The sequence below is a fragment of the Orcinus orca genome, chromosome X (assembly GCF_937001465.1).
Source record: "Orcinus orca chromosome X, mOrcOrc1.1, whole genome shotgun sequence".
NCBI lineage: Eukaryota > Metazoa > Chordata > Mammalia > Artiodactyla > Delphinidae > Orcinus > Orcinus orca.
The window spans coordinates 42,669,290-42,813,468 of NC_064580.1; the positions used below are offsets into that span (position 1 = coordinate 42,669,290).

General features: G+C 39.8%; 2 protein-coding genes across 3 annotated transcripts; one reads left to right on the forward strand and one right to left on the reverse strand.

Moving 5' to 3' along the window:
• Positions 1 to 16,929: 16,929 nt before the first annotated feature.
• ZNF157 (zinc finger protein 157) lies at positions 16,930 to 44,479 on the forward strand. Of its 2 annotated transcripts, none has more exons than XM_033409649.2 (5): positions 16,930 to 18,561; positions 18,758 to 18,964; positions 41,470 to 41,609; positions 41,848 to 41,998; positions 43,312 to 44,479. In XM_033409649.2, the coding sequence occupies exons 1-5, from the start codon at positions 18,485 to 18,487 to the stop codon at positions 43,955 to 43,957; spliced, it is 1,221 nt and encodes a 406-aa protein (XP_033265540.1). In that variant the 5' UTR covers positions 16,930 to 18,484; the 3' UTR covers positions 43,958 to 44,479. The 2 variants fall into 2 exon arrangements, with proteins under 2 accessions (XP_033265540.1, XP_033265539.1); XM_033409648.2 differs by having other exon boundaries at positions 41,903 to 41,998; positions 42,933 to 44,479.
• A 16,257-nt stretch (positions 44,480 to 60,736) lies between these two features.
• On the reverse strand, positions 60,737 to 117,394 carry ZNF41 (zinc finger protein 41). Its single transcript, XM_033409634.2, has 6 exons — positions 117,186 to 117,394; positions 89,500 to 89,743; positions 87,806 to 87,850; positions 75,736 to 75,856; positions 75,391 to 75,486; positions 60,737 to 67,045 (listed from the first exon to the last, which is right to left on the reverse strand). The coding sequence occupies exons 2-6, from the start codon at positions 89,569 to 89,571 to the stop codon at positions 64,992 to 64,994; spliced, it is 2,388 nt and encodes a 795-aa protein (XP_033265525.1). The 5' UTR covers positions 89,572 to 89,743; positions 117,186 to 117,394; the 3' UTR covers positions 60,737 to 64,991.
• Between the last annotated feature and the right edge of the window lie 26,785 nt (positions 117,395 to 144,179).

Below are 144,179 nucleotides of genomic sequence, written 5' to 3' on the forward strand. Positions count from 1 at the left end.
AGTATTTGTCTTTCTCTGACTTATTTCACTTAGCATAATGCCCTCAAGTTCCATCCAAGTTTTCATAAACAGCAAGATTTCCTTCTTCCTCATGGCAAATATATATATATATATATATATATATATATATATATATATATATATTTCTCCCTCTATTCCTTTGTCAGTGAACACTTAGGTTGTTTCCATGTCTTCACTATTGTGACTAATGCTATGGAGGTTCCTCAAGAAATTAAAAATAGAACTACCATATGATCTAGCAGTCCTGCTTCTGGGCATATATCTGAAAGAAATGAAATCACTATCTTGAAGAGATACCTGCACCCCATGTTCACTGCAGCATTATTCACAATACCCAAGTCATGGTTCCTTTTTTTCAGGGGTTTCTTGGATACTCTTACTTCTATATTCTTTCATATTAACTTTATAATCAACCTGTTTAGCTCCAGGAAGACATATGATATTTTAATTGGGATCATCTTAAATTTAAAATGAACCTAAAGACAATGAAACCTTTATGATGTTAGTTATTCTTTCCATTTTTATTTCCATTTGTTCAAATCTAGTTGTGTGTTTTTCAGGAGTGTTTTGTAGTTTTCCTATTAAATATATGCCTAGGATTTTATTTTGTTTTGTTTTATTGCTGTTGTTCATTTCACCAAAAAGGATATACAGTTGGAAAATAGCCACAAGAAAATATGATCATTAGCCATTAGGGGAATACAAATTGAAACCAAAATGAGAAACCAGTACACACCTATCAGAATGGCTGAAATAAAATATAGTGATAACACTAAATACTGGCAGTACATAGAAACTGGATCAGTCATATATTGCTAGTGGGAATGTAAAATGGTACAGCCTTTCTGGAAAATAGTTTGTCTGTTTCTTATAAAACTAAACATAATCCAGCAATTTCATTATTGGTCATTTATTCCAGAAAAATGAAAATTTATGTTCACACAGAAAAACCTGTACATGAATGTTCACAGAAGTTTTATTCAGAATAGCCCCAAACTGAAAACCACCCAACTATCTTTCAACATTAAGGATGAATGTTTAAACAAACTCTGGTACATCCATACTTTGGAATATTGCTCAGCAATAAAAAGGAACAAACTACTGATACATACAACAACTTGGATGGATTTCAATGGAATTATGCTGAATGAAAAAAGACAATCTTGGGACTTCCCTGGTGGTCCAGTGGCTAAGACTCTGCGGTTGCAATGCAGGGGGCCTGGGTTTGATCCCTGGTGAGGGAACTAGATTTCATATGCTGCCACCAAGAGTTTGCATGATGCAACTGAAGATCCCACACGTGGCAACAAAGATCCTGCCTGCAGCAACTAAGACTCAGAGCAGGCAAAAAAAAAAAAAAAAAAAATTAAAAAAAAAATTTAAAAAAAGAGAAAGGAAAAAGGCAATCTCAAAAAGTCACATACTGTATGATTATATTTATGCAATAAGCTGGAAATAACATAGAGATTAGGCGTTGCCAGGGCTTCAAGTGGTGGGGAAGGTGGATGTTTATTCTGGCTATAAAGGGGTAGTAAGGAGAAGCTTTGTGGGGATGGAACACTTTTCTCTCACTCTCTCTTTTTAATATTTATTTATTTATTTAGGCTGTGCTGGGTCTTAGTTGTGGTATGCAGGATCTTCGTTGAAGCATGCGGGATCTTTAGTTGAGGCATGCAGACTCTTAGTTGCGGCATGCATGCGGGATCTAGTTCCCGGACTAGGGATTGAACCCGGGCCCCCTGCAATGGGAGCATGGAGTATTACCCACTAGACCACAAGGGAAGTCCCAGAACAGTTCTGTATATTGATTATGGTAGTGGTTACATGCAATAAAATTGAATGGAACTAAACACACACAAATGAGTGTACTTAAAGTTGGTGAAATCTGAATAAGCTCTGTGGATTATACCAATGTCAATTTCCTGGTTTTGATATTGTACTATAACTATGCAAGATGTTAGCACTTGGGGAATCTACTGAAGCATCCACAGGACCTCCCTGTACAATTTTTGTTATCACTTCTTATGAATCTATCATTATTTTAAAATAAAAAGCTAAAAAATATCAAAATAACGTAATGGATTATAACCTATTGAATAAAATAGGAAACCATGCATCCATACCGATATGTATAAATGAATGAATAAATTGAAATTTTGATGAAGAATGAGATATATGCATAGTATCAAACTGCCTCCTCACTGTATACTCATTAATTACAAAAGGAAAACCAATAACTTTATAGTAGAGAAACCTGGCAGACACCATGTTAATCAAGGAATCAAAGTGAACATTCTCAGTATTGACAGGGTGAAATGAAAAGGACATGGCGTTGCCTCTGTGATATTCCTATCCAAGGTACAAAATCTGAATCTAACCATGAGGAAACATCAGACAAATCCAAACTGAGAGACATTCTACAAAATAACTGGCCTGTAATCTTTAAACGTATCAAGGCCATGAAAGTCAAGGAAAGTCTGTGGAAATTGTTTCAGACTGAAGGAAATTAAAGAGACAGGATAACTAAATGCAATATGTGATTCTGAACTGGATGGACCCTTTTGCTAGAAAGGACATTACTGAGACAAGTGGTAAAACTTGAATGGGGTCTGAGGATTAGATGGTAGTAACATATTCATGGCATGTCCTGATTTAGATGCTGTGTTTTGGTTATATAGGAGAATGTCCTCATTTGTAGGAAATACCCATTAAAGTACCCAGGAGTGATCAAGTATCGAGTCAGCAACTTAATCTAAAATGGTCCAGCAAGAAAAGTTCTGTGTACTGTACTTGTAACTTTTCTAAGTTTGAGATTTTTTTCAAAATAAAATATTTTTAAAACATCAAGCAAAATTGTCTGCAGGCAATTTTTTTAATTAGAAAAATTACCTAGTGGAATCTGTAAGATATAGCTAAATCAAAATGGAGAGGAAAAATTGTTGCCTTAAAAACTTACTTAAAAAAAAAGACAATTCAAGAAGATGGGGGAAAAAAGAAAGCAGAAGGAATAAATAGATAAAAGCATAGATGACAGTATAAAATTGAAAAGAATGATACACTAAATAAATTTTCTTTTGGATAATAAATATAGATAGACTAGTTTTAACAAATACAGTGAGTAAGAAGTACAAGAGAAATAATGAGAATTGCAAGTGATATTAAAAGAATCATAGGACACTACTTTGTTCAATACCATCCAAATAAACTTGGCAATCTAAATGAAATTTGTATTTTTAGGAAGATATAAATGGACAAAACTGACTCTGGGATAGAGAGAAAATCGAATACACTATTTACAATAGAACAAATAGAATGAAAATTCAAAGTTACCCTCCTAAACTGTGCCAGACCCAAAGGAAATCCTAGGGGAATTCTACCAGTGCTCCTTCGACTTTCCCAGAGCTTAGAAAGAAAAGGGAAAACTTTTCAATTCTTTCCATTTATTTATTTTTAATATTTACTTATTTATTTATTTGGCTGTATCAGGTCTTAGTTGCCGCAGGCGGGCTCTTAGTTGCAGCATGCGGGATCTAGTTCCCTGACCAGGGATTGAACCCGGACCCCCTGCATCGGGAGCGCAGTCTTAGCCACTGGACCACCAGGAAAGTCCCTCAATTCTTTTTAAATTGAATGTTACACTGATCCAAACTTACCAAAAGTAGGGGGAAAAAAGTGGGAAGGTAACTAACTACAAATTTCATTTATGCATATCTGTTCATAAATCATACATGAAACAATGTGAAAAACACTACAGAACAAAAGAATAATCCAGCATAAACAAGTGGGAGGTTTTTTTTCTAGAGATGCCAGGAGAGTCAGATGGAAGGAAATCTATGACTGTAAATCATTATACTGATTGATATTAGGAGAAAATCGGATTATCTCCCAGATGTAAAACATATGTGATAAAAAAACAATGATCAGGATTTCCCTGGTGGTGCAGTGGTTGAGAATCCGCCTGCCAATGCAGGGGACATGGGTTCGAACCCTGGTCCAGGAAGATCCCACATGCCACGGGGCAACTAAGCCTGTGCGCCACAACTACTGAGCCTGCGCTCTAGAGCCCGTGAGCCACAACTACTGAGCCCACGAAGCCACAGCTACTGAAGCCCGCACGCCTAGAGCCCGTGCTCCGCAACAAGAGAAGCCACCGCAATTAGAAGCCTGCGCGCTGAAACAAAAAGTAGCCCCGCTCCCGCTCGCCGCAACTAGAGAAAGCCTGCACAGCAGCGAAGACCCAACGCAGACAAAGATAAATCAATAAATAAATCAAATAAAAGGGGAAAACATAAAGGTTTAAAAAAAAAACAATGATCATTCCAAATAAAAACTCATAATACGCTAAGAATTGTTGGCTATTTCTTTAACTTGATAAAACCAATAATCAGCATCATATTAAGGGTGGGACCACAAAAGCTGTTCCATTAAAGTCAGGAAAAAGATGAAATTGGTCCCTGTCAGGACCTGACATGTCCTAGTTAGCCAATGATGGTTAAGAAATTAGAGACTGAAACTAGAGGAACAAATATTGGAGAGGAAAAAATACATAACTTTTTTTAAAAGATAGGTGCCCTGCACATATCAAAACTCTGTGAAAATGAAGAATGTGAAAAACAATAAATGCAAAAAGCTAAAAGAAAATCTAGAATGATAATTATATAAATTTGGGGACAGGGGGTCTTGCCACGCTATTCTTTATAAAGGAAAAGATAGCCATATCTCACTAGGAGTACTTATAATATGGCAAAAGAAGCCAAGGAAATAATAAAACTATATCAGTGACCTGACACAATTCCAATCATTCATCCCACAGATCTCTAAACACTCACCCCAGAGACCCCCTTCACTAACTTCACATAGTCTCCATCACGCACCCCATTACTGACCCTACAGATCTCCATAACTTGGCTTACTGAACCCCAGCCCCCCATCACTAACCCAAGGGGTCATTCCTGATAAAAGCCAGTATCTAGGTGACTTCTTGTAACAAAGACCCCTTCTGCTGCTTTTTATCTGTCCCCTTCTCTCAGTCCTCACCTATTTGCCACCACTGTGCATCCTCATTAGCAGCTGTGAAGTCAGTTTCCCATGGCCAACAAGGGCGCCTTTGTGACCACAGGGATTTTGCTCCTGGGGGCTCTTCAGTTGCCGCGGGCACTCAGTGGTGCTCCCCACAGCGTTGTGTTCCCAGCGAGTGGCAGATTGGATCTGTCTCTCTGGCAGAGGAGCTGGCCTCTCTCTGGTGGCCTGTCCTTGTACCCTTGGGATAGGACAGCAGGAAGCGGATCAGCTTTTAGGAGTTTTGGAACTGCCTCTCAGACTGTAAATTTGGAGAAATCTCTCTTCCTGTTTATATAGTTAAATATAGATATAAAAATATAACATTACATAGATTAATCACATAGATATTGCATAAAGATGTGTTAGCTATGTGATTTATGTAAGGTGTAAAAATAGTTTTCATGAAAATTGTTGAAACTTGTGCTGGTTATATGACAGGTCACTGTACTTTTTAATTACCTTTTGTCCATGTTTAAGTTTCTATAATAAAACTTAAAAAAATCGTTATTTTGGGACTTCCCTGGTGGTGCAGTGGTTAAGAATCCGCCTGCCAATTCAGGGGACGCGGGTTCAAGCCCTGGTCTGGGAAGAACCCACATGCCGTGGAGCAACTAAGCCCATGTGTCACCACTACTGAGCCTGCGCTCTACAGCCTGGGAGCCACAACTACTACTGAAACCCTTGTGCCTAGAGTCCGTGCTCTGCAACAAGAGAAGCCACCACAATGAGAAGCCCGCGCACCGCATTGAAGAGTAGCCCCCCCACCCCCACCCCCCGCTCACCACAACTAGAGAAAGCCTGCGTGCAGCAACAAAGATCCAATGCAGCCATAAATAAATAAATAAAAATCATTATTTTGAGTACTGTAATGATAATAAACATGGCTCTGTTACCCAAAGCAAGTTCATGTGCTCTATGCACAGTGAGGCCAAACAAACTGAAAAGTTAGAGTTTGGAGCAGAGAAAGATTTGTTGCAGGGCAAAGCAAGGAGAAGGGTGGCTCATGATCAAAAAACCCAAAGTCCCCAATGGTTTTGGGGGAGAAGTTTTTAATAGGCAAAATTTGGGGTGAGGGCTGCAGGGTGTGTGACTTTCTTGTGATTGGTTGGTGGTGAGGTAACAGGGTGGTGCTCCGGAGATCTCGTGCTCAGCCTGAAGTTACCATCCTCCACCTGGTTGGGGGCCTTAGTTCCTGAGGAAGAACTCAAAGATATTATTATGTATATTCCTTGAGTAGTAACCAGGACCCTGCTTTAATCACTGCACTGTTTCTTGACTGCTCCTCATTTGTTTCTGCATTCCCTCTCTTCCCTAATTAGTAACTGTTTGAATCTGCCCTTTGGAACTCAGGGAAGGTGTAAGAGGCTGTGAGTGAAGCCTATTTCCTACAAACAAGAAACTGGGGAAACGGAAAGGATTTGTACCCTGGAGGGCCCCACAGGTTCCTACTCAGTTTCACCTCTTCTCCCTGCTTTTTAAATTGTACTTTTTAATATGTATTTTCCCCCCTTTTCATCCTTACTTTTAGTCCAACTCCAGGCACACTCCTTAAAGCATTGTGTCCTTTATGTTTAGTGACATACAGAAGTATATATTTCACTATCAGTTAATATTTGTAAGTACATAGGGTGAATTGAAACCGCACAACTCAGATGGGATTTGAACCCAGCCAAAACTCAGGTTGGGACTCGAACCCACTGTCTCTTAATTGAAATCACTCACCTGGTCTCAGGACTTAATCAAGCTCAGGTTCTTTATGTCTCGTCAGAGAAAGAATTCAGTGAGAGACAAAGTGATAGGTAAGAAGTGGATTTACTTAGAGAGATACACATTCCATAGACAGCATGCGGTCCGTCTCAAAAGGCAAGAGCATCCTCAAAATATGGGGTGGTTAGTTTTCATGGGCTGGGTAATTTCATAGGCAAATGAGTAGGAGGATTATTCCAACTATTTTGGGGAAGGGGGTAGGGATTTCCAGGATTTGGCCACCACCTACTTTTTGGCCTTTTACGGTCGGCCTTGGAACTGTCATGGCGCTAGTGGGTGTGTTATTTAGCATATGCTAATGTATCACAATGAGTGTATAATGAGGCTCAAGGTCTACTGGAAGTTGAATCTTCTGCCATCTTGGACCTAATCGGTTCTAATCAGTTTATGTTGTACCCTCAATGACTATGTCATTCTTTTAAAGGTTGTGCCTTGCCGCCTTCCCTCCTGTTTCAGAATCAGCCACTATATTTCACCATTATGCAACTAAATCCTCTTATGACCATGAAATGTCTTCATCTTAAGATTCAGAAAGATGCCCATATATCTAAATATCTATATCTAGATATAAAAGTTATTCTATATATTTCCATATGTGCATATTCATATCTATTTTATTTATAACAAATACATTTATGTTACACACACCATAAATCACACGGAAAAAGAATCTCCCTGGCCCAGACAAGGCATCTCGGCTGGGGCTAGGACTCTGGTGCAGGTCTAGTCAACCAGTTCGGTAATGAGATCCCACAGGTTAAGGGCTCAGTCCTGCAAGACTACCCTCTCCCCACCCACTTCAGATGCCAGATTGTCACCCATACTTCTGACCAGTTTCCATGCAGCAGAAATTTGATTAATTCACAGAACTCAGAGAAACATTTTACTTACTAGATTATAGGTTTATTATAAAAGAATATAACCTAGGAACAGCCAGATGGAAGAGATGCATAGGGCAAGATGTCTGGGAAGGGGGGGCAGAGCTTCCATGCCCTCTCTAGGTGCACCACTCTCCCCACATCTTCACATGTTCACCAAACTTGAAGCTTTTTATTTCCCCTTCTTACCTGAAGGATAGTTTCACTAGATAAAGAATTTGCACTTGACAACTCTTTTCTCTCAGGACTTTAAAAAATATTACGCCACTGATGAGAAATCTACTGTCATTTTTTTCAGTCTTTTTCTTTTTCGCATTTAAAAAAATTGAGATATAATTGACATATAACATTGTGTAAATTTAAGGTGTACAATGTGTTGATTTGATGTGTTTATATACTGCAAAATGATTATCACCATGTCATTATATATCATATCACCATATATATATCATTATAACACCTCTATCCTGTCACAAATTACAGTTTCTTTTTTGTGGTGAGAACAATTAAGACATATGTATATATATAACTGATTCATTTTGTTGTAAAGCAGAAACCAACACACCATTGTAAAGCAATTATACTCCAATAAAGATGTTAAAAAAAAAAGATTTGCTCTCTAGGCAACTTTCAAGTATATGATACATTATCACTAGCTATATTCACCATGCTGTGTATTAGATCTCCTTTATTTATCTACTACTTGCAAGTTTGTACCCTTAAACAGTATCTCTCCAATTTCCCCACCCAATCTGCTGTCATTTAAATTGGTGTTCCCCTGGGGATAATGCTTTATTTCTCTCTGGCTGCTAAAAGGGAGCAGATTTTGCCACCCCAAAACATGCCTCTTCGGCATATTTTTTTAAATTAATTAATTAATTTTAAATTTATTTTTGGCTGCATTGGGTCTTCGTTGCTGCGCGCAGGCTTTTCTCTAGTCGCGGCGAGTGGGGGCTACTCTGGTTGCGGTGCGCAGGCTTCTCATTGCAGTGGCTTCTCTTGTTGTGGAGCATGGGCGCTAGGTGCACAGGCTTCCATAGTTGTGGCACATGGGCTCAGGAGTTGTGGCTTGAGGCCTCTAGAGCGCAGGCTCAGTAGTTGTGGCGCACAGGCTTAGTTGCTCTGCAGCATGTGGGATCTTCCCGGACCAGGGCTCGAACCCGTGTCCCCTGCATTGGCAGGCGGATTCGTAACCACTGCACCACCAGGGAAGCCCTGGCATATTATTTTAAGCTGGTTATTTTAAAAAAGACAGCAGCCCTGAGAGAAGCTCTGAAAACTGAGTAGAAGTTACCCTTTTGTAAGAGACCTTTACATTTATAAGGGAAATCTCCATTTGTTAGGTGTCTCCCTTCTGTACCAGGAAGAGAAAGATGATCTTAAATCTCTAGAACTTCTTATCAATGGAGAAGGCAACAACTTAAATCTATATAACAACCTTACCCCTGTTTACTGTGCTTTTCCTGGTCACCTCCCATAACTGACTCCCCTCCCACCCCCTCCAACATTTTCTTCCACCTTTAGCTGGAAGATAGTATTTAAGGTGATGGCTTTGGCCATTTCAGAGAGTTACTCAGTTTTCCTGGGTATCTCCCATGTATACAGGAGGTATACATGTTATTAAATTTTGTTTGTTTTTCTCCTGTTAATCTGTCTTATGTCAATTTAATTAGACCAACCAAAGAACCTAGAGGAAAGAAGGGAAAATTAGCCCACCCCTTCACTGTTTTCAAGTTATTTTCATTGTCTTAGTTTTCAAAAGTTTAATTATGATATATACATATTTTTAAATTTATTTATTTATTTGACTGCATTGGGTCTTAGTTGTGGCATGTGGGATCTTTCATTGTGGCGAGTGGGCTCCAGAGCGTGCGAGCTCAGTAGTTGCAGTGAGTGGGCTCAGTAATTGTGGCACTTGGGCTTAGTTGCCCCACAGCATGTGGGATCTTAGTTCCCCGACCAAGGATCGAACCCGTGACCCTTGCATTGCAAGATGAATTCTTAACCACTGGACCACCAGGGAAGTCCCCCTAATTATGATATATTTTGACATGAATTTCTTTGGGTTCATCATCTTGAGATTCCCTCAGCTTCTTGGATCTGTAGGTGTGCGTCTTTTGCCAAATTTGGAACATTTCATTAATTATTCAAATACTCATTTGGTCTCAGGGTCTTTCTCTTATCTTCCTGGGAATTCCATGATATGAATGCTGGGCCTTTTGTTATTGTCTTACAGGTCTATGAGACTCTGTTTAATATTTTCTGTCAATTTTCTCTCTGTTGTTCAGATTGGGTAAGTCAAGTTTACTGATTCTACCTTCTGTCATCTCTACTCTACTAGTGAGCCCATCCAGTGAGGTTTTTATTTCTGTCATTGCCCTTTTTGGTTCTATAATATCCATTTGGGGTTTCAAAAAATAACTTCTTTGCTGAGATTCTTCTCATTTTTCATTTGTTCCAAGAGAATTTGTAATTGATTGTTGAAACATTTTTATATTGGGTGCTTTACAATCTTGTCAGATAATTTGAACATCTGAGTCATCTCAGCGTTGGCATCCGTTGATTGTCTTTTCTCATTCAAGTTGTTATTTACTTGGTTCTTGATGTGACAAATGATTTTCTATTGTATTCCAGGCCTTTATCTATGATGTTAGGAGACTATGGGTCCTATGAAAATCTTTCATTTTAGCAGCCAGTCACCCTGTTTAGGTTTGGCATGAAAGTTTCGGCCTAATTTTGGTGCTGTGGTTCCAATGGCAGTTTAATTTTCTGAGCCTTTGTGGTGTTATTTTTATCTGCTTGGTCTATCTGGTGCCTCTGGGGCTCTCACTTGCCTTTGCTGGTGCTGCTTAAGGGTGGAAAGGATTTCTACAGGCCAGGCCTCTGGGTGTTCCTCAGTGGTAGAGAGATGTGATGAGCTCCACTGACCAGTGCCTTCTGGGTACCCAGGTGTCTCTGTGCCAGGAAGGGGAATCTCAGGTCAAAGTGGCATCCTGGGTCAGGATGGTTGCTGTGGCTAGGTCCCTCTTGCTGGTTCTGCCCCTCTTGCCTGCCTGGTGACTCTGGGCAGGGGAGAGGTTTTCCAAGTCTGGCCGACTGGTTGGATCCTTCTTTCTAGTTTCACCCACCAGCGTCATGTTTCCTGTTGGGAGAAGGGAATCTCAGGTCTCTTGGGCCTTCAAGGTAAAAGAAGTTTCCAGCCTGGCCTCTTGCTGTGGCTGCATCTCTCCAGCAGTTCCCCCCTGCCTGGTTCTTTCAACTTGACCACCATCAATGGCATATTGCCTAGAATTGTGCCGTTTGATATTGGAGACACCAGCCACATGTGGCTACTGAGCGCTTGAAATGAGGCTAATGAGACTGAGAATTGATTTAAAATTTTATTCATTTTAATTAACTAAAAATTTAAAATAGATACTCAAGTGGAAGATCCAGTGCTTCAATAAAATGCAATACAATTTTGGATTAAAAGATCTGAAATGATGTCCTGTCCCCATTGACCACATATTGAGAGTCACAACATTTCCCTGGCAAACCTTTCAAATACCTAACTGCCATCTGAAAGAAAAAGTGTTCTAAATGTAATGTTATACATTGTGGTAATATTAGACATTTCTTCTGTTAAAAAAAATAGATACTCAATTCAGTTATTGGAAAACTTTTAAAGTATGTTTGAAACAACCTGTGAATATTAATCTACATTTTCTTTTTTAAAAAAGATTATTTATTTATTTATTTGTTTGGCTGTGCCGGGTTTTAGTTGTGGCATGTGGGACCTAGTTCCCTGATCAGGGATCAAACCCGGGCCCCTTGCATTGGGAGTACGGAGTCTTAACCATTGGACCACCAGGGAAGTCCCTAATCTACATTTTCATCTGTAAATTTTATGAAGTCTACATATAAATCAAGTATTTCTGATGAAAATTTAGCATTCAAATTGAGATGTGTTGTAAATGTAAAATACACATCTGATTTCGCAGACTTACTACAACAAAAAGAATGCCAAATATCTCATTAATAATTTTAAAAATTGATTACATGTTGAAATGATAATGTTTTGGATATGTAGTTTAAATATATTATTAAAGTTAATTTCATTTGTTTCTTTTTCTTTAATGTGTCATCTGTCTGCAGCACCTCATGCTAAGTTTCCTCCTCCTTTTCCACCTGTGTTGGAAATTGAGGCTGATGCTCTGTTTGTTTGTTTGTTTTAGTTTGATTTTTTGGCCACGTTGAGCAGCTTGCAGGATCTTAGTTCCCTGACCAGGTATTGAACCCGGGACACGGCAGTGAAAGCACCAAGTCCTAACCGCTGGACCACCAGGGTAATCCCCAGGCTGTTGCTCTGTGTCAAAGTGATTTAGATTCTCCAGGCAGGAGTAAGAAGTTTCATTCTTTTTTTTAACACCTTTATTGGAGTATAATTGCTTTACAATGGTGTGTTAGTTTCTGCTTTATAACAAAGTGAATCAGCTATACATATACATACAATTTGGAACAGCAAAGTTATTTCTACATAGTAACAGATGTTCACATTTCATTAGTCAGGGAGGCTAAATTCTGCCTCCCACACAGAGTCATTGGCCAGCTGCACCACCTGCCCAAAGCAACCTCAAGCCTTTGCTCCCACCCACTTCTACTTCCCTCACACAGCTGTGTCATCTATCTGCACCCCCGAAGGCTATGCACTGCCCCCTCCCTGCACTGGACAATGAGGACCTCACTGATTTACAGACCAGGAAGCCTCATATACCTAGGGAGGCCAGAGCCCCATTCTTACTCAGCCATTGGTTAACTGTGCCTTTTGTCTACAGCCTCTCAGGTGCCACTTTGGCTGCCTTCTTTCACATGGCCGTGGGGGTTACTACCTAGCATCAGTTTACTATAGGCTGAAGAAGCTAAAGCCCAATTTCTGCAGTCATTGGCTAACTATTTGTCTGTAGCAACTCAGGCTAGACCCTGCCTCTTTCACTCTGCACATAGCAACAGGGGCTTCTCCCTAGTAACAGGCTGCTGCTTCATCCCATTGGCCACCAGAAACTAGATCCCACCTTTCGTACACAGCCATTGGACAGCTGTACCATCTATCTAAAACCCCTCAGACTTGGTCTAGACAAGAGAGCTCAAATTGCTGGCTTCCATTAACTCTTCCACCACCACTGCTCAAATGGTAGGACCTTGAATTTGGTCATTTGTTATCTGACCAACCACCAATGACTCTCTTGTCAAAATCTAAAATCCAGGCTCCTGTAATAACATTTCTACTACCTTTGGACCAAATTTCAACCCTATCAGTATTGCTCTAGTCTGACCTGTAATCTACAGCTCTGATAATTCTTCCACCATCAATGCCTTTCTCGTATCTTTTAGCATTCAGCCTTTAATTAACTATTCCTCCATCAGTGTCTCCCTGATCTGGAGCTTGAACCCAGGCCTGTTAATTTCTCCACCATCAATGAATACTAGGACTGATCTCAAACTCGACATCTATGAACCTTCCAACATTAATGACCTTAATAAAGTCCATCTGATAAAGACCACAAGGGTCACATCCATAGTTGGACAGAAATGGATTTTTTAAAAACAAGTTATTTATTTATTTATTTTTGGCTGCATTGGGTCTTCGTTGCTGCGTGTGGGCTTTCTCTAGTTGCAGCAAGCAGGGGCTACTCTTCATTGCAGTGCGCGAGCTTCACATTGCGGTAGCTTCTCTTGTTGTGGAGCACGGGCCCTAGGCTCACGGGCTTCAGTAGTTGTGGCACTCGGGCTCAGCAGTTGTGGCTTGCGGGCTCTAGAGGGCAGGCTCGGTAGTTGTGGCACACGGGTTTAGTTGCTCCGTGGCAATGTGGGATCTTCCCGGACCTGGGCTCGAACCTATGTCCCCTGCATTGGCAGTGGATTCTTAACCACTGCGCCACCAGGGGAGCCCAGAAATGGGTTTTAACTTGCTGCAGCAAGGGAGACCACACACCGTAGGAATTGTGGAGGAGCTCACTTAGGATGGCCAACTTGTTTTAGTTTTGCCTGGGACTTTCCTGATTTTAGCACTGAAGTTCCCTTGTTCCAATAAACCCCTCAGTCCTGGGCAAACAGGTATGGTTATCACCCTAGTCTCACCAAAGGAAGAAATAGGATTATGGTAAGTCCCCTACATATGAACAAGTTCCGTTCTGAGAGGGCGTTTGTAAGTCCAATTTATTCGTAAGCCCAACAAAGTTAGCCTAGGTACCCAACTAACACAATTGGCTATATAGGACAGTACTGTAATCGCTTTATAATACTTTTCACACAAATAATACATAAAAAAACAGATACAAAAAATAAAGAAATCATTTTTAATCTTATAGTACAGTACCTTGAAAAGTACTGTAATACAGTACAACAGCTGGCATCCAGGGGCTGGCATCAAGTGAACAGGGAAGAAGAGTTACTGACTGGAGGAGGGAGAGGAGGTGGGAGATGGTAGAGCTGAAGGATCGTCAGCAATAGGAGATGGAAGGCAAGCTGCAATTTCACTCACGCCTGACGGTGATGGCACAGATTCTGGTTCCTTGCTGGATTCAATTCTATCTAGCCTCTTTTTTCATCATAGATGACATGGTAGCACTGGATTGCATTCTGAACGGCTGCTGCAACATTCGTGTACCATTTTACGTTCGGGTCCTGTGCCTCAAAAACTAACAGTCCCTCTTCAAATAAAGAAAATCCCCTTGTCATTTCCTGCATCGTGAATCTCTTCGGTTCTTCAGCAGTACCAGCTACATAACCGCTGCTTTTACACTTGCTTCCGGACATCCTGGCCTTGAAATAAAGATGCTGTACTACTGTATTCTATACAGTATGGTACTGTAAAGTACATAAAAGCACAACCACTTATAGAGGATGCACACACATGACAATGTACACCAGACATATGAGCTAATTTACGTGATTGGACATGTGAACGCACGTCAACATCTTCGAAAGTTCACAACCTGAAGGTTGTATGTAGGGGACTTACTGTACTACAGGATGTTGGGGAAGAGTGGAGTTCAGTTAAATTTAAATGAAGCAGAGTACTGATTAGCCCAAAGCAAAGTAGGTTGGTATGTAAAAGAGTCAATGTCAAGTCTGGACTGTGAGGTGGATCCAGGGTCCTTTTTATTTAGAAATGCTAAATTAAAAAAAGATGTGACATACTGTCTGCTAAGGTTTCCACTACAGATGCAAGAAAAAAGTGTCCTTATGCTTTCTGTCTGATTGTGGCATCCGAGATTGAATGGGGGAATACAGGGGAAAATTGCAACTGACAAATAACCTTGTGAATAGTAAAAGCCTCCTTTATTTCAAAGAAGAGTTTATAAGAGCAGTATTGGAAAATTATTCCCCTACACCCTTGCCTTCTGATTTTACTTTTAAAAGCATAAGGGTTCAGTCTAAGCATGGGGGGGAGGGATAGTCAGGGAGTTTGGGATCAGCATGTACACACTGCTATATGTAAAATGGATAACCAACAAGGACCTACTGTATAGCACAGGGAACTCTGCTCAATGTTATGTGGCAGCCTGGATGGGAGGGTAGTTTGGGGGAGAACGGATATGTGTACATGCAAGGCTGAGTCCCTTTGCTGTGCACCTGAAACTGTCACAACATTGTTAATCAACTATACTCCAATATAAAATAAAAAGTTAAAAAAATAAATGTGACATGTTTGCTTCAGATACCCCTTATTTGAAGCTCTGAACCTGGGTTGGAAATCGAATCTGCTTCTCTTTGTCAAAGTGACTTGGATCCTCCAGGCAAGAGTGGGCTGTTTTATTCTTACTGGCATAATTTCAATTAACAAAGTTTCTGATAGTCTATGATTTTAGAGAACAAGTTTTCTGGGACTAGGGTAAGGCAAGAGAGACACTCCCTTCAAAGTGCAAAATTTAAGGGGGCACCGAAAAACTCAGTAATCAAAATCAATAACATTTTAGTGCAATATGTTCAAAAGTCAAAATACAAGAACATTGATGATTGAATCATTAATAAAGAACATGAAGCCAGATCAGAAAAATGCAACATAGGTGTTGGTAGAGTTAAGAAAGGTTCAGGTTTGAGATCAGCTCAGAGAGGCATTGATGATGTAAGTAAACAGGGTCTAGGATTTGAGAGGTTGACCAGAAGTCACAACAATAATAAGTTTTGGCAATTTATGTCGAGGTGCGTGTGTTACAACAATATTCTCATATTTGCCATTCTGTCTTTCATCCAGTTCATAAATACTGCTGGGGAGACAGAGAAAATGGGATAATCTGAGAGGTTAACATTCTAGCTCTCCAGATTGTTGAGCTGAGGTCCAGAGAAAGGGAATGAATGTCCTCAGGGTACCCAGCAATCCATACTCAAGCTTAGCCAGGGTCTGCCTGCTGGGTTGGAAACACCTTATGCAGGGAAAAGAGCTCTTTACCTCTTGTCAGAGTAGGCTCCCTGCAGGAGGGTATACTAGGACTAGGTTTTAAAGACCGTGTATAGGAGTTCAGAGGTGAAGAACACCCAGAATTCTCTTCTCTCCCAAGAGTCAGTAGCAGCTCCTGAATTTCTATATAAGAGAGGCTAACCTGGTTGACAGCAGGTGTTGGGGGCATGTCTTGGAGATGCATTTTCATCGAAAGTGTGCTTAAAATGTTTTCTAAATAGTTTTCTATTGATAATTTGCTGAAAAACATTAGTTGTCCATATCAAAGGCTAGTATTATTATTCTTACCTACTATCATTTCAGTGGGGTAATGGAGATTGAGGGGGATTAAAGACCCCTCCATATCAGTTCCACAGTCCGTCAAAACGAGACTGTACCACCTTGACTCCTCTCCTCTACAGTGGTATCGCCCAGGAGGGACTTTTCCCCCCTCTTCCCAGTGGTATCTCCCTTGAAGATCGGGACACAACTCCCCTTCCCCCGTGGTTGGGGTTTGGCACCTCTGCTTCTGTAAACTTTGCACAAACCTATAGAACTCGGTTCCAAAGACCAGCTTCTCCCGGAAGCTTGTCTTCAGAAAGTTTCTACCCATGAACGACACCCCCCCCCCTTGCCTATGGAACAGCCCACTGTACGGAATGGATGCTATGATGGCGGCCCTCATGGTGGAACGCCTCGGCGCAGCCATGTTCCTCTCTCGGCACCGCTGCTCATGGACAAAGTCTCTGCAGATCCATAACTGCACCTTGTTCAGAGTGAGTAGACCACAGTCACACAGCTCTTGTGTGATCGTGTGCGAAATTAACAGCCCCAGAAGGGGCAGGTTCAGAGGTGAGGACAGGAAACGGAAGTGGCCCTCAGAGGCTGTTTAAGTCTTGTTGGCGCGCGGCACTAAAGCGAGTGCACGAGGGTTTGTGGCGTGACAGTCATCAGTGATTTTGAGGTGATGGCTTTGTTGGCTTTTGGGAATGACAGTTTGTGGGGTCAGTTGGTGGGGAATTAAAAAGTCTGGTGAATGGGAGTGTATGCGGGTCAGGGAGGGATGGAGGCTTCTGAGGTAGTCAGTTTTTAGATTCCTTGCTGCATTTTGTTGTCAAGTCCTAATAGTGTGTGTGCGTTTAGATTTTTTCCTCAGTCTCCCCAGAGATTTGCTAATTTTATTAGCCTTTCCAAACAACCAACTTTTGGCTTTGTTGATCCTCTCTGATGTACCTTTGTTTTCTTTTTCCCTAATTCCTGCTATCTGTGCTATTTTCTCTTTTATCTAACTTCTTAAATTGGTTGTTAATTCATTAATGTTCAGCCTTTCTTTGTTAAAATGCATTTGAAAACATGAATTTCCCTTTAAGAGTCTCTTTAGTTGCGTTCCACAAAATGTTATATACACCATCTTATTATTGAGCTTTGTGTTTAATTTTTCTCTTTCATTTATTCTTTACATTACTATAATGTTTTGGGAGAGTTGACATTTTAATTAAATTTTTTATCCAGGGATATGGTATGTTTGTGTGACTATTTTATATTTGTCAATTTTTTTAACTTTTTAAATTTATAGGTGCAGCTCCTTAAAGAGTTTATTTTACATATTTTATATTTTTCTTGTTATCATTACTAACGGATTTTTTTCCCGTTCTCATTTGGTCATTATTATACAGGGAAAAAACTATCTGATCTTGTAATTTTATCTTGTATCCAGCCCCTTATCAAATTACCCTATGACTTCTGGTAGAGTCTGGGGTAGGTTTTCTATGTATAAAATCATATCACTGGCAAAGAAAGCTACATTTTCATTTCTTTGCAATATTTATTCTGATTATTTCGTCTTCTATTGTGTGATCTAGAGCCAGAAAAAACAATTTTGAGTTGTATCAGACATCCCTATCTTTTTACTAATTTTAATGGCAGTTGCTTCATCATTTTACTTTTTAGCATAGTATTTCAGGGATGTGTTTTGTAAATGATTTTTGTGATATTTAAGTGATTTACTTCCTCCCTAATTTTAGTTTGAGTTTTTATTAGTAATGACTGCTGAATTGTGTCAAATGCTTTTTTGGTGTAAGTTAAAACCAGCATGTTTCCTCCACCCCCCTAATTTGTTGATTTAATCAATATTATTAATGTTGAATCATCTTCTGGAAAGAAGAGGCTCAGAGCTTCTCCGCAGAAGAATTTAAGAGGGATTTTTCACCCTAAAATGGTGAAATAATTAAAGTGGACAGAAGAGACCCCTTTCATTAAGATTACCAGGTTTCCAGGTTTTTTGCCGCCACAGTCACTCACCAGGACCCCATGGACAAGTCCTTCCCCTGCCTACCCCATGGGGCTTCAGCACCATTCACTGCCTCACTTCCACCTTCTCCCCAAACCCAGATCTGCCGTGAACCTGGAATTGAGGTATGAGCTGGTTGGCTAAAGTGTGAAGCACCCTCTGTGGAGCCACCCAAGAGTAACGGACTCTGAGTTCATTAATTTGACTCCAAATATCATGATTGTTTCCACAATCTACGCTCACTAATACTCAGAGTGGGAGTTGCTGAACTTTGTGGGGCGAATGTGGAATGACAGTGATGACGTGGATATGTCCTTTTAGGATTTGTTGGTGTCTCTGTGGAGCTGTTGAACTTTCCGCATATTGGAGGCTGCAGGATCTTCCATTTATTCTGACTGCAGCCCACGTACAAAGGCCTCTCCAGCTTTGGAAGGTGGGCTGGTACTCAGAGTCAACATGCCAGCTAATGGGAAATCACCCCAGAGGTTTCCTGCCCTGGTTCCAGGACAACCTGGCAGATCATTTGAGGTAAGTAAGAGGAGCCTACTTTTCCCCATTTTTTAATTTTTAAAAAAATTTTTAGACAAAAATTTGTATTTTTTAGACCAATTTTGATTTTTAGATAACTGTAAATTCAAATGCAATGTACTGATGTACTGTTTACCCAGTTTCCCCCATCATAGCATCTTGCAAAATCTTGGTATTGATACAGTATCACAACCAGGATATTGACATACAGAACATTTCCTTTACCACAAGGATCTCTCATATTGCCCTTTAATAGTCACACCCACTTCCCTCCTCCCCCTCTCCCTCCTTAACCCCTGGCAACCAATAATCTGTGCTCCAGTTCTATAATTTTGTTATTTCAAGAGTGTTATATATGTAGAATCATACAGTATGTAACCTTTTGGGACTGGCTTTTTTTACTCAGCATAATTCTCTGGATATTCGTCCAGATTGTCGCATATATGAATAGTTTGTTCCTTTTTATTGCTGAATAGCATTCCATGGTATGGATTTACCACAGTTTGCTTAACCAGTCACTAGTTGAAGGACATCTTGGTTGTTTCCAGTTTTTGGCTGATATGAATAAGGATGCTGTGATTGTGTAAGATTTTTGTATCGAAGGAACGCACGTGAGTGCAATTGCTGGATTGTATGCTAAGAGCATTAAAACAATTAAGTGACCTACTAATTTTTAGTAGTTCTAGATTTACAGAATAATTGAGATGGTAGTATTAGTGTGGTACATTTGTTACAATTAACCAATATTGATACATTATTATTAATTATAGTCAACAGTTTACAGTAAGGTTCACTCTTTGTGTTACACATTCTATGTGTTTTGACAAATACATAATGACATATATCCACCATTACAGTTCATACAGAACAGTTTCATCTGTGCTTTAGCTATTCATTCATCTTTCCTCTCCCCCTGCCTGAAACTCTGGCAACCACACTCTTTTACTGTCTCTATAGCTTTGCCGTTTCTAAAATGTCATATAGTTGGAATCATACAGTCTGTGGCCTTTTCAGATTGGCTTCTTTAACTCAGCAATTTGCATTCAAGTTTCCTCCATGTGTTTTCATGGCTTGATAGCTCATTTATTTTTATCACTGAATAATATTCCATTGTATGGATGTACCACAGTTTGCTTATCCATTCACCTATTGAAGGACACCTTGGTTGTTTCCAGTGTGGGGTGATTATGAATAAAGCTGCTATAAACATATATGTACAGGTTATGGTGTAGACATAAGTTTTCCATTCATTTGGGTAAATGACTAGGAGTGCAATTGTGGGTCACATGGTAAGACTTTGTAAGAAACTACCAAACTGTCTTCCACAGTTTTTCATCATTTTCATTCTCACCAGCAATGAACAAACATTCTTGTTGCTTCACATCTTTGTCAGGATTTAATACTGTCAGTTTTTTGGATTTTAACCATTCTAATAAGTGTGTAGTGGTATCTTATTGTTTTAATTTGAAATTCCATAATGAAAAATGATGTTGGACATGGTTTTACATGCTTATTTCCCATCCGTATATTTTCTTTGGTCAAGTGTCTATTCAGATCTTTTGCCCATTTTGTAATGGGGTTGTTTGTTTTCTTATTGTTGATTTTTAAGAGTTCTTTGTATATTTTATTTTACTATTTAAAAATTTTTTTAAAAATATTTATTTATTTATTTATTGGCTGTGTTGGGTGGGTCTTAGTTGCGGCACGCGGGATCTTTCCTTGCAGTGCGTGGGTTCTCTGTTGGGGTGCACGGGCTTCCCTCTAGTTGTGGTGTGTGGGCTCCAGAGTGCATGGGCTCTGTAGTTGTGGCACACTGGCTCCAGAGCGCGTGGGCTCAGTAGTTGCAGCACGTGGGCTTAGTTGCCCTGCAGCATGTGGGATCTTAGTTCCCTGACCAGGGATCAAACTGGCGTGCCCTGAATTGCAAGACGGATTCTTAACCACTGGACCACGGGGGAAGTCCCTCTTTGTATATTTTTAAATACAAGTCATTTTATCAGTTATGTGTCGTGCAAGTATTTTCTCCTGTTCTGGGCTTGTCTCTTTGTTCTCTTAACAGTGTCTTTCACAGAGCAGAATTTTAAAATTTTAATAAAGTCCAACTTGTCAGTTTTTCTTTCATGTAACGTACTTTTGGTGTTATATTTTAAAACACTGCCAAACCCAAAGTCACTTAGATTTTCTCCTGTTATTTGCAGAAGTTTTCTTTCTTTCTTTCTTTTTTTTGGCTGCGTCATGCAGCTTGCGGGATTTCAGTTCCCTGACCAAGGATTGAACCTGGGCCATAGTAGTGAAAGTCTGGAATCCTAACCACTAGGCCACCAGGGAACTCCCTATTTGCAGAAGTTTTATATTTTTGCATTTTGCCTATAAGTCTAAGATCCATTTAGAGTTAATTTTTGTGAAAGTTGTCAGGACTGTGTCTAGATATTTTCTTTTTGCATATGGATATCGAATTGTTTCAACACCATTTATTGAAAAGGCTGTCCTTTCTCCATTGAATCGCTTTTGTTCCTTTGTCAAAAATCAGTTGTCTCTGTGTGGGTCTATTTTCTGGCTCTCTATTTGTTGCATTGATAAATTTGTCTATTTTTACCAATACCATACTTTTATTTATTTATTTATTTTTAAATTGAGGTATAATTGACTTACAATATTATATTAGTTTCAGATATACAACATAGTGATTCGATATTTGTATGTATTGTTAAATGATCACCATGATAAGTCTAGTTGACATCTATCACCATACATAGTTACAGAATTTTTTTTTCTTGTGATGAGAACTTTTAAGATTTACTCTCTTAGCAGCTTTCAGATATCCAATATAATATTATTAACTATAGTCACCATGCCTATACATTACATCCCCATGACTTATTTACTTTTTAACTGGAAGTTTGTACCTTTTGACTCCCTTCACCCATTTTACCCTCTCACCTCTGGCAACCGCCAATCTGTTCTCTATATCTATGAGTTTGTTTTTTTTGTTGTTTTGTTTTGTTTTAGATTCCACATATAAGTGAGATCATACACTATTTGTCTTTCTCTGTCTGATTTATTTCACTTAGCCTAATGTCCTCAGGGTCCATCCAAGTTGTTGTAAACAGCAGGATGTCTTTCTTACTCATGGCTGAATAATATTCCATTGTGTATGTGTGTATATCTATATCTATATTTATATCTATCTCACATTTTCTTTATCCGTTCATCCATTGGATGGACACTTAGGTTGCTTCCATATCTTGCCTATTGTAAATAATGCTGCAATGAACATGGGAGTGCACATATCTTTTCAAGTTAGTATTTTCATTTTCTTCAGATAAATACTCAGAAGTAGAATTGCTGGATCATATGGTAGTTCTATTTTTAATTTTTTGAGGAACTTCCATACTGTTTTCCATAATGGCTGCACCAATTTGCATTCTCACCAACAGTGCACAAGGATTCTCTTTTCTCTATATCCTCACCAACAATTGTTACTTGTCATCCTTTTGATAATAGGCATTCTAACAGCTGCGAGGTGATAGCTCACTGTGGTTTTGATTCGCATTTCACTGATGATTAGTGATGTTGAGCATCTTTTCATGTACCTATTGGCCATTGCTATGTCTTCTTTGGAGAAATGTCTATTCAGATCCTCTGTCCATTTTTAAATTGGATTGTTTTTTGCTATTGAGCTGTATGAGTTCTTTATATATTTTGGATATTAACCCCTTGTCAGATATATAATTTGCAAATATTTTCTCCCATTCACTAGGTTACCTTTTCATTTTGTTGATGGTTTCCTTTGCTGTGCAGAACCATTTTAGTTTGATGTAGTCCCACTTGTTTATTTTTGCTTTTATTGCCTTTGCTTTTGGAGTCAGATCCAAAAAAATCATTGCTAAGACTGATGTCAAGGAACTTACTGCCCATGATTTCTATGAGTTTTATGGTTTCAGGTCTTACATTCAACTCTTTAATTCATTTTGAGTTAATTTTTTATATGGTGTAAGATAGTAATCCAGTTTCATTTTTTGCATGTAGCTGTCCAGTTTTCCCAACACTATTTTTTGGAGATATTGTCCTTTTCCCATTTTATATTCTTGGATCCTTTGTCATAAATTAATTGACCATATATGCATGGGTTTATCCCTGGGCTCTTTATTCTGTTCTGTTGTTGTTTGTGTCTGTTTTTATGCCAGTACCATACTGGGTTTTTTTACACTAAATTTATTTATTTAGTTTTATTTTTTTAATTGAAGTATAGTTGATTTAAAATGTTGTATTAGTTTCAGTGTACAGCACAGTGATTCAGATATATATATATATATATATATATATATATATATATATAATTTTTTAGATTCTTTTCCCTTATAGGTTATTACAAAATATTGAGTATAGTTCCCTGTGCTATACAGTAGGTCCTTGTTGGTTATCTATTTTATGTAGATAGTAGTGTGTATATGTTAATCCCAAACTCCTAATTTATCCCTTCCCCCTTTCCCCTTTGGTAAAGGGGAGGTAACCATAAGTAACCATAAGGTAACCAGAAGTTTGTTTTATGTGTCTGTGAGTCTGTTTCTGTTTTGTAAATAAGTTCATTTGTATCTGTCTGTTTTTGTTTTTTGGCTGCACCACCAGGCTTGCGGGATCTCAGTTCCCCCACCAGGGATTGAACCCAGGCCACGGCAGTGAAAGCGCTGAATCCTAACCACTAGGCCACCAGGGAACTCCTTGTGTCTTTTTTTAGATTCCACATATAAGTGATATCATATGATATTTGTCTTTGTCTGGCTTACTTCACTTAGTATGATAATCTCCAGGTCCATCTATGTTGCTGCAAATGGCATTATCTGATTCTTTTTTATGGCTGAGTAATATTCCATTGTATATATATACCACATCTTCTTTATCCATTCTTCTGTCGATGGACATTTAGGTTGCTTCCATGTCTTGGCTATTGTAAATAGTGCTGCAGTGAACATTGGGGTGCATGTAACTTTTTGAGTTATAGTTTTCTCCCATACTGTTTTGATTACTGTAGCTTTGTAATATATAGTTGACCTTTGAACAACACAGGTTTGAACTGTGTGGATCCACTTATATGTGGATTATTTTCAGTAGTAAATACTACAGTACTACACGATCTACAGTTGGTTGAATCTGTGGATACAGAGAAACTGGGGATAAGGGGGAACCAAGTATATGGTGGGCCAACTATAAGTTATACATGGACTTTCAACTGTGCAGAGGGTCAATGCCCCTAATCCCGCATTGTTCAAGGGTTTTAAATCAGATAGTGTAATGCCTCCAGCTTTGTTCTTCTTTCTCAAGATTGCTAGTGTGTTGCAGTATTTAACTTACTGCAAGAAGTGAACTTACTGCAAATAAGTAAACAACAATTTAACTTACTGCAACGTTTAGTTTTGTTAGGTTTATACTTAAGTGTTTCATACTTCTGAGTAATTATCAATGGTTTCATATTTTTTATTTTGGAGTCCACGTTTTCACTGCTAACATATAGAAAAACACTTGGTTTTTGTATGTTTTTCTATGCTTTCTATGACCTTTTCATCTGGAAATAGGGACAGTTTAATTTCTTCCTTTGTATTCTGTATGCCTTTCATTTCCATTTCTTGCCTTATTGTAATGGTTAGAACTTCCAGCACTATGTTGAATAAGAGTCGTGAGAATAGACATCCTTGCCTTGCTCTTGGTCTTCAGTCTTTTATCATGAAGTATAATGTTAGCTGTAGTTTTGTTTTATATGCTGTTTATCAAATTGAGGGTGTTCCTCTGTATTTCTCTTTCTATTCTGGTTTTTGCAGGAATGAGTGTTGGATTTTTTCAAGTGCTTTTTCTATATTGATTGATTCAATCATGTGATTTTTAAAATCCTGTTAACATGGTGGAGTATATGGATTGATTTTTGAATATTGAACCTGCCTTACATCCCTGGAATAAACCCTAATTGGTCATGGTATATAATTCCTTTAATATATTAATGAATTATAGTTGCTAATATTTTGTCAAGAAATTTTGCTTCTATATTCATGAATGATATTGCTGTGTAGTTTTCTTTTTTATACTATATTCATCCAGTTTTGTAATCAGGGAATGTGTTAGTTTCATGTGGTTGCTGCAACAAATTACCACAAACTTGGTGGCTTAAAACAGCAGAAATTTATTCTCTCATAGTTCTAAAGGCCAGAAATCCAAAATAAGCATCACTGGGCCAAAATCAAGGTGTTGACAGGGCTTTACTCCCTGCAGAGGCTCTGGGGGAGAATCTGTTTCTTGCCTCTTCCAGCTTTTGGGGGCTGCAGCTATTCCTTGGATTGTGACTTCATCCCTTCATTCTTCATGGCCAGCATCTTCAAATATCTCTCTTCTGTCTTCACATCACTGCCTCTGTGTGCGTCGAATCTTCTTTTGCCTCCCTCTCGTAAGGATACATGTGATCACATTGAGAACCCACCTGGATAATACAAGATACTCTCCTTATTGGAAGATCCTTAATCACATCTGCAAAGACCTTTTTATTTTTGCCATGTAAGGTGATATTCATAGATTCCAAGGATTAGGATGTGGATATATTTGGGGGGCCCCTTTTCACCTATCCTAGGAAAATACTAGCTTCATAGAATGAGTTTGAAAGAATTACCTCCTCTTCTGTTTCCTGTAGGAGATTATGTAATTGTGTTAATTCTTCGTTAAAAGTTTGGTAAAATTCTCCAGGGAAACCATCTGGCCAGAGATATCTTTCTTTGGGTGAGTTTTATTTTTTATTTTAAAAAACTTTTATTGGAGTATAGCTGATTTAAAATGTTGTGTTAGTTTCTGCTGTACAGCAAAGTGAATCAGTTATACATATATCCATTCTTTTTAGATTCTTTTATGAGTTTTAAATTATGGATAAATTTTCCTTAATAGTACAGGGCTACTTAAATTATCTATTTCATATTGGATGACTTGTGGTCGTTTGTGTTTTTTGAAGAATTGGTTCATTTCATCTAAGTTATAAGTGTAGAATTGTTCATAGTAATTTCTCTTTTGATGTCTGCTGGGTCTGTAGTGATATTCATTGTTTCATTCCTGATATTGGTAATTTGTGTCCTTTCTCTTTTTTTTTTTGTCAGTCTTACTAAAAGTTTATCTATTTTATTGATATTTTCAAAGAACCAGCTCTTTGTTTAATTGACTTTTATCTATTGTTTTTCTGTTCAGCTTCATTAATTTCTCTCCTTTTCTATTATTTTCTTCCCTCTGTGTGCTCTGGGTTTATTTTGGTCTTTTTTTCTTTATTTTTAAATTGAAATATAATTGGCATATAATGTTATGTAAGTTTAAAGTGACAATGTGTTGGGAGTTCCCTGGTGGCCTAGTGGTTAGGATTCCAGGCTTTCACTGCTGCAGCCTGGGTTCAATCCGTGATGGGGGAGCTGAGATCCTGCAAGCTGTCCTGTGCAGCCAAAAAAAAAAAAAAGTGACAATGTGTTGACGTGATACATTTATATACTGCAATACAATTACCCCTGTAGCATTAGCAAACACCTCAATCACATCACATAATTATCATTTCTTTTTTGTGGCAGTAACAGTTAAGATCTAGTCTCTTAGCAACTTTGTATAATACAATATTGTTGACTATAATCACTATTCTGTGCATTAGCTCTCTTGGACTTACTCATCTACTAGTTCCAAGTTTGTACTCTTAACATCCTCAATATGGTCTTTTTTTCTAGGTTTTTGATGTGGGACCTTAAATCTTTGATTTGAGACTTTCCTCTTTCAAATGTATGCATTTAGTGCTGTATATTTTCCTCTCAGCAATGCTTTAGATGTGTTCCACAAATTGTAAATATGTATTTTTTTCATTTTCATTCAGTTCATTGTAATTTTTGGATTTCCTTTAGACTTCCTCTTTGAACCATGGATTATTTAGAAGTGTATTGTTTCATTTCTAAGTGTATGGAAATTTTCTTGTTATCTTTCTGTTATTGATTTCTAGTTTGATTCCAGTGTAGTCAGAAAAAATGCCTTGTATAATTTCAATTCTTCTAAAATTGTTGGGGTTTGTTTTACGGCCCAAGATATGCTATATGTTCCATGGACACTTGAAAGGAGTGTGTATTCTGCTGTTGTTGGGTGGTGTGTTCTGTAAGTGTCAGTTAGATCCTGTTGGGTCATTGTGTTGTTGAGAATGCTCATTTTCTGTTTAGCTGTTCTGTAAATTGTTGAGAGAAGGGGTGTTGAAGTTTCCAACTATAATTTGTCTACTTCTTTCAGTTTTATCAGCTTTTGCTTCTGTGTTTGCTGCATACACATTTAGAATTGCTTTGTTTTTCTTAATGGATTGACCTTTTTATCATTATATATCTCTCTCTGTGTCTGGTAATTTTTTTTCTAAATTCTAATTTATCTGATATTAATGTAGCTACTCATGCTTCTAGCTTTATTGAGGTATAGTGGACAATACTTCTGCTTTCTTTTAATTAATGTTTGCATGATATATCTTTTTCCATACTTTTTCCTTCAACCTGCCTATATTGCTATATTTGAAGTGACTTTCTTTTAGATACTATACAGTTGAGTCATGTTTTTAATCCTTTCTATGAGTCTCTGTCTTTTATTTGGTGTAGTTAGCCCATTCACATTTAATGAAATTAATGATATGTTAGGCCTACATTTACTATTTTTCTTTTCTGTTTGTTCTCTCTGCTTTGTTTTCTGTTTTATCTTTCCCTGTCTTCCTATCAGTTTCTTGAGCATATTTTAGAATTCCATTTTGATATACATATAGTGTTTTTGAGTGTATTTCTTTGTATAGTTCATTTAATGGTTGCTCTAGATATTACATTATATACACATAACTTATCATTGTCTGTTGCTATCATCATTTTGCCAGTTTGAGTGAAATGTAGAAACCTTGCCTCCCTTTAATCCCCTTTGCAGTCTCCTGTTTATCATTGTCTTAAATATCTTGTCTACATACATTTAGAACCAGATCAAACAGTGTTAACATTTTTTCCTTTAATTGTCAAACATAATTTAAAAACTCCAGAGGGGAAGGAAAGTCTATTGCACTTACCCACATTTTCATTTACTATATTCTTTCTTACTTTGTGGTGTTCCAAGATTCTTTATTTTATCTTTCATTTTCTGTTTAGGGAATTTCCTTTAGCCATTCTTTTAAGGTAAGTCTGCTGGTGACAAATTCTATTAGTTTTCCTTCATCTGAGAATGTCTTTATTTCTCCTTCATTCCTGAAGGATATTTTCATTAGATATAGGATTCTGTCTTGACAGTTCTTTTCTTTCAGCACTTGAAAAATGTTATGCTACCTCCTATGGCATCTGTGGTTTCTGATGTGAAATCTGCTGTCATTCACATTGTTTTGTAAGGTGTTGTTTCTCTCTCATGGCTTTCAGTGCATATATTTTATTTTATTTTTTTAAAGATTTATTTATTTATTTTATTTATTTATTTTTGGCTGTGTCGGGTCTTAGTTGCAGCACGTGGGATCTTCGTTGAGGCAAGTGCGATCTTTTGTTGTGGTGCGGAGGCTCTTCATTGTGGTGTGTGGGCTTTTCTCTAGCTGTGGTGTGCGGGTTTTCTCTTCTCTAGTTGTGGCACACAGGCTCCAGGGTGCGTGGGCCCTGTGGTTGTGGTGCACTGGTTCCAGAGCACATGGGCCCTGTAGTTTGTGGCATGCAGGCTCTAGCTGAGATGCACGAGCTCAGTAGTTGTGGCATGCGGGCTTAGTTGCCCCACGGCATGTGGGATCTTAGTTTGCTGACTAGGGATCGAACCCACGTTCCCTGCATTGCAAGGTGGATTCTTTACCATTGGACCACCAGGGAAGTCCCTCAGTACATATATTTTAATATTTAGTTTTCAGAAGTTTAAGGATGTGTCTTGGTGTGGATTTCTTTGGTTTTATCCTATTTGGGGATTGCTCTGTTTCTTGAATCTGTAAATTTATGTCTTTTGCCAAATTGAGATGTTTTCAGCCATTATTTCTTCATGTACTTTTAAAGCCCCATCCTCTTTCTCCTTTCCTTTTTGTGTTCTGATAACATGAATGTTGGTTCTTTTGCTACAGTCCCACAGGACCCTGAGGCAGTATTTTTCCAGTCAATTTTGTCTGGGTAATTTCTATTCTTCTGTGTTCCATTTCACTGAGTCTTTCCTCTGTCCCATCTGTTCTGTTGTTGAGGCCATCCATTGAGGTTTTTTGTGTGTTTTTTGTTTTTTATTTATTTTTTGGCTGTGTTGGGTCTTTGTTACTGTGCATGGGCTTTCTCTAGTTGTGGCGAGCGGGGGCTACTCTTCGTTGCTGTGCGAGGGCTTCTCATTGCAATGGCTTCTCTTGCTGCAGAGCGCAGGCTCTAGGCACACAGACTTCAGTAGTTGTGGCATGTGGGCCTCAGTAATTGTGGCTTGCGGGCTCTAGAGCGCAGGCTCAGTAGTTGTGGTGCATGGGCTTAGTTGCTCTGTGGCATGTGGGATCTTCCTGGACCAGGGCTCAAACCCGTGTCCCCTGCATTGGCAGGGGATTCTTAACCATTGCACCACCAGGGAAGCCCCCACCCATTGAGTTTTTAATTTTAGTTATTGTGTTTTTTAGGTCTAAAATTTCCATTTGGGTCTTCTTTATATCTTCTATTTTTTTCCTGAGACATGCTCACTGAAGCGTTTTTGTGATGACTGATTCAAAATCTTTGTTGGATAATTATCTCTGTTATGTCAGTCTTGATACCTATTGATTTTTTTTCATTCAGTTTGAGATTTTTCTGGTTCTTGATATGAGTGATTGTCAGTTGAAACCTAGGCATTTTTGGTATTATGCTGTGAGAATCTTGTTCTTATTTAAACCTGTTTTAGCTGGCGTCCTCTGACTTCACTCCAGCTGGGGAAGAGAGGGCGTCACCTCATCAGTACCAAGTGACACTATATATATATATATGTGTGTGTATATATATATATATATATATATATATATATACACCACATCTTCTTTGTCCATTCATCTGTTGATGGATACAAGATGCTTCTGTGTCTTGACTATTGTAAATAGTGCTGCTATGAACATTAGGGCGCATGTATTTTTTTGAATTACAACTTTGTTTTGTATATGGTGTTCAGAGTTTTTAGTCATACTTAGCAGGAGGAATGGGGAGAAGTATATTTACTCTATTTTCCCAGAAGCAGAAATCAGCCTACTTCTTAAGAGAGAAAAAAAACACAGAGCTCATTTCCAGTTCAGATTAAAATTACAGAACTTTTACTTCTTTGCTATTATACTTACATATCTTTTTTTGGTGGAGGTGTTATAATGACATTAACACAATTACTTTCTTGGTTTATCCTATAGTATAACAAATAATGGCAAATGAAGTAAAACTAATAAGAATGGTTGCCTTTTCTAAAAAAAAGAAACATTGGGAGTGTTAGGTAAATATTTTTCCATGTCCAGAAATAATCTTCTACATAATTTTAGTGGTTACATAGCACTCCATCCTTTGAGCACTGGCAATGGTGGTAAGTTTTCATTATAATTGACAATTTGATGGTGAAACTCCTCGATTTGTTTCTTTACATACATCCATGATTATTTGTTAAAGGTGTTTTTTGGGAAATTGAATTTTTGTGTCACAGGAGAGGGTTCACTAAATTGTAAGGAATTCAGTGGATGACAGTGAAAAATCTTCCTCTTCACACTAAACAGTAATACTGTTTGGAGGCTGATGATTCTGGGCAATGCATGTCAACTTTTTCCTGATCAGTGCTCTACCCCTCTCCAGCTCTTCCTTCCCAGATCTTCCAAAAAAGAGTTAGAGATGGCCACATCTCCAGCCAGTTTTTATTTGTTCATTTATTTACTTATTAATTTTGTTTTCCTGTGGTTTTTAGGGCGCTTCTAAGTATAAATAGACAAATATTAGGATAAAAGGAAGGGAAATAAAAAGAAGAAGATATCAAAACAAGTTTTAGAATGTAGGCATGTTGGTCAACAATCCTACACAATTAGAAACTTCGAAGTCTAGATTTATCTCTGATATTCTGGGACGACATAACAGAGTTAGAAGTCCAATCAAACACATGAATTTCAACACCCCCACAGAGAAATCGATAATTTCTCTATAGTAAAGGTTTCCTGATACTCGAGAGTTAAGAAATCTTTTGATGGATCTTCATGTGGATGATGGAAACAGTATCTTCAATTACAACTTTGTCATAAATGCTATTACAGGACTCCTATGGCTCTTTCTCTTTTTGAAAATATTTTTTTCATTCAGTGTTTAAGTAAGATTAAAACCTATAAGATTTTGCTTACAGTTAATGAGTGATAAGAGAAAGGGTGAACATTAGTTATCCTCTGATTGGGTAATTAAAATGCATCTGACCCAAAGTCAAGTAACTCAGTGATATACCAGTTACTTTGTGTGGGCTTAAGAGTTTTTGACCAAAATACTTCTAAACAAAGCATGCCATCTGAGAGCATAGGGATACTGGGTACATAAAATACTACATAAGAAAGTTGATGGAAGGTAGTTGTGTCAGACCTTTAGATTCTTTTTTTAAAAAAATTGAAGTATAGTTGATTTACAATGTTGTGTTAGTTTCTGGTGTACAGCAAAATGATTCGGTTATACATATATATATATATATGTATATATATGCTTTTTCATTATAGGTTACTACAAGATATTGAATATAGTTCCCTTTGCTATACAGTAGGACCTTATTTATTTTATATATAAGACCTTTAGATTCTTTAGGCTTCTAATAGTTGGTTGCCATATGCAGGGACTTTGCAACCAGTTCATCATTATTTTCTCTCTTGACTTTTCTGAGTTAGACAGTTTTAACCCACACCCACTAAGCAGGATTAAAGAGACACTTTAAAATAAAGATTAGTTGGAAAACATAAAGCAATCCTACATCCCAGTAGAATTTTAGTTGAATTAAATTGTAAGAGAAATGCAATGATTATTGCACGTATTGTTCTAGTCTCACTACATCTGTTGAGTAGAATTTGCACTCCAAGTGTTTTCATCTTCACCATCATTGAGTCCTTAATCTGTCTCCCTTCCTTTTTGAAGTCTTCCCCATGCTTTTCCGACACTCCTTTCTGGCTGGTTCTCTTTTTTTCTGAGTTGCTAGATGGTGCACAATTTGAGAGTTCTGATGATGTTGTTATCAAAGAAGTCTGTGCAGGAGGAGCATTACCAAATAAGAAATTGCTAATCAATGTCCAGATGACGTGGCATGGATAAAGTACCATCCCCAACAGTGTCCAAATGTCTCCACTGGAAGAGTGCACCATGGATGTAGTTGGTCTTTCTGCCTGTGCAGTAAACTGCCATGCTTTTTCTCAAGGAGCATCCAGAGGAAACCGATTTATAAAGGAAGAACCATCAAGAAGTCAGAATTGGGGCTTCCCTGGTGGCGCAGTGGTTGAGAGTCTGCCTGCCGATGCAGGGGACACGGGTTCATGCCCCAGTCCGAAGATCCCACATGCCGCGGAGCAGCTGGGCCCGTGAGCCATGGCCGCTGAGCCTGTGCGTCCGGAGCCTGTGCTCCGCAATGGGAGAGGCCACAACAGTGAGAGGCCCGCGTACTGCAAAAAAAAAAAAAGACAGAATTGAATTATTGCAACAATGTTTCTTTCTCTAGCATAAGATTCCCTCTTGAATTCCACTTTTGCCTGTTGTCAGCAACATTCCGTTCGTGATGCCCAAAGATATCAAGAGAGCTACCGCTTTTTGCAATTCAGACATAGCTTACTTTTTTTCAGGCTCTTATACAAATATGGCCTTCTTTTGGGTCATTTTATAGAGAGGAGCTAGCAATGTTTGCAGATGTGGACCATGCATCCTGCAAAATCCATGTAATCCAATCATGGGCAGTGTTTCTTCTTAGTACCAAAGGTAGGCAACAACACTTCACTTTTTGTTGCCTGTGGAATGTCACATGTGGCTCCTGCCAAGGGTATTCCTAAGAATTTCACCATTTGAGTGGGCCCTTAGATTTTTGTTGGATTTATCAACTAGCTTCTGTTGATCATATGTGTCACTGTTGCATTTAAGTCAGTCCTTGTTCGATCTTCAGTTTCCAATATTATCATATCATCAATGTAGTATATTATTATACTTGGGACCTGCATTAAGTCTAAATCCCTTCTAACCAAATTATGACAGTTGAATTATGACAGCTGGTGAATTCAAATAACATTTTGACAGTACAGTAAATGTAAATTAGGATCCTTCCCACATGAAAGCAAACTGTAGTTGACTCTTCCTATATTGAGATAGGGAAAAAAGCATTTGCAGGATCAGTCACTGAGAAGCAGTCTCCTTTAGCTTCCTGTATTTTTCCACTGTTGAAACCATATCAGGAAGTACTGATGCTATTAGGTGATACTAATTTATTTAAGCCTTGATGATCTGCTGTTAGTCTCCCTGAGCCATCCGCCTTTTTCATGGACCACTCAGGGCTATTCTAAGAGAATTTGTTGGACCAGCACTCCAGCTTCTAACATGTCATTAAGTAAAATGGTAACTTTTTTTGTCCACCACATTTTCTACACTGCTTCAAAATAACAACTTGTATGAGATTAGGCAATTATAAAGATTCTCATTTATGATGTGCAATTAATACTGGCCAAGGGATGAACTTATACTCCTCTTGTTTTATAATACTATGTAGGAGAAGTATTCCCCAGTCAGACATAAATATCCATCTCAGGAATACATTTAGATGAAGGAGGTACAGTTCACATAAAGTCTATTCAAATATTCCCATTTTCATGCAGATTTTCACCTTAATTCCATCAACTGTTGCATCCCTATATCCTTTTAATCTAACTGTGGCCCCTGTTAGGACTTGACCAACAGATTTTGGAATCACAGTGCATTATTCTTCCATGTCAAAGAGTCCCAGAAAACTTTCTTCTCTGCCCTCTGGCCATTTACCTACATATGTGCATATGGCCTTTGGGTACTCAGCTGGGTGTTGAGCCTGGCTGAAGACTAAGGTAAACCTGAGTCCATACTGATAGTAAATGTATGAACGAGGGAGAAAGGAAAAGCCCTTCCTTAAGGTCTAGTGGCAACTAGTAATGTGGAAAGAATGATGGAGTTAGAAAAATAACCTTTTGCAACCATTCTAGTTAGTAATAATTAAGCCAAGCAAGAATCATTGATGGATGCCAAAGCTATCGGATGAAAGTTTAATGAGGAACAATACATTTACGTAGTTTCAAGGTATGTTCCTACACATTGCTCATTAATTACATAGGGAAAATTGGTAACTTTACAGTGGAGAAAACTGACGGACACTACCTTAACTAAATGATCAGAAACATAAAATTTTTAATTTGAAGAGTCCTCATAATCTCACCTTCTGGAGATAACCAGTCTTAACAGTTCAGTAACTATCCTTCAGGAATTCTGAAGTTTTCCTGGATATGACTGATTGATTGTTCCAGAGACATTTGTTGAGAAGAGTATCCTTTCCCCACTGAATATTCTTTTTTTTTTAACATCTTTATTGGAGTGTAATTGCTTTACAATGTTGTGTTAGTTTCTCCTGTATAACAAAGTGAATCAGCAATACGTATACATATATCCCCATATCTCCTCCCTATTGCGTCTCCCTCCCACCTTCCCTATCCCACCCCTCTAGGTGGTGACAAAGCACCGAGCTGATCTCCTTGTGCTATGCGTCTGCTTCCCACTAGCTATCTATTTTACATTTGGTAGTGTATATATGTCAATGCTGCTCTTTCACTTCATCCCACCTTACCCTTCCCCCTCCCCGTGTCCTCAAGTCTATTCTCTACGTCTGTGTCTTTATTCCTGTCCTGCCCCTACGTTCATCAGAACCATTTATTTTTTTTTAGATTTCATATATATGTGTTAACATATGGTATTTGTTTTTCTCTTTTTGACTTACTTCACTCTGTATGACAGACTCTAGGTCCATCCACCTCCCTACAAATAACTCAATTTCGTTTCTTTTTATGGCTGAGTAATATTCCATTGTATATATGTGCCACATCTTCTTTATCCATTCATCTGTTGATGGACACTTAGGTTGCTTCCATGTCCTGGCTACTGTAAATAGTGCTGCAATGAACATTGTGGTACATGACTCTTTTTGAATTATGGTTTTCTCAGGATATATGCCCAGTAGTGGGATTGCTGGGTCATATGCTTGTTCTATTTTTAGTTTTTTAAGGAACCTCCATAGTGGCTGTATCAATTTACATTCCCACCAACAGTGCAAGAGGGTTCCCTTTTCTCCACACCCTCTCCAGCATTTATTGTTTGTAGATCTTTTGATGATGGCCATTCTGACTGGTGTGAGGTGATACCTCATTGTAGTTTTGATTTGCATTTCTCTAATGATTAGTGATGCTGAGCATCCTTTCATGTGTTTGTTGACCATCTGTTTGTCTTCTTTGGAGAAATGTCTATTTAGGTCTCCTGCCCATTTTTGGATTGGGTTGTTTGTTTTTTTGATATTGAGCTGCATGAGCTGTTTGTATATTTTGGAGATTAATCCTTTGTCAGTTACTTCGTTTGCAAATATTTTCTCCCATTCTGAGGGTTGTCTTTTGGTCTTGTTTATGGTTTCCTTTGCTGTGCAAAAGCTTTTAAGTTTGATTAGGTCCCATTTGTTTATTTTTGTTTTTATTTCCATTTCCCTAGGAGGTCCCCACTGGATATTCTTGACACCTTTGTCAGACATCAATTGATCATATATGTGTGAATCTATTTCTAAATTCTATTTTGTCTCATGGATATCTTTTTTTAAAATATTTATTTATTTATTTTGGCTGCGCCAGCTCTTAGCTGTGGAACGCGGGATCTTCATTCCGGCATGCGGGATCTAGTTCCCCGACCAGGAATTGAACCTGGGCCCCCTGCATTGGGAGCGTGGAGTCTTACCCACTGGACCACCGGGGAAGTCCCTCTCATGTATATCTTTACAAAAATACTACACTGTTTTGAAAACTGTAGCTTTATAAGTCTTGAAATGAGGTAATGTAAGTCCTCTAACTTTTTTCTTGTTCAAAATTGCTCTGGCTAATCTAAGTCTTGTGGTTTTATTTCTATATTAATTTTAGAATCAGCTTGTCCATTTTTGGTTCTTAAATTTCTTTATTGATTGTGATCAGTGTTGCTTGTAATATTTCAATTTTAAGGAACTTACCGAGATTGTTTTCTTTGTGCCCTAGTATATGATCAAGTTTTGTGAATGATCCATGTACACCTGAGAAAAAGTATATTCTGTATGATCTGGGTATAGTGTTTCTTTCTTTTGTTCTTTCCTTCTCTCTCCCTCTCTCCCTCCTTCCCTCCCCCGCCTTTCTCTCTCTCTTTAAAAGTCTCCCATTAGAGAAAGCTTTTATTTCTTCTTGTATCTCTGTAGTTTTCAGCTTATGTAGGCTTTTGCTGTGTTACTTTGTGCATAGATATTTACAGATATCTTTATTGTTATATCTTCATCGTGAACAGGGCTTGTAACATTACGAAGTATCCCACTTTATCTTATATCCTTTTGGAATTCTACTCTGTCTGGTATCAGGATTTCAATCCCTGCTTTTATATTGTTTTCATTTGGTAAATCTTTGCCCATCGTTTTAACTTTAGCCTTTTTGAAAGACCATTTTAAGCATGTCTCTTGTATACAGCATTGTGTTGGGTTCTGCTTTACAAGGCAATGTGAAAACCTTTTTATTTTAATAGATGAAGTAAGCCTATTCACATTTATTTGTATTACTGTTTGGTAATATAAATAATACAAATATGTTCTCAGTTCTCTCATTTTATCTTATGATGTAATTACTGTGTGTATTTGTTATATTTACTGTGTTTCTTTTTCTATTGAGTGTTTCCTCTAAACTTTTTTTGGTAGTTAGGAAGACTTGTATTTTTATGTTGGTGGTTACCTTTGTGTTAATCCTTTTTATAGTACTCTTAGTCAACCCTTTTATCTTTCTTTTTATTTACATATTTATTTATAAAATTGTATATATTTAAGGTGTACAGCATGATGATTTGATATACATAGTGAAATGATTCCTACAGTTAAGCTAATTAACATATCATTTCCTTACATAGTTACCATTTTTTGTGTGTGATGAGTGCACCTGAAATTTACTCTCTTAGTATATTTCCGTTGTTCAATACAGTGTTAAGTATAGTCATCATGCTTGTATATTAGGTCTCTAGACTTTATTCATCCTACATAAATGTAACTTTATACTCTTTGACCAACATCTCTCCTCATTTCCCCCATACCCTTGGTAACCACCATTCTACTCTTTGCTTCTGAGTTTGACTTTTTAATTTTTTTTTTTAGATTCCACATATTAGTGAGATCATACAGTATTTGTCTGTCTGACTTATTTCACTTAGCATAATGTCCTCCAGGTTCATCCATGTTGTTGAAAATGGCAGGATTTCCTTCTTTCTCATGGATGAATACTACTCCACTCTATATATACTAGATCTTTTTTATCCATTCATCCACTGATGGACACAGGTTATTTCCATATATTGGCTATTGCAAATAATGTTGCAATGAACATGGGAGTGCAGATACCTATTTGGCATAGTGATTTCATTTCCTTTGGACATATACCCAGTAGCAGGACTGCAGGATCATACAGTAGTTCTAGTTTTAATTACTTGAGTAATCTTCACACTGTTTTCCATAATGGCTTTACCAATTTACCTTTTTTTTTTTTTTCGGTAAGTGGGCCTCTCACTGTTGTGGCCTCTCCCGTTGCGGAGCACAGGCTCCGGATGCGGAGGCTCAACGGCCATCGCTCACGGGCCTAGTCGCTCCACGGCATGTGAGATCTTCCTGGACCGGGGCACGAACCTGTGTCCCCTGCATCAGCAGGCGGACTCTCAACCACTGCGCCACCAGGGAAGCCCCAATTTACCTTTTTTAAATTAATCTTTTACCATCTAATTTGTCTCTCATCTGTTACCTATACAGCAGTAAATGATCTTATTCAGTTTCCCCCTTTCTTTCTCTTCTCCTCCCATATTTTAGTTGTATTTTTTCTACTTTGTCAGAACACTTAATGTGTATACATTATCCTTCAACCCATGACCCCAGCCTTATTTTAGTCTTATCTTTACCGTCAAATATATGAAATGCTTACTGTCAGTCCTTTTGCCAGAATTTTCCCATTCATTGTTTTTGGTTGAAGCTCATTGTTTACTATAGTGCTATCCAGTAACACTTCCTTCAGTGATGGGAATGTTCTGTATCTGTGCTGTCCAGTACTGTAACCAGCCACATGTGGCTACTGAGCACTGGAAATGTGCTTTAGTGTGACTGAGGAACTGAATTTTTTATTTTATTCCATTTTAATTCATCAAAATTTAAACTCAAATAGCCACATGTGGTTAGTGGCTACCATATTAAGCAGTGAAGCTCTAGCAAATTCCTTAGGAAGGGCACACATATTCTGGCCTATTCAAAACTTTTTCTGACGGCCTTGATACTTGAAGGGTATCTTGGCTGGATATAGTTTCCTTTATTTGTACTTTCTTTCCTTAATTTTCTTGAATGTGCTGTTCTACTATTGCCTTGCTTTCTGTGTTGTTTTTGAGAAATGGATGCTGATCTAATTCTTTTGCCTGGAGGCCCTGAGGAATATTTTTCTTTGCCTTTAAATTCTAATAGTTTTAATTAGGATATATCTCAGAGTTGATTGCTCCAAGTCAATTTTCCTTGGTACCCAGTGGGCCCTTTGATTGTGTTGAGGTTTGTTTTATGATCCAGGATATGGTCTAGCTTGGTGAATATTCCATGTATACTTGAAGAAACAGTTAATCTCAGTTTTTGAGTGAAATGTTCTACAATTCCTTGGATGATTGGTGTTGTTCAGTTTTTCTGTATCTTTGTTGATTTTCACTCGTCACTAAGAGAGGTGATGAAAGTTGGCAGCCATATTTGTGGATTTTCCCATTTCTTCTTTCAGTTTTGCTTCATGTATTTTGAAGCTATATTGTTAGGGCGATCACCCCCACACCCCTGTTCCCAGGGCTTCCCCATCTTGGTCCTCTAGCTGGACAGTTGGGGATTTCATCTCCATCCTGGCACTCACTTTCTGCAACTAGGTTTGCCCTTGAGGCCAAGTGGTGAGAGGTTAGAAGAAAGGCAATGGGGATCCTTCCCATACTCTTCAGACCACTATTCCTCTGGCCAAAGAAGAGGATTCCTCTCCTTTAGAGTTTGAGGAGCCTGCTGCTGCAAGGTTACATCTTTGGCACTGGGATTTACTTTGGGGCAGGACTGCATGAGAAAGAAAAGAGGCTTTCTCTCATTTTCTCTGTCCCACAAGAGCCCCTCCCACCCCCTTTCAGTCTTCATGTCATATTGGTGTACCTGCTGACTCTGTATTTGATGCCTCTCTCAAGCTCTGTGTTCTCTTAGCCACCCAGTTTATTCTGGTGGCTTCAGCTAGTGCTGAAATGCTACTGCCTCTCAATCCTTCGTCTATCCTAGCCTCCTCTCACAGATCCAGCATCATATATGCACCTTCCAGCTGGACGTCTCTATCAGTATGTGACATAAACACTCCAGCTCAGGTCCAAGATCTATCTCAATTTCCCCTTCTGCCAACCCACTGTCTTTCCTGTTTTGCTAATCTCAATATTGTGGCACCAGCCTCAACCCAGCTGTTCACTCTCGAGGGAGAGTAATATTCTCTCCCTTTCTCCTACTTGACAATACTTCTGTATAACTTATAAATCTAACTATATTGTGGGAAGGTCAGAAAATATTCTTATCATATAAAGAGTCAAGTATTTTGGAGACTGATGATAGATAGAAAAAAAAAGGTGAAAATCCCTCCACTGTCTGCCCCTGAATATCTCTATAGCCCTTTATCTCATCACAGCCCAAAGCACTGTTTTCCTGTCATACTGTGCTATTTATAGTTCTCTAACTCACCATGTGTGTTTCATGTCTTCCTGCCTTTTCTCATACTACTGCCCCATATTCGTGAGGGAGGTTATATTCTTGTTTAAGGATTCAAAGCTCTACCTCCCCAATAACACAAGTTGGAATCTTATTCCATCCCTTGTGAAAGCCCATTGCACCCTGTACACATGTCCAGCATAGCTCCTATAACATCTCATTGCAGGTGTGTGTTCACATTTAGGCATACCTCCGAAATATTGGAGGTTTGGTTCCAGACCACTGCAATAAAGAAAATATCACAATAAAGCGAGACACATGAATTTTTTGGTTTCCCTGTGCATATAAAAGTTACATTGACATTATACTGTAGTCTATTAAGTGTGCAATAACATTATGTTTAAAAAAACCAATGTACATACGTTAATTAAAAAATACTTTGTTGCTTAAAAATGCTAACCATCAGGCTTCCCTGGTGGCGCAGTTGTTGAGAGTCCGCCTGCCGATGCAGGGGACACGGGTTTGTGCCCTGGTCTGGGAAGATCCCACATGCCGCGGAGTGGCTGGGCCCATGGGCCATGGCCGCTGAGCCTGCACGTCCGGAGCCTGTGCTCCGCAACGGGAGAGGCCACAACAGTGAGAGGCCCGCGTACCAGAAAAAAAAAAAATTGCTAACCATCATCTGACAATTGCAGGGTTGCCACAAACCTTCAATTTGTAAAAAACGTGATATCTGTGAAGCACAATAAAGTGAAGCGCAGTAAAACACGGCATGCCTGTGCAAGTCTCCTTATTGGGGTACGAGCTCCTTGAGAGCAGGCACTCTATCTTTGTTTCCCCAGCAATTGGGACAGGTCCAGGCACAGAGTGTTAACTCAGTAGTCAGTGGTCTTTTCTCCATGAATTGAAAAATTAATACACTAGCAGGACTGTTCTGTGTTTTCCTCCCCCAAAGTATAGTATCAAGCAAGAAAGGGTCAGGTTTCCAGTGCCAGCTAAAAATTGTTACTTGCTATCTGCCCCTACAAGGATGAAGTCACTAGCCACTGCAGTCACTGACCTTCAACATACCCTGAAAGGAGTTCAGGGTGGAGATCAGGAATGAGACACTCTGTGCTCTGGGAAAAACTGGCAGAGCAGGCCTTCAGATAGTTAGATATTTTCAGGAGAAAATTTTCTGAACTCAATTTCTTGCATCTTCTCATATCTAGCAAAGCACTAAAACCATTAACGGAGACATCTGCTCCTGCTGACTAGCAGCAACCTTCTACCAAGATGTGTGCTTAATTGCATGTACCCCCTTCACCAAAATCACATATATACTGACCTCCCCCCTTGCCTTTTCAGAGCAGTTCCTCAGAGCTATCTGAGAGGCTGTCTCCTGAGCTATAGTCCTCATTTTGCCCCAAATAAAACTTAACTCACAACTCTCACGTTGTGCTTTTTTTTTTTTTCAGTTGACACCAGTGTAGCTTTTTCTAGTCAACTGTCAAAAGTGCTCTATTGAAAGAATTAGTTCCCACACATCTTTTCCATGTGTCCCATTCTGATCATTGCAGATTGTTGTTACAGGGATCTGTGTCATTTGAAGACGTGGCTGTGGATTTTACCCGACAGGAGTGGTACAGACTGGACCCTGCCCAGAGGACCATGCACAAGGATGTGATGCTGGAGAACTACAGCAACCTGGCGTCTGTGGGTGAGGATTATTGTCCGTGTAACTCCTGGTAGCATGTGTTTCCTTTCTTGGTTGCTGTAACCTGGGCAGCCTTTGCAGAGTTCAGTGATACTTTAGTTCTAGATTCAAGGGGTCACAGATGATTTATCAGTTTGGGGCACCAGGAAGAGTGTGTGTGTTCTCACTTCCCCCAGTGAAAGGTTTCAATGGGCACCCTTCCTTGTGCAGCTCATGAAGATGCACTTTTCTCCTCCATCAGAGGCCCTAAAGCTCAGACAACTTGGCCCACGTCCTGTGCCATTTCCCATTAACAGGCCTCTGCGTGGCCAAACCAGAGATGATCTTCAAGTTGGAGCGAGGGGAAGAACTGTGGATATTAGAGGAGGAATCCTCAGGCCATGGTTACCCAGGTGAGTGAGCAAGAACTAGACATATGGAAAATAGGGGAAATAAGAGCTCAGGAATTCAGGTCAAAGGTTAAGTTTGGGCAGTGTTTTTCAGGAATCTCTTTTCAGAGGCCCTTGCTCTTTGAAAATGACCAGAGGACAAAGATCTACATGCTTTAGATACCTAAATCCTACATCCCAATATCATGCTCACACTTAAGTGCTCTCTCCTATTTTATCTCAATTTTTGTAGTCATTTACCACTCTTATCTTTCCCTGCCTGCCTCAGCTTAGACATTTATTCTTAGCTAGTCTGTCTCTCTTTAGTATTCTCAATTGCCTTCCTTCCCTCCATTGCCTTGGATGCCTTCTGTTGTCAAGCAATCATTCATACATTCATTTAGTCATCTACCAATTCCTAAATGAGGTCAACTATATGCTGGTCACATTCTAGGTGTGGGGATCCAGTAGTGAATAAAGTAATATCTCTGTTCTCCTGGAGCTTGCAGTCTAATGAGGGAAAGAGACCAGAAACAAACAAATACATGGTGTTTGGTGGTGAAAAGAAAATCAATTCAAGATAAGAAGAACAGACAGTGATGGAGTTCGTGCTTTTGGGGAATGTGGTCAGAGAAGACTCTTTGGGGAAGTTAACATTAGTGCACCAACATCAGTGAAGTGAGAGAGACAGAGCCATGTGGACTTTTAGTATTCTGAGCAGAGAGAACAGTAAGTGCCAAGCCTAGTCTGAGCAATATATCATAGGAACAGCAAAGATGCTGGTGTGGCTTAATGGTGGGTGGTGAGAGTGTTAAGGGGTGATATCAGAGAGTTAGCCAGGGGCTAAGTTATGTAGAATTTTTATAGGCTTTGTTAAGCATTTTAATTTTACACTGTGACAAGGGAAAGCCTATGTTGGTTTTGAGTGAGAGAGATATGATCTGATTTGTTTTTAAAGGCTCTCTGTCACTGCTGTGTGCCAACAATTCTGTTGGGGGTAATGCCCTCAGTCATGATAATGACCTTCAGCATCAGAAGCTTCAAACTTTGGATCAAACTGTTGAATATGGGAAAGCCTTCTACAAGAGAACAGCCTTTGTTGGACATAAAAGAACACACACAGGAGAGAAAAACTTTGAATGTCATGAATGTGGGAAAACTTACTGCAGGAAATCAAATCTTATTGAACATCTGAGAATACACACAGGCGAGAGACCCTATAAATGTGGTGAATGTGCAAAAACCTTTAGTGCAAGATCATACCTCATTGCTCATCAGAAAACTCACACAGGGGAGAAGCCCTTTGAATGTAATGAATGTGGAAAATCTTTTGGCAGGAAGTCACAACTCATTCTACATCGGAGAACACACACAGGAGAGAGACCCTATGAATGCACTGAGTGTGGGAAAACCTTTTCTGAGAAGGCAACCCTCATGATTCATCAGAGAACTCACACAGGGGAGAAACCCTATGAATGTGGCGAATGTGGGAAAACATTTCGTGTTAAGATATCCCTTACTCAACACCAGAGAACTCACACAGGGGAGAAACCCTATGAATGTGGTGATTGTGGGAAAAACTTTCGTGCAAAAAAATCCCTAAACCAACATCAAAGAATTCACACAGGCGAGAAACCCTATAAATGTGGTGAATGTGGAAAATTCTTCAGAATGAAGATGACTCTCAATAATCACCAGAGAACTCATACAGGTGAAAAACCCTATCAGTGTAACGAATGTGGGAAATCTTTCAGGGTGCACTCATCTCTTGGAATACATCAGCGAATTCACACAGGAGAGAAACCTTATGAATGTAATAAATGTGGTAATGCCTTCTATGTCAAAGCACGCCTCATTGAACATCAGAGAATGCATTCAGGAGAGAAACCCTATGAATGTAGTGAATGTGGAAAAATCTTCAGTATGAAGAAATCCCTGTGTCAACATCGGAGAACTCACGTAGGAGAGAAACTTTATGAATGAAGTGAATGCAGAAATGCCTTCTATGTGCAAGTATGCCTCATTGACACAGGAGAGAGACCCTTTGAATGTCAAGGATGTGGGAAAGCCTTCTGCCAGAAAGCACACCTCAGAGAACATTAGAGAACTCACTTAGGCCAGCCCTTGCCTTGTACTATGGAGAAAGCTTCTCTAAGAAGATTCCCCTCACCATTTGACCAAGCTCTTTGGGCCATCTGATTACTGGTGCACACAGAGTGCACTTGTAACAATTTGGCTCTTATGTTGGTATGAAAATTGTCCTGATCGCCTTAGGGAGTGGCTCATTGTTGTTTTCATTTCATTTGGATTTCCCTAATTAGTGGTGAGGTTGAACATTGGCTTACCTGTTGACTGGCCATTTGTTTTATTTTGTCTGTGCAATGACTGTTCATATCCTTTGCTCATTGTTTTCTAATGGGCTGTTTATCTTTTACTTCTTGGTTTAAATGTTGTTTTTCTTGTTTTTTTTTAATATGTGAAAATATAAAAATCCTTTTTCAGTCATGTGTGTTGCAAATATCTCCTCTCAGACTGTGACTGGTTATTTAATTTTTTTTAACTCTTTTCTTCTGCTGAGGTTTTATGTTTTCATATTATTGGTTTCAAGGTGATAATATTCTCCTATACTTTCCTCTAAAGTGAAGGTTTCACTTTCAACATTTAGAATTTTAATCTACTCTAAATTTTTTCTTTGTAATATGAAGTCTACAATATATAATGCTGTATTTCTTTTAAATACTTTACATCAGTGGTATCACACTATTTTTAAACTTATGCAACTTGCTTTTTTTCACAAAGTGTTACATTTCCAAGATCTATCCATGTTGATAAATATATTTATTTATTTCTCCATTCCCCTAGTGAAAGACATTTGTATCATTTTTGTGTTTTGTGTTTAAATCTAGAAGTGGAAATGATGGGTCCAGGGTGTAGACAGTATGCCAGTTATTAATCTATTGTGCTTCAGCTCCAAACCTACCCTTCTGTACTCGGCTTTGTGATGCTGGGGCCATGACTCTACAGAACACGTTTCTGTCTTGCCAGCTGCTACTCCCTGTTGGGTCCTACCAGTAAGAGATACTAAATATAAATATTGAGTCTGTGGAAGGAAGAAGGGACTTGCTCCTTTTTCCTTCTGGTTGGCTCCCTGTTCATCTGTCAGCCCAGCATTGCTTCTTCACTTGGGCAGCAGCAGTTCCTCATGGTAGCAGCAGTTTAATCCAGTTTTCACTTTTCCAGCACTAACAGCTTTAGGGTACCCCACCCCCTCAGAGACCTAGCAGCATCTGGCTGGTGCCACCTCCTTAGAGGTATGAATCCCAGTCACATGAGACCCTGCTTCCAACCTTCTATTTTTAATAATTCCAACTTCTTCCCTTGTTACCCTAGGCCAGCTGCTTTCTGCAGTTGCTACCTCCATGATAATTTTAATGTTCTCTTTTTGTCTTTTAAGTTATGTGGTTAATAACTTCATCACTAGTTAAAAATTCATTATAAGTTCTCTCTGTTAAAATAATCAGTATGGTTTCTGTCTCCTAACTGGGTTCTGATTGATATAGAAGTTTTTCAACTTGACTAAATTTTAAAGTTAAAAAAATTGCACTAATTTACACTCTCATGAGCAGTTTGAGAAAAAGTTTACATTTTCACACATATTCACCAGGACTTATCTGTTTTTTTAAAATTGTTGCCGATCTGAAAGGTGTAAAATGGCTTAAGCCCTCCCATCCATGAATATGGTTTGTCTTTTTATTTAACTCACCTTTTAAAATTTTAAATAGTATTGTATGGTTTTCTCTAAGAAATTGTCTTTGAAAGTTAATCTTTTAATAGAAAATTTGCTCATGTACATGTATATACATATATATTAAAAATATTATGTATTATGGGGTATATATATATTTATATGTAATATATGTATCTATATGTATGTATATAAGTGTGTGTGTATACATGTGTGTGTATGTCTCCCCAGAAAACATTTTTGTTTTATATATTCATTTTATTTTACCCACATATTTACCACTTTGATTGCTCTTCATTCTTTTCTGCATTTCCTCCAGGATCATTTTCTTCTTTGCCTGAAAAATATCCTTTAGAGTTTTCTTTAGTGGAGGTCTATTAGTGATAAACCTCTCAACCTTGTGAATATTTTCTCTTGCACTTTTTTGATAAGCAAAAGTGAATCCTTTACCTTTAATACTTGGTAGCACTGTGCCATAGTAAATTGATGCAAAATTAAATACTTTTTTTTGCTTTTTTCCCTGAGTGTTCCATAATGATTATGACAACCCAGCATATTTGAATTAATCACCAGATGCCCCCCAATACAGCATACACTTGAATATACATATTACACTTTCTTCACTTTGTATATAGCATGCCCTCATCCTCATTTACTAATTATTAAGTTTATCAAAATGATATCTCATCAGTTCTTCCAATCTTCATCTCATCCATTAAAAAAATTAAATTTGATGTTTTAAAATTATTATTATTATGGAAAATGTCAAACATAAATAAAAGTAATCTATAGTGACAGAAAGCAGATCAGTGATTGCCTCTGGGGTAGGAATTAACTCCTATGAGGTAGGAGGGAGCTTCCCAGGGTGATGAAACTATTCTGTATCTTGACTGGAGTGGGTGTTAATGGGGATACACAAGGTCATCAAATGAGTAAACTTAAGATTTGTGCATTTTATTGTATGTAAATTATATCTCAATTAAAATTTTAAAACAACAATAAAGAATTCCTTGTTCCCATATCAGGAGTCAAATGTGGGCTGCTTGGGAGAAAACCAAGAATCTTGACCACTAGATCAGATGAAAGACACTGGCAATGGGAAACTTGGTCCTCCCAAGGCTTTAGAAATGGTTTTGCTCCATGAAAATGACCTTTACTAAGGCCCCATGATGGGTTGTGCTGGCCTTCCATTAGCTACCATCACCTATGTGGTGATCCCTACTGGCCAATACTACTGTGTGTATTTGGCTCCCAATAGCCTGAGCACAGTCTCTCCTAATCCTCCATTAGCATTAGCTACCATGATGTAGTTCTTACCCCCATCACATGTCTGCACAGTGTCTACTAACACCCACTCCATTAGCTTATAGCAGTTCTTATCACCACCTTTAGTTAAGAGCACAGTGTCTGCTGACCTTCCATTAGCTCACAATAGCTTGTCTTCCCACACTTTTTATTCCAGCAGAGTCTGCCGACCCCCTTTAGCTCATAGCATCATGTCTCGCCACCCCTTTTAGCTGCTATTACAATTTTTACTGACCTCCATTTGCTCACAGCATAGTGTCTTTTCACTCCTTTAGCCTCCAGCTTAGTGACTGATGATCTATTAGCTCAGTATCATGTCTTTTTGCCCTCTTTTAGACTCAACATGGTGACTGCTGACCTCCCATTAGCTCCCAGCGATGTGTCATCACCTTCATTTATACCTAATGCAGTGGCTGTTGACCCCATGTTGGCTCTCACCACTTTGTTCATTCCCCACTGTCCACTGTACAGTATATTTAATCCAATGAGTTCTAATTGCAGTATCTGCTCATCCTACATTAGATCCCCTCACTATGTCTGCTGGTTTTTTATTAGCCATGAGTACAGTGTCTCTGACCCCCATGAACCCACAACACAGCACCGTTGCACAAATATTTATCTGCTGTTCCCCAGTTAGCCACCAATATGGTGACTTTGATCTCTTGAGCCCCAGCTTAATGTCTGCAGAACTCACATGACCTTGTCACTCTATCTTCTGATCCCCCATTTACCAAGTTCCAAGTTTTTTACCTGAGGACCCCTAAATAGCCTCCATCACTATGTCGTCCGACCTTACATTATAGCCTATTAGTGCATCTGTTGACCATACGTTAATGTCTTCTGACTTGTCAGACACCCACACAGAGTATGACCTCCTTGAGGACCCATTACCATGTTTTTTGTCCTTACAGTAGCTGAATCCCTGTGTCTGCTGCTGAGTCCCTCTCCCTCACCTTTAACCACGAGTATTGTGTCTTTGACCCCTTGAGGCCTGAGTAGAGTTTGCTGACCCCACGTTAGCTCTGATCCCAGTGTCTGTTGATCCTCCATTAGGCAGCAGTACTGTTTCTTCAATATGCATGAGGTTCCAGCAATGTATTTGCTGATCCCCAATTAGCCACAAGATCAGAGACTAACCTCCATGTGCTTCTGGCACAGTATCTGCTGATTCCACAGTAGTCTCATCTTACTGACCACCCATTAGCAATGAGTACAATGTCTTTGACCTTCATAAGTCCCAATCACAGTGTTGCTGACCCTGCATTAACCATCATCACTGTGCCTGTTGATCCCCCATTAGCCACTAATACAGTGTCTGAATGCAATGATGTCCCAGTACAGTGCATGCTGACCATACATTAGAGCCCATCACCATGTTTGCTAACCCTATACTGGCCTCAACACTGAGACTACTGACTACCACCTACTAGTTTAGAGCCTTTGCCTCACGTTTTTCAATCACAGTATCTGCTACTGATCCTATATTAATTAGTGTCACCACTGTGTCTTCTAATCTTCGCCACGAGTAGAGTGTCTTTGATCTTCATAAAAAATCTGACTAGTGTCTGCTGATCCCACATTAGTACTTTATTACCCTGCTGATTAGCCATTAGCCACCACTAAAGTGATTTTTGTCTCCACCCCAGCATCAGCCCATTCACTACCCCCATCCCTGTGGATGCAGGTTACTCATCCTCTAATACAATGTATTGACCTCATGAGCCCCAGCATAATGCCTGGGACTCATTAGAGCCTACCCTGCATTAGAGCCCTTTATGGTTTCTGATGATCTTCTATTGGTCGCCAGTACAGTGTCTTTAACTCCCATGAGTCCCCATAACCATATCTGCTGGTGCTGTATTAGCTCCCATGATTGTTGAATTCCCACTAGTCATTAATATACTATATTTGATCCCTGTGATTACTCCCCACAGTTTCTGATGACCCTTTATTAGGACCAGTCATTGTTCCCTGATTTCTGTAAATTGGTTTGTTGCTGTTTCAATTGTTCCTTGGACTCTGGTGGTTCCCCAGTCCTGCAGACTGCTTTTTTATTTTTCCTTTCCCAGCACTTCAGAGACTCTTCTTTGATGTTTTTGGCCTGATCCTCTGGATCTAGGCCCTGTTGCTCTCACTCTTTTGTAGCCCCTCTGACTGTCTCCCAAATACAAGGACTGTTTTGTGGTCTCTTCAGATGTTTGATGATCCCTCTGTTCCTCAGGTCCAGACACTATCCCCTTGTCCCGTTAGCTGTTTCCTGGTTTCTCTGGCTGTACCCTCAGCTTGAGATTGTTCCCTTATCTGTCTGGCTGTCTCCTAGGTATTTCTAGCTGTTGCATGACATTTAGGGATGTTTTCTTCTTCCATTTGCCTGTTCTAGAGTCTCTCTGGTTGTCCTCTAACTACAAGGACTGTTTTCTGGTCCTTTGGCCTTTTGATAATTTTTCTGACTGTTCACATCACTGCCATGACAGTTTCCTGGTCCCTATGGCTGTTTTCTAGGGTCCGGGGATGTTTCCTCAGCCCTGACCTATTGTCTGGAACCACAGACTGTTCCTGCTGCTTCTGGCAGCTCCCCAATACATGGAATAGGTTACTTGACCCTCCCTGATGTTACCTCAATCCTGGGTATGTTCACATGTCTTATTGCTTATTTTCTGCTTTTGCCAACTGTTTCTCAACACCAAGGACTGTTGTATACACTGGATGTGGCCTCAGGCATTAAACAGCAAGTGGGAGTTGCAGGCTCCAAAGGGAGCACCTTCCAGGTGCTCCCTTTAGCTGTGGCTGCTATGGAGAAGCAGACCCTACAGAGAGGCTATTTAGTTCAGAGTCCTGGTGTGAGTCACTACATTTCCTCCCATTACCCTTCTAGAAAATCCATTAAGGTGAGTAAAATGAGTTACCCCTCACCCCCACATTCCATGTGTCTGTGTGTGAATCTCTGCTTGGAAAAGAATCTCTGATGGCTGAGAGGAAGTACAAGGAGTTGGCAGTCCTGTGAGGTGTGCAGCATGGGGTCCAGCTCCATGGGTAGCCTAGGGGCTGGCCCTACCCTCACCCAGCCCTCAGTACTTCTCCCTGAAAAAAATGGGTCTCACAGTCCCTACCCAGAATCCTTCTGAGGTCTGTGATAGGGTTGGAGGATGATTTATGGGTGTATTCACCCCTTGGATATTTTTTCCAATCAAAACACAAAACTCTCATAATAATAACTTCATGTGTAATATTACTAACAGTGACAATTGCTAGACAGGCAATGTAGTGCAATGATGAAGAACGTGAACACTGAAGCCAAATCTGTATTCAAATCCGAAGCCTTAATGGTTTCTTAGCTATGACACCAAAAGCACGTACTATAAAACAAAAAGGAAATAAATTGGGCTTCATCAAAATTAAAAATTTTTGTGTGGTAAACAGTACTGTCAAGAAAGTAAAATGTCAACCCACAGAATGGGAAAAAATATTTGCAAATCATATATCTGATAAGGGATGTGTATCTCAGATATATAAAAGACTTGTATAACCCAGTAATAAAAAAATAACCCAACTTAAAAATGGGCAAAGGAAAAAAAAGGGGCAAAGGATCTGAATAGACATTTCTCCAAATGAGATATATGAATTACCTAAGTACATGAAAAGCTTCACAGCATCATTAGGCATTAGGGAAATAGAAATCAAAACCACAATGAGATATTTCACAACCACTAGTAGGCTAGAATAAAAAAGATAGACAATAGCAAGTGTTGACGAGGATGTAGAAAAATTGGACTCATCTTAACATCGCTAATGGGATGTAAAGTGGTGCAGCTGTTTTGGAAGAAAGTTTGGAAGTTTCTTAAAATGTTAAACATAGAGTTACCATATGATCTAGGAATTCTACTCCTGGGTATCCACCCAAGAGAAATTATAACATATATCCATACAAAAACATACACACAAATGTTCACAGCAGCATTATTCAGAGTAGTCCCAAAGTGGAAACAGCCCAAATATCCATCAACTAATGAACGGTTGATCAAAATGTGGTATATCCATACAATAAAATATTCAGTAATAAAAAGGGATGATGTAGTGATACATGCTACAAAATTGATGAACTTTGAAAACATGTTACTTGAAAGAAGCCAGTCACAAAAGACTACATATTGTATAATTCCATTTGTATGAGATGTCCAAACTATGGAGACAGAAAGTAGATTAGTGGTTACCTAGGGCTGGGGTTGGGGGAGGTGGGAAAAGTGGAGAGTGACTGCTAATGGGTTTCTTTTTGGGATGATGAAAATATTCTAAAATTCTATTGTGATGGTTGCACAACTTTGTGAATATACTAAAATTAATCATCATATTAAATGGGTAAATTTTATTGTATGCGGATTGCATCTCAATAAAGTTTTAAGAAATATTATAAAAATAAAAAAGATATTAACTAAGTCAGTATTTCTTAATTTGATTCCTTATAATATTTTTTAAAGAAAAACAATTAATTAGTTCCCACTTACGACTGAGAAAGAAATCCTGCCTTTTCCTAGCTCTGTGTCCTTGGGGAAATCATATTACTTCTCTATGCCTGTTTCTACATCTGTAAAATGGGGATAAAAATAATGCCTAACTCATACGGGCAGTGTGAATATTAAATGACATTATATATGTAAAGTGCTTAAAACAGTGCTAGGCATATAGCTCTCTGTACTAGTTATTGTAAGGTCGGATCTTAACAAACCGCACCGCGAAACAGAGGAAAGCTTCAAGTGAGCTTTATTAGGGAGCGCTCCCGGGCGAGGTTCACTGGTCCGAGAGAAAGGGGCCAGAGAAGTCGCACCTGGGTGAGGGTTGGGCAAGATTTTATAGGGGAAGAAGGGAAAGGGGTGTGGTGAATCCGGGAGGGCGCAGGTTATTTCTTATTTGGTGGTCTCTTCGGGTATCGTGGCAATATCCGGGTGCAGGTTGCATCAGTCTTGGGACCGTTAGTCCCGCCCCTCGAAAGGCGGGAAGGCTGGGCCGGGTGGAAAGTCCCCAGGTCAGTCCCTGGAACTGGGTGGTCCGGAAAGTCTCCAGGTCAGTTTCTGGAACTGGGTGGTCCGGAGAGTTTCGGTCTGATGCAACCTGTGAATCTGATTGCGTTCCCCTGCCTCGGGCGAGTTGGCCTTACAGTTATTATTAGTAATAGTAATGGTAAATATATTTTATAACAGTAGTGATAGATCTTAGTAATGACCATTTACATTATTGCAAATAATGTTTTATTAGGAATGATAATTTATAATATTGGAAATAATGTATAATATTAGTAGTAATAATTGCATGCCCTCTGGCATCTTTAGTTTAACTCATGATTTTGACAAACTCAAAGACATTACAAATATTTAATATACTCATTTGTAATGTTTTTCTTATGGTGATGCTCATACACTAATTTCTAGTGTACAAATCCCCCCACTGAAAAATACCAACATTTTCAAAGACTTCTGAGGACAGCCATCCCCCAAGCGATAATGTTCCTGCTTCTATTTCCAAGTGAGGTCACATTCTGAAATGGTGGGGGTTATGTATCTTTTTGGAGGACACAATTCAACCCATAACAATTCTCCATTATGCAGTCCTCACTGTGGACAAATCCCCATGTTTATAAATCTCTACTGTTGCCAAGAACAGATGACAAATCCCCAAGCCCTGTGTAAATAATTCCCTTGAAAAGTACCCTCTCTTCATTGTGGCATATCCCCTCTTTCACAAATACACAGCTGGCAAATACTGTATTAGTTTTCTATCGTTGTGTAACAAATTACCACAAACTTAATAGCTTAAATCAACACCCATTTATGACCTCACAGGTCAGAAGTCCAAGTAAGCTTGACTGGGTTCTCTGCTTAGTGGTCTCACAAAACCAAAGTGTTGGCCACACTGGACTCTTCTATGGAGGCTCTTAGGAAGTATCCATTTCAATCTTATTCATGTTATTGGCACAACTTAGTTCCTTGCAGTTGTAGTACTGAGGTTCCCATTTCTTTGTTGGCTGTCGGCCAGTGGTGGTTGCTCTCTGCTTCTAAAGGCTAACTGCATGCATTACAATGTGGGCCTCTTTGTCTTCAAAGTCAATTAGGACGTGCCAAATGCTTCTCATGCTTCCAATTTCTCCAGCATCCTCTTTTGTCACCAGCAGGAGAAAACTTTGCATTTCTGAAGGGCTAAGGTACTTAACTAGATTAGCCTCACCTGGATAATCTCCCTATTTTAAGGCAAACTGATTAGTAACCTTAATTACATTTGCAATTAATTTGCTACATAATGTAATATAATCATGGAATTATATCTCATCACATTCACAGGTTACATGCACAATCAAGGGGAGATGTTTATATAAAGCCTCCTGCAATCACTTTTGCTCTATCTTCATATTCACAAATATTCATTCCACTGGCATATCTCCATTGACAATCCCCATTGGCAAATTTCCCTTCTCATAAATATCTACTCACTGGAAAATCTTTCATTCCTTAACCTGTTGGGGGAAAAAAATCACCCCATTCCAAAAAAAAAATCCCTTAAAATATCTCCACTCATGACCCCTCTTGACAAATCTCCTCACTGAGAAATAAAAACTATTGACATATCACCAGTCTGCCACTGAAAAATCTTATGCATAAACACCCACTGGCATCTTTCTTATTTATAATCCCTGTTGAAAAATCTCTTTTTATAAATAACCTCCATAATACGTACTCCATTGTTGTTGTCCATTGAAAAGTCTTTATAAACACCCACCTGATGGTGTAACCTATTTATAACCTTTGATGACAATTTGCCTTGTTTTTAAACACTTGACTATTGGCATATGTCCTATTGCCCAGCTCATTTTAAAAATATACCCATTATAAATACCCTTGTTGACATATACCCCATTGACAATATCTGTTGTATATCTCTCCATTCATATACACCTATCAATGTATCCCTAAGTGATAGCTCCACATTTACCAGGATCTATATTCATAAAAACCTCTCCCCCTCAACCAGGTATAACTCTATTGATGATCACTTGTGACAAATCTCTTTATTCTTAAATACTCACCAAAGTCATATCACTCATTGACAACCCAATTTACAAATCTACTGATGTGCAAATACCTTCCCATTGGAATTTTTTTACATTAAAAATCCCAGTTGAACATAAATTTTCACCTACTGGAGAATATCTCATTGACAGCCTACACTGGCATATCTCCCCTTTCTTAAATACTTCTGAATATATCCCACACTGATGAGCACTTAATAGATACAAGTTCCTTGTTTATAGATACAGGTTCATTGGCATACTTGTCTCAAACCCAGGTTACAATATTCCTCATTCATAAAAATCACACCAACTGAAATATATCTGTTACTGATGATCTCCATGGACAAATCTCCACATTTATAAATTCCTGCCTGTGACTTCTTCTAGCCAAGATGGGGTCCCAGGGCCTGGATTTACCCTCATGCCAGGAACAAACAGAACAAAAACCAGACAAATTATATTGAGAAAAAAAAAGGTTTTCAAGACACTGGATATTAGGCAATGAAGAACAATGATCCCTGAGGAAAGGGAAACAAATGAAGTGAGTCATATGATTTTTCCAACATACTTCCTCGAGAGAGTTTCCAGGGTACTGCACAGAGAGGGGAAACTGAGGAAGAGACTGGTGAATTCACTGAGTTGAGAAGGAACTGAGAGTCTAGGGAGAACAAGGCAGCTAGAATTTGTAGGACACACCACCAAAGTGGAGAAAACTGCACAGAGAGAAGATCCGGGTGATCTGCCTAGGGTCCTCCTTGAGTATTCAGTTGAGTATCAATCAGCACATGTGTGTGAGGCCAGGGAGAGAACCATCTGAAAGGATAAGAGGAAATGGTGTCTGATGCTCACACAGGGCTGGGAATGGTGCCTGTTCTCAATAGCTAGACTGGAAAAATAGGGCATTGGGTAGATAATTCAAGAAGCTATTGCCTTAGTAGCAGGGATTAATTAGCCCTAGGCTGAGCACTGCTCCAGATACACCTAAAAAATTATATTAGCAAGATGTGCAAGGATCAAACTCCTTCCAAGTAACTTAGCTCTGTCCCAGAATAAAACTCCAGATGACTTATAGAAATGCATATATGTCCAGTACCCAACAAAATAGAATTCACAATGTCTGGCATTCAATCAAATATTACCAGGCATGAAAAGAGTTAAGAAAATAGGAAAAGTAATGAGAATAATCAAGCAATCAACCAACCCAGAAGTGACACAGAGGTTAGTATTAGCAGACAAGGATATTTTAAAAATTATTGTAAATGTATTCCACATGCTCAGAAAGTAAGTAGAGATTTCGGAAATATTTTTTAAATAAATAAATTAGTTTATTTATTTATGGCTGAGTTGGGGCTTTGTTGCTGCGCACGGGCTTTCTCTAGTTGTGGCGAGTGGGGGCTACTCCTCCTTGTGGTGTGCGGGCTTCTCATTGCAGTGGCTTCTCTTGTTGCAGAGCATGGGTTCTAGGGCGCGTGGGCTTCAGTAGTTGTGGCACGCAGGCTCAATAGTTGTGGCTTGCAGGCTCTAGAGCACAGGTTCAGTAGTTGTGGTGCACAGGCTTAGTTGCTCTGTGGCATGTGGGATCTTCCTGGACCAGGGCTCAAACCCATTTCCCCTGCATTGGTAGGCGGATTCTTAACCACTGCGCCACCAGGGAAGCCCGGGAAATATTTTAAAAGACCCAATTACATGATTTCCACTTCTGGGAGAATGGAGCAGTTGCACTTTTCCCTATTCCTCTATGCTAAGTACAATAAAAAACTTTGGAAATGATATTTATAAAACAAACATAAGCTGACTCAGAAAGGTGGAGTGAAGGAGGCAAGCTGGCTAAGGACCTCAGGACCCAAAAGAAAAGAGCACATTGGGAGTTCCCTGGTGGCCTAGTGGTTAGGACTTGGTGTTTCCCTGTCATGGCCTGGGTTCAATCCCTGGTCAGGGAACTGAGATCCCACAGCTGTGTGGCACGGCTCGGGGGGGTGGGGAAGAACATTTGTTCTATGGGTTTTCTTTTTGCCTCTTATATCTGACAATGGTGGAGAACCTGGCAACCTAGAAATGTCAATGGGCCCAGACAAGAAAAGAGACCCTACAAAAGCCAGTTCTGTCTAGTAAAAGAACCAGGGAATGGGCAGCTTAACAATATGGTAAACTTTCAGAAAATAGTTGCTTTACTGCATCCCAACAGTATAGAAAAAAATGTGGTCCAACTCCCATCCATGCTAATAAATGCCAAGTGAAGAGCTTATATTTTCACCCTGAACGGACTGTAAAAGTCATGCCAAACCCCTGCCAAGGTGGTGTCAGAAAAAATCGACTATGAAGCCAGGACTTTTGTCCCCACTGGGTGGTAATGAGCCCTCACCTATATGATGTCAGTGGAAACCATACAGGGAGCCTAGACTTCCTTTCTCACATATCAGCATCAAGGCACCCCTCTCTTTTCCCCTAGGGTGGTGTCATTGGAGGCCATGTGGAAAACAGTAGGGAGGCACCGCTACACCTTCGAGCCAGGGAAATAGTGGAGTCCTACTTGGTTGTGGAACTCCCAGTCTTGCCCAGCAGTAGCAAGGAGCCTCCCAGCTCTGTTATTAACAGAGACTGAGTGGGGAAACTAGACTTCTCCCCATAGCTGGCATTAACAAACTGGCATCCTCCACTCCTTTTCCCTGCTGGAGTGGTGTCAGAAAAAGCCAGCTTAGACAGAAGGTTTAGGGAATTCCTTGGTGGTCCAGTGGTTAGGACTTAGCACTTTTACTGCCGTGGGCCTGGGTTCAATCCCTGGTTGGAGAACTAAGATCCCACAAGCCCCGTGGTGCGGCCATAAGTAAGAACCAGGATCTTACAACATAATATAGAAAATTATGTTGTAAGATCCTTTGTGTTTTTTTGGCTGTGCAGCTTGTGGGAATTTAGTTCCCTGACCAGGGGTTGAACCCAGGCCATGGCAGTGAGAACGTAAAGTCCTAACCACTGGACCACCAGGGAATTCCATGAAAATGTTCATCTTTCAATTGAAAATCACTTTTCACACCAAGAATCAGGAATACACGTGAACACCAAGATGACAGAGATGTTAGAATTATCTGACAAAGATTTTAAAGTAGCCATAATAAAAATGCTTCAATGATCAATTATGAACACATTTGAAACAGATGACAAAATAGAGTCACAGAAAAGAAATAGAAGGTCTCAGCAAAGATATAGAAGATATAAATAAAAACCAAATGGAAATTTAGAACTGAAAAATAGAATAACCATAATAAAAAACTCAAAAGATGAGCTCAGTGGAGAAACAGATGAAGAAATCAGTGAGTTGGAAGATAGAAGAACAGAAATTACCCAGTTTGAACAACAGAGAGAAAATAAAGTTTTAAAATGAATGGGGGACTTCCCTGGTGGAGGAGTGGTGAAGACTCCACGCTCTCAATGCAGGGGGCCCGGGTTCTATCTCTGGTCAGGGAACTAGATCCCACATGCATGCACAACCAAGAGTTTGCATGCCACAACTAAGGAGCCCGTATGCCACAACTAAGGAGTCCACCTGCTGCAAGTAAGATCTGGTGCAACCAAATAAAGAAATATTTTTAAAAAATGAATGGATCCTCAGGGACTTGTGGGATTATAACAAAATATTTAATAGTCCTGGAGGAGAGGAGAAATAGGGCATGACTGAAGAACTACTCAAAGAAATAATTGCTGAAGACTTCCTAGATTTGGTAAAAGACAAACCTACAGATTCAAGAAGCTGAGTGTTTATCTGGGAATTTGTTTATTCTTCCTTCATTTTTAAAAGATAGTTTTGCTGGATATGAGATCCTTGGTTGGTAGGTATTTTTCTTCCAGTACTTTGGATATGTCATTCCATTGCCTTCTGGCCTCTGTTTTTTTGCGGTATGCGGGCCTCTCACTGCCGTGGCCTCTCCCGTTGAGGAGCACAGGCTCTGGACGCACAGGCTCAGCGGCCATGGCTCACGGGCCCAGCCGCTCTGCGGCATGTGGGATATTCCCGGACTGGGGCACGAACCCGTGTCCCCTGCATCGGCAGGTGGACTCTCAACCACTGCACCACCAGTGAAGCCCCGGCCTCTGTTGTTTTTGAAGTCAGTTGTGAATGTTATTGGGGTTCTCTTCTATATGAGTCATTTTTCTCTTGCTGCTTTCAAGATTTTCTCTTTGTAGTTGCCTTTCTGCATTTTTATTATGTTGTGTCTGGGTAATGATCTTTTTGAATGTATCCTGCTTGGAGTTTGTTGAGCTCTTGGATGTGTAGATTAATGTTTTTCAGTAAATTGGGAGAGGCTACAAATGGGTCCTGACAGGAATAGACACTCTGAACTGAGCTGTGCATACCTGGAGGGAGATGCAAATGCTCAGACTACTATAAAATGACCAGAACAGAAGATACTGTACCAATTTGGACCACCGAGTTACATTCTTCAGACCAAGGAACACACTTTACAACTGTATTAGTCTGCTTGGGCTACCCTAACAAGATACCACAGACTGGGTGACTTAAACAACAGAAATTTATTTCCTCACAGTCTGAGAGTCCAAGATCAAGCTGCCAGTAGGATTGGTTTCTGGTGAGACCTGTCTTCCCAATTTATAGATGACCACCTTCTCACTGTGTCCTCACATGGCATTTTCTCTGTGCTTGTACACCACTGGTGTTGCTTCCTCTTTTTATAAGGACATTAGTCCTTTTGGATTAGGGCTCTACCCTTACAACCTCATTTAACTTTAATTACCTCCTTGAAGGACCCATCTCCAAATATAACCACATTGAGGGTTAGGGTTTCCAGATATAAATTTTGAGGGAACACAATTCAGTCCACAATAACAATCTATAGCGTCCAACAATGAGCAAAGAGGTATCCTAGGAGTGGTGCTTTGATAGACTTAGAACAGGCAACTGAAATATTTGTTGTCTAAAACTGGGGGAGATAAGGGCATGCAGGGCTGACTTACACATCTTTACAGTGTGTGCTCACACTCAACATGAGGGTGGCCAAGAGAGGGTCTCCAATAGATAGATTCCTTCACTTTTCAGAAGAATCTGGGGAAGAGGAGGTGGGAGAAGATGCTGGTATGACTATACAGTTTCCCCCCACAACACTTCAATGTTCTTTTATCCCTACCTGATTCAGTGGTCCCAGGACCAGGGCTGCAATTGCAGGGGCCAGAAGCTGGGATGATTCCGAGGCAAGAAACTTTAATTGTACTTTCAAACTTTTGCATCAGAATTCCTAAAGGCATAATGTGATTGATAGACTGTGCCTTCACCCAACTTGGCAAACTTGGGGTTGACAGTGAATACAGCTGTATTACCTAGTGGTTGAGATACACCACTAGTTCTGTACTTGTGATGATACCCTATATAAATGGGAGTGGACTGAAGGGGAAGCATTTGCTAGACTGGTATTGCTGCTGGCCATCTGGACCAGCACAGTGGCCGGACCTATTGTCCCCTCCAAAGGTGGTAAAGTTTGGATCAAATTCAATGATAAATGGAGAGAAGAAGGAATATAGCTGAGAGTAAAAGAATGAATAAATAGGTTATGCAACAAGGGAAATCCATTACCTTGGTGCCCAAAAAGCTCAGAGTAAGAGGTGATATTGTCTCTTAACTCAATTAAACCAAATGCCAGAAAGAATGAAGCCATATGTTGCCAAGACTACTCCTACTTTTGGAACCTGAGAAGGTCAAATAGAAGTCTGCAAACCGAATGATATTGTTCTGGGAGATGAATGTGCCAATATCTCTTGAGTATTTTATTTTGGAAAGAACACTTAACAAGACATCTACTCTCTTGACAAATTTTAAATGCACAGTATATTATGTTGACTATAGGTACGGTGTTGTATGCAGATTACATCTACTATCATGTTATAATATGGTGTAACACTGCCCTTGTTGCTAAGACTATATTTATATTGATGGTCAAATACATGGGGAAATTGAGTTAAAGACTTTTCAGGATATAACACTGATGGCAAATGACTAGCTTAAGGAAGAATTGGATTTAGCTAACCATCAGCTAATCTCTATGCTAAATAGTTCCACACAAGTTTATCATAAGGTATAAATAGAGGTAGATCAGAGAGGAAGAGTAATAAAATTGGTATAAAAATATGAAAATGCATGTAATGGCATTACAGGATGGATTTGAATTATTGAAACTGAGGGTGAACCCTTGAACTTGCAATTGGTGTCAGAGTGAGGGCAGTCTTGTGTGGGGACTGTTCCAACTTCTGCCCAAGATAAGCATACAAACATCAATTGCTTTTCTATATACTAGTAATTAACAATAAGTAATTGAAACGAAAAATGAATACTACACAATAAAGTGGAAATAAGACAACACCAAGTAAAATAGCATCAAAATGTGAAATAGTTAGGGAATAATTTGTCAGATGTGAAAGACCTGTACACTGAAAATTACAAAATATTGTTGAGAGAAATTAAACAGAGAGATATACCTGATTTATGGGTCAGAAAACTCAATATTGTTAACATTTCAATTCTCCCCAAATTGGTCTATAGATTCAAACCAATCTCAGTAAAAATCACAGCAGCTTTTTTTGTTGTTGAAATGAACAAACTTATTCTACAATTTATATGGAAATGTAAAGGACGTAGAATAGCCAAAACAACTCTGAAAAAGAAACAACTTTATTGAGGTATAATTTAGGATCCATATTTAAATTGTACAGTTCAATGACCTTTTTAAAAAAAACAAAAGTTTATTCTTAAATGTACAACAGGCTCCAAGACAACACTTCATTCTAGATATGGGTGGCAACAGATGTTATGGCAGGGAACCCAGATGTTTAAACAGGAATGGAATTAAGGATCACCTCAATGACCTTTATTAAATTTACCTAGTTGTGCAACCATCATCACAATCAAGTTCTGTAACATTTCAATCACCCCAATAAGATTCCTTGTACTAATTAACAGTTAATGACGATTCCCATTCTCACACCCAGACAACTACTAATCTACAGATCTCTGTATTTTACTTTTGCGGACATTTCATATAAATACAATAGGCAAATACAATACTAGATCTTTTGTGTCTCACTTCTTTCACTTAGCATATTTTTGAAGTTCATCCATAGTTGAACAGTTCATGCTGTAGTATTTATTAGTATTTGTTCTTTTTTATTGCTGAATATACCACATTTTGTGTATCTACTTGCTGGTTGATGGACATTTGGATTGTCTCCACTTTTTGTCTTGTATGAATAATGCTGTTATGAATATTCAAGTGTAAGTGTTTGCACGAAAACATTACATATCTTTTGGGTAGATAATGGGAATGGGTCCTCTGGTAAATTTATGATCAACTTTTTAAGAAACTGCCAAACTTCTCCAAAATGGCTATACCATTTTAATGCAGTCACACCAGAAATGTAGGAAAGTTCCTGATTTTCCATATCCTTGCCAACATTTATTATAATTGTTTTTTTTATTTTAGCCGTTTTAGTACATATAAAGTGGTATTTCGTTGTGGTTTTAGTTAGAATTTCTCTAATGACTAATGATGTTGGGCATCTCTTCATGTGCTTATTTGTGTATATTTTTTGGTGAAATATCTCTTCAAATCTTCAGCCTAATTTTAAACTGGGTTGCTTGTCCTCTTTTTATTGAGTTGTAAGTGTTCTGTATATATTCTGGATACAAGTCCTTTATCAGGTAAATGATTTACAAGTGTTTTCTCCCTGTCTGTGCTTTGTCTTTTCATTTTCTTAATGGTACCTTTTGAAGTTTAAACCTTTTTCATTTTGATGAAGTCTAATTTATCATTTTTTCTTTATGGATCATGCTCTTGGTGTCCTACTTAAGAATTCCTTGCCTAGTACAAGGTCACAGAGATTTTTCTCCTATGTTTTCTGCTAAAACTTTTATAGTTTTAGCTTTTATATTTACATATCTGATCCATTTTTTGTTTATTTTTAGTATGGTGTGTAGATTTAAATTCATCTTTTTGCATGTGGATATGTAATTATTCTTGCACCAAATGTTGAAAAGACTTCTTTCCCCAATGAATTGCCTTCACACTTTTGTAAAAAATATTTTTACCGTAAGTATCAGGGTTTATTCCTAGACTCTCTGTTCTGTTCCATTGATCTATGTCTCTATCCCCATGCCAGTACCATACTGTCTTGATTACTGTAGTTTTATAGTTTTGAAATTGGGAGGTTACTGTCCTTCCACTTTGCTTTTTAGCAAATTCCTGTTTGTTAATCTTGGTCTTTTCTATTTCTATATAAATATTAGGATTAGCTTATCAATTTCTGGGGAACAAAGTCTGCTGGAAATTTGATAAAGTTGTATTGAATTTGTAGATCATGTGATTTTTCTTCTTTACCTTGTATATATAATATGGTAGATTGCGTTGACTGATTTTTGAATGTTGAAGCAGCCTTATATCACTGGAATAAACCCCACTTGGTCATGATGTATAATCCTTTTATATGTTGCTGGATTCATTTTGCTAATATTTTGTTGAAGATTTTTACATCTATGTTCATGAGAAATGTTGGTCTGTAGTTTTATTTTCTTGTGATGTGTTTGTATGGCTTAAGTATCAGGGTAATACTGGCCTCATAGAGTTGGGGAGTGTTCCTTCCTCCTCTATTTTCTGAAAGATTTTGTGGAGTGTTGATATTATTTCTCCTCAAATGTTTAATGCAATTAACCAGTTAAACCATCAAGCTTTGGGCATTTTTGTGTGGAAAGATTTAAAGTTACTAATTGCTTACTATTGCTGGTGAGATGTAAAATGGTACAGTCACATGAGAGCCATGCCTGGGTTTCAGATCTGAGATATCAGTCAACTGTCTTGGGAAGATGGTGAGATTGGAGGATAAGGAAATAAAAATTAAATCACACTGAGATATCACTATACATCCACCATAATGGCTACAGTAAAAATGATGGAAAATACCAAGTGTTGACAAGGATGTGGAGCAAATAGAACTCATATACTGTGCTGGTGGGAGTGTACATTGGCGAAGCCACTTTGGAAAACTAGTTTTATAAACTAGCTGAGCATGAACACCATATAGCCTGGCAGTTCAACTCCTAGATATATACCTAACAGAAGTTCATAAATATGTTCACCAATAGACAGGTACTAAAGTATTTATAGTAGCACTATTCCCAATAGCCCCAAGCTGCAAACAACACAAATGTCCATTAATAATAGAATGGATAAATATATTGTAGAGTATTCACAGAATGGAATAAAACATGACAATAAGAATGAATTATCCATAACTACATTCAACAATATGGACAAATCTCATATTTACAATGTGAATGAAAGAAGATAGACACTTAAGAGTATATTACCAAAATATGCAATATAATTGTTTGACTCAATTTATATAAAATACCAAGCAGACAAAGCTATTTAAGTCAGGGTAGTGTTCACCTGGTGGGGTAGGTGGACAGTAAGGCCTGGAAGGGAGCACAGGGAGTTTTTCTGGGGTGCTGGTCATGTTCTGTTTCTTGATCAGTGTTCAGTTTGTAAGAATTCATTGAGCTGTATGCTTATGATATATGCATTTTCTGTATGCATACTTTAATAAAAAGGTTTAAAAACAAAATAAAATTACATGCTAAAAAGAAAGCCCCTTTCTTATGAGTATTGCAAAAAACATTTAATTGAAATCAAGAAAGCGTTTATCTATCAGTGCTTTAAAAAAAGCAGTGTTCTTTCTAGAGAAGTCTTCCAGTTATTCAACTATAATAAACTATAATCATATCTTAGGCTAAAAAACTACAATGCAACATGACTTTATCCCATAGCAATGTACACAAAATTACTCTTAATGTGCATGTAGGAAATGAATATATCAAATTAACTAAATTGGAAGAAAAACCACCAAAGTTTTATGTATTGAAATCCAATTTCTTAACCATTGTTTTTCAAACAGAAATCCCAAAGAAAGCAGAAGCTTCAGTGGATGAGATGGGAAGTCCAGAGTGTTGTGGCTCAGTTTCATTGTCTTAGGGTCAGTTACTAAGGGGATAAGAAGTTTATGGCCTGCAGCTTACATAAATGATAGCTTTTTTGGTACAGGTTAGAAGGTATGCCTACCATTTTCGAGTGTGAATCACCTGCTGCCACAGCATAGAATTAATGAGGGAACAATTGCCACCTTTAGGTGTGTGTAACATTTAATAACTCTATTCCTGTAACATAGGCTAGAGATATGCTTAATTTGCCAATGCATAAAGTCAGACTTTAAGTTTAAAAATTCTATTTAATTAAAAAAAATACCATGGTGACTTCTCAAAGGGAAGAGAAAGAATGGTTCCTCAGGGCAATATTTTCTGTGTCTTAAATGTCAATGATAACAAGAACTTCTGGCTTCTACTCAGATCTATTATACATTCCCAAATTGGTTTTTGCCTTGACTTCAGTGCCCTGGAGGTGTTTGAACAACGAATACTCTTCTCCCCACCCTAGAAAGTTGAAAAAAAAAGGCCAGTATTAAGGACTTTTACATCCCAAGGTATGAAGGACAAATCTGTGCTGAATTTATAAAGCCCTTTATCCAAAAAGTGAAACACAGGAGATTACAAGTCATCTCCTGGGGTCTCTATTTCTACCATTTGCAGGAGATTGAGAGTACCTGTGTGAATCATAAAACCAAACAGGGCTATTGCTCAAATGCTTTATTGAAGTGTCTCCCTATGCATATAATTGCATATCAACTTGTATTCCGCCTGACTGAAGGATACTTGGCTTTGTTTGCCTTCTGTTCACTTAGGCTGTTTGTAGTCTGTCATATCTACTCCCCCTGCACAATGATTGATGCATCAGGCACTCCTCATCTCTCCACTATGAGACAGCTGATGCATATCCAGTTGTGATTTCCAGCTGAAGGCATTTTCAATCACTGGCTTTATAGAGTTTTTCTCCACTATGAGTTTTCTGGTGTTTAATGAGATTTGACCTGTCAGTGAAGGCCTTCTGACATTCTGTACAAGCATAAGGTTTCTTCCCTGTATGAATTATCTGATGCAAACTTAGTGTTGCTTTCTGGATGAAAGCTTTCCCACATTTACTGCATTCATAGTGTCTCTCTCCAGTATGAGATTTCTGATGGATAGCGAGGCGTGATTTCCAGGTGAAGGTTTTTCCACAGTCACTGCATTTATAGGGTTTCTCTCTAGTATGGATTTTCTGGTGTGTTATGAGATTTGACCTGTCAGTGAAGGCCTTTCCACATTCAGCACATATATTGGGTTTCTCTCCTGTGTGAATCTTCTGATGCACCCGGAGTTGTGACTTCTTCGTGAAGCATTTCCCACAGTCACTACATTCATAAGGCTTTTCTCCAGTATGAATTCTATGATGTGCAATGAAGTGTGATTTCTGGATGAAGGCCTTCCCACATTCAGGACAAGCATAGGGTTTCTCTCCTGTATGGATTCTCTGATGCACACTGAGTGTTGATTTCTGGATAAAGGCTTTCCCACATTCATTGCATTCATAGTGTCTCTCTCCAATATGAGATTTCTGATGTATTTTGAGGCGTGACTTCCATATGAAGGCCTTTCCACAGCCATTGCATTTATAGGGTTTCTCTCCAGTATGAGTTTTCTGGTGTTTAATGAGATTTGACTGATCACTGAAAGCCTTTCCACATTCGGCACACATATACGGTTTCTCTCCAGTATGAGTTTTCTGATGTGTAGTGAGATTTGTCCTATGAGTAAAGACCTTTCCACATTCTGTACATATATAAGGTTTTTCTCCTGTATGAATTCTTTGATGCACATGGAGTTGTGATTTCTTAATGAACGATTTCCCACAATCACTGCATTCATAAGGTTTTTCTCCAGTATGAATTCTCTGATGTGTATTGAAATGGGATTTCTGGATGAAGGCCTTCCCACATTCAGTGCATACATAAGGTTTCTCTCCTGTGTGAATTCTTTGATGCATCCTGAGTGCTGATTTTCTTGTGAAGGCTTTCCCGCATTCACTGCATGCATAGTGTTTCTCTCCAGTATGAGTTTTCTGATGTATATTGAGGTCAGAATTCTGGGAGAAGCCTCTTCCACATTCACTGCATTCATAAGGTTTTTCTCCTGTATGAATTCTCATATGTCTAAAGAGATATGATCTGTGGAAAAAGGCTTTTCCACATTCACTGCATTTATAGGGTTTCTGCCCAGTATGAATTTTCTGATGTGTAATGAGGTTTGACCTGAGTGTAAAGGCCTTCCCACATTGAGTACATATAAAAGGTTTCTCTCTTGTGTAAACACTTTGAGGTACCTCAGTTTGCGGCTTCTGAGTGAAGACGTTCTCACGCTTGTTGCATTCATGGGATTTTTCTCCAGCATGAATTCTCTGATGCTCAAAAAGATGTGACTTTTGGGTGAACGTCTGTACGTATTGAGTACACACATAAAGTTTCTCTTCAGTATGAATTTTCTGATGGTGGGTGAGAACTTGTTTGTGGCCAAGATGTTTTTCACATTGATTAAGTTCACAGGAGTTTGCTCTTGTATTAGCATTCTCATTCTTAGTAGAGGAAGAGCTATGGGCAAAATTGTTACCATTTCTAAAAATTTTATCAAAGTTCTTTGTTGCATTGCTTTTATTATGATTATGTAAGTTTAAAGTATGCTTCAAACTCTTTCCAAATGTGTCATAGTTGTGGAGTCTTTTAATGGAAGGAACAAGCCTTGTACTCACGTGAATTATTTTTTCAATGCTTTTACATTCATAGCCCCTCTCCTTAATCAATACTTTCACATGACTTAAAGGGTTATTTTGGTTTTCTTGATATCTCTCTAGCCGGTCATTATCTTGCCACAGTTCTTCTACAATGGAACACAATGAATCTTTTCCTATGGACTGACCAAATTTCTCACAGTGTAATGAAACTTCTCCAGAAATTCTCTGTTGTTGGGTTTGCCCAATATCCTCATCTAAAAAGAAAGAGAAAAAAATGAAAATGACTCCAGAATAATTACCAGAGAATAGAGGGTACATGGAGTTTGGACAGGATGAACAGAGAAATGGAAGAGTCCTTATGACAATAATGAAAATAGTAATATGAAATTCTTCTAGAATACTTACTCTATGCAAAACAATTATATACCATTTATGATGCACCAGGCACTTCCAAGTGCTTTACACAAAGCAGCTCATTTAATCTTCACTAAACCCTAAGAGGTAGCTATCATTATCAATCATGTTTCACAGATGAGAAAACAGAAGCACAGAGAAGTTATGTAACTTGCTGAAGATCAAATAGCTAAATAGGGCTTCCCTGGTGGCACAGTGGTTGAGAATCTGCTTGCTAATGCAGGGGACATGGGTTCGAGCCCTGGTCTGGGAGGATCCCACATGCCACGGAGCAACTAGGCCCGTGAGCCACAACTACTGAGCCTGCGCGTCTGGAGCCTGTGCTCCGCAACAAGAGAGGCCGCGATAGTAAGAGGCCCGCGCACCGTGATGAAGAGTGGCTCCCACTTGCCACAACTAGAGAAAGCCCTCGCACAGAAACGAAGATGCAACACAGCAAAAAAAAAAAAATTAATCAAAAAAATAGCTAAATAAATAAGAGATGGGATTTGAACCTGGGAATCTATATCCACTATGTAGGAAGTCAGGACAGTGAGTAGAGTAACCAGAAGAAGAAACTGAAGTCTGTTAAAGGTAAGCCTGAATGGAAGAAATATTTCAGAATATATGTCCTTATTACATATTAGGTCTAAAACATTAATAATCTCTCTGCTTCCTCTTGCTTTTCCCTCTGAACCATTATGAGCATCTACATTAAATTTATAGTCCTCAAATACCAATTCCTCTATATCTATAGGAAAAATATATGCTTTCAACAAGTGTCAAATAGGAGAGGGCAAACCATCTATGGCAGAAACTGCAAGCCATCCACCAAAATCTATTCACCTCTTCTTTTATAGTAATAGAACATAGCTGGGCATTACGTTTACCAGTCTCACTTTGTCCTCACCAGTGGAATATGAGCAGAAGTGATATGTACCACTCCTAGGCCAGGCTTTAAGAAGGTGGGCAAATCTCCCCCATTCTCCCTTCCCCAGCCCAGAGGACTCAACAATGACCCAACATCAACCACCCAGCTGACAACAATACTCTAGGAGATGGCAGAGCAATAACTTGGAACATGGTCCTTGAATGACCCAACAAGATCAGAGTTGAATGCACCCATTCACCTGAGAATGCTTATGTAAGAGAGGATACAGTTATATTAAGCTTGTTGCTTTGCTCCTCTGTGCATATTCAGAAGGTACTGTCCTTGATATCAGCTCTAATTTTAGTACATCTCTAGGGAGGTTATATCTGCTATGAATGTATAAAGCAGACACAGTACCACTCATATTGATACTAAATTTGGCACAGTTTTGTGTTATAACAGAGAGAATTAACACACAGAGCCTGAAATTATTAACATTTCATGCAGTTATCTTCCCTTTCCAAATATAATCTATGGTCTTTTGAATTCTTCTGATCAAATATTTGAAGGATCCTTCTGAAAGAGAGAAAAATATCCTCCTCTGCCTATCTCCCCAAATTCAATAAATTTAAGTTTACTAAATATTTTCCATGCTTGCCTTCAGAAAACTGAAGAGTAAGTGTTACAGTTATCAATTTCTTGCCTTTCAACCCCCAATTCACCCTTCCTTGTCCGCTCTACAAAAATGGATCTGAGTCTTTTTTCCTTTGCCATCTGGCATGATGTTGAACCTTGTCAATACAGGGTGATGGGGAAACACTGGAGGAAGGGATTTTGCTTCCTGGTTCTAGTGAGCTCACTCAGCAGGCTCCTCCAGCAAGGGCAGCTTGTCTATTACCAGGCTTCAGCAGTGTGGTGGCTTCAGCAGCATCTGGCTCCTAATGCACATGCAGCTTCCCAGGCACCCAGATATTGCAGTGCAGGTCACTTCTTTAGCACCCAGCTCCTGCCACTCATATGGCTTCCCAAGCACCCAGCTTCTGCAGTGCATTGCAGCCAGAAGCACCCAGCACCCAGCAGTTTATCCTGGCACCCCTCTCAGATGGCTTGTAGTGGAATATTTCCAATGAGACACTTCCCTATGATCAGCTTTTTCTGGAACCACAGAGGGTAGATTTCCAGTAAGCTCAACCAGTGTGGCATGACAGCTGCCATGCTGTGAGCCATGGATATGCCTTCCCTATAAGGTCTGGATTCATCCCTGGGAAGCAGGGGAGGCGCTTCCTTGGGTGTTCCTTCACAGCCTTAGAGATACTCTCCCACACTAATTTGCTATTCCTTTATTCTTTAGAGTTCTCTTTACTTTTGCTGGCTAATCCCTTGTTACCTCAATCCCACAATAGCTAATAATTCTTTTTTTCAAATTTATTTATTTATTTATTTATTTTTGGCTGCATTGGGTCTTTGTTGCTGCACGTGGGCTTCCTCTAGTTGCAGCAAATGGGGGCTACTCTTTGTTGCGATGCGTGGGCTTCTCATTGCAGTGGCACTAATAATTCTTTGTTAAACTTTCCATGTTCAAATTAGTATGTGGTTTCTCTCTCCGGATTAGGTCCCAAGTTATACAATAAGAAACAGGCTCTTTTTTTTTCAGTGTAAGAATGGATCTTTTTTAAAATTCTTTGTCATTATGGTTTATCACAGGATATTGAATATAGTTCCCTGTGCTATACAGTTAGACCTTGTTGTTTATCCATTCTATATATAATAGTTTGCATCTGTTAATTCCAAACTCCCATTCCACCCCTCCCCCACTCGGCAACCACAAGTATGTTCTCTATGTCTGTGAATCTGAGAAATAGGCTTTTAATTCTGGGAGCTTTCTAAAAAACTTAGAGGTAAAAAAAGCCTTAGTTACCACACAGTCTAAAATCCTATGTTTTTCTGTGAGTTCCTGTGGGATGGAGGATGAGAAAAAAGAAAGAGCCATATATTCTGGAGTAATTAAGAGCCATTTCATGAAATAGTGAAATCTGATCACAAGGTGAAAATGTATCATCTAAATAGATAGAGCACAGAATAAAGAGTCAGATTTGGGCTTCCCTGGTGGCGCAGTGGTTGAGAGTCCGCCTGCCGATGCAGGGGACGCGGGTTCATGTCCCAGTCCGGGAAGATCCCACATGCCGCGGAGCGGCTGGGCCCGTGGGCCATGGCTGCTAAGCCTGTGCGTCCGGAGCCTGTGCTCCGCAACGGGAGAGGCCACAACAGTGAGAGGCCCACATACCGCAAAAAAAAAAAAAAAAAAAAAAAAGAGTCAGATTAGGGGAACACTATCAAATATGGCAGACATCAAGAAAACATTAAAAATGCACAGCAAAGGAAACAATCAACAAAATGAAAAGGCAACCTATGGAATGGGAGAAGATATTTACAAGTCATATATCTGATAAGGAGTTAATATGCAAAATATATAAAGAACATATACAGCTCAATAGCAGAAAAGAAACTGATTAAAAAATGGGCAGAAGAATTGAACAGACAGTTTTCCAAAGAAGACATACAAATGGCAAACAGGTACATGAAAAGGTGCTTGATAGCAGTAATCCTCAGGGAAATGCAAGTCAAAACCACAACGAGATAACACCTCACACCTGTTAGAATGGCTTTCATCAAAAAGACAAGAGATAACAAATGCTGATGAGGGTGTGGAGAAAAGGGAACACTTGTGCACTGTTGGTGGGAGTGTAAATTGGTGCTGCTACTATGGAAAACAGTATGGAGTTTCCTCAAAAAATTCAAGAGACCTATTGTATGATCCAGCAATTCCACTTCTGGGTATATATCCCAAGGAATTGAAATCAGGATCTCTTAGAGATATCTGCACTCCCATGTTCATTGCAGCATTATTCACAATAGCAAGATATGAAAACAACCCAAGTGTCTGTCCACACTGAATGGATAAAGATGTGGTATATATATACAATGGAATATTATTCAGCCATGAGAAAGAAGGACATTGTGCCATTTGCTACAACTTGTCTGAACGTTGAGGGCATCATGCTAAGTGAAATAAGTCAGAGAAAGACAAATACTGCATGGTATTATCACTTGTATGTGGAATCTAAGAAAGCCAAACTCAGAGAAGCAGAGAGTAGAGTGGTGGTTCCCAGGGACTGGAGGGTGGAGGGAATGGAGAGCTATTGGTCAAAGGGTACAAACTTCCAGTTATAAGATGAACAAGTTCTGGGAATCTAATGTGCAGCATGGTGACTATAGATAATGATACTGTGTCATATACTTGAATGTTGCCTAGAGAGTAGACCTTAAATGTTCTCACCACAAAAAAGAAATGGTAACTATGTGATGGGATGGAGGTGTTGGCTAATGCTATGGTGATAATCAGTTTGCAATATATAAATTATCAAATCATTTATATATTTGGATTGGAAGAGTTGATAATGTTAAGATGTTAATTCTCTCCAAACTGACTTATAGATTCAATGCAATCACAATCAAAATTCACTTTCATAGAAATTGAAAAATTGACTGTAAAATTCAAATGGATACACAAAGTACTTAGAATAGCCAAAACAATTTGAAAGAGAAGAACAAAGTTGGAGGACTAATATGACACGATTTCAAATTTATTACATAGCTACACTTATCAAGACAGTGTGGGAATGGTGTAAAGATACATGAATAGATCAATGGAACAGAATGAAGAGTCCAGAAAGAGACCCACATATATATGACAACTGATCTTCAATAAAGGTGCAAAGGCAATTCAGTTGAGAGAAGGATAGCTTTTTTAAAAAATAAATGATGCTGAAATGATTGGATAGCCATGTGCAAAAATGAACAAACACAAAACTCTGATCCATACTTTAAATCACATATAAAAATTAATGCAAAATGCATCACAGAACTAAATGTAAGACCTAATTTTGGGGGGGACTTTGGATTAGGTAAAGATTTCTTAGATACAACACCAAAAACACAATCCATAACATAAGAAAAAAGATAAATTAGACTTTGTCCAAATTTTAAGTGCCTCATGAAAGACACTGATAAGCAAATAAAAAAATTCGCAAAACACATACCTGATAAATAACTTGTGTCCATAATATATAATGAACTTTCAAAACTCAACAATAAGAAAACAATGTTCCCTATAGAAAACTGGGCAAAATATTTGTACAAACACTTCACCAAAGAAGATATATAGATGTCAAATATTAGATATTATGGAAATGCCAATTAAAACCACAGTAAGATACAACTATCTTACTATTAGAATGGCTAAAAGTTTTAAAAATGGACAATTCCAAGTGCTGGTGAGAATGCAGATCAACTGGAACTCTCATACATAGCTGGTTAGAATTGAAAATTGTATAGCCACTTTGGAAAAGTTTGGCAGTTTCTAGTAAAGTTAAACATATACTTACCATACAGTCCAGCAATCTGACTCTTAGGTATTTACCCAAGTGAATGAAATCTTATCATCACACAAAATATGGAAACAAATATATAAACATAGCACCTTTATTCATAAACACCAAAACTGGAAACCATCCAAATATCCTTCAGCTGGTGAATGGATAAACTGTGATACATCCATACTATGGAATACTACTCAGAAATAAAAAAGGAACAAACTATGGAAAACACAACAGTAGGAATGAGTTTTGAATGCTTTATGCTAAGTGAAAGAAGCCAGGCTCAAAAAGCTTCATACTGTATGATTCCATTTATATGACATTCTGGAAAAGGCAAAACTATAGAGACAGAAAAGACATCAGTATTTTCCAGGTCTGGAAGTGGTGGGAAGAAGTAACAATAAAGGGACCTGAGGTAATTTTTGTTCTATATCTTGATTGTGGTAGTGGTTACGTGACTGTATGCATTTGTCAAAACTCATAGAATTATTATTATTTTGGCCACACCACGTGGCTTACGGGCTTTTTTTTCCCATCCAGGGATCGAACCCAGGCCCCGGCAGTGAAAGCGCTGGGTCCTAACCACTGGACCGCCAGGGAATTCCCCAAAACTCATAGAACTATTAACATAAATAAACCTCATAGAATCATAAAATATGTTAAAAATGGACTTGAGCATAGGTTATACAAAATATACAGATACACATTTGAATTCGAAATACATGGCCATGTTGTTTGCCTCTCTGAATGAAGAGTTTAATTGTCACATGCTAAGTCATGGGGAATAATTGTAGGTTTTTTCATAAAGCTAATGTCAAGATAAATAGAACATTTTAGGCAATAAAATTTATCGTTAGCTTTTGAAGTGAACTAATAAAAAGAATGGAATCAGCAAATACAATCAGTAATAGAAAAATTATAATCCAGGCGTAAGAAAATATGGAGCTGGTTTTGGGTGATATTGCTGGGAACTAAGAAGATGAACTGAGAACTGAAAATGATATTCTCAGAAATGGAAAAGCAGTAGGAACTGTAGAGTGATTAACTTAAAAATGACAGAAATATTTAAGAAACACTGACAAATGTGAGAAAAGTTGGAAGGTGAGAAGGGTTTCTGATACATGAGGTAATGATTCCAATTTCTGATGTAGTGAGGAGCAAGAGAAACATCTCAATGGAACTTTCTGGGTAGCTAAATGTAGTACTAAAGTACCAGGGAAGAACAGATTGGAGATGTCAAAAAGAGTCATCAGAATTTCAGGATGGATGAATCCTTGCATGTATATGAAGAAAAGACTGGTGAACAGTAGACAGGGTCCGTAGGGCAACCTCATTTATGGGGATAATGAGGAGAAGGCTGGAAAAGGGGGCAAATAATAAATTGGATGCAAATCAGTATGAAACAGACAGGAAACAAATCAAAACTAGGGGAACATGAGCAAGGTCACTCATAGGAGAGAAACTCAAAGAGACCACAAATGGTCAATAATGAAATGCTCAAACTAGGTATTGGAGAAATGAGAAATAAAAAATGAGATATCACTTTATACCCATAGTTGGCCCAAAAATGAGAAACTCTGGTAATATTAATTCTTGGCAGAAACTCGAGGAAAGCTAGAACCCTGTGCCCTATTGCTGGGAGAGTAGATTAGTGCAGCCAATTCAAGAAGAACACGGTGGTGCTCAAATTCAGTATGAGAATATGCAATGATCAGGCAAACCCTCTCTTCTATATACATCCCTGAGAAATTCTCACACTCTAAGAGAACATCTGTGTAGAAATTTATTGTAGAGTTGTTTGTCTTAAATGGGAGCTAACGGAAACCTAGGTTTCACCACTGGGTGTATGGTTCAATAAGATGTGGTGCTAGCACACTGTGCAATACTATGCAGCAATTTGAACGAATGAAGCCAGATGAGCACTGCAATATGAACAGACCTTAGGGGTGAGTGAAAAAAAGGAACATAATTAAGACATGTAGCACAGGGACTTCCCTGGTGGTCCAGTGGTAAAGAATCTGCCTTCCAATGCAGGGGATGTGGGTTCTATCCCTGGTCGGGGAACTAAGATCCCATATGCCCGGGGGGCAACTAAGCCCACGCACCACAACTACTGAGCCTGTGCGCCCTGGACCCCATGTACCACAACTAGAGAGAGAAAACCCAAACGCCACAACTAGAGAGAAGCCCACGAGCCACAGCTAGAAAGAAGCATGAGCGCAGCAATGAAGAGACTGCAGGCCATAACCAAACATCCTGCATGCCTCAATGAAGATCCTGTGTGCTGCAACTAAGACCCGACACAGCCAAAAAAAATAAGGAAAATAAATAAATTTTAAAAATGTATAAACAAAGAGTGTTTAAAAAAAAAGACATGTAGCACAATATAATTTACATATACTAAAAATACATACTTATAAACCAATACTTCAGGCTTTAAGAGAATATCATACAAATTCAAAGATCAAACACATTATATCTGTTGCCTTTGGGAGGAGGCATAAGGGATGGATATGAGGAATTGGAATAAAAGGGAAGAAAATGTAAAATACCTAATGTACAAGAAAAGAACCTAAGATAAGGGGGTGGGAGTGAAGTAGGAAGAATAAAAAGTCCCTAGGTAAGATAGGGTAGTATGTATGTGATCCATGGTACAGAGATTAGAGACAGCTTTCTTGTCAAAAAGCCAAGCAAAGAAGACAATGGGTATCGGCAAGGGTCATACTTGGAGAAAGCATTCAGATATTGGAGGGGCTCTGCCAACTCTCTCCAAACAACTCCAAACGCTTCGAGCCTTCAAGATAAGATATCTTCAGAGCCTTTCAAAGGCATCAGCCTCTTCTAGAGAAACTGAGATCTATTTCCATGTCCCCCATCTGCCTAGGTCACACTCACTCACCTGAGCAGCTCTGGTGTGGGGTTTCCTCCTCCAACGTCCATGGCCCCTCTCCTTGCTCCAACTTGAAGATGACCTCTGGTTTGGGAACTTGGTACCCTGTTAACAGGACATGATACAGGATTGGGTCCAGCTAATTGGGTTTTGGGGCCTTTCAATGACACTTCCATTTGCTCTTCAGGAAAGTAATCCCATTTCACTGGGAGTAGAGTAATAATCACAGACGTGAAAAAGGACTGAAGAATCTCGGGCAAATCAAGGATGACACCATCACACACTTCAGATGCCCCAGAGCATTCAGCAGCTGAGAATGGAAGCAGCCTCTCTGAGGCCCCTGGCTGTGCTTACCCACTGAGCACAGGTGGCTATAGTTCTCCAGCGTCACATCCCGGTACAGGAGCCTCTGAGCAGGGTCCAAGTGCTGCCACTCCTCCCTGCTGAAGTCCACAGTCACATCCTTGAATGACACCTGTAACAACACAGTCCTGTTCAAGGTGACATGGTCAGCACTGGAGGATGGAGGGAAGAGGAATAGGAAGTTGTTTTTAATGACTTTTACCATAATGTATCATGTAGGATTTTCACCCAGCACCCAGTTTTGCATTTTATTTTGTGAGAGAAAAACATATTGAAGTATCTTGACATTCACTGTGTATTAAATTCATTCATTTATTCATTCAGTCCCTCTTTTTTCAAAAATGAGGATTAAAATAGGCTCTCTTTAAGTCCTCGAGTTAATGTAGGAACTACATACAATACATTTACTGGTTGATTATGTGCCAGGCAATGGCAATATAGAATTGACTAAAATATAAAACAACTTGGACAACCAACATAAGAAGATACAAAGGGGGTTAAAAGGCATTTGGAAGAAATGTACTGGGGGAAAGGCAAAACAATAAAGCCTTTAAAAGATAACATAGAAAAAACCATAGTAGAGATGAATATCTTCATCATCTTGGATTATGAAAATAATTCTCAAACAGGATGCAAAAAACATTAACCATAAAGAAAAAGATTGATATCTGTCTCCAATGAAGAGACAGCATTTAAAAGACAGCATTATAAGAGAAAAAAAAGAAAAGCCACCAAATAGAAGATATCTGCAACACATTACTGACAAAGGGCTCATATCTAGAGAATGTAAAGAACACTTACAAACCAATTTTTTTAAAAAAGAGAGAGATCACCAGTAGAAAAGTGGGCAAAAGGTCTGAACAGGCATTTTACAAAAGAGGAAATCCAAGGCATTAATAAACACAAAAAGGGCTTAACTTCCTTAGTAACCAGGGAATGCACATTCAAACCATAATGAGTTACCATTACACAACCCCTACAATGTCTTCAATGAAAAACACTGGCAATATCAAGGATGTGGAGAAAAAGGTACCCTTGTACACTGTTGTTGAGAATGTAAATTGGTGCAGCCACTGTGGTAAACAGTTTCTCAAAACACTAAAAACAGAACTACCATATGATTCAGCAATTCCACCCCTGGGTATATATCCAAAGAAAACAAAAATGCTAATTTGAAAAGATACATGCACCCCAATGTTCAAAGCAGCACTATTTACAATAGCCAAGACATGGAAGCAACCTAAATGTCCATCAACAGATGAATGGATAAAGAAGATGTGGTATATATATACAATAGAATACTACTTAGCCATAAAAAGAATGGAATTCTGACATTTGCAACAACATGGGTGGACTCGTAGGGTATTATGCTAAGTGAAATAAGTCAGACGGAGAAAGCCAAATTACCATATGATATCACTTATATGTGGAATCTAAAAAATAAAACAAACTAGTGAATATAACAAAAAACAGGAACAGACTAACAGACATAGAGAACAAACAAGTGGTTACCAGTGGGGAGAGGAAAGGGGCAAGGGGCAAGGTAGGGGTAGGGGATTAAGAGGTACAAACTACTATGTATAAGCATACAAGGATAAGCAACAAGGATATATTGTACAGCACAGGGAATATAGCCAACATTTTATAATAACTATAAATGGAGTATAACCTTTAGAAACTGTGAATCACTATGTTGTACACCTGAAACGTATATAATATTATAAATCAACTATACCTCAATAAAAAGTTTTTTGAAGAATGGCAATATGAAGTGTTGAAGAGAACATGGTGCAATGAAAACTCTCATATGTCTAATGGAGCTGTAAATTGGACGACCATATTGGAAAACCTTTTGGCTTTACCTGGTAATGTTGAAATATGCATACACAAGGACACAGTGATTCCATCCATGGAAATATGCTCAATTGGAATATGTGCTCATGTGCAACAAGAGGCATGTTCAAGAGTATTTACAGCAGCATTATTCAAAATGTGTGTAATATTTCATGATAAAAAAGTTTAAAATTAACAGTAATTTTAAAAATCAGTGTTCAGCATAACAGTAAAAGTATCTACTATCTGTGGAAAAATATGAAGGATATTTTCTTAGTTGCTTTTATTTGCATAATCTATAAGCATATACCACCCATCCACCCACCCACCCACCAACTAATCAAGACTGGTTTCTTGGTTAGGGAAATCTGTGGGACTGGGGGAAAGAACTATGTGAATGTATTACCTATTAAAAAATTAAGTTTAAAAGTTACCAATGGGCTCAAGATGGAACAGATACAATTCTCCCTATTTCTCCTGCTAAGTAGCTGGACATTATATATAAAAAAAAAGATAAGAAGACTGTCAGTTGGAGAGAAGGAGGCTAACTGCCTAGGGACCTTGGAACCTGAGGAGTGACACAGCAGTGATTTCCCTGAGTTTTCTTTTCACCCCATATATCTTGGACTGCATGGTGAAGCTGGCAACCCAGAATGCCAACTGGTGCAGATAAAAACAGTCCCAAGAAAGCCTGCTATCTCTAGCCAAAGTACCAGGAAAGGGCCAATGTAACAAGAAAGAAAAATTTAGATAATTACTGCCCTACTCCAGCCAAGCATCACAGAAAAAAGCTGCAGCTCCCATCCCAATTTTCATCAGCAAAGGCTGAGTGGGGAGCCTAGGTTTTCATCCCTGCCTGGGGATAATGAGGCCCCTCCCACACAGTGTCAATGTAGGCTATGTGGGGATCTTGAACTTCTACCCCCAACACAGTAATGAGGTACCTTTTTGTCTCCCCACCAGGGTGGTGTCAGAGGTGGTCTGGTGGGGAGCATGACATTCCACCTCCACCCAGGATCAACAAAGTGCTTGTCCCCTCTGGGGTGTCAAAGGAGGCTAATTAGGGACCTGAACTTCCACCTCCACCTGGCAGTAAGAAGGAGATTCTCCTTTTTTAGCAGAACAGTGTTGGAGGCAGACTGCTAAACACAAGATTTAAATAATATCCAGAGTCTCAGAGTGCCCAAAATATCCAGGACATAATTAAAAATCAGGCATCATGTGAAGAAGCAAGAAAATCTTAACTGGAATGAGAAAAGACAATCAACTGACACTGACACTGAGATGACACAGATGTTAGAATTATCAAGGATTTTAAAGCAGCCATTATAAAAATGCTTCAGGGATTTCCCTGGTGGCACAGTGGTTAAGACTCCGCACTCCCAATGCAGGGGGCCTGGGTTTGATCCCTGGTCAGGGAACTAGATCTCACATGCATGCCACAACTAAGAGTTCACATGCCACAACTAAGGAGCCTGTGAGCTGCAACAAAGGAGCTCACCTGCTGCAACTAAGACCTGGAGCAACCAAACAAATAAATAAATATTAAAAAAAAGCCTGGCTATGCATTAGAGTCATCAGGGGAACATTTTGTCCCTGTGCTAACAGTACTTTGTTATTATTTTTTTAAAAATGCTTCAATATACTTAAATGCAAAACCAGAAAGTCTCAGAAAAAAAAGATATAAAGAAGAACAGAATGGAAATTTTAGAACTGAAAAATAGAATAACTAAAATTTTAATATCAGTGTAAGAGCTCAACAGCAGAATAGAGAGGACAGAGGAAAGAATTAGAGAACTTGATGACAGAACAATAGAAATGATCCAATCTGAACAACAGAAAGAAAATTGACTGGAAAAAAAATGAGCAGAGCCTCAGGGACCTCTGAGACTATAATAAAAGATCTGGCATTCATGTCATCAGAGTTCCAGAAAGAGAGGAGAAAGTGTGGGGCTGAAAAGTATTTGAAGAAATTATAGCTGAAAATTTCTCAAATTTGGCAAAAGATATCAACTTAGAGTTTCAAGAAGCTGAGCAAACCCCAAAAGGATAAACCAAAGAAATTATACGAAGACACATTATAGTCAAACTTCAGAAAACTAAAGACAAAGAAAAAATCTTGAAATCAGCAAGAGAGAAATGACACCTTACCTATAGGGGAAAAACAATTAAAGTGACAGCAGATTTCTCACCCCAAACCATGGTGGAGCGAAGGAAATGGCACAACATTTTTCAAGTGCTGAAAGAAAAGAACTGTCAACCCTGAATTCCATATCTGGCAAAATTATCCTTAAGAAATGAAGCAGCCATGGCCATTAAGTACATGAAAAGATGCTTAACATCATTAATTATCTGGGAAATGAAAATCAAAACCACAATGAGATACTACCTCACACTCACTAGGATGGTTAGAATCAAAAAGTCAGATAATAACAAGTGCTGATGAGGATTTGGAGAAATTGGAAACTTCATACAAACACTGCTGGTGGGAATGTAAACTGGTGCAGCTGCTTTAGAAAACAGTCTGGCAGTTCCTCAAATTATTAAACATAGAGTTATCATTTGACCTAGCAATTCCACTCCTAGATGCATATATATACTTGAGATAAATGAAAATATATATCTGCATAAAAACACGTACACAAATGTTTACAGCAGCATTACTTATAATAGCCAAAAGGTGGAAACAACCCAAATGTACATCAGCTGACAAATGAATAAACAAAATGTGATACACCTGCACAATGGAATATTATTCAGCCACAAAAAGGAAGGAAATACTGATACATGTTACTACATGTACATGCTACACTTCTTCCCTATCTATTTGCCTACCTACATATGTATCTGCTGACCTATTATGGACTGGTGACTTCCTACTTTATTCAGTGGGTTATAACCTATTACTATCATTATTTCTTTTGCTACTCAAATTGTCCCAGGTTTAGCCAGAGGGAGCTCCTTAAAAACATTATGCTGAGTCAAAGAAGCCGGACAAAAAGATCACATGTTATGTGATTCCATTCATGTGAAATGTCCAGAAGAGTAAAGTCTATAGAGACAGAAAGCATATTAATGTTTGCTTAGGGTTGGAGGAGGCAGGGAGGTGAGGTGGGGCAGAGTGATGGCTTAGGGGTATGGGGTTTCTTTTTGAGGTGATGAAAATGTTCTAAAATTGATTATAGTGATGGTTGCACATATCCATAAACATACAAAAAACATTGAATTGGACACTTTATTTTTAAAATAAATTTATTTATTTATTTTTATATTTGGCTGTGTTGGGTCTTTGTTGATGCACACGGGCTTTCTCTTTTTGTGGAGCATGGGCTCTAGACACGTGGGCTTCAATAGTTGTGGCACACGGGCTCAGTAGTTGTGGCTCATGGGCTCTAGAGTGCAGGCTCAGTGGTTGTGGCACATGTTGCTCTGCGGCATGTGGGATCTTCCTGGATCAGGGTTTGAACCCATGTCCCCTGCATTGGCAGGCAGATTTTTAACCACTGCGCCACCAGGGAAGTCCCTGAATTGGACACTTTAAATGGGTAAACTATGGTATGTGAATTATATCTAAATAAAGCTGTTACTAAGAAAGAAGAAATGAAGGGGAAATCAAGATATTCTCAGAAGAAGGAGAACTAAGAAAATCTGTTGTCAGCAGACCTACCCTAAAAGAATGGCTTAAAGGAAGTCCTCTAAACAGAAAGGAGATGGTAAAAGAAGTCTTTGAACATCAGGAAAGAAGAAAAATGGAAAGAGAAAAAATATGTTTAAATACAATAGACTTTCCTTTTCCTCTTGAGTTTTCTAAATTATATTTGAAGGTCAAAGTAAAAAGTATAACATTTTTATGATGTGGATCTCCATGTATGTAGAGGAAATATTTAAGACAATTGTAATTGGTGAGGGTAAAGGGACTTAAAGGGAGCTAAGTTTTCTACACTTCACTCTAACTGGTAAAACGTCAACACCAGTAGAGACCTATGTGGTGATGGAATAGTTCTGTATCTGGATTATTGTACAGGAATCTACACGTGTAAAATGGCAGAGAACGACACGCACACCGCAGAAATGTCAATTTCCTATTTGTGATAATTGTACTCTAGTGACACAGGATGTAATCATTAGGGGAAACTGGGTAAAGAGTTACATGAGACCTCTCTGTACCATCTTTGCAACTTCCTATAAATGTATAATTATTTCCAAATAAAAAGTTTTAACAAACTACTAAATTATCCTCAGAAAGATTGGAGTAGGGGACACAGCAAAAAAGATCAAGATGCTATTAAAAAGGAGCACTCACAGGAGTTCCCTGGTGGTCTAGTGGTTAGGATTTGGCACTTTCACTGCTGTGGCCAGGGTTCAATCCCTGGTCGGGGAACTGAGACCCAGCAAGCCGTGCAGCACAGCCAAGAAAAGAGATAAAAAATGGGGGGAATTCACTTCTTTCCTATCTGCCTACCTATGTATTATAGGGTCTGGTCACTTCCTACTTTATTCAGTAGATGATAATCTATTACTATTATGATTTCTTTTGCTACTCATATTGTCCCAGATTTGACCAGAGGGAGCTCCTTCAAAGTGGCTCCTGTGTCATTTTGACATGTTCCCATCTTTTGAGTGCTTCATTACTTCCCAGCACAATGAGTTCTTCCAGAATCATTTTGTACTTTCTCTGTTCCAACCCTGGAGTCAGTCATATCTCCAAGAAGCTCTAGTTCCTATTAGTGACAAATGGTAACTCAAGGTGTGCTCATTGTGCCTGGCATATAATTGTCATTTCAGCAGTCAGAGAAAGGAATTTTTTCCTTATAGGAGAATGCCAACTAATCAATATAGAAGAAATGATGGAATTAGAAAAACACCATTAGGGAAATAGCACCGTAATTAATTGTTACAGGCAGGAATCATTTCTAGATGCTACAATCAGCGGACAAAAGCATGAGAAATAGTCTCAATGTATACATAGTCTCAATGTATCTCCCCACAACCTAGTTGTTAATTACAAAGAGAAATATAGTAACTTTACAGTACCTGACAGATGCCATCTTAGCCAGGTGATCAAAGTTAACATTATCAATAAAGGACAAATTGGTATTGAATTCTTGCCAATGTGAGGCACTGAGAAGAACACAGCATCATTTCTGTGATATTTGACAAAAATGAAAAACCTGAATCTAATTATGAGGAAGCAGGAAAAAAACCCCAAATTGAGGGACATTCTTCCAAATGGTGTCATGAAAGTCAAGGAAAGGCTAAGGAACTGTTTCAGATTAAAGGGTAAAGGGACATGACAACTAAACATAATACATGAGCCTGGATTGGATCCTGGATCAGGGGGAAATACTATAAAGGATGTTATCGTGAGAACTGGGAAAATTATTTACAAATTGTATGTTAGTGAAACCGAGCAGGACCCTGTGGGGCTCCTGGGCATGGAAGCCTTTCTGTCCCCTGTTCTTTTTTTTTTTTCAAGATTTTTGTATTTATTTATTTGGCTATGCTGCATGGCTTGTGGGATCTCAGTTCCCCAACCAGGGATTGAACCTGGGCCCTGGCAGTGGAAGCCTGGAATCCTAACCACTGGACCACCAGAGAACTCCCTGTACCACATTTCTTGTTTGTAGGGAATAGATTCCAGCCTCCATGACCTTCCCTGACTTCCAAAGGGCAGATTTGAACAGTTGCTAATCAGTTAAGGGAGGGGATGCAGAGACAAAGGAGAAGCAGCCAAAAAACAATAGTGTAGCCTTGGGGCAGGGTCCTGGTTCCCCCTCAAGGGATACACATAATATCTTGAGCTCTTTACAGAACTAAAACCCCCAACAAATGGAAGGTGTTAGCATTCTTCATTCCAGAGAAGACCACATGAGGCCAGATTAAAGGAACCAGAGAAGCTCATCAAGAGACTACCTGAGACCAGATTAAAGGAGTGCAGGCCCTGCACGCACTCTAATCCTTACCAGCAAGCCTGCTCTTGAACCATTGCTATAAAACTCCTCATCCAATCCTCCCAGGTTGGGACACACAGTTTTTCAGGGCAGGAGCCTACTGTGTCCCCATTTGTCTGGCAAAGCAATAAAGCTACTCTTCTCTACTTCACCCAAAACTCTGTCTCTGAGATTCGATTTGGCACTGGTGCACAGAGGCCGAGTTTTTCACCTCATTAGGTAATTAGATAATACTCATCAAATATTAGATAGTACTAGATCAATGTGCAATTTCTTGATTTTGATAACTGTACTGTGATTATGTAAGAGAATGTCCTTGTTCTTAAGAGATACACATTAAGTATTTAAGGGTAAAGGGGAATTATGTCTGCAAATTACTCTCAAGTGGTTCAGAAAATAAAGTTTTAAATATTTCTGTGTGTATACACTACATACATACATACATATATACATAAATTGAGAAGAGAAAGCAAATGTGGCAAAATGTTAACAATTAGTGGTTCTGGGTGAAGGGCAAAAGAATCAAACGTTTCAAAAGAATTAATGCTTTAAAACTCTTAGTAGAAAATATAGGTAAATATTTGTTTAGGCCTTGGGGTAGGTGAGGATTTCCTAAACAACACAAAAAATGCCCTAAGTATCAAAGACAAGATCTAGTGATTCAACTGTGAGGAAATGAGGAAACTTTATTCATTGAAAGACCTTTGTTCTTTGGGGGCCCTTATTAGTGAGTGTTCAGGGGCACAGAGCAGGCATGGAACTCACAGTATCTGCTCCACCACCAGCAGCTCCGGGGGCAGATCCGCAAACACTGGGTGGTGCCCAGCACTTCTCCATCCACTAGCTCTCCTGAGCACAGCCCCAAGGGTTGCTGAGAGCAGGACCTCCACCTGAGCCTCTAGCAGCATGTCTGACCTACTCCCCTTCACTGCACAAGGGCACTCACCCAGGGAAAGCCCTGGGGTCAGGCTTGAGGGAAGCTCTCATTCTGCCTGCCCATCCTCCTGATCCTTGCTCTCTTGCCGGTGACCCCAGGACAGACTGGCAGGTGTGTAGGTGACATAGGGGAGGAGCCTCAGGTGGCGGGGAGGAGTGGCTATTTGCCAACCAGTATGGGAAAATTAAAATATTCTATCATTTGGCACTGGTAAACATTTTTTAAAAACTTTGTTTTACCATTTTAAAAAATTGAAGCAGGCTTCCCTGGGGGCGCAGTGGTTAAGAATCTTCCTTCCAAGGCAGGGGACATGGGTTCGAGCCCTGACCTGGGGAGATCCCACATGCCACAGAGCAACTAAGCCCATGCACCACAACTACTGAGCCTGTGCTCTTGAGCCTGTGAGCCACAACTACTGAGCCCACGTGCCGAGAGCCCGTGCACCACAACAAAGAGTAGCCCCCGCTTGCTGCAACTAGAGAAAGCCTGCGCACAGCAACGAAGACCCAACACAGCCAAAAACAAATAAATTAATTAATTAAAAAATAAAATAAAATAAAACTTGAAGCATAGTTAGTTTACAATGTTGTGTTAGTTTCAGATGTACAGCAAAGTGATTCAGATATATATATATATATATATATATACATATACTTTTTCAGACATTGTTAAATATTTTAAATATTTAACATACATTAAATATATACATTAAATATATATACATTAAATATTTAACATACATTAAATATATACACATACTTTTTCAGACATTGTTAAATATTTTAACAACTCTGACAGCCCAATCTGGTGGACAAAAGACCACACTCATCTGTCTCTCCCTCCCTGGGAGTCACACAGGGAAAGGGCAAAAAGACCATGCCAGGCACAGATGCCCCTCTGATCCCTTTCACTTTGGACTCCACCCTGGCTGGGTAGGCTTATGTGATGTGATGGAGAGGGATTTTGGAGCTAGTGACTTGGATACAAAGTTGCTAATATAGAACCACCCAGATTCTAGCCTCAGCAGCCACATACAAAAAGGTTTGGTTTTATGGCCCATTTCTACCATGGAGGATGGCCTGTGTCTCTGCCACCACCAGGACACTTACAAGGACTCCCTCATCCTAGGTGAGGATCCCCACTCCAGCTCTTGACAGCTCGCCAGTGAACCACACAGCAATGTCTCAGTCCCAAAACATTCTGCACTCTCACCCCAAGGGAACGCTGTGCTGCCAGGATTGGCCACTCACTGCCCATTCTGTCCCTGGCCATCTGCTCTGTCCCACCCTGCAGCCGGCTTGGGGCTCACTCCCCAAGGGCTGCTCTCACTCCTGCCCCAGCACACTTCTCCATCACCTCCTGTGATATAACTCTGCCCTTCTAAACCCTATCCCAGCCTAGCAGGAGGGCTCCTAGGGCACTTACTAGGCTGCCTGAAAGTATGCAGTGTAGCTCACTGTGCCCTCGCCTGGGGCTGGGGGTGCCCGAATCTTTCCTGCTCCCATGCTCCTCCCTCTGGCTTTCCCTGCTTACCCTACCCACTCCTGTCCCCTAACTTCTCCCTGCTCCCTCTCCTGATTCTTGTTCCCTCTGCATGGTCCCCATCTGACTCTTCCTTCATCCCTCTGTTTACTGTTCCTTCTAAATGTTTCTTGTTATTTCTGACTGTCCCCTGGTCTGTTTCCTGATGCCTCTGTTTATTGCTTCCTCTGATTGTCCCTTGTTCCATGTCTCCTGTTTCTTCTTCCCTCTGACTGATCCCTGATGCCTCTGACTGTCCTGTGTTCCCCTTGACAGCTATTCCTCTAGCTGATCCTTAGTCTGTGGCACCATTCTCGTTGCACCCTAGTCCATCTGGCTGCTCCCTGGTCCTGATGAGCCTTTCTCATTCCTTCTAGTTGACACAGACTGACTGCCCTTTGACTCCTCTGACTTCTTTGTAGACCCAATTCTTCCCTGCTCCTTGGGCAGTCCTGGAATGCATTTCTAATATGCTCTCATCTGGTGCTCTGCATCTGGTCCATGGACCACTGTCTGTGAAGTGCTGGTCTACCTGGCTCCTAGCCTAGGCTCTTGATCATCAACATATACTACTTCTGTGTGCTTTGTGCCACAGCTGGGTTCTGTACTTTCACCTTCTGCATCACTTGCATTACATCTGACTTTTGACTGGCTCCTTTGGCTGTTTCTTGGGCAGGGTGACCAACTGTCCCAGTTTGCCTAGGACTTTCCCTGTTGTAGCAGTGAAGTTCCACATCCCATGAAGCCCCTATTGCCCTATCTCAGGGAACTCTGGATGCTCCCCAGACTGTCTCTGGCTTCTGCAACTGTCCCTTAACCCCAGTGCCCACTACATGGGGCCTCTGGCTTCGGGAATGGACACTATGCCTTCCAGCTGTTCTCTAGTCCCTCTAGTTGTTCCCAGGTCAGACAGGTTGCTATCCAAACCAGATATATCTTTGATGTCCACTTTGCCGTTCCCTCTGGCTACTCCCCAACCTCTACGACTGTTCCTTGTTGCCTCTGGTGCCCTTGGCTACTCCTCATCCTCAGAGGTCCTTTTGCCTCTCCAACTGTCCCATGGGTCTGTCCCTTTCCTGCCCCTCCAACCTGTTCTACAGCCTCAGCAGCTGGTCCCTAGCTTCCTCTGGCTGCTGCATATCCCAGGCTCATCTTTCCCATTTCCCATTTCCGTTCCCCAGTATCTCTGCCTTTCCCCATCCTCTCAGATTCTCCTCTGACCCCTGGTACCTCTTGAAGTGGCTTGTCTGGCAGGCTCTTACCCAGTACACCAAACCTTTTTGCTTTTTCCTTTTAGCTGATTCTTCTGTTTCCTTGTCCCTGTGGATGGTCCCTGTTCCCTCTGGTTGATATCTGGTTCCTCTATTTCCTGGTCCCTCCTCCCATTTTGAGATCCTTCTAATTGTTCTCATATCCTCTGGCTCTTCCTTGCTCCCCACTATTAACACTTCTCCAGCCCCAACTACTGTTTCTTGGTCTCTCTGCTGCTCCTGGCCTCTGGCTCTTGTTTCCCATTTCCTCTGTTTGTTCCACTGATTTCCCACCTGTCCCCTGGGCCCCTTGGCTATCCTCTATTTCCAATAAGTGCAACATGGTCCCTCCAGCTGTTCCCTGTGGCTATTCCTCATCCCTCTTTCTCTTACTGACCCCTCTGCCTGTTTTCCAGCTTCAGCCACTATTTCTTAGCCCAACTGGCTGTTCCTCACCCCTGGGGACATTTTTATTGGTTCCTTGGTATCTCTTCCCATTCCCTGCTCTCTGACATCTAATGAAAAAACTAAGAACCTAACAAATAAATACGTGAATAAATAATATTTACCAGGGTCTTGGTCATTTCCATCTCTTCTTGCAAATGGGCAGAGGTCTATGGTTGGGAAGGAAGACATGAATGGAGAAATGTGCCTTGCAGAGATCAGAATAATTCATCTAGAAATTTCCACACATTGGCTGGGCAAGAGGCCATGTGCAGAAGGACTTGGGAGGACCACATTGTTGTGGCCCCAACCTGTGGGTCTGTGACTGATACGATGGAGAAGAGCCTGGACAAGGACAATTTTCCAAGAGTGGAAGTGCCCTACTGTTAGGCAGCAATTCGTTTACCATTCAATGTCCCTATACCTTTGACTCAAAATATAATTTCAGTGACTTGGGCAAAAAGATTTAAGTGTAAGAATTTCACCATAGCAGTTTTCATCACAACAGAAAACCTAGAACACCCTAAATTCACATATAGTGGATTGGTTAAATTAAATATAGTTTATCCATAGGATATAGTTTATCCTATGCATCATGTGTGTGTGAAGAAAAATATTTACTGCCTAGAAAATTATACTAAACTGCCAAGTTAAAAAGGAGACAACCAAATACTATGATTTCATTTTTAAACTTGAGCTATATAATGTATATGTGTGTGGTATGTATGTACACTCACAGCCCCACATGTATACCCACATACATGCACATACAAAGGAAAAAAAACTGTAAGGAACTATAGCTAAATGTTAACAATGATTAACTTTGGCTAATGCTGGAATTATAAGTAATGTTTTATTCTCTTGTATTTGCTTACCTGTATTTTCTAACATTATATTGTGAAATAATGCAATTATGAAATAGTAAACATCAAAATAATTTTTTAAAGTTTAATATTATCCTAATGACCACATGACCCTGAGCCCCTGTGACAACGAGCCTGTCCCAGAGGTGACAGCATCCACAGGACAGTCGGAAAGAGGGAGCTGTGGGGCAAGGTCTGGCTCCCTCATCATCTTGTTCTGTTTACAGAATCTCAAGGGGAACTTTTAGTGGGAAACTTGGTCTTGGCTATTGTGTGGTGAGGGTGGAAGACATGGTCAGGAGACAAGGTTCCAGTCCACTGCTGTCACTCACAATCCCAGAGGCCTGGGCAAGTCATGTACCTTCTCAGGCCACTTTACTCATCTTTGAGAGGAGGAGGAAGCAGAAGGGCCCTAGAGTCTGTGGTCACCCTACTATCCTGCCATTCTCTAAGTTCCAAAGAAAGGGGATTTTTCTGCCCTAGATCAGGATAGAGGAGAAATCAGCAAGTCCCCAAGGATCAGGGGAAAGCAGGCTCTGGTAGGGATCAGCTGAGTGTGTGCACAGAGCCAGTGAGGACTGAAGGGCCTGTGCTGGGCGTCAGGGGGTAGCGTCTCCCTGGCTGGGGCCGGTGGTCACCCCCACCCAGACCTCGCTCGCAGACACCCTGCAGGGAGCTGCCTCCCCCTCCTCTAGGCGGTGGGGCTGACCCTCCCAACCCACCTTTCCTCCATCGGCTGCATCACATTTTCCACTGAAACAGGAAGGGCTCTGGATGTGGGACACCAGCCACGTGGTGCTCACGCAGCAGGAAGATGGTGACCTGTCTCAGGGACACCAAGTCCGGAATTTGCCCCTCCTGTGACACACTTGCCCCTGCCCTGAGTCCCTAGTGACAGGTCGGGGCCATCTCCTCACTGAATAAACTCCTGTCCCTTGAGCCCTGTCTCTCCTCACCTCACACACACTGCCATGTCCCTCTGCAGCCAGGGCTGGGGACCACTGGGGAGAGCTCCGGTTGGCTGGCATTGTCCTGCTGAGCCTCAACCCTCAGGCTCTCCTGCTGACAACTCCGCTCTTCCCGGTACCCTGAGGCCAGGCGGGTCCGTGGACTCAGCCAGAGCTTCTGGGGCTGGAAGGAAGATCCTGCAGCCTTCACTACGGGGTCTGGCCCAGGGGCTGCGCAGAGACTCCAAGAAACCTGGAAAGACAGTGTCCACGTGGTCAGTCATTCAGCATTCACCCCATAAATGCTTCCTGGGGGCACCAAAGTACAGTTTACAACACTGGATACTGTGGAAGAGAAAAGTTCAGTAATCAACACCAAGTATTAGCATACAATATGGAAAAAAACTCATGAGATTTGGTGTAAAACGAATGAGAGTTTGAATTCCAGCTCTTTTGCATTCTAGCTGGAATCTGGGGAAGCCACTTTAGTCTGAGTTTCTTCACCTTAAAACTGAGGATGGGGGCTTCCCTGGTGGCACAGTGGTTGGGAGTCCGCCTGCCGATGCAGGGGACACGAGTTCGTGCCCTGGTCCAGGAGGATCCCACATGCCGCGGAGCGGCTGGGCCTGCGGGCCATGGCCGCTGAGCCTGTACGTCTGGAGCCTGTGCTCCGCAACGGGAGAGGCCACGGCAGTGAGAGGCCCGCGTACCGCAAAAAAAAACCAAACAAACAAAAAACTGAGGATGAAAACACCCATCTCATAGGGCTGTTAGAGTTAAATGACATGATGCTTCAAAAGCACTCCTATTTGGCATCAGGAACACACTCCATTGATATTATATATTGCTGTTATTATAAGGTGCAAGGAATGTTTTATTCGGTACCTCGTTTAATTTTCACACTCATCCTATGAACTAGGCATTACTTTTGCTATTATTCCCATTTACCATCAGATAGAGCTGTTCATAAATATTAAGAAATTTGCCCCAAGATCTCTTAGATTAGGGGGAAGGACAGGGATTCAAACCCAGGTCTGCCTAGCTCCAAAGTACATTTTCTTAACTACTGTGCCATATGGTATTCGATACGTGGAAGAATCACAATAAACATTATTTCTGTTTCTTGCTGCCTTTAAAGTGCTCTGGCTGAAGGATGACATGTCACATGTGATAAACCAAGCGTCTGTATAATTCAGTGTACATTCTGGGCAACTTATAGAGCCCAGCCACCCTCTTCTGCCAAAGATGAAAACATAAACTCTTTGTCCCCTCTCTCCCAATTCCCATCTGGCCCTGAAAGTCAGCATGTCTGCACAGGCTCCTAAATCGGTAACCTACACTGCTTGACAAAAACTGTGCCCCAAATGGTGCTATCAACTGGTTTCCATAGGTTCCTCAAATAATCACCAACACAGGCAACACAACCTCAATAGAAAATCAACTATTAATCTGCTCAATGCCCCCTGGATCCAAACCTGACCTCCTATAGGACTCCATAACTCACAGCCCATATGTAGAGTCAATGACTCCCATAAACCCCTCAAATATAGACCTTCCGGTCCATCACATACTAACTCACACAGTCCTGCAATTACCACAGGTAATTACTACAATTACTACAGGTCCCAATCAATGACTCCCATAGGGCTCCTAAAACTGTCTCCCAAAGACTTAAAATCCCAGGCTTGCAATCAATCTTTCACCACCTCAGTGTCCCAATCAATAACTCTCATGGACTGACTGATGACTTCAGATACTTTAGATGACTTCAGACCTCCAACTCTTATAAAACCTCAAGAATTTCTACAGAGGTCTCAATCACTTACCAACATATGTCTCTAATTATGTTTCTTCAAGGATTTCCCAAGATTATCACTCACTGACCCAACATGAATAGCATCTATAGGCCCTGGATTATCTAATCCTATTGGACTCTAACTCCGTGATGCCCCCCCACAGAAATCCTCCCAATCCTTTACTCCCAGAGGAACCAAATCAACCCCAAATCTGGTTTGGTATTGAATTTAAAGAATAAAAAGAAAATTTAAAATGCTTCCAGGCAGAAACAGCATGTTATTTACAATGGAAAGGGATCACAATGGCACTAGATTTATTTGCAACAATAGGAGCCATATTAGAAGAAAACATCTACAAATTATTGAAAGGGACTGCAATCCAAGAATTTTAAACCCACTCTAGCTGAATACCATGCTTCCGTTAGAGCAAAAGACAATTTTAGACATACAAGCACTTATAACATTATATGCCAATATTAGAATCTCAGGAGAATACTCAAGGGGATAGTCTAAGCAATTGTAAATTCAATAGTAACAGAAACCTCAAAATTGGAGGAAAGCAATTTTGAGAAATGATTATTGCAATTGATATATAGTTATAACTGAGTAAAGAAAAATGTATGTAATTGGGCATCTGGAACAAATAAGATTATTACTATTAATAAGTGGAAAAAATTTTAATACCCTGGGGAAATTTACTGAGTGAAATGAGGAGGAGGAAAATTATGCATCTCTTTTACTAGATCCAAATAATATTAAAACATTATTTGGATTTAGAAATAGAGAAAATATAGACAATCACATTTGTAAGGAAGGTGAAGGCAACTACTAGCAGAAATTGATAAAGATAAAACTCCAAACTATAATTCCAAAATAATAAGAAATTAGAGGGGAATTAAGAGAAACATGATCAAACCAGCAAAAAAAAAAAAAAAAATGGAAAAGAGAAAGTGAGGAAATATCAACCACGTAAAATAAATAGTAAACATAAGATAATAGGAGGCATGAAATCAAATATATTAGAATTCAACTAAATTGAATGAGCTGAATTCTGATGTAAAAGATAAGGACTATGGGATTGGGTTAAAAAAATACAGTTGCCACACATCTAAAACAAAAAGACAAAGATGTGAAATGAAGCACTGGACAGAAGTATGCCATGTTATTTGCTACTCTTTCCATTATGGTCAGCATTAGTTATGCCTTGTTAGGAAATCGTTGCCTACCTCAGGGTCATAAAGATGTTTAATGTTTTCTTCTAAAAGTTTTACTGTTTTATCTTTCACATTTAGATCTATAGTCTTCCCAGGAAGGATTTGGTGTGTGGTATGTGTTAGGGTCAAGATTCATTTCTTCCATATTGGTGTCAAGATGATCCAGTACCACTTATTAAAAAGATTACCCCTTGGGCTTCCCTGGTGGCACAGTGGTTGAGGGTCTGCCTGCCAATGCAGGGGACACGGGTTCGTGCCCCGGTCCGGGAAGATCCCACATGCCGCGGAGAGACTGGGCCCGTGAGCTATGGCCGCTGAGCCTGCGCGTCCGGAGCCTGTGCTCCGCAATGGGAGAGGCCACAACAGTGAGAGGCCCGTGTACCGCAAAAAAAAAAATTACCCTTTTTCCAGGTTGCCTTGTGACGATATATGTGGGAGTCCATTCCCAAACTCTGTATTCCCATTGGTCTATTTGTCTATTCTTGGACCAGTACTACACTGTCTTAATTAATGTGCTTCATATTAAGCTTTGATATCTGGTAGAGTAAAAGATTATTAAGTTGGATTGCATTAAAAGTAAGGACCTCTGTTCATGAGAAGACAAAATTAAGAGCATAAAGGCAAATCCCACAGTGGGAGAAGATAATTGCAATACTTGTATCTGACAAACAACTCATATCTCAAATATATTAAGAATTCCTAGAAATCAATAAGAACGATAGAAGAAGAACACAAGGATCAGACACTTCACAAAGAAGATATCCAAATGGCAAATAAGCATAGGAAAAGATGCTCAAATTCATAAGTTAGCAAGAAAATATAAGCTACAGATACTCATCCACATCCACCAGAAATGGCTTAAATGAAAAGGATTGAAAATAACCAAGAGCTGGCAAGGTTGTAGAGCAACTGAAACTCATAAATTGTTTTTTAGGAGCATAATATACTACAAACACTTTGGAAAACTGTTTGGTAGTATTTGTTAAAGCTGAACATATGCTTTATATCCTATGACCCAGCTATTCCATCGAAGCATTTACTCAAGAGAAATGCGAACATATGTTTACCAAAAGACAGGTATGATGATGGTCACAGTGGCTTTATTCAAAACTGAAAAGTATGCAAATGCCCATCAGCATTAGAATGGATAAACAACTTGTCCTTTATTAATACAAGGAATTAATACACAGCAACGAGAATCAACAACTGCTATACACAACATGCACAAATCTTATCTCATGAACATTATATTGGCCAAAGAAGCCAGACCTGAAAAAGCAATGAATCAATACTATATGATTACATTTCTATACATTTCAAAAACATGTAAAACTAATCCATATTGTTAAAAGTTAGGATATTGATACCCCTTGGAAGGAAGTTAGTGATTGGAAAGGAACACAGGAGGGCTTCTTGAGTGTTAGGAATGTTTTATTTCTTGATCTAGGTGGCTGGTTGTGCAGGTTTGTTCAGTCTTTTAAAATATCATCAAGCTAAACATGCATAATGTGTGCACTTTTCTGTATTATAATTCAATAAAGATTTTAAAAATATATAATACCCCAGACAAATGCAAGAAAATGAAAGTAGGTCTAGAAATATAATTATTGAGGTGGAAATTAAGGTCCAAGGTGCACAATAGATTAACAAAAAAAATAGATTATATTTTAATATAAAATATACAATAAAGAAGTGATAACTTGCATAAACATTTAGGGTCATTCAACATATACAAATAAAACCAGCACAAATGCATGGAACCACGTGAAGTCTTAAAAATCATAATTATGAGGACTTCCTCTTCTGGAGATGAAGTAGATATAATTTTATCTATTCTTCCTGCTAAATACAGCTGAAAACTCTGGACATTATCTAGAAAACATAGGAAAACTCTGAAAGGTGGAATGAAGAAGGCAGACTGGCTAAGGATCGTGAGACCTAAAAAAATGACATGGCAAAAAAAAAAAAAATGACATGGCAGTGAGTTCTCTGGGTTATCCCTTAGCCTCATATAGCCTAGACTAGGTGCTGGAGAAGCTACAACCCAGAAAGGCCAACGGGTACAGACAAAAACTGCCCCAAGAAAGCCTGCTCTCTCTAGTCAAAGGACCAGGAAAGGGGCAGTCTAGCAAGATAGAAAACTTTCAGACAATGATGGCTCTACTCAAGACAAACACAGAAAACACTGCAGCCCCAGCCCCACGACTAACAGCAAGGCCAAGTGGATCCAAGCCTAGACTTCTACATTTGTCAGACTGTAAGAAGGCACCCCCAGGCCCCAGCCCCCTGCCAGGGTGGTGTCAGAGAAAGCTTAATAGGGTGCTGTATCTTTCTTTCCTTGCTGGGAAATAACAGCTGCCTTCTCCTCCCCTACCTGTAGGTAACAGTGGATACCAAGGGAAGTAGTGACGAGGTGCCTACCCCCTCCCAGCCAGGGTGGTATCAGCAGAAGCCTAGTGGGGAGGTGGAACACCCACCCTCACTGAACAATAACAAGGAGTCCCCTGGCAAAAAAAAAAAAAGAGGGCAAGCGAGAACTTGGACTTCCAACCCACCTGTCAATAACAAATGTCACCTGTGATGTGACATTTCCCTTCACCAAACAGAGCTCCGTCAAAGAAAGCCTGATAAAACATAAGAGTCAAATAAATTCTAGAACCTCATAATATAATACCCAAAATGTCCTGGACATACTAAAAAAAAATCAAGTGTCATTAGAGAAATGCAAATCAAAACTACAATGAGGTATCACCTCACACCAGTCAGAATGGCCATCATCAAAAAGTCTACAAACAATAAATGCTGGAGAGGGTGTGGAGAAAAGGAACCCTCCTACACTGTTGGTGGGAATGTAAATTGGTACAGCTACTATGGAGAACAGTACGGAGGTTCCTTAAAAAACTACAAATAGAACTACCATATGACCCAGTAATCCCACTACTGGGCATATACCCTGGGAAAACCATAATTCAAAAAGACACAGGCACCCCAATGTTCATTACAGCACTATTTACAATAGCCAAGACATGGAAGCAACCTAAGTGCCCATTGACAGATGAATCGAAAAAGAAGATGTGGTACATATATACAATGGAATATTACTCAGCCATAAAAAAGAATGAAATAATGTCATTTGCAACAACATGGATGGACCTAGAGATTATCATACTAAGTGAAGTAAGTCACACGGAGAAAGACAAATAACATGTGATATCACTTATATGTGGAATCTAAAAATTAATTCAAATGAATCTGTATACAAAACAGAAACAGACTCACAGACATAGAAAACACACTTATGGTTACAAAAGTGGAAAGGTGGGGGGGAGGGATAAATTAGGAGGTTGGGATTAACATATACACAATACTATACATAAAATAGATAATCAACTAGGACCTATTGTATAGCACAGGGAACTCTACTTAATACTCTGTAATAGCCTATATGGGAAAAGAATCTGAAAAAGAGTAGGCATATGTAAATTATAACTAATCACTTTGCTGTACAACTGAAATTAACACAACATTGTAAATCAACTATACACCAATATAAAATTTAAAAAATTTTAAAAAGAAAGAAAAACATCAAAGCTAAGAAAAGGGGAAGAATACATATGAGCTTCACTTGTGTTCAGGAAAAAAAATAAGATGTCATACTAAGAACCAGGTAAATCTCAACTTGAATGAGAAAAGACAATGAGGATGGTGGAAGAGTAAGACGTGGAGATCACCTTCCTCCTCACAAATAGATCAGAAATACATCTACATGTGAACAACTCCTACTAAACACTGGCAGAAGACCTCAGAACTCCCAAAGGCAAGAAACTCCCCATGTACCTGGGTAGGGCAAAGGAAAAAGAAAAAACAGAAACAAAAGAATAGGGATGGGACCTGCACCAGTGGGAGGGAGCTGTGAAGGAGGAAAGGTTTCCACACACTAGGAAGCTCCTTGTGGGCAGAGACTGCAGGTGGCAGAGGGGGAAAGCTTAGGAGCCACGGAGGAGAGTGCAGGAACAGGGGTGTGGAGGGCAAAGCAGAGAGATTTCCGCACAGAGGATCAGTGCCAACCAGCACTCACCAGCCAGAGGCTAGTCTTCTCACCCGTCGGGGCGGGCGGGGGCTGGGAGCTGAGGCTCGGGCTTCGGAGGTCGGATCCCAGGGAGAGGACTGGGGTTGGCTGCGTGAACACAGCCTGAAGGGGGCTAGTGCGCCACAGCTAGCCATGAGGGAGTCCAGGAAAAAGTCTAGAGCTGCCGAAGAGGCAAGAATCTTTTTCTTGCCTCTTTGTTTCCTGGTGTGCGAGGAGAGGGGATTCAGAGTGCTGTCTAAATGAGCTCCAGAGACGGGCGCGAGCCGTGGCTATCAGCGTGGACCCCCGAGACAGGCATGAGACACTAAGGCCACTGCTGCGGCCACCAAGAAGCCTGTGTGCAAGCACAGGTCACTGTCCACACCTCCCCTCCCAGGAGCCTGTGCAGCCCGCCACTGCCAGGGTCCTGTGATCCAAGGACAACTTCCCCGGGAGAACACACAGCGAGCCTCAGGCTGGTGCAACATCACACCGGCCTCTGCCGCAGCAGGCTTGCCCCGCATCTATACCCCTCCCTCCTCCCGGCCTGAGTGAGCCAGAGCCCCCGAATCAGCTGCTCCTTTAACCCCGTCCTGTCTGAGCGAAGAACAGATGCCCTCAGGCGACCTACATGCAGAGGCGGGGCCAAATCCAAAGCTGAACCCCAGGAGCTGTGCAAACAAAGAAGAGAAAGGGAAATCTCTCCCAGCAATCTCAGGAGCAGTGGATTAAATCACCACAATCAACTGGATGTACCCTGATTCTGTGGAATACCTGAATAGACAACAAATCATCCCAAACTGAGAAGGTGGACTTTGGGAGCAACGATATATATATATTTTTTCTCTTTTTCTCTTTTTGTGAGTGTGTATGTGTATGCTTCTGTGTGTGATTTTGTCTGTATAGCTTTGCTTTTACCATTTGTCCTGGGTTCTATTTGTCTGGTTTTTTTTTTTTTTTTAGTACACTTTTTAGCGCTTGTTATCATTGGTGGATTTGTTTTTTGGTTTGGTTGCTCTCTTCTTTCTTTTTTTTAATTACTTAAATTTTTTAATAATTATTTTTTATTTTAATAACTTTATTTTATCTTATTTTATTTCATTTTACTTTATTTTATTTTACCTTCCTCTTTCTTTCTTTCTTTCTCACTTTTATTCTGAGCCGTGTAGATGACAGGCTCTTGGTGCTCCAGCCAGGCATCAGGGCTGGGCCTCTGAGGTGGGAGAGCCAAGTTCAGGACATTGGTCCACCAGAGACCTCACAGCTCCACATAATATCAAACGGTGAAAATCTCCCAGAGATCTCAATCTCAACCAAGACACAGCTCCACTCAATGACCAGCAAGCTACAGTGCTGGACACACTATGCCAAACAACTAGCAAAACAGGAACACAACCCCACCCATTAGCAAAGAGGCTGCCTAAAATCATAATAAGGTCACAGACACCCCAAAATACACCACCAAACGTGGACCTGCCCACCAGAAAGAAAAGATCCAGCCCCATCCACCAGAACACAGGCACTAGTCCCCTCCACCAGGAAGCCTACACAACCCACTGAAACAACTTTAGCCACTGGAGACAGACACCAAAAACAACGGGAACTACGAACCTGCACCCTGCAAAAAACGAGACCCCAAACACAGTAAGATAAGCAAAATGAGAAGACAGAAAAACACACAGCAGATGAAGGAGCAAGATAAAAACCCACCAGACCTAACAAATGAAGAGGAAATAGGCAGTCTACCTGAAAAAGAAAGAATTCAGAATAATGATAGTAAAGATGATCCAAAATCTTGGAAATAGAATAGAGAAAATGCAAGAAACATTTAACAAGGACCTAGAGGAACTAAAGATGACACAGGCAATGATGAACAACACAATAAATGAAATGAAAAATACTCCAGATGGGATCAATAGCAGAATAACTGAGGCAGAAGAACGGATAAGTGACCTGGAAGATAAAATACTGGAAATAACTACTGCAGAGCAGAATAAAGAAAAAAGAATGAAAAGAACGGAGGACAGTCTCAGAGACCTCTGGGACAACATTAAATGCACCAACATTTGAATTATAGGGGTCCCAGAAGAAGAAGAGAAAAAGAAAGGGACTGAGAAAATATTTGAAGAGATTATAGTTGAAAATTTCCCTAATATGGGAAAGGAAACAGTTAATCAAGTCCAGGAAGCACAGAGAGTCCTATTCAGGATAAATCCAAGTAGAAACATGCCAAGACACATATTAATCAAACTATCAAAAATTAAATACAAAGAAAAATTAAAAGCAGCAAGGGAAAAACAACAAATAACATGCAAGGGAATCCCAATAGGTTAACAGCTGATCCTTCAGCAGAAACTCTGCAAGCCAGAAGGGAGTGGCAGGTCATATTTAAAGTGATGAAAGGGAAAAACCTAAAACCAAGATTACTCTACTCAGCAAGGATCTCATTCAGATTTGACGGAGAAATTAAAATCTTTACAGACAATCAAAAGCTAAGAGAATTCAGCACCACCAAACCAGCTTTACAGCAAATACTAAAGGAACTTCCCTAGGCAGGAAACACAAGAGAAGGAAAAGACCTAAAATAACAAACCCAAAACAATTAAGAAAATGGTAATAGGAACATACATATGGATAATTACCTTAAATGTAAATGGGTAAATGCTCCAACCAAAAGACATATACTGGCTGAATGGATACAAAAACAAGACCCCTATATATGCTGTCTACAAGAGACACACTTCAGACCTAGGGACACATACAGACTGAAAGTGAGGGGATGGAAAAAGATATTCCATGCAAATGGAAATCAAGAGAAAGCTGGAGTAGCAATTCTCATATCAGAAAAAATAGACTTTAAAATAAGACTAGTACAAGAGACAAAGAAGGACACTACATAATGACCAAGGGATCAAGCCAAGAAGATATAACAATTGTAACTACTTATGCACCCAACATAGGAGCACCTCAATACATAAGGCAAATACTAACAGCCATAAAAGGGGAAATCGACAGTAACACAATCATACTAGGGGACGTTAACACCCCACTTTCACCAATGGACCGATCATCCAAAATGAAAATAAATAAGGAAACACAAGCTTTAAATGATATATTAAACAAGGTGGACTTGATTGATATTTATAGGACATTCTATCCAAAAACAACAGAATATATTTTCTTCTCAAGTGCTCATGGAACATTCTCCAGGATAGATCATATCTTGGGTCACAAATCAAGCCTTGGTAAATTTAAGAAAATTGAAATCGTATAAAGTATATTTTCTGACCACAACGCTATGAGACTAGACACCAATTACAGGAAAAAATCTGTAAGAAATACAAACACATGGAGGCTAAACAATACAGTACTTAATAACCAAGAGATCACTGAGGAAATCAAAAAGTACCTAGAAACAAATGACAATGAAGACACGACGACCCAAAACCTATGGGATGCAGCAAAAGCAGTTCTAAGAGGGAAGTTTATAGCAATACAATCCTACCTCAAGAAACAAGAAATATCTCAAATAAACAACCTAACCTTACACCTAAAGCAATTAGAGAAAGAAGAACAGAAAAACCCCAAAGTTAGCAGAAGGCAAGAAATCATAAAGATCAGATCAGAAATAAATGAAAAAGAAATGAAGGAAACGATAGCAAAGATCAATAAAACTAAAAGCTGGTTCTTTGAGAAGATAAACAAAATTGATAAACCATTAGCCAGACTCATCAAGAAAAAAAGGGACAAGAGTAAAATCAATAGAATTAGAAATGAAAAAGGAGAAGTAACAACTGACACTGCAGAAATACAAAGGATCAAGAGAGATTCCTACAGCAATTATATGGCAATAAAATGGACAACCTGAAAGAAATGGACAAATTCTCAGAAATGCACAACCTTCCGAGACTGAGGCAGGAAGAAATAGAAAATGTGAACAGACTGAACACAAGCACTGCAATTGAAACTGTGATTAAAAATCTTTCAACCAACAAATGCCCAGGACCATATGGCTTCACAGGTGAATTCTACCAAACATTTAGAGAAGAGCTAACACCTATCCTTCTCAAACTCTTCCAAAGTATAGCAGAGGGAGGAACACTCCCAAACTCATTCTATGAGGCCACCATCACCCTGATACCAAAACCAGACAAAGATGTCAAAGAGAAAGAAAACTACAGGCCAATATCACTGATGAACATAGATGCAAAAATCCTCAACAAAATACTAGCAAACAGAATCCAACAGCACATTAAAAGGATCATACACCATGAACAAGTGGGGTTTATCCCAGGAATGCAAGGATTCTTCAATATACACATATCAACCAATGTGATACACCATATTAACAAATTGAAGGAGAAAAACTATATGATCATCTCAATAGATGCAGAGAAAGCTTTCTACAAAATTCAACACCCATTAATCATAAAAACCCTCCAGAAAGTAGGCATAGAGGGAACTTTCCTCTACATAATAAAGGCCATATATGACAAACCCATAGTCAACATTGTTCTCAATGGTGAGAAACTAAAACCATTTCCACTAAGATGAGGAACAAGACAACGTTGCCCACTCTCACCACTATTATTCAACATAGTTTTGGAAGTTTTACCCACAGCAATCAGAGAAGAAAAAGCAATAAAAGGAATCCAAATTGGAAAAGAAGAAGTAAAGCTGTCACTGTTTGCAGATGACATGATACTATACATAGAGAATCCTAAAGATGCTACCAAAAAATTACTAGAGCTAACCAAAGAATTTGGTGAAGTAGCAGGATACAAAATTAATGCACAGAAATCTCTGGCATTCCTATACACTAATGATGAAAAATCTGAAAGTGAAATCAAGAAAACACTCCCATTTACCACTGCAACAAAAAGAATAAAATACCTTGGAATAAACCTACCTAAGGAGACAAAAGACCTGTATACAGAAAATTATAAGACACTGATGAAAGAAATTAAAGATGATACAAACAGATGGAGAGATATACCATGTTCTTGGATCAGAAGAATCAACATTGTGAAAATGCCTATACTACCCAAAGCAATCTACAGATTCAGTGCAATCCCTGCCAAACTACCACTGGTATTTTTTACAGAACTAGAACAAAAAATTTCACAATTTGTATGGAAACACAAAAGACCCCGCATAGCCAAAGCAATCTTGAGAAAGAAAAATGGAGCTGAAGGAATCAGGCTCCCTGACTTCAGACTATACTACAAAGCTACAGTAATCAAGACAGTATGGTACTGGCACAAAAACAGAAATATAGATCAATGGAACAGGATAGAAAGCCCAGAGATAAACCCACGCACATATGATCACCTTATCTTTGATAAAGGAGGCAAAAATATACAGTGGAGAAAAGACAGCCTCTTCAATAAGTGGTGCTGGGAAAAGTGGACAGCTACATGTAAAAGTATGAGATTAGAACACTCCCTAACACCATACACAAAAATAAGCTCAAAGTGGATTAAAGACCTAAATATAAGGCCAGACACTATCAAACTCTTAGAGGAAAACATAGGCAGAACACTCTATGACATAAATCACAGCAAGATCCTTTTTGACCCACCTCCTAGAGAAATGGAAATAAAAAGAAAAATAAACAAATGGGACCTAATGAAACTTCAAAGCTTTTGCACAGCAAAGGAAACCATAAACAAGACGAAAAGACAACCCTCAGAATGGGAGAAAATATTTGCAAATGAAGCAACTGACAAAGGATTAATCTCCAAAATTTACAAGCAGCTCATGTAGCTGAATAACAAAAAAACAAACAACCCAATCCAAAAATGGGCAGAAGACCTAAATAGACATTTCTCCAAAGAAGATATAAAGATTGCCAAAAAACACATGAAAGAATGCTCAACATCATTAATCATTAGAGAAATGCAAATCAAAACTACAATGAGATATCATCTCACACCAGTCAGAATGGCCATCATCAAAAAAATCTAGAAACAAATGCTGGAGAGGGTGTGGAGAAAAGGGAACACTCTTGCACTGCTGGTGGGAATGTGAATTGGTACAGCCACTATGGAGAACAGTATGGAGGTTCCTTAAAAAACTACAAATAGAACTACCATATGACCCAGCACTCCCACTACTGGGCATATACCCTGAGAAAACCATAATTCAAAAGGAGTCATGTACCACAATGTTCATTGCAGCTCTATTTACAATAGCCAGGAGATGGAAGCAACCTAAGTGTCCATCACCGGATGAATGAATAAAGAAGATGTGGCACATATATACAATGGAATATTACTCAGTCATAAAAAGAAACGAAATTGAGCTATTAGTAGTGAGGTGGATGGACCTAGAGTCTGTCATACAGAGTGAAGTAAGTCAGAAAGAGAAAGACAAAATACCATATGCTAACACATATATATGGAATCTAAGGGGAAAATATGTCATGAAGAACCTAGGGGTAAGACGGGAATAAAGATACAGACCTAATAGAGAATGGACTTGAGAATATGGGGAGGGGTATGGTAAGCTGGGACAAAGTGAGAGAGTGGCATGGACATATATACACTACCAAACGTAAAATAGATAGCTAGTGGGAAGCAGCCGCATAGCACAGGGAGATAAGCTCGGTGCTTTTTGACCACCTAGAGGGGTGGGATAGCGAGGGTGGGAGGGAGGGAGATGCAAGAGGGAAGAGATATGGGAACATATGTATATGTATAACTGATTCACTTTGTTATAAAGCAGAAACTAACACACCATTGTAAAGCAATTATACTCCAATAAAGATTAAAAAAAAGAATAAAGTGGGAGAAATAAATCTACCTGATTTCAATACTTTTTATTTAACTATAGGAATCAAGACAATGTGGTACAGATGAAGGGAAAGGCACATAGATTAACGGAACAGATTAGAGGACCCAGAAAAAGCACAGTCAACTAATTTTTTTACAAAGGTACAAAAACAATTCAATGTCTTTTCAACAAATGGTGCTAGAGTAATAGGACACTCATAAGCAACAAAGAAACAAACAAACCAAAATGAAACAAAAACAAAAAATGAATCTCATTCTAAATATCACACTTTATAAAAAATTAACCCAAAATGGATCATAGATTTATATGTAAAATATAAAACTGTTGGAAGACAACAGAAGAGAAAATCATCAGGACTTAGGGCTTAGTGAAGAGTTCTTAGATATGACACCAAAAACATAATCTTTTAAAAGAAAAAATAGATAAATTTGACTTCATCAAAATTAAAAATTGTGGCTCTACAAAAGACACTCAAGAGGATGAAATGACAAGCTTCAGACTGAGAGTAAATATTCACAAACCCCGTATTTGACAAAAGACTCATATCTATAACATAATAAGAACTCTCAAAATTCAACATTGAAGAAACAAACAACCCAATTAGAAAATGGGCAAAAAGGGCTTCCCTGGTGGCGCAGTGGTTGAGAGTCCGCCTGCCGATGCAGGGGACACGGGTTCGTGTCCCAGTCCGGGAAGATCCCACATGCCGCGGAGCAGCTGGGCTGGTGAGCCATGGCCGCTGAGCCTGCGCGTCCGGAGCCTGTGCTCCGCAACGGGAGAGGCCACAACAGTGAGAGGCCCGCGTCTAACGCAAAAAAAAAAAAAAAAAAAAAGTAAAGAAAGGAAATGGGCAAAAGACATGAAGAGACATTTCACCAAAGAGAATATATGGAGGGCAAATAAGCACATGAGAATATGTTCAACATCCACAGACAAGCATATTCTAACATCTATATGGAAAGGCACAGCCCCTAGAATAGCTAAACCAGTCCTGAAGAATAAAGTGGGAGAATCACTCTAATAGATATTAAAGCTTACTGCATGGGTACACTAATCAAGACTGTGGTTTTGGCAGAGGGACAGACACAGATCAATGGAACGGAATAGAGGATCCAGAAATAGCCCCACATAGGTATGGCCAACTGATATTTTTTCAAAGATGCAAAACAAGTCAATGGTGCTAGAACAACTGTACATTCAGGGCAAAAAGAACCTCAACCTAAACCTCACTCCTTACACAAAAATTAACTCAAAATGGATCACAGACTTAAATGTAAAATGTAAAACTATAAAATTTTTATGAAAAACATAGGAGAAAATCTTTAGGATTTAGGGCTAGACAGAGTGTGGTATGATAAGAAATATATATTTGGTTTTTGTTCCTGGCACAGATCTCTTAAAAGCCCTGAGATTTCTTACGTGATAAGAGTGATAAGAGCATCTTTTGTTAGTTTGTTATTCCTTACAAGCCCCTTCCAACGATGCCTGAGTTTATGCTGATGAAGGGACTCATGGTGGGTTCTTAGATAATTTTAGGGTGGGGGCTGGTTGCCAAAGGAACCAATCATTTGGTTATAGGGCTTGATTAGAGGGTTGAAACTTTCAGTCCCACTCCCCCCCCAACCTCCCTCCTAGGGAGGGGAGAGGAGCTGGAGATTGAGTTCAATCACCAGTGGCCAATGATTTAATCAATGGGGTCTACATGATGGAACCTCCATATAAACCCCTCCAGAAAAATCCCTAAATAATGAGGTTTGGAGAGCTTCCAGGTTGAACACAGATGTGCTGGGAGGAAGGCATGTCCAGAGAGGGCATGGAAGATCTGTGCCTTTCCCCCCATACCTTGCCCTGTGTATCTCTTCCATCTGGTTGTTTCTGAGTTGTATCCTTTATAATAAACTGGTAAACATACTGTTTTCCTGATCTCTGTGAGCTATTCTAGCAAATTATTGAGCCTGAAGAAGAGGTCCTGGGAACCCCCAATTTATAGCTGGTAAATCAGAAGTATGGGTGGCCTGGGACCTGCAGTGACTGGCATCTGAAGTGGGGGCAGTCTTGTGGGATTGAGCCCTTTAACTTATGGGATCTGATGCTAACTCCAGGTAGGTAGTGTCAAAATTAAATTGAATTATTGGACATTCAGTTGCTCTCAGAGAATCAGAGAATGACAAAGTTTTTAGACTGGACACCAAAAGCATAATCCATAAAAGGAAACACTGATAAATTGGGTCTTGCCAAAAATTTAAAAACTTTTGCTCTGAAAAAGACCAGAGGATGGAAAGGATGAAGAGGATGAAAAGCCAAGCTACTGACTGGGAAAAACACTTGATGACAACATATCTGACAAAAGACTGGTATCTAGAATACGTAAAGAACTCTCAAAACTCAACAGTAAAATCATCCAAACAATTCAATTAGAAAATAGGCAAAACGCATGAACATTTCACCAAAGAGGATATACAGATGGCAAATAAGTATATGAAAAGGGGTTCCATATTATTTACCAGGGAAATGAAAATGAAAACTACAATGAGATATCACTATACATATGTCAAAATGGCTAAAATAAAAAATAGTGACAACACAAAATGCTGATGAGGTTGCAGAAAAACTGGATCTCTCCTACACTGCTGGTGGGAAACGGTTTGGTAGTTTCTTATAAAACTAAGCATGCAATTCCCATACGGCCCAGCAATAGTACTCTTGAGCATTTATCCCAGAGACATGAAAGCTTATGTTTACATAAAAAATCTGTACATGAATGTTCATAGCAGCTTTACTGGTAATAGCTCAAAACTGGAATCAGTCCAGATGTCCTTCAACAGGCGACTGCTTAAGCAAACTGTGGTACATCCACCCCAAGGAGTGCAATTCAACAAGAAAAAGGAACGAACTGTTGATACTCACGCTACTTGGATGGTTTTTAAGAACATAATGCTAAGTGAAAAAAGCCAACCTCAAAAGTTTATATACTGTATGATTTGATTAATATAACAATTTTGAAATGACAAAATTTTAGACATGGAGCACAGGTTAGTGGTTTCCAAGGGTAGTGGAGACAGAAGGGAAATAGGTGTGGTTATAAAAGGGCAACACTAGGGATCCTTGTGATGTTGGAACTATTCAGTATTTTGACTATGGTGATGGATACACAAACCTACACAGGTGATAAAATTGTATAAAACTTGGTACATGCATATACACATACATGTATGAGTAAAACTGGGGAAATCTGGATAAGATGGTTGAATTGTATCAAGGTCAAAATTCTGGTTGGCATATTATACTTTTATTTTGTAAAATGTCACCATTGGAGGAAACTGGGCAAAGTGCACAAGGGATCACTGTATTATTTTTTACAACTGCGTATGAATCTATATCTCAAAATATATTTTAAGTAAAAAAAAATTTTTAAAGGATGTTCAATGTCAATGTTTAAAAAGATGTTCAAAGCTTTTGTACAGTAAAGGAAACCATCAACAAAACAAAAAGACAACCTACTGAATGGGAGAAAATATTTGCAAATGAGGTGACCGATAAGGTATTAATATCCAACATATATAAATAGCTCATACAACTCAACATCAAAAAAACAAAAAAAAGGGCTTCCCTGGTGGTGCAGTGGTTGGGAGTCTGCCTGCCGATGCAGAGGACACGGGTTCGTGCCCCGATTCGGGAAGATCCCACATGCCGCAGAGCGGCTGGGCCCGTGAGCCATGGCCGCTGAGCCTGCGCGCCCGTAGCCTGTGCTCCGCAACGGGAGAGGCCACAACAGTGAGAGGCCTGCGTACCGCAAAAAAAAAAAAAAAAAAACAATTAAAAAGTGAGCAGAAGAACTGAATAGACATTTTTCCAAAGAAGAAATGCAGATGGCCAACAGGCACATGAAAAGATGCTCAACATCACTAATCATCAGGGAAATGCAAATCAAAACCACAATGAGATATTACCTCACACCTGTCAGAAGAGCTATTATCAAAAAGTCTACAAATAACAAATGTTGGCAAGCTTGTGGAGAAAAAGGAACCCTTGTACACTGTTGGTAGGAATGTAAACTGGTGTAGCCACTGTGGAAAATGGTATGGAGGTTTCTCAGAAAACTAAAAATAGAACTACCATATGACCCAGCAATTCCACTCCTGGATATATATCTGAAAAAAACAAAAACACTAATTCAAAAAGATACATAAACCCCAATGTTCATAGCAGCACTATTCACAATAGCCAAAACATGGAAACCACCTGTGTCCATCAACAGATGAATAGATAAAGATCTATCTATCTATCTATATCTATCTATATATACACACACAATGGAATACTACTCAGCCATAAAAAATAATGAAATTTTGCCATTGCAGCAACATGGATGAACTTGGAGGGCATTATGCTAAGTGGAATAAGTCAGACAGAGAAAGATAAATACTGTATGATATTGCTTATATGTGGAATCTAAAAAATACAACGAACTAGTGAATAAAACAAAAAAGCAGTGGACTCACAGATATAGAGAACAAACTAGTGGTTACCAGTGTGGGGAAGAGGGGCAATATAGGGGTCTGAGAGTGGGAGGTACAAACTATTGGGTGTAAGATAGGCTCAAAGGTGTATTGTACAACACGGGGAATATAGCCAATATTTTGTAATAACTGTAAGTGGAAAGTAAACTTTTAAAAGTGTACAAAAATAAAAAAAATTTTAAAAAGATGTTCAATGTCATTAGCCATTAAGAAAATGCAAATTAAGACAATGATGATATAATCACTGCACACCTATTAAAACAGCTAAAAATGTTTTAAATAGCAACAATACCAAATTCTGGAGAAAATGCAGAAAAACGATCTCTCATATGTTGTCAGTGGGAATGTAAAGTGGTACAGACACTCTGGAAAACAGTTAGGCAGTTTCTTTAAAAAAGTGACCCAGCAATTGCACTTCTGGGCATTCATTCTAGAGAAATGAAATCTTACATGTACACAAAAATCTGTACAATTGTTCATAGCAATTTTATTTGTAATAGCCCCAAACTGGGGACAACCAAAATGTCCCCCAGTAGATGAATAGTTAAACAAACTGTAGTACATCTATAATATGGAATACTACTCAGAAATAAAAAGAAATGAACTATTGTTACAACGATAGTTGTAAGGATGGTTTTCAAGGACATTATGCTGAGTGAAAAAAAAAAACAATCTCAAAGGCCACGTACTGTATGGTTCCATTTATGTAACATTCTCAAAATAACAAAATTATAGAGATGGAAAACAGATTATTGGTGGCCAAAGGTTAGGGATGATGGTGGGGGTGAAAAGTACAAAAAGGGTAATAGCTCTGTATATTGATTGTGGTGGTCGTTACACGAATCTACACACATGGCAAAATGACAAGGAATTAGGCACACACATTGTACCAATGTTAAATTTTTATACTGCATTATGATTTTATAAGATGTAACTATTGGGGGGAACTGGGTAAAGGGTACATGGGATTTCTCTGTCTTATATTTGCAACTTCGTATGAACTATAATTATTTCATAATAAAGAGTTTTTAAATATCACAATCACGCTGGGAAATTTTATTATAATATAATGGGTCAAGTAGACCAAAAAAAGAAGTAAAGAGGATTTGAAAAATATAATCAGTGCTAGATTTAATTCTGTCCAATTAATATACTCTTCTTTTAGACTCATGGCACAGTTAAAAAAACTTTAAATTGTGTAACTTGGGGCTTCCCTGGTGGCGCAGTGGTTGAGAGTCTGCCTGCTGATGCAGGGGACACGGGTTCATGCCCTGGTCTGGGAAGATCCCACATGCCGTGGAGTGGCTGGGCCCATGAACCATGGCCGCTGAGCCTGCGCATCCGGAGCCTGTGCTCCGCAATGGGAGAGGCCACAACAGTGAGAGGCCAGCGTACCAAAAAACAAAAAATTGTGTAACTTGCACTCAAAGAAAAAAATATTGATATTTCTTAAAAATTAGAGTTTTGGCAGGCTATATTACCAACAATACTACAAAAATCAGAAATATAGAATCAAAATTGCTAAGAGACTATGTCTTAAACATCCTCACCACAGAAAAGAAATGATAATTATGTGACAGGATGGAGGTGTTAGCTAAAGCTACTGTGGTAATCATGTCGTAATTTATAAATTTATAAACATATCAAATCAAAACACTGTATACCTTAAACTTATACAATGTTATACGACAATTATATTTCAATAAAAAAGAAATATAGAATAAAAAGATAACCAAATGACCAAAACTAGTTTGCAGTTAAGAAATAGTCTCTACAGATACAAACTACTACACATAAAATAGATTATAAGAATTTACTGTATAGCACAGGGAACTATATACAATATCCTGTAATAACCTATAATGGAAAATAATCTGAAAAAAAATATATATAACTGAATCACTTTGCTGTACACCTGAAACTAATACAACATTGTAAATCAACTATATTTCAATTAAAAAAAAGAAAGAAAGAAATATTCTCTAAGTAGAGTGATGGTTACTAGGGGCCGGGGGGTGGGGGAAATGGGAAGATGTTGGTCAAAGGGTACAAACTTCCAGTTATAAGATAAACAAGTTCTGAAAATCTAAGGTACAACATGGTGATTATTGCTAATGATACTGTATCATATACTCGAATATTGTCTAGGAAGTAGATCTTAAATGTTCTTATCACACACACACACACAAAGTGGTAATTATGTGACATGATGGAAGTGTTAGCTAACACTATGGTGATAATCATTTTGCAATATACAAATGTATCAAATCAACACACTGTACACCTTAAACTTATACAATGTTATATGTCAAGTATGTCTCAATAAAGCTGGGGGAAAAAGAAATATTCTCTAAACATGGCAGGATTGGGACTTCCCTGGTGGTCCAGTGGTTAAGACTCCGCGTTTCCATTTCAGGGGGTGCAGGTTCAATCGCTGGTCAGTGAACTAAGATCTCACATGCCACATGGTGCAGCCAATAAATAATTAAACAAACAGACAAACATGGCAGAATTGAAGATAAATTCAATAATAAAATTATAAACTTCATACCTCATTTTGAGACATGGCTAAAGTTATATTTAAGGGACATTTTAGCCTAAAATGTTTTTAATATTTAAAAAGAAAAGCCAAAGATAAATGAATTAAGTGCTAAACTTAAGAAATTAGAAAAAGAAAATAAAATATTCATGAGACACCTGATAAAGGTAAAAGAGAAGGAAATATACATGTACACACACACACACACACACTCACATATCACACATATACTCACACAATTTTAGGAAAGAAAAAGGAACTACTACCACAGATGTGGAAGTGACCAGAATAATTTAAGCATTATGTGCAGTTCTATGAAAATATAAAATCGCTAGCAAACATAAACCACCAAGGGCTTTACTGGTGGTGCAGTGGTTGAGAGTCCACCTGCCGATGCAGGGGACACGGGTTCGTGCGCCAGTCTGGGAAGATCCCACATGCCGCAGAGCGTCTGGGCCTGTGAGCCATGGCCGCTGAGCCTGCGTGTCCGGAGCCCCGGAGCCTGTCCTCCGCAACGGGAGAGGCCACAACAGTGAGAAGCCCGCGTACCGAAAAACAAAACAAAACAAAACAAAACAAAAAACCATAAACCACCAAAATTAAACCCCCCAAAAGAAGAAATCAGTAAAGACCAGTAATCAGAGAAAAAAAAATAATTAAAATTTACCATTTTAAAAGACACCAGTTCTAAGTGTGTTTATAGCTGAACTTTAAAAAGGAGATAATTTCTATGCCATTTTAACATATAAAGAGATAGAAATCTCCTGAATTCCTTTTAAAAACTGCCATAACCTTAATACCAACACATGTTAAATATAGTACAAAAAAAGAAAAAAGAAAAGAAAACTATAAGCAGTTTTCTTATAGTGGCAAAAATTTTAAATAAAATATTACTAATTCAAATCCAAATGTATCTTTTTTTTTTAAAGATTTTTTTTTTGATGTGGACCATGTTTTAAGTCTTTATTGAATTTGTTACTATATTGCTTCTGTTTTGTTTTTGGTTTTTTGGCCACAAGGCATTTGGGATCTTAGCTCCCTGACCAGGGATCGAACCCGCACCTCCTGCATTGGAAGGCGAAGTCTTAACCACTGGACTGCCAGGGAAGTCCCCAAATGTATCTTATAAGAAAAATTCCCCTTGACCAAACAGAATTCTTCCAGGAAGGCAAAGATGCGGCCACATTACACATCAATGTAATTCATTACAACAACCAATTAAAGAGAATAATACCATAAGGCTGTTAATATCAAAAAGCATCTGACACAATTCAGGAGCTATTCCTAATAAAAATACAAATTAAAATAAGAACATTAAAGAACTGTGTAAATATTACAACTACTACCCCCAAAATCACCAGAAAACATTATGCTAAAAAAAAATGCCCAGATAAAAAGACTTAATATCATTAAAATGGCAATATTCCCCTAAATGTTGTACAGGTTCAACACAATCCCTATCAAAATCCCAGGGGCATTTTGGAAGAGGGTAATGAGCTCATCCTAAAATTCAGATAGAAATGCAAGGAACCTGAATAGCCAAAACACTGAATAAGAACATAGTTGGAGGACACACATTTCTCTATTTCAAAACTTGCTACAAAGCTATATAAATCAACACAGCATGGTACTGGCATAAAGGAGGCATATAGATGAATGAAATAGAATTGAGAATTCATAAATAAGCCTTTACACTCATGGTCAGTTGATTTTAGATAAGGGTTTCAATACAATTCAATGGGGAAAGAAACATCTATGACATCAAAAGCACAAGCAACTGGGACGAAGTGAGAGAGTGGCATGGACATATATACACTACCAAATGTAAAATCGATAGCTAATGGGGAGCAGCCAAATAGCATAGGGAGACCAGCTCGGTGCTTTGTGTCCACCTAGAGGTGTGGGATAGGGAGGGTGGGAGGCAGACGCAAGAGGGAGGGGATATGGGGATATATGTATATGTATAGCTGATTCACTTTGTTATACAGCAGAAACTAACACAATAATGTAAAGCAATTATACTCCAATAAAGATGTTTAAAAACAAGCACAGCAACAATAACAAAAATAGATAAATTAGACTTCATAAAAATTAAAAACTTTTGTGCTACAAGGTCACCACCAAGAAAGTGAAAAGACACCCATAAAATGGGAGAAAATATATGCAAATCACATATCTGACCAGGGGCTTGTATCCAGAATATATAAAGGATGCTTACAACTCAATGATACAAAGACAAATAATCTAATTAAAAAATAGGCAAATAATTTGAACCGATATTTCTCCAGAGAAGACATACAAATGGTCAATTAAACATATTGTCTTAGTGTGTTCAGGCTGCTGTAATGAACTACGATAAACTGGGTGGCTTAAACAGCAAACATTTATTTCTTACAGTTCTGGAGGCTGGGAAATCCAAGCTCACACGTCAGCAGATTGGGTGTCTGGTGAGAACCTGCCTCCCGATTCATAGATGGCTATCTTCTTGTTGTGTCCTCACATGGCAAAAGGTGGAAGGGGGCTCTCTGAGGTCTCTTTTATAAGGGTACTAATCCCATTCATGAGGGCTCTACCCTCATGACCTAATCACCTCCCAAAGGCCTCACCTCCTTATACCATCACACCACGGTTTAGGATTTCAACATAGAATGGGAGGGGCGCATAAACATTTAGTCCATTGCAAACATGAAAAGTTGCTCAACATTCATTAGGGAAATAGAAATCAAAACCACAATGAGATACCACTTCACACCCACTAAGATGGCTAGAATAAAAAAAAAAGACTTGTTAAGTGTTGATGAGGATATGACACATTGGAATCTTCATATATTGCTGTGGGATGTAAAATGCCAAAAACAGTTTGGCAGTTCTTCAAAGGTACCATATGATCTAGCAATTCCACTTCTGAGAGAAATGAAAACATACGTCCGCACAAAAACTTGTACACAAATGTTCACATCAACATTATTCATAGTAGCCAAAAAGTGAAAACAACCCAAATGTCCATCAGTTGATGAATGAATAAACAAACTGTGGTATATCCATACAAAGGAATATTATTCAGTAATAAAGAATGAAGCACTGATACAAGCTATAGCACGGATGAATCTTAAAAACATGCTAAGTGAAAGAAGATAGTCACCAAAGATCATATATTGTTTGATTCCATGTGTATGAAAGGTCTAGAATAGGCAAATTTATAGAAACAAAGTAAATTAGTGGCTGTCTGCAGCTGGAGGTATGGGGTGGGAATGAAGAATGAGTACAATGTTTCCTTTTGGGGTGATGAAATGTTCTAAAATTGCATTATGACAGTGGTTTGCACAACTCCTTGAATATACTAACAACCATTGAATTGTAAGCTTTAAATGGTGAAGTTTATGGTAGGTGAATTATATCAATAAAGCTGTTAGGAAAAAAAAAAAGATCATGTAGCTAGTAAGTGGCCATGCAGGATTTCAAACCCAGTATCTGGAAAGGTGAAGGTATTCAACAAATGTTTGTTGAATGAATGAATGAATACCCTTCACTTTCAAATTAGCAACAAGATAGGGATACCCTCCATCAAGTATCATTCAACATTGTTCTGAAAGCTCTAGCTAATGCAATAGGAGAAGATGAAGTAATCAGAATAAATATTTGAAAGGAAGAGAGAGTATCATTGTTAATTGGATGTGACATGATGTTATATCTAGGAAAACTAAGAGACCATAAAAGGCAACTAGAATTCACATGAGAATGTGATAACTGGATTGGATAAGAAATAATATGCAAAAAAGAAATAAAAAATTTTTAATTTATATAATTTTTCTATGGAAATAGAGAAATGTGCTATTCACTGTGATGATATCAAATTTAAAATATTTAAGAATGAACTTTTCAAAAAAGGTTCTGAATCTATAAGAAGAAAATTATAAAATATAGTTTTAATGGTTGCTTTTGAAGTGAAATAAAATGTTTTTAACATTCATGTGGAAGAATAAATGCTAAAAAAGATTAAAGAAAACAACCAAAAAAAAAAAGGAACAGTGAGGGGATTAGCACTATTCAATATTAAAAGTATTTCTAAAGTCAAAACAATTTTTTGAAAGGGAGTAGATACATATATCAGAAGAAAAAACAGAGTTCAGAAATAGAATGATATACATTTGGGAATTTATGTGACAAAAGTGGCATTTAACTGAGTTAGAAAAGGCTATTTATTTAATGATTGGTGCAGGCAAATTTTCTATCCAAATGGAAAGTAGAAACTTTGATCTCGTCTCACACCACACACCAGAATTTTCCAGTTGGATTACAATTTAACTTTAAAACAATAAAAATTTAAATTTAAAACATGTATTTATTTAAGCACAAAACAGCGAGAACCCACTAGGCAAAACACGATATTCAGAACTTGTTAAGGAAAAATTACCTAATCAGATAATTATTTTTTCTAATTATATGTGAATACACCTTTCAAAAATCAAGATATAAAGAGAGATAAAGGGAAAAAATTACAATAAATGACAGAAGGTTAATATCCACAAATTAGTAAGACAAACTACATAAAGGAAAAAATAAAGACCAAAGGATATGAAAATTTTTAAAAATGCATTTCAAAGGCCAATAAATATGAGAAGATATTCAGCCACCAGGTGTCAGGAAAATGCACATCAAGGTAAGCTACATACTGTTGTGTTTGGCCCTCAGAATGGCAGAAATTAAAAAGTGCAGCAACATTCAGTGTGGGAGATGATTTTGGAATGAGCCCTTTTATATGTTGCTGGTGGGAGTTGCAATTTTACAAAAGTTTTGGACTTAAATTTCAGTACATACCATCCACTTCAAGGAACATCCATTCCTGCACCTAATAATCACTCAGATGACAGTCTCTGGCTATAATTTAGAAATCAATAACAAAAATTACAACTTTTTGGGAAATGAAAATCTCATATCTAAATAACTAAGGGATCAGAGAGAAAACCACAACAAAAATTAGAAAATATTATTAATAAACTGTGGTGGAAATGTTACATATCAACACTTGTGACATGGAGCTAAAGTGTTCTTAGAGAAAAATTCATGAACTTAATGCTTATACTGTAAAAGAAAATGATTGAATATTAATGAGATAAGCATTCAATTTAGGAATTTAAAAATAAGAATAAAAGAAAAAACCCAAAGAAAAGAAATAATGAAATCAAGGGCAGAAACTAATGATACAGAAAACAAAGATACAGGAGGACCAAGAAGGTCAAAGGTAGGTTTTTGAAACAATCCCATCTCAATCCTAAGACCACCCACAGAGCTCCATCACTCACACCACAGAAACCTTGACCATCCACCCAATAAACCCCATCATATACCTCATAGACCCTGCAACACTCATCCCGCGGCCCTCATCACTCACCTCAAAAATTCTCCATCTCACTCACTCATTCACTCTCCATTACTCACTCCACAGGCTCTCCATCATTCATTCCACAGACCACCCATAGCTCTCCTCAAAGACCCTCATCACTTACCTCACTGAACTCCCATCATTCATCTCACAGACCCCTCCATCATTTACCCCACTAACCCCCTATGACACCCCACAGAACCCCCATCATTCGCCCCTCAGGAACTCCAGCACTAACCCCAAAGAGCACACATCACACCTCCGAGACTGTATCACTCACACCACAGTCCCCATTCCTTACTGCACTTACGCCTGACCACTCACCCCACAAACCTCCATCGCTTATCCCACAGACCCAGTCACTTACTCCACATACCCCATCAGTGGCCTCCGGGGATCTTCATCACTCACCCCACAGACTCCTCATCGCTCACCTCACCGATACCCCCTGCTCACCCTATAGACCCTGCATCACTGTGACCCCACAGACCCCCCAATACTCACCCCACAGACTACCTATTACTTTCCCTACTGCCCCTACCATTCACCCACAAACCCCTATCACTACACACCTCCTCATAAGTGACTCCAGAGAAGCCCCATCACTCACCCCACAGAGTACCATCACTGAGCCCGAAAGCCATGTCGTAACACCCCCATAATTATGTCAACGTTTTACTGGCCCTAAATCGCCGCCTCTGCTAAACTCAGTCCCGGAGCCAGAAGTATTGAAATTGCCTCTGCGGGACTCCCACGTTTCTGGACTTCGCACCGCACATGCTTAGTGTCGGCGCGGAAGCGGCCGTTAGCCCCCAATTACACTGGGTGCACTCACGAGGTGTCAGTGCGTGTGCGTGTCTGTGTGTGTCGGAGGAGAGGCGGGCTTGCCGATTTTCTTTAGTGACTTTGTCAGGCCACTAACATGGCTGTCCCCTTGGGAGTGTCTCTCCGGGAGTCGCCATCTTGGGAGGGTGGGCATTTCTGCTGCGCCGGAGCCAGCGGGCCCCCGCCAGACCTTCCCCGGTGGGGCTTCCCGGGAGCCGATCAGGCCCAGCAGATCCGGCTGCAGATCCCGGACTCCTCCCTCCTGCGCCTCATGCTCCACCATTACCCCGAGGCGCGGGCCTGGCGCCTTCCCTTCTCTGTGCTCGGGGCCCCGCCCTCAGGCCGTATCCCCGGGGAGTCGCGGCATCTTCGCGCGTTGCAACCCCCCTTGCCCCTCTCCCCGCTCCTAGCTAGAAAGACACCTCCAAGGCACCGGCCCAGACACTGACCGGCCCCCGCCCCAGCCGCCGCTCCACTTCTCGGGGTGCGGAACGGCCCCCGATCGGCGCAGGCGGCTCGCGGCGGCAGGGCCCGGGGCGCCGCTACGTGCCCACCTGACGGCGCCTCTGTCCACCCGTCGGCTGGGGGCATCGCCCGGCTCTGGCTGTCACCGACCCTGGGTAGTTGCCACGGGGGGAATAGTACGTGTCAGATTTAGGCCAGGAAGCGGAAGTCGTCCGCAGCGAGAGTTTAACCACTCTGGGCGCAGGGAGCTGAGGTGATTGAGCGCCAGAAACCAAGCATCTGTGCAGGGAGCCATTGAGCTGGGTGTTGGGGGGGGGGCTTGTGACATCAGTGGTGGGGCACGTCATCCAATTTTTTAAAAACTCGAGTAATCAGCCTTCCCAGTTTCCTTATAGAAGCATGAAGTTTAAACTTCTTTTCCAAAGATCCAAGTTTTGATTTGTTGCATTTTCATTAGTGTTCAGTTTCAAGTGCTAATTTGTAATTTTCCCCCCTTTGATCCAAGAATTATTTAGAAGTCCAGTGTCGAACATGCAAAAATTCTCCGAGACTCAAATGTCAAGGGAATGGTGACTTTATTCAGGCTGCTGCGACAAGAACAGCCCTGCGCAGTGTCTCCTGCAAGTTTGGTGGGCTTTGGCCCGCAGGTGGAATGCTGCTGAAGGGAGCTGTTTTTGATTTGGCCCATCTCATTCTGTTGTATCCTGTTCTCATACTTAATGATTAAAGAAGGAACTTAGAGGGAGTGCAGAAAAGTTTACAGTTCCTAACACCATTTTTCATTTCCTCAAACACAAAGTTAATCTCGATGTTAGTGATTTCTAACTTAATTGCACTGTGATCTGTGAATGTTGTCTGAATGATGTTGAGTCGAAATTTGTTGAAATTTGCCTTAAGGTTCAAGTACAGGCCTAGTTTTCAAAAATGTTTCATCTCTTGATTGAAAAAAACATATATTTTCCAATAGTTGGGTTTAGCGTATATGTTTATTGGTTCAAGCTTGTTAGTTGGGCTGTTAAAAATGTGTATATTGTTCCTCTTTGCTGTACAACTGAAACTAACACAACACTGTAAATCAACTATACTCCAATAAAATTTCTTTTAAATGTGTATATCATTCCTGATGATTTTCTTCTGCTTGCTCCCTGAGTTACTGAGATTTCCCACTGTATTGATAAGTCAGGGTTTCATTTCACCAGTCAATTTTTGCTTCCTATATTTTTAAGTTTTATTATTAAATACAAGTAAGGCTATTGTGTTGTTGAATAGATACAGCCAAATAACTTCCCCAAAAGATTTTTAACATTTCCTACTCCCACCAGCAAAATATGAGTCCATCAAGGCAAATCTTCTCTAGCACTGAATGTTGATACTCTAATTTTTGCCAATCAGAGGGCTAATTTAACTGCTTTAATTTGCATTTTCCTGACTACTTGTGCAACTGAAGATCTTTTTCTGTTTGTTGACCATTTAGATTTTCTCTTCTGCAAATCTTCATATCCTTTGTCCAATTTTCTTTGGAGTGATTTGTCTTTTTCTTATCAATTTGTAGTAGCTCTTTGTACACTAGGGATATTATTAAGTCTTTGTTAGTTAGTGGCATTGCAATATTTTTCCCCTAACTCTTTTTGCCCTTTGCATTTGTAGTTGTCCTTTGATCTTTAATTAGAAAAATGTATTTTTTCATCAAAAATAAGTTTTCTTTTCTGGCTTCTGTATTTCCTGTCTTGTATGGTCCCCATTCCAGGTAGTCCTAAAAAGATAGTCTTAACATTTATTTCATTTTTATTGTTTTAAATTTTTCTACTTTAACTTTTAATCTAGTTGAAATTTATTCTGGTATATGGTATGAGATCAAGGTCAAGCTTCACTGTTGCTGCATCAAATAAAAACAAATCTAGAATTAGATAGGGAGAGACTAATTAGAAAGAAAGACTATTGCAATAGGGAGAAAATTCCCATCTCAGAAATCTGCAAGCATCTCAAAACCGAACAGAAAAAGGCTTTTTGTTTATAGATAGGGTAAGGAGGAGGCAAGCCAAGATAAGCAGAATCTGTGGAGGAGAAGCTGCACAAACAAGGGAATGACTAATGGGGTCTGACAGGAAAGTGCCCACTGTGGTCAGCTGATTCCCAGGACAAGCTGAGAAGAGGGGCACATTCCACATTTTTTGTGCTTGCTCAGGCTTGGGGGCAAGCAGAGTTCAGGAACCTGTAGGAAGGAGAGAAGCTTGGCTAAATTTTGGCTAACAAGCATTTTGTTGAGATTAATGAATGTTTATAAGGAAAAGAATGAGAATTTGGAGGGTCTGTGTCTGGTCATGTCACAGGTAAACAAGGGGCGCCTGTGAGTCCAAAGTCATATAGGGAAGGGAGGTTCTTTGCAGTAAGCAAAGAGTAACACACAAGAGCACAAAAGAGTAAGGGAGGATCTCTCTGGTGGCACAGTGGTTAAGAGTCCGCCTGACAATGCGGGGGACACAGGTTCAATCCCTGGTCCAGGAAGATCCCACACATGCCATGGAGCAGCTAAGCCCATGCGCCACAACTACTGAGCCTGTTCTCTAGGGCCCGCGAGCTACAACTACGGAGCCCGAGTGCCACAACTACTGAAGCCCATGTGCCTAGAGCCCGTGCTCCACAACAAGAGGAGCCACCACAATGAGAAGCCCGCGCACCGCAATGAAGAGTAGCCCCCGCTCGCCACAACTAGAGAAAGCCCACGCACAGCAACGAAGACCCAATGCAGCCAAAACTAAATAAATGAAAAAAAAAAAAGAGTAAGGGAATTTCTTAACCTTCACTATTTACCAGAATCACAGGGTTCAGGTAAAATCCAACATTATCAGCTAGCACGGTTTATGGAAGTTACTGCCCTATAGGCACTGAATTAAATGTCACTTCTGTCATATAAGGTCACAAATATATTTAGCTTGATCTGAACTCTATTGTGTCTCTATAATCTATATGATTTCAAAGGATTTTTGTTCTTGCAGATCTATTTTTCTAGGAACTCTGAAGTTCCTAGAATCATTTTATGAAGTTTCAAAATGAATGCTACGCACCCCACAAAACCCTCCACAAAACAAAACTATTGTTATTCTGATTGGAATTGTATTATTGGGTAACCCGAACGAACTTTTTGGCCAACCCAATATATTACTAGTTTGGAGAGAGTTAATGCTCTTTATTATAATAAGCCTTTGTATCTAGGGATTTGATCTGTCTCTGATTATGTCTTGTATTGTATGCTTCAATGATATTTCATAGTTTTCTTCTTATAAGTCCATCATCTTGTTTGGTTAAATTGATTCTTAGATATTTATAATACTTTTATTGTTATTGTTAAGACTTCTTTTTGCTAATCCTGTCTGCTAACTGCTAGTATTGTAAGAAAAGACCTATTTTTAAAATGTTATCTTATATTCAGCTCCTTATCAAAACTCCCTACCAATTCTGGTAGCTTCTTAGTATAGTCTCTTAGGTTTTCTAATTGTATAATCATATTAGATTTAGTTAATATTCTCTTTTATCTGCTATTTGATGTCATTAGTTCTTTTTCCACTGAATTAGCTATCCAATATGGTAACCACTAAGCTTACATGGCTATTTAAATGTGAATTTATTAAAGCTACATAAAATTTAAAATTCAGTTTCTTAGACACCTAGCCACATTTCAAGTGCTCAATGGCAGCATACGGCTAGTTGCTACTGTATTAGGCAGCTCTTTCTATATAGAACACGTCATCATTGTGGAAAGTTGTATCAGACAATGCTGAGCTAGAACCTTCAAATTAATGTTGAGTAATAGATGTGATAGAGAGCATCCCTATGGTGTTGTCACTTTTAATGGAAATCATTTTATCCATTTTACCATTTAGTATAAAGCTTTCTGGCAATTTTTGGAAAATGGTTTTGTCAATTTTAAGTCGTTTCCTTCTATTTCTATTTTGAGTTTTTATTATTAATATAATGGCTAATGAATTGTATCACATACTTTTTTATATCAATTAATAGTGTTACATGGCTTTTCTAAAGTGTTGGTGTAATGAAGTATATCGATTGATTTACAAATATTAAACCATACTAGCATTCCTGGAATCATCTTAATGGTTATGGTGTATTTTTTTCTCAAAACATATCTGGATTTATTTGATATGTGGATATTTTATTTAGAAAAGTTTAGCTATATTCATGAAATATTGTCTCTAGTTATCTTCTTTTTCGAGCAATATATTTCAGTTTTGGTATTAAAATTATTCTCTTTTAAAAAATAAATTGGGAAACTTCCATCTTTCTCTATGAACTGGACTCTGTAGACCCATTTAGTCCTGATTTATTTTGGAAAGTATTTCTTAATTTTCAGCTGGTTAAGATGTTATGGTGATATTTAATTTATTTCTGTTTTTGTTGGCTCTATCAGAGAATATGATCTGCCAAAGCCCTACTTTTAAAAAATATATCAATCATTTCTCTGAGGCAAAGTTAGACAATTGAATGTTTTTTAATGTTGCAAGGACATAGGAGTAGAGAGTCTGCTTGTAAGATACAAATTGCTTTTTATGTCTTTTAAATGTAGCTTATTGATTATAATTTTCAGATCTTTCTTACCTTTAATTATTTTTGTTAGCTTGATCTATCATACTCTGGATGAGGTATAACCTCCCACTATAAATTATGAATTTAAAATTTATAAATTATGGATTCTTAACCGTGGTGGTTAAGAATCCATCTTGCAACTCAGGGGACACCGGTTCGATCCCTGGTCGGGTAAATAAAATCCCACATGCCGCGGGGCAACTAAGCCCGCGCACTGTAACTACTGAGCCGATGCAGCCAAAAAATAAATAAAATTTTGTTCCTGGGCTTCCCTGGTGGCGCAGTGGTTGAGAGTCCGCCTGCCGATGCAGGGGACACGGGTTCGTGCCCCGGTCCGGGAAGATCCCACATGCCGCGGAGCGGCTGGGCCCGTGAGCCATGGCCGCTGAGCCTGCGCGTCCAGAGCCTGTGCTCCGCAACGGGAGAGGCCACAACAGTGAGAAGCCCTCGTACCAAAAAAAAAAAAGAAAAAAAAATGTGTTCCTTTTCTATGAATTTTTTCTGGTGTTATTTGTGTTTGTATAAATGTTTATACATATTATATCTTCATCTAATGTATACTTTATTATTACATAATGTCTCTTTAAAAATCTGTTGAATGCTTTTGGCCTTGGAGTTTAACCTGATAATTATATCATCTGACCTCCTTTATTCTGCTTGCATTTACCTGATGTATCTTTACATAGTGTTTAGTTTTGCCTCTTTATTTCAAATGTACATTTAGGAAACAATGCATAACTCTTGTTTTTTTAACGCTATTTCACAGTCTTGTATAGGAGAACCCAATCGATTTCATTTGTTAATGATATACTCAATTTTGTGTCTTCAATCGACTGTTTCCCTTTTCTACTTTGTTGTTGATACTCCTTTTCAATTTCCTTACATTTGCCGTCTCTGTCAAGTTTCTGTTCATTCTTCTTCCTCCCCTAGTAATTTGGAAGTTCAACTCTGCTTATCAATTCTGCTGGTGATTATCCTTCTATTACTTATAAACATGATTCAAATTTTCTCTATTGGTCCATCACACACACACACACACACACACATGCGTTACTTTCATTTACTCCTAATTTCTTAGGAGAATGTACCATTTAGAATGTTTTTACTTCTTCACTCGACCCTCACCCAAAATTTCTGTCCTTTTCTGAGATGATTTTTTAAAAATTAGAATGGATGCTGGGAATATGGTGGCAGCTGAGCAGTTTTTAAATCTCTCTTCATGCCAACATGCAAACAGCAACCAGATAGCAGCGTCAAAACCCATAGATAATATTCACAACAAAACTAGGTGACACAGTATCCCCAGCATGGTAGATTTTCTGCAGGTATGACTGCCAACGATATTTCCATCCCCATTAGTGCTTGCCACTCCTGCCATTGAGATATGGAGTATATTTTTTCATTCTTTGTGTCTGGGCTGGCCTTATGTTCTGTTTCACCAATAAAATGCAGTAGAAATGACATTCTGGGGCTTCTGAGTGTAGACATTAAGAGGCCTTGAACTTCTGCTTTAGTGAGAGGGGAACCTAGACACCCTGTAAAAAAGTCCTATCTTTCTGAAGACCAAGGCTCTGAGACACCATTTTATAAAAGAGTCCATGTGCATAAGAACTGAGGCCCCAACTGAAAACTACCACCAAGGTCCCAATCATGTGTTGAAAGCATCTTGGATCCTCCAACCCCTTTCTAGTTGCCTCAGACATCATATGGGGAAGAAATGGAGCCATCCCCACTGAGCCCTGCCCAAGTTTTTGACCAATAGAATCGTGAGCAATAAAATGGTTATTATTTTAAGCCACTAAGTTTTGGCGCAGTTTAGTTCCACAGCAATAAATAGCCGAAATATCCATGAATTTCAAAATACGTGTGGGTGAGGACAGGTCACCAGTAGCCACAAGAACTGCATGGTATAGTTATCTGTGTAGGAAAAAGCAGAGAGAATTAAGGGGCACTTGACAGGCCTGAGAATAGGAGAATGCCAAAACAGTCAACAGGGATGGTATGCCAACTTGAATTCAGCAGCTGAAACTGAGAAGCATTTTACCCTATCCATTAACAAGTGAATGTAAGGGGTCTGCAGTAAAGTCTGAGGGGGCTGGAGCAGCCTAATTCCTGTAAACTCTTAAGACTGACTGTGCTTGGGGGTCCCCAAGACCACCCTCAGGTTCAATGATTCACCAGAAGAACTCAGAGAACTTAGCAGAGTGGTTATACTCATCGTTATAGTTTATTACAACGAAAGGATAGAGATTTAAATCAGCAATGGTAAAGAGCACATGGGGCAGAGTCCAGGAGGGACCAGGAGCAAGCTTCCAATTCTCCTCTCCCAGAGGAGTCATCTAGCCAGTGCTTAATTCTCCCAACAAGATGTGGAGTAACACACAGAAATATTGCCAACCAGGGAAGCTCACCTGAGTCCTGGTGTCAGAGTTTTTATTTGGAGTCAATCACATGGACAGAGCTGACCTTAGTTGCTCAGTCTCTCCAAAGTTCGAGCTGATTCTGGTTGGCCCAAGACCTCCACCATAAATTACAGCTTTAGAGTAAACTCTATGGCATGGCTCATGGACTCAGGTAAACAAAGATATTCTTAACAGGAGGACTATGCCAAGGGCTTAGAGGTTGTCTACCAGGAGCTGGGCGAGGGCCAAACATTTCTTTGGGACATGCAATGTTTGGACAACCCAGACCTGCTGAGTTAATCCTTTATTGTACATTGATCCACTAGGGCTCTCTTCCAGGATAGGGATCTACACTGAGGAGAAACTTCTGAAGGTAAAATCAAAATTGAACAGGTTAGAACAATAGAGAGTAAGTGTATTCATTTCCTATGGCTGCTGTAACAAATTGCCTCAAACTTTGTGTTTTAAAACAACAGTAACTTATTCTCTCACAGTTCTGGAGGTAAGTAGTCTGAAATCAGCATCACGGCCAAAATCAAAGTTTCAGCAAGGTCCTGCTCTATCCACAGGTTGCCAGCATTCCTCACCTCTTCTGAGCCTTCACCAGCAGTGACTTCAGCATCTATATTTCAACCAGCAGTCTGTTTTAAGCAATTGAGGCTTTTTCTGTCATGTTCCTTAACATTCTTCCAGCCTCTACATAGTATTCAACTACACTATTCCAAAGCCACATCCACATTTTTAGATATTTGTTACAGCAACACCCCTCTTCTGTCACCAAACTCTGCATTAGTTTCCTATTGCTGCTGGAACAAATTATCACAAACTTAGTGGCTTAAAACAACAGAAATTTATTCTCTCACAGTTTGGGCGGCCAGAATTCCCAAATCAGTATCACTGGGCCAAGACCAAGGCATTGGCAGGGTCATGCTCCCTCTGGAAGCTTTAAGGGAGAATCCATTCCTTGCCTCTTCCAGCTTCTGGTGGCTGCTGGCATTCCTTGGCTTATGGCCCCATCACTCCAATCTCTGCCTCCATGGTCATATTTCCTTCTTTTCAAACTGTGTGATCTCCCTTTGCCTCCCTTATAAGATACTTGTCATAGGGCCCACCTGGAGAATACAGGATAATTTCATCTCAAAATCCTTAATCACATCTGCAAAGTCCTTTTTTTTTTTGCCATATGGTAACATTCACAGGTTTCAGGGATTAGGACATGGATTTCTTTTAGGGAGCCATTATTCGGTCTACCTCAATAAGGAAAGAGAATGTCCAGGTAAAAGTAGGGGAATAGAGTCAAGAAATCTCAGAAACAAGTTGCCATAATCTTTAGCACTATGCAAAAACAACAGAAGAGGGAGCTCTGACATTTGAGAAGCTACCCTGAACCCCACCTCCTTCCAAAAGTTCAGGAAAACTAATTTCTTATAAAGAAGAGCAACAAAAATGTACAGAAGGCAAATCCCATATAATGTTGCTATAAGGATAAAAGAATAAGCGGTAGAATATCAACCTTAGAGACGATGAAAGCATGATTGAAACTCACGCTTACAGAACACATCAAAGCTATAGTCAGCTTTTTTTTTTTTTTTTGCCTCACCTCTTGTGAGCCCCAACAAGGGATTGAACCCAGCCAGGCCCTCGGCAGTGAGAGTGCAGAGCGCAAACCACTGGACTGCCAGGGAATTCCTGAGCCAGCTATTTTTTTAAAATTTTATTTATTTTTGGCTGCATCGGGGGTCTTTGTTGCTGCGTGCAGGCTTTCTCTAGTTGAGGCAAACAGGGGTTACTCTTCCTTGCAGTACGCGGGCTTCTCATTGTGGTGGCTTCTTTTGTCGCTGAGCACAGGTTCTAGGCACGTGGGCTCGGTAGTTGCAGTGCACGGGCTCTAGAGTGCAGGCTCCGTAGTTGTGGCGCATGGACTTAGTTGCTCCGCTGCGTGTGGGATCTTCCCAGACCAGGGATCGAACCCGTGTCCCCTGCATTGGCAGCTGTATTCTTAACCACTGCACCACCAGGGAAGTCCAAGCCAGCTATTTTGAACAAGCTAAAAGACATTAAGAAAATGGTGCAAGGCAATAAAAGAATAGCATAAATAAGTACTAGAAAAATTCAGAAATAACATGATGGATCTCAGGAAATATTTGGAGAGAAAAGAAAAAGTCATTTCAGAATAGAAGATTAAACTATAAGGAACATGAAGCAAATAAACATAACACATGATGGCTTAAGGGAAATAGAAGGCAAAAAGGAGGAAAATGTTTCTTTAAGAAAGAAAGAAAGAAAGAGAAAAAGAAAGAAAGAAAGAGAAAGAAAGAAAGAAAGAATGAATGAAAGAAAGAAGGAAAGAAGGAAAGAAAAAGATTTGAGAACAAGTGACAAACACTGAAGGTAGAAAAAGAAGATCCAATTCATATACCATAGAAGTCCCTGTAAAAGAAAACCAGACCAAGGGAACAAAACAAATACTAAAAACTATAGTTCTGGAAACACTAGAATAATTTTTAAAAAGTTAAAACTGCATACTAAGAGAGAACACCAGACTTCCTTCTGCTTCTGGCCAAGATGGAGTAACAGGGACCAGATTTACCATCCCATCTGAAACAACTAAAATAATGAGAAAAAGTGTATGAAACAATGGTCTTCAAGACATTGGACATCTGGCAATGAAGAAGAGTGATCCTTGAGAAAGGGGAAACAAATGAAGTGAGCTCTACAAATGCCTCAGCCTGGATAGAGTTTCCAGTCATAACAATGACAGGGGGAATTCAGGCAGAGCCCAGTACTCGTCCTGAGTTAAGGAGATGGACCTGGGAGTTCAAGGAGACCAAGGAAGCTAGAGTTCACAAGTCAGCTCGCTGGAGCGAAGAGAGCTACATAGAGATGAAAAGAGCTCCAGAGATCTGCAGAGGGTCCTGCTTGAGTTTTTGACTAAGTACTCCTCAGCTCATGGATATGAGGAAATTACACAAGGCTGGGTAAAGAACCACCAGAAGGGATTAGTGAGAATAATCCTTGGAGTTCACAGAGGACTGGGAATAGTTCCTGATCTCACCAGGTAGAGTGGAAAACCTCATAATTCACAGGGAATCAAGTAGAGTACTTAGAAGGTCAGTAGTGGGGACAAAATTCGCCCTAGACTAGATGTTGCTCTGACCCTGCCTAATAAAGCCTAAAAGCAAGACCTGAAAAAAATCCAACTATTCCCAGATAAATTAATTGTGTCCCAGAATAAACCTTAACAATATTGATAAGAATACAAAAATATCCAGCCCCAAGCAAGGTAAAATTCACAGTGTCTTTCATCCAGTAAAAAATAACCAGGCATGGGGAATTGTCTGGTTGTCCAGTGGTTAGGGCTCCACACTCCCACTGTAAGGGGCACAGGTTCGATCCCTGGCTTGGGAGCTAAGATCCTGCATGCCACATGGCCAAAAGTAAATAAATAAATAAACACAAATTATTTAATAAAATAACAAGGCATGCAGTGAACCAGGCAAACATAGGACACATGATTTGGAGAAAAATAAATCAAATTGACACAGAAATGACACAGATTATGAATCAGTAGTGAAGAACATTAAAACAGTCATTATAACTCTATTCCAATGTTCAAAATCCTAGATTATGCATATTAAGTAGAGACATGGAAGCTTTTTTTCTTTTTTTAATCATGGTCTGGTGGGATTTATTCTAAGAATGCAAGGTCAGTTACACATCCAAAGTCCAATTAATATAATATAATTCACCATATTAACAGAATAAAGAATGAAAACCATGGTCATATCAAAAGATATATTAAAAAAGACTTTACAAAATCACATATTTATGATACAAAAACACCCAGTAAACTAAAAATGATGAAAACTCACTCAACTTGCTAATGGGCATCCACAGAAAAATCTATCCATAATGTGATACTAAATGGTGAATGCTTTCCTCCTCAAGCTGGTAAGGAGGCAGGAATGCTCATTCTTACTGCTTTTATGGAAGTTTTTTTAAGGTCCAAATAAAACTTCTGGAGATGAAAAACTACAGTATCTGAAATGAAAAATGAATGGCTAGAAGTAGCATCAGATTAGACATTGCAGAAGAAAAGATTAGTGAATCTGAAGGCATAGTGATAGAAACTATCCAAACTGAAATGTAGAAGGAAAAAAGACTGAAAAATGAACAGAGTATCAGCTGTGGGATAAAATCAAGCTGCCTAATATATACGTAGTTGGTGTCTCTGGGGGGTGGGAGGTACAGAAAAAATTATTTGCAAGAGTATACCGTGTACCTGAGAATATCCACCCAGAACTACCACCACTAAGTCATATTCTCATAAATTATTTGACTTTAAAGATAAAGATCTTTGGAGCATCTAGACAAAAAGAGCAAGTGGCTTATGAGGGAAAGAAAATTAAATAGTCATCAGATTTTGATAGCAACCCTTTCTGCCAGAATAAAGTGGAGTAACATTTAACATAGAACAAGGAAAGAAAATGTGAGCCAAGGGGCTTCCCTGGTGGCACAGTGGTTAAGAATCTGCCTGCCAATGCAGGGGACACAGTTCAAGCCCTAGTCCGGGAGGATCCCACATGCAGTGGAGCATCTCAGCTCGTGCGCCACAACTACCGAGCCTGCGCTCTAGAACCCGCGAGCCACAACTACTGAGCCTGCGAGCCACAACTACTGAGCCTGCATGCCACAACTACTGAAGGTCGCGCATCTAGAGCCCATGCTCTGCAACAAGAGAAGCCACTGTAACGAGAAGCCCGCACACCACAACAAAGAGTAGCCCTGGCTCGCCACAGCTAGAGAAAGCCTGCATGCAGCAACGAACACCCAATGTAGCCAAAAATAAATTAATTAATTTAAAAAAAAAAAAGAAAATGTGAGCCAAGAATTTTTACCAAGAAAAACTGTCTTTCAACCATAAAGTACATGGACAAAATGTTATCGACATGCGAGAACTCAAGGAATATTGTCCTCATATGTTCTTCCCAAGAAATCTATTAAAGAACAAACTTCAGAAAACCAAAATGATTAGAGTCTTTGATGTAAGGACAGGCGGTAAACACTGAACTAAGAATTAAGACCAAATAAGGGACCTCCCTGGTGGTCCAGTGGTAAAGAATCTGCCTTGCAATACTGGGGATTGGGGAACTAAGATCCCATATGCCACGGGGCAACTAAGCCCACATGCCACAGCTCGAGCCACAGCTGTGAGCTCGAGTGCCCCAACAAGAGAGCCCATGTGCCGAAAACTACTGAGCCCATGTGCCCTGGAGCCCACGTGCCACGCACCACAACTAGAGAGAGAAAAAACCCGCATGCCACAACTAGAGAGAAGCCTGCACGCTGCAAGATCCCGTGCACCACAAGGAAAGATCCCACGTCCCCAACGAAGACAAACACAGCTAAATAAATAAATATTAAAAAAACAAAGAAGTAAGACCAAGTAACAGTTCAAAGGGAGAGTTTAGAATGCAATGGCTGGACTTCCCTGGTGGTGCAGTGGTTGGGAATCCACCTGCCAATGCAGGGGACGCGGGTTCAATCCCTATTCCAGGAAGATCCCACATGCCGCAGAGCAACTAAGTCCATGCGCCACAGCTACTGAGCCCACACGCCACAACTACTGAAGCCAGTGTGCCTAGAGCCCATGCTCTGCAACAAGAGAAGCCACTGCAATGAGAAGCCCGCGCACCGCAACGAAAAGTAGCCCCCGCTTGCCACGACTAGAGAAAGCCCGGGTGCAGAAACAAAACCCAATTCAGCCAAAAATAAATAAATAAATAATTTTAAAAATGTAATGGCTCAGGTAATGTAGATATAGTACAACCATGAAAAAATTGGGAGAGAATAGTGAGAATATATTCATGTTTTTAAACTATTCTTGGGGGGTAAAGGGGGTGGGATGAACGGGGAGATTGGGATTGACATGTACACTATGTATAAAATAGGTAACTAATGAGAACCTACTGTATAGCACAGGAAACTCTACTCAATGCTCTGTGGTGACCTAAATGGAAGGAAATCCAAAAAAGAAGGGATATATGTATATGTATAGCTGATTCACTTTGCTGTACAGTAGAAACTAACACAACATTGTAAAGCAACTATACTCCAATAAAAATTTTTTTAATTAAATAAACTATTCTTGGTAATTATATCAGTGGTGGTGGTATTAGTCTTGTTATTCTGAGACTGAATAACGCCTGTGTGCCCAGAAAGGGGTTAACATCACAGGCTTGAGACTGCTCTCCCTCGAAAGACCTGCTCACAAGGTTTGCCCTTAGCTGGAGTCTGGGAACTTGGATTTCAGGAAAGTTTCCACTATTCCCTAACTGAAAAGTGTGGCTCACTATGCCTAGACTGTTTGTACAGTGTGGTTTATGTCAAACATCAGCTTTCCTTCTGGGGATCTGGAATTTTGGTAAATACTCAGCTGAGGGTGCCTGGTGACTAAGTCCAAGTAAAGATATTGGGCGGTGAGTCTCTAATTGGCTTCTCTGGGCGGAACCATCACGCACGCACGTATTGCTTGTTTTTGTTGCTGAGGGAAGAGCAAGATCGGCATGACCCCTTGTGGGAGAGAGACAGCATAAGGAAACCTGTGCATGGCATCTTCCTGTGTCTTTTTCCTTTGCTGATTCTACCACATATCTATTTGCTGTTGTAAACCTTAGCTGCAAATACAACTATATCCCCAGTCCTATGAGTTCTTGCAGCGAATCATCGGATGTGGTGGCAGTAGTGGGACTCAATTAGAACAACACTGACTCACTGAAATATGGCTACAGCATTACTTAGGAAGAAGAAAGAAAAAGGGATGGGGGGGTGACAAAATCCTGGTGACTGGATGGCTATGGGGTTACCTGCAGCAACTGAGCTGCCATCTCTTGTGAGAGGCAAATTCCCTCTGGAATTTGAAGAATGATAAATCCAGCCATAGGAGTTGGCTTGCTCCATCCCCCTGGCTGTTCTTGGCTACGCTGGTTAAAAGGAGGAAAAAGAGCAGCTCAGCTGATGGCTTTGGTTTTTGTTCTCTCCTCCAAGTGGGAGGAGAAATGGCCCTAATATTCTGCCCAAATGAGCTTTGTATGAGCTAAAGACAATAAAAAATCAGTTTATAGTTGCTGTCTCCTTCAGGTAGGAGGGGAAGTGTCCCCAAATTCCTGAAGGCGGGCCTTGGGCGTACCAAAAATGTTAAAAGTTTGTGTTGCTCTCTCCTTAAAGTGGAAGGAAAATAGCTAAATCAGGTCCCAGGGCTGAAGCAAGGCTTTAGATAAACCAGGAGAAAAAAAATAACCGAGTGAAAGAAACAATAATAAGATACTCTAGTTTTTCTTCAGCTTAGCATCTGCCTCAGCTCCACTGCAGCCCCTCCTTAAGTTGCAGCCTGGCTCTCTAGGCAGCTGTAATGTTAACCCCATAAATGCTGATTTTACAGTTTGAAGGAAAAAGGGGGTTTTTATGTGTGTGTGGTCTGATCATTTCCTTTTCCCACTTTTAAAAAAATTGAGGTATAGTTGATTTACAGTATTAGTTTCAGGGGTACAACATAGTGATTCAAAATTTTTATAGATTATTCTCCATTTAAAGTTACTATAAGATATTGGCTATATTTCCTGTGCTGTACAATAAATCCTTGTAGCTTATTTATTTTATACATAGTAATTTGTGCCTCTTAATCCCCTACCCCTATCTTGCCCCTCCCCCCTTTCCTTCTCCCCACTGGTAATCGAGTTTTTTCTTCATATCTGTGCATCTGCTTCTTTTTTGTTCTATTCACGTTTGTTTTATTCTTTAGATTCCACATATAAGTGATAATATATAGCATTTGTCTTTTTTTGTCTGACTTATTTCACTAAGCATAATATGTTCCAAGTCCAAGAGGGGAATTTTTAAAACACTTTGTATTTATGGCTATCGTATCCAGGCATATGATAAAAGTTAATATAAAATGTTATATGCTTCAGTTCATCAGTGCTAGACAGATCATCCTGACAGGTAAAGCTGCAAAGGAAAAACAAAAAATGTTAGTGGATCATAGTTCCCTTGCTTTTTGCGATTGCAATTTAAACTATTTGACTATTGAAAAGAGAAAAAGACCCCGTAATGAATGATTTTTACCTATTGGAGCCTCTGGGAAAAGGGAGACAACATGAAAATAGATGCAATCTCCAGATAGAAACGTACTTTTGGAGATTTGAAATCCAGCTTTTAGTTTGCTAGTGTACTCTTGTGGAAATGAACTGTCTGGCCTCTAGAGGTCGCTGGTTTTCCAGCCCAGTGTACATATTTTTGAGTGAGTCTGTCTGGACTCTAAAACTGACAAGATAAAAAGGGCTTTTAGAAATAATAGGAATGAATCTATATATAAAACAGAAACAGACTCACAGACATAGAAAACCAACTTATGGTTACCAAAGGGGAAAAGGGGTGGGGGAGGGATAAATTAGGAGTTTGGGATTAACAGGTACATACTACTGTATAGAAAGTAGATAAACAAAGATTTACTGTATAGCACAGGGAACTATATTCAATAAATTGTAATAACCTCTAATGGAAAATAATCTGAGAAATATGTATATATATATAACTGAATCACTTTGCTGTACACCTGAAACTAACACAATATTGTAAATCAACTATACTTCAAGTTTTAAAAAGGGCTTTTAAGACTCACAGGTATAGAGAAAAAATTAATGGTTACCAGTGGGGAGAGGGAAGGAGGAGGGACAGTACAGAGGTAGGGGAATAAGAGATAAAAACTATTAGTTATAAATAAGCTACAAGGATATACTATACAACACAGGGAATATAGCCAATATTTTATAATAACTATAAATGGAGTATAACCTTTAAAAATTGTCAATTGCTATACTGTACAAGTGTAACATATAATATTGTACATCTACTATACTTCAATTTAAAATTTTAAAAAATGATAATGATGTTCATCCTAACCACTTCTACTAAAAAAAAGGTGTGTGTGTGTGGGGGGGGGCTTTTAAGAAAGACTTGCTTGTCACTTAGATTGAGAACACAGTTGTCTGGCCCTTCCTCGTCTCGTCTTTGCTGCTACTGAAGAAAAGCCGCTGGCTTCTAAAAAGTCCTGGGTTCACAGATCCTAATTCCCCGGGCCTGACTCTAAGCTGAAACCTGAAACTGTCTTGTGCAGCTGTTTCAGCCTCACTGTGTGCTGTGCTGAACTGAAAGCGCATCTCGAAGAACAGAACTCATATTCTGGAATGGTTGTCTATTTCAGACAGCCTCCGTGGGTGTCTACTAAAATATCATGGATGCTGAGTGAATATGATATTTGATCATCATACAAATGCTGACGGGAAAGGGCTTGTTCTCTGAAACTGAGCTGCCCATGGGCTCCATATCTCTGGTACAGAGAATAATTGTGGGGCTAACTTGTGGTTACTGTTGAAAGCTGCAAGGACAGCACAGGGAGTGTGACCCCTCCCCCCAACTCCTCACAGATGGGACTCGCGCCCCTGCTTGGCGATGTCTCACTGCTGTTGAGTTGCTGTATTCCACCTTCCAAAAGATTTGCAGTTTGTACCAATGAACTGATAGCCTGACTCTACTTCCTTCATCTCTCTCTTGCTACACACACTTGAGAAGGCATTTGATTATTAAATGCAGCTGTTCCCGGCAAGGGATTGCTTTTTATCTAGGTTACTCACTGGGGAAATGTTCAAGGTTAAAGGAGTGGGAGGTTACCCGAACCCATTTTGAAAAACAATGGAAAGTTAAGGATTCTTCCTGAGGGATTCCTGAAAGTGATGTGTCTTTCTGGTTAAATTGTATAAAAATGTTTTCCTGGGAAAATGGGTTTTCTTCTTGCATAGAGCCCTTCCAGACAAAAGGGCTGGAGGAGAGTGATTGGGAAATGTCAGATTATGATTACTGAATGAGACACACTGATGTCACAACCGTGGAGAAATATAGAAAAAGCCTGGGAGTAGAGAGGGCGTTAATGAGTTTTGTTTTTCTGAACTGCTCCTGGAAGCTTTCCCTTCTTCCTGAAGAAAGATGCCCCACGGTGTTTCCTTTCCAAGCTGCTGTGAGCACTTTGAATGCAAACTGTCTGCTGAGTCTCCTCTTTACACCTGACAGAGCTCAGACTATGGGACCGCAGGGGTGGCCCCAGCTCCTGCACTTTACCCACTGGGCACCTCCAGCTGTAGTTCACAAGAGGGATGAACAGGATAGGCCAAATGATGGAAACCAGCTGCCTTCAGGCAGTCCCTCTAACCAAGGACTAAACTGGATTATCTGGATTGGACTGGGCGGGAGGCTCCAAGTTGGGAGTCCACACCGGGGACCCTGTTAGCTCGTTCTGTCTTACTAATGTCTGTCCTGAGACCAAGACCTCAAATGAATTATTCATATTGGACAGGGAGTTCTAGATGGAAGGTCCCTGGGTGGGAGGCCCCATTGGGACCCTGGGGAGCTGCACTGCCTGCCTGATGTATATCCTGTTGGGAGTGACCTAACAATTGTGAGCTCTTTGTTTCCAGCGGTGCGACGTGTGCCCTCTGGGACTGCAGTTCCTGCGTGAGAGCCCTGAATATCCCTACACAACCTCAGCCTGGAAAACTTTCAGGTCAGCTTCAGCTTATTAAGCACAGTGTGCTGTGCCTGAATCATTGCCATGAGCCAGGCCAGAAAAAGTTCATATAAAAATTTAAGGACTTCCCTGGTGGCGCAGTGGTTAAGAATCTGCCTGCCAATGCAGGGGACACGGGTTTGATCCCTGGTCTGGGAAGATCCCACATGCCGCGGAGCAACTAAGCCCCGTGCGCCACAACTACTGAGCCTGCGCTCTAGAGCCATGAGCCACAACTACTAAGCCCGTGCGCCGCAACTACTGAAGCCTGCACGCTCTAGGGACCGCATGCTTCAACTACTGAAGCTCACGCGCCTAGACCCCTTGCTCTGCAACAAGAGAAGCCACTTCAATGAGAAGCCCACACACTGCAACGAAGAGTAGCCCCTGCTCGCCACAACTAGAGAAAGCCCATGCACAGCAATGAAGACCCAGCGCAGCCAAAAAAAAAAAAAAAAAAAGGAGAGAGAGAGATTTAAGGAAGCCACTTGGCTTTCTAAGATAGATCTTTTTGGTTAATGGGATTTATTTTAACTGGTGAAATCTAAGACCTCTAGAAGGTATAACTGAGGCTATACCACAGGTTGATCTTATCCTGCTGCCTGCGGTCCTACTGATAATTTTGCTGTGAAGTTGTCTTGGTCAAGGGCCAAAGGGTGCACTAGCCAGAAAGAGGTTAACAGAGCAGGCCTGAAACTGCTATCCTTTGAAAGGCCTGCTTGCAAAGTTGGCCCTTGGCTGGAAACTTGCATTTGGGGAGCATTCCCACTGTTCCTGAACTGATAAGGATGGCTCACTTGCCCAGTCTGTTATGCAAACAGCACGGTTTACATCATCTGCTTTCTTTCTAAGAGTCTGGCATTTTGATGCATGCTAGGCAGAGAGTGCCTAGCGACAGCCCCCAGTAAAAACCTTGGGCACTGAGTCTCTAATGGCCTCCTGGGCAGAAACATCACACATGTGTTGCTGTGTTTTTGTTGCTAGGGAACAGCGAGCTCTATGCGATCCACAGAGGGAGGGAGACAGCATAAGGAAGCCTGTGCATGGCATCCTTCAGACTCTGTCTGTGTCTTTTCCCCTTGCCCATTTATTCTGTCACGTATCCTTTTGCTGTAATAAAACTTAACTGTGAATACAATTATATGCTCAACCCTGTCAGTCCTTCTAGCAAGTCATCAAATGTGAGGTGATCCTGGGAACACAGTGGGATAGAGTACATGAATAACTATGAGATATTCTGATTCTATCATCCTCTTTATCTTTGAGAACCTTTTTTTTTTTTTTTGCGGTACGTGGGCCTCTCACTGTTGTGGCCTCTCCTGTTGCGGAGCACAGGCTCCGGACGTGCAGGCTCAGCGGCCATGGCTCATGGGCCCAGCCGGTGGGATCTTCCCGGACCGGGGCAGGAACCTGTGTCCCCTGCATCGGCAGGCAGACTCTCAACCACTGCGCCACCAGGAAAGCCCGAGAACCTATATTTTTGGTGTGGAAGAAAGGAGAGACAGATACAATAGAAGAGGTTAAGTAAAAACAAACAAAAAACCAAGAAACCAACCTGTATTCCTGAATTTGAATTGCAAATATCAGTATGATCTCACAAGATGGTTTATTTTAAAAAAAATGTGTGTGTGTGTGTGTGCCCTTTTTAGCATCTGTCTGCTGAAGAGGCCTAGAAACAGTGACCAACTCAGTAGTAATGAGCAACCCTGGCACCCAGATTGTGGCCTTGAAACATTTCTCATGAAAAGAAACCAGCATTTCTTGGAAAAACAGCTGGGACTGGAAATGTACGAGATGACCCTGGAATCTTGTCATCATAACAGATGGAGAGGACGTGTTCAAGGCCTACTAGGGTCATGGTCAAAGGCCCGGGAGCCAGCTTCAGGAGTCTCCCACTGGCCATAGACGAGACAATTTGAGCTTTGAGAAGATAATAATTGCAATTTGACTGAAACCCATCTAATCTGTTTAAATTGGTGAATTCAGAATGATCTTTTTTTTTTTACATCTTTATTGGAGTATAATTGCTTTACAATGGTGTGTTAGTTTCTGCGTTATAACAAAGTGAATCAGTTATACATATACATATGTTCCCATATCTCTTCCCTCTTGCATCTCCCTCCCTCTCACCCTCCCTATCCCACCACTCTAGGTGGACACAAAGCACCGAGCTGATCTCCCTGTGCTATGCAGCAGCTTCCCACTAGCCATCTATTTTACATTTGGTAGTGTATATATGTCAGTGATGCTCTCTCACTTCATCCCAGCTTCCCCTTCCCTCAAGTCCATTCTCTGAGTCTGTGTCTTTATTCCTGCCCTGCCACTAGGTTCATCAGTACCGCTTTTTTTTTTTTTTTTTTTTTTTTTGCAGTACGCGGGCCTCTCACTGCTGTGGCCTCTCCCGCTGCGGATCACAGGCTCTGGACGCACGGGCTCAGCGGCCATGGCTCATGGGCCCAGCCGCTCCGCGGCATGTGGGATCCTCCCGGACCAGGGCACGAACCTGCATCCCCTGCATTGGCAGGCGGACTCTCAACCACTGCACCACCAGGGAAGCCCAGTACCGCTTTTTAAAATTTCATATATATGCGTTAACATACGGTATTTGTCTCTCTCTTTCTGACTTATTTCACTCTGTATGACAGACTCTAGGTCCATCCACCTCACTACAAATAACTCAATTTCATTCCCTTTTATGGCTGAGTAATATTCCATTGTATACATGTGTCACATCTTTTTTTAATTTTATTTTTATACATCAGGTTCTTATTTGTTATCTATTTTATACATATTAGTGTATATATGTCAATCCCAATCTCCCAATTCATCACACCACCACCCCTACCCCATCACTTTCCCCCCTTGGTGTCAATACGTTTGTTCTCTACATCTGTGTCTCTATTTCTGCCTTGCAAATCGGTTCATCTGTACCATTTTTCTAGATTCCACATATATGTGTTAATATGTGATATTTTTCTCTTTCTGACTTACTCCACTCTGTGTGACAGACTCTAGGTCCATGCACCTCACTACAAATAACTCAATTTCATTTCTTTTTATGGCTGAGTAATATTCCATTGTATATATGTGCCACATCTTCTTTATCCACTCATCTGTCGATGGACACTTAGGTTGCTTCCATGTCCTGGCTATTGTAAATAGAGCTGCAATGAACATTGTGGTACATGACTTTTTGAATTATGGTTTTCTCAGGGTATATGCCCAGCAGTGGGATTCTTAGGTCATATGGTAGTTCTATTTGTAGTTTTTTAAGGAACCTCCATACTGTTCTCCATAGTGGCTGTATCCATTTACATTCCCACCAACAGTGCAGGAGGGTTCCCTTTTCTCCACACCCTCTCCAGCATTTATTGTTTGTAGATTTTTTGTTGATGGCCATTCTGACTGGTGTGAGGTGAAACCTCATTGTAGTTTTGCTTTGCATTTCTCTTATGATTAGTGATGTTGAGCATTCTTTCATGTGTTTGTTGCCCATCTGTATGTCTTCTTTGGAGAAATGTCTATTTTGATTTTCTGCCCATTTTTGGATTGGGTTGTTTGTTTTTGTGATATAGAGCTGCATGAGCTGCTTGTATATTTTGGAGATTAATTCTTTGTCCCACCTCCAAGAATAAGGGAAATAAAAACAAAAATAAACAAATGGGACAGAATGATCTTTAATAAAGTAGTAACTTTTCGAGGATGATAGGAAACCAAGTCATTTTCTTGAAAACTGGTAAATAAAAGGAAAAGAATAAAGCATTTGTCCTGCCTTTCCTATATGAACTGTAGCATCAGTAACCAAATGACAGGTGAGTGAAAGCATCTCTATAAAATGTATTGCAACTAATAAATGAAAAAGAATTGTTATAATTTGAATATCACCATTTTGCAACCACCATCGAATGGATCTAGGCTTTGAGCATCTCAGCTGCTAACATCACAAAAAGAATGACAACCAGACATTATGTGCCCCTGATGAGAGGACACGCCGCTACCTGAAGTCTTGCTAAAGAGATCAAACTCGAACCAGACTGGCCTCTGCATTCAGCTGTCAGTTTGCAGGAAACAGAATACAGAGAAATATGCTGAACTACATGTGAAATAACAGAAAAAAAATATATTGGTCTCTGTCCCCAGTTCCTGGCACAGAGTTCCAAAAACCCTTATAATTTCCTATGTGATAAAAGCACTAGGAGCATCTTATGTTCTAATATTTGGTCTTTGACCCTGGTTCCTGACACAGGGCTCCTAAATCCTTTGGAATTTCCTCGGTGACAGCAGTATCTTTTGTTCTAATAAGGTGACTCTAAGTAGGCTCTCGGCTGGGAGCTGGTCACCAGAAAGACCAAGTCATGATTAGAAGCTTGGAATTTTCAGCCCTACCCTGCATTACCCAGAGAGGGGAAAGGGACTGGAAATGGAGTTAATGATTAATCATGCTTATGTTATGAAGCCTCCATAAAAATCCCAAAAGTATGGGGTTCAGAGAGCTTCCAGGCTGGTGAACATGTGTAGGTGCTGGGAGAGGGCAGGGAAGCGCCCCTTGACACATACCTTGCCCTACACATCTCTTCCATCTGGCTGTTCATCTGTATCTTTTATCATATCCTTTTAAAATAAACTGGTAAGCAGTGAGTAAACTGGTTTCCTGTGAGCTGCTCTAGCAAATTAATCGAATCCGAGGAGGGGGTCATGGGAACCTCCAATCCATAGCTGGTTGGTCAGAAGCACAGAAGCTTGGACTTGCGACTGGCATCTGAAGTCTCCTGGGCCTGAGCTCTTAACCTGTGGGATCTGACAGTATCTCCAGGTAGATAGTGTCAGAATTGATTTAAATTGTAGGACATCTGGCTGGTGTTGCAGAGAATTGCTTGGTGTGGGAAAAAAACCCCACATATCTGGGGTCAGAAGTGTGAGTGTGGCAGTAGTGTGAGAGTACAGGAGACATATGTAGGAAGAGTAATGTAGGTTTTCTATACACTGCACCACACGTGTGCAACTACTCAAATCTAGACTGTGGAAAATCCAGACTTGAGTGAAAAACTTGAGAGTAAAAGAGATTTTAAAAACCTAACAATTTGGGACTTCCCTGGTGGTCCAGTGGGTGTGACTCCATGCTCTCAATGCAGGGGGTCCGGGTTTGATCCCTGGTCGGGGAACTAGATCCACATGCATGCCACAACTAAGAAGCCCACATGTCGCAACTAAGACCCGGTGCAGCCAAAATAAATAAATATTTTTAAAAACCTAACAATTTTTTTAACAGGCAAGACTAAACTACGATGTTTAGGATGTGTACTTGTGTGATATAATGATAAACAAATGCAAGAAAGTAATTGTTATAAAGTCAGGGTAATGGTTGGTGGGTTGAAATTGGTTGGGGCTTCTGGGATGAGTGACAAAGTTCTTGAATTCAGTAGCAGTTACAAGGGTGTTTGCCTTGTAACCCATTAAGCTATACTTTTGTGTCTATGGCCTTTTGTATCTATATTTTATTTTACTTTAAAAAAATATGCAAGCCCTGGGCTATTATTGGTTTTTCCCTTATAGTAGGGAATATTTATCCTGAATGCCCAGTCATCTTCCATTTTATGCTTATGTTGCAAAAGTCATTGCTTGATACTGTTTTCCTCCTATTCTGAGATTTCTATTCTAAGGTTAGAGAATTTTGTTGAATATTTTCCTCAAGTCCAGAACATTGATGGTAAATTCTCTGTAGTCTTTGTCTAAAAATATCTTTGATTTATTGAGAAGAATTTTCACACTTATCTTTAAGGTAAGGTAAGTGAAAATGAAATAACTTCTTTCTATTCTCACACATAAAAAGAGGAAGAACTGGAATTGAAATTTATTAATTTTACTCAGAATTTCAATGGTATTTCCAGGATTGCACACTGACTAAAACGTAGAATCGATATTCACTGAGTTTTGCATATTTTATCTAGAGTAAAATTAATAAATTTCAATTCTAGACCTAGATCAAGTGCCCCCACAATATAGTTGCCCAGTAAATCAAAAAAATATTTTTAATTTAATTGTGGTAAAATACACAGAACATTTACCATCTTAACCATTTGTAAATGTACAGTTCAGTAGTGTTAAGTATTTTCACATCATTGTGCAACCAATCTCCAGAACTTTTTCATCTTGCAAAACTAAAACTCTGTACCCATTAAACACCAATGCCTCAACTCCACCCCCTCCCAACCGCTGGCAACCACCTTTCTACTGTCTGTCTCTATGAATTTGACTACTTTAGGTATCTCATATAAGTGGAATCACACAGTATTTTTCTTTTTGACTGGGTTATTTCACTTAGCATAATGTCCTCAAGTTTCATCCCAGTAAAATTTTGTAAAATCCTGGTAATTTGGAAAGTATCAAACATACACAAAATAAGGCAGAATGGCATAATGAGCACCTATGGACTGTTACACAGCTCTAACAATTATCATCAATTTGCCATTTTTGTTTCATATATTCTGTGAACTCTTGTTTGTTAGAGTTTTTCCCCCAACATTTTATTATGAAAAATTTCAAACATCCAGAAAAGTTCAAAGAAGTGTACAATGAATACCCATGTACTTACTATCTAGATTCTACAATTAACATTTTGTTATATTTACTTTTCAATAGCTTGCTTTATCTGTATAACATTTTGTTATATTAGTTAACATCTCTCCATCCCTCTATCCACCAATCCATCTTTTTCTTTTGAGAGTGGATGGGATTTTAATATTTGTAAACATTACAAATTGTAGATGTAAGCTGTAAAAGACCCCATGTCATTGGGAATGGGAGAAGAGACCCGAGTCAGATGTCTCAGCAGACAGCGGCAGCAGCAAACACACACTGAAGGCACACCCGGGAATGCCAAGTGCTAAGGGGGTTGGCTCATTTCATCCTCGGGGCAGCCCCAATAGGTAGGTGTGTTATGTCATCTTACACATGGGGAAATAGACCCAGAGACATCAGCACAGCGAGGAGCTCACACAGTGGCCAAGTGGCAGAGCCAGGATTCGAACCCAAGCCCTGCTGTGTGCACTGATCCCCTGGGCCCAGCTCTATTCTGCTCACAGGGTCCTGTGAGGGTGAGGCTCACAGTCGCTGCCCTGGGTTGAGTACCAGAACCACATGGAGAGCCTGGTAACAGACCCCACACTCTGCTCAGGATGGAGGCGCCCCGACCAGTGAGAGGACAACAGGAAGGCGGTAGGAAGAGCGGGTGGAAGGAGCCAAGAAGCCAGATCATGGGGCCTCCAAGCCACAAGTCCTGAACTTCGCATTCCCACACCCAGGTGTGGCCTTCAGACCCACACCTGCCAGCATCAGACATCACCAGATGGCAGGTTTTGATGGTGACATGGGAGAGCGCCTGTGCACCCCCAGGCACAGCCTCACTGAGCCACCCTTCCTGAGCCTGCCCAGTGGCGGGTGGGCTGCTCCTGATAGGGTCCTCAATGGGGTGAGTGGAGGGGAAGGCCTGCCCCACAGACCCCAGCTCCTTGCTCCCTCTTCTCCAGGAGCCTCCCATCCCCGAGGGCTGGGTGAAACCTGCAGCTGTGCTCCCATCACAGCACTGTCCTGTCGCCTTGATCATCTCTCTCACTAGTCCACAAGCTTCGCTGGGGCTCAGGGCACATCTTACTCCTCTTTGCAGTCCTAGTGTTAGGGCTCAACATGTCTCTCCTAACCAGAGCACAACCTGAAATTCCTGCGCTCCAGCCCAGCCAGAATCCAGAGAACAACTAGGTGGCAAAGCTGGGGGGCCAACAGGTGCTCTGACTGTCCTTGCTGACACCACATCTACCTGATTCTGCCAAAGGTCCTGCTCAGTCAGGGGGATGCAGGGTGTGTAAATGAGGTGGGTCGTTCACAACCTGGGACAAGGAAGGCACAGGCTCATTTTCATCCACTCTGAACCTGCCCCCAAAGATCTATCTGGAAGGAGCGTGAAGAAATAGCACCCTTGCAGGACGCCAGCTGACCTCTTGATGCATCTGCTCTGAAGGGGCCACACTTGCTGGTGGGTCGAGATGCACTTTCTTTAAAAAGGATTCATCACTCCTCCTTTGTTGGGCTTCGTCTGGGATCTGCTGGAAGCCTAGAAAAGCTGCCCAAGTTTGGGAGTGGGGAATGCTCCAGAACTCATCTGCTTTCACCACCTCTATTTTGCCCGAGGAGACCAAGGAGGCCAAAGAAAAGGGACAGGCCCAAAGTCTGAGGCAGTAAAAGGCAGAGCCCGGCACTACTCACCCACCTGCCCCAGCTGCCCACTTTCCAGAGCAACATGTGGACTCTGGATCCTGCCAGTGGTTACACTGGCCTCCACTCCGGTGGAGTGGAGGCCAGATCTAATACTACCTTTTGGTACCCACAGGGAAGACTGTTGGGGAATGAGATGGACTGTGACCATCACCACCACCCCAGAAGCCTGCCCTTGGCACATGGCATCAGGGCCAGGGACAAGCAAACCACAGGTGCACTTAGTTTCTCAAATTTGATGAAGGCTGAGTGGGGTATACATTTGGGGAGATGCCCCAAACTTGGCTTTGAAAGCTCTAGCTCTCAGCTGCTTGCTCCTTCTGAGGTCCAAGCCCCAGGCCCATCCATCTTCTCTATTGAGGCACTGCAACGTGAGTTGCAGACACCAATACACCTTGCCCTTGCTAAAGTTTTTTTAAGGAAAATCCCAGACATTATTATTTCACCCATAAATACTTTAGTATATATCTTTAATAGGTAAATATTATTTGCTTTAGCATAACCACAAAACCATTATGACACCTAACAAAGTTAGTAATTCCTTGACACCATCTGCTATCCAGTACATGGTTAAATTTTGTGGGGTGAATGCTGAATGACTGACCACATGGACACTGTCCTTCCAGGTTTCTCAGAGTCTCTGTGGAGCCCCTGGGCCAGACCCTGTAGTGAAGGCTGCAGGATCTTCCTTCTGGCCCCAGAAGCTGTGGTTGAGTCCACAAGCCTGCCTGGCCTCAGGCTCCCAGGAAGAACGGAGCTGTCAGCAAGAGAGCCTGGGGACTGCAGCCCATCAGGAAGATGCCAGACAACTGGAGGTCTCCCCAGTGGTCCCCAGCACTGGCTGCAGAGGGATATGACAGCGTGTGTGAGGTGAGGAGGGAGAGGGCTCTAGGGGCAGGAATTCAGGGAGGAGATGGCCGTAACCTGTCACCGGGGCCTCAGGGCAGGGGCAGATGGTTTCACAGAAGCAGCAGATTCCAGAATCACTGCCCCTGAGACAGATCACCATCCTCCTGCTGCGTGAGCACCATGTGGCTGGTGTCACATGACATGGACAGAAATGAACAAGTTCCTGTGATTTATCACTTCTTCATCAATTTATTATTGCCTTTGTTTGTTTGTTTGAATTTTAGGATTTTTCTAAGATTCTGTATAGCAAAATGGCCAAAATAACAATAAAATTTAGGATCGGGAAA

What these genes read in the sequence shown, in the direction of transcription:
- ZNF157 (XM_033409648.2), top strand. Translation starts at nt 18,485, where the DNA reads ATGGGGCTTCAGCACCATTCACTGCCTCACTTCCACCTTCTCCCCAAA. An exon ending in GCCGTGAACCTGGAATTGAG is followed by an intron (nt 18,562 to 18,757) that starts GTATGAGCTGGT and finishes ATGTCCTTTTAG; the next exon opens with GATTTGTTGGTGTCTCTGTG. An exon ending in CTCAGGCCATGGTTACCCAG is followed by an intron (nt 41,999 to 42,932) that starts GTGAGTGAGCAA and finishes TTGTTTTTAAAG; the next exon opens with GCTCTCTGTCACTGCTGTGT.
- ZNF41 (XM_033409634.2), bottom strand. Translation starts at nt 89,571, where the DNA reads ATGCCAGCCAACCGGAGCTCTCCCCAGTGGTCCCCAGCCCTGGCTGCA. An exon ending in GACATGGCAGTGTGTGTGAG is followed by an intron (nt 87,851 to 89,499) that starts GTGAGGAGAGAC and finishes TCCCAACCATAG; the next exon opens with ACCTCTGCCCATTTGCAAGA. An exon ending in TAGCCACCTGTGCTCAGTGG is followed by an intron (nt 75,487 to 75,735) that starts GTAAGCACAGCC and finishes TCCTGTTAACAG; the next exon opens with GGTACCAAGTTCCCAAACCA.